At 39.3% G+C, this 144,179-nt stretch overlaps 2 protein-coding genes across 2 annotated transcripts; both read left to right on the forward strand.

Annotated features, from left to right (window-relative positions):
- The first annotated feature begins 1,673 nt into the window (after positions 1 to 1,673).
- On the forward strand, positions 1,674 to 80,457 carry RPS6KA3 (ribosomal protein S6 kinase A3). Its single transcript, XM_075705031.1, has 22 exons — positions 1,674 to 1,745; positions 14,765 to 14,821; positions 39,502 to 39,618; positions 41,910 to 41,991; positions 45,806 to 45,886; positions 46,886 to 46,965; positions 49,282 to 49,388; positions 51,930 to 51,967; positions 52,322 to 52,464; positions 55,639 to 55,709; positions 59,584 to 59,672; positions 59,922 to 59,986; positions 60,088 to 60,190; positions 61,013 to 61,137; positions 63,176 to 63,301; positions 65,093 to 65,182; positions 69,510 to 69,668; positions 73,214 to 73,375; positions 73,545 to 73,621; positions 74,706 to 74,823; positions 76,981 to 77,121; positions 78,291 to 80,457. The coding sequence occupies exons 1-22, from the start codon at positions 1,674 to 1,676 to the stop codon at positions 78,411 to 78,413; spliced, it is 2,226 nt and encodes a 741-aa protein (XP_075561146.1). The 3' UTR covers positions 78,414 to 80,457.
- Positions 80,458 to 84,685: 4,228 nt separating this feature from the next.
- EIF1AX (eukaryotic translation initiation factor 1A X-linked) lies at positions 84,686 to 97,229 on the forward strand. Its single transcript, XM_075707188.1, has 7 exons — positions 84,686 to 84,744; positions 86,325 to 86,408; positions 89,274 to 89,377; positions 91,048 to 91,098; positions 92,051 to 92,132; positions 92,240 to 92,331; positions 94,520 to 97,229. The coding sequence occupies exons 1-7, from the start codon at positions 84,729 to 84,731 to the stop codon at positions 94,523 to 94,525; spliced, it is 435 nt and encodes a 144-aa protein (XP_075563303.1). The 5' UTR covers positions 84,686 to 84,728; the 3' UTR covers positions 94,526 to 97,229.
- The last annotated feature ends 46,950 nt before the right edge of the window (positions 97,230 to 144,179 follow it).

Raw genomic sequence — 144,179 nt, forward strand, 5'->3', positions numbered from 1 at the left:
CCACTCCTTTGTACCTCTTTGTAGATAGGTATTTATGCTTACATGAATATAAAGTGGGATCAAAAATGCTACCAAGCAGAAACAGAAGTAGCCTGTGTTCATCAGAGTAGTGTGCACATGCACGCACACACACATTTTCAATTACTAGCTCTCCTACCATTCCTCCCATCCCCAGAAAAACTCCAAATATTTAAGGAATGTTAACCTGTCAAAATCTCGAAATGCTTTGGGACAGTGGGGGCTGTTGAAAACGAAGTGGCCTTCTCAAACACAGTTCTGAAAAATTTGGCTTCAACAGCAACGTGTCTGACACCAGTACCCATCTTCAGTTGCTGGTCTAATGTTTCAAGGATTCTTCTGCATCAGCCAAGCCATCTGACGTTGTAGAAGGATGGGTGTTTATTACAGTGCTTAACGTTTTAAGAGAACCATGTAAGACCACATACATTCGTGGATCTCGGTATATGTTTAAGTCAGCTGTTTGTGTACTAGCTAACAGCTGAGGATAAAAAGTAAAATAAGGGCTCTCTTCAGAACCTGCGGGGGGTTTTTTGGACAGCTTTATCTTCATGTCTCTTGGCCTGCAGAAGTATGACTTCCCCGCTTTGAGGCAACACTTACTCATGCAGTCCAACCACTACTTAAATGGTATTGCTGTAAAAACAAATTCCTGCATCTTGATTCCTTTCCCTCTTTGCCTAATGACATTCCGCACAACACTGCGTCTTCCTCCCCGTCCTCGCTCGCCTCCCAACTTCTCCATCCCCTCTTCCGTTCCTGCCGACAAACTTTCCGCCTCTCCCAGTCCCCCCAGCTCACCCCCCCGAGCAGCGGCAGCCCCGGCCGGGCTCCCCAAGCCCTTTCTCACAGCCCCTTCCCTTGGGGCTGAACCTCGCAGCGGCAGCGCCGAGGGTGAATCCCCGCACGGGCGCCTCGGCTGAAGAACCGCGCCTCGGCCGCTGCCGCCCTTCAACCCAGCGGGCCTGCCCGCCGCTGCCCGTGCACAGCGCTGCGCGAAACCGACCGAGGCCGGAGAGCGGCGCGGTACGGACGGGCCTCGACCCCGGGAGCCCCGGCCCCGCCGCCCGCCGTCATCGAGCGCCTCCCCCGCCCGCCGGCCAAGGGTGGCGGCGGCGGCGGCGGCACGGCCGCGCCCGCCACTGACCCGGTCCTGCCCGGGCCTCCCGCCGCGCCGCGCTCCAGCCTCTCGCCCGCGGCTCCGCTCCGCCGTGCGCGGCCGCCGCCTCCCGCTGAGCCGGGCGCGCCTCGCTGCCCCCGGCCCGGCCCGGCACCTGCGGGCGGGGAGGCCCGGCCCGGCCCGGCCCGGCGCGGCGGCAGCGGGCCCGCCCGCCGGTAGTGCGCGCAGGCGCCGTGGGCCGGGCAGGTAGGGCCCGGGCGCCATGTCGTGAGCGGAAGCCGGGCCCGAGCGGCGGGCCCAGGGGAGGGCGGAAGCGCGGCTCCGCCTGTGCAGCGGGGAGGGGGCGGGAGGAGGGACGGACGGACAGGCGGGCGGGCGGGCGGACAGACGGCGGCCGCGGGCAGCAGTCGCCGCGGGAGCCGCCGCTAGAGCCAGCCGGGGTGTCCCGCGCCCTCCGGAGGGCTCGCCGCCTGCCTCGCCGCCGCCGGGGTGCGGGAAAGAGGAGCGCGGAGGCTGCGGGAGCCGGGCGGGGAAGATGCCCCTGGCGCAGCTGGCCGACCCTTGGCAGAAGATGGCTGTGGAGAGCACAGCCGAGAGCAGCACCGAGGTACGGGGCGGGCGGGTGTCGCGGGGAAAGTTGCGAGGAGGGGACGGGAGCTGGGCTCCCGCTGCCGCCGCCGCTCGGAGGACGGGCAGAGTTTCCCTTCGCGGGCGCTCGGGGCGGGCAGCGCCGCGACTGCGGGCGGGGGGCAGCGGCCCGGCGGGGGGGGGGGGGGGGGGGGAGGGGGCCGGGGCGCTGCGGGGCGCCGAGCCCCGGGGCCGCTCGGGCGGGTGGCGGGGGGTGAGCGCTGGCGCCCGCCGCCCGGCCGGCCCCTGCGCGCCGCTTCCTCCCCGGGGCACTGACTCACGGCCGGGACCGGCCGGGGCTCCCCCGCGCCGGGGCTGGGGGCGTGTTTCACGGGACCCGGCTGCTCCCGGCCCGCTCCCTCCCCTTCCGCCCCCTTCCCCGGGAGGGAGTAACCTGCTTCTGCGGCGGCGGCCGACTCGGGCGCTTTTGTTCCAGCGCGGTGTCTGGTTACTGTCACGGCGAGTTTCCCTTCCCGGGGCGGCCCCGCCGCCTCCGCAAGCGCGGCCCCGGGGCGGGGGGCCGGCGGCAGGGGGGCCGGGGCCTGCCCTCACCTTGCCCGGTGCCCTCGCCTTGCCGCTGCTCCCCCTGCAGCGGCCAAGGGCCGTCCCCGCCCGGCTGCCGCTGCCCCCTTATCTGAGCAGGATGGGGTTGTCTCTGCAGTTTCGCAAGCGTTTGGGAAACCGCAGGGACGTTTCGCATGGGTGAAGCTTTGCGCTCGGTGGCGTTTATGGGAACATCCCTGAGACGCGGCGCAGTGTGGTTTCCTGCTCTTGGTAGCGGGGGGTTCGTGTTGTGCTCCTGTCCTTGTTCGGCTGGACGCGTGTCAGCTTTCCTCGGCTGAGGCAACGAGAGTGGCTGGAAATGAGATTCGCTTGCATCCGAGGCCATAGATGCCTTCGGTTATTTTCTTTTTTTCCTACAGTGTACTACTGTGTTGGTTTGGATCTATGTAAACACTACACCTACACAGTCAGTCGTGCTTGCTCCGTGACTCTCTAGTAGCCCACAGTGCGTGTGCTGGTTTGCAACCAGACTCCCGTCTGAAAAGAAATAGCTTCCCCTGACAGTGCAGCTTCCACCTGAACCTGCTCCAGTTGATGTGCAGCCAGGCTCTGCTTCAAGTGCTGCTGATCTTGAACGGTATGGACTCGGGCCAGCTCGCAACAATTAGTCGCAAGGTTAGGACTTGGTCCTTAGTGAGCGGAGCAAAGAGAGAGAGAGACCAATGCAAAGTTTCTGCAGTATCGGAAGTATTTGTCCTTTTGATGTTTGTCTTGCCTTCCTTCTGCTTAAAGTGACTGCATCTCTGGGGGTCAGAAGAATCTGCAGTTCTGATCGGACAGGCAGATCTGTCTTTTAAATTCTTGCCAGTTACTGTAGTTACTTTTAAATTCTTGCCAGTTATTCAGTGACTTCTGAAGTGGTGATCTTGGATTTTTTTTTTTTTTTTTTTTTTAATGGGGAGTAACTACAATAGTAGTGTGATGCTTGGGGGCGGGGGAGAAGGTGGTAGGGGAGATGTTTCTGCACGACACAGACTAATGATTTAGAGAAGAGATCTTAACTGTTACTTTACTCTTCCATGCTCACTGCATGTAGTCCGTGTAACTTCAATAATGGTATATATACTGGAAAGGTAGTAGTAATAGATTGTTATTTGAAATGTGTGTATGTGCATGATTAATTATACTTTGTTACTTGTCTTAGTGTATTTCAGGCATGATTAGTTTTGAAACTGCTGTCAATAAACTTCTTGAAACAAGTGTATTTTACCTCCTCCTAAAAACAAATAGTTAAACACTTAGATTGACATGAGTCTACAGCAGTTTATCATCAAAAAATTTTCTAGGACCACTAACAAAACATGAAACAGCAATGAACTTGACAGGTTTGCACCCTAAGGCTGTAGTCTAGAATAAACACTCAGTTCTTGAAAAGACCAGACTGTTCTGTAAAAGCTTCTCAGATGACCCTCAAAAGGTAAAAGGTAGACTGAGAAACGTTGCTTACCTGAAATGAGTCTTTAAGAAAACATGTTTTAGTAAAAATAGGTAAGTTTAAGTCAAATACATAAACAAATTACCTAAATACATAACTTACATTTTCAATGTGTATGAGTTTTGTTTATCTGTAGCATAGCAATATCCTAATCACAGAGCCTATCCTGCAAGAGTATCCTCGGGCAAAAATATTTTTTACATCCACCTGGAAATTCATTGTGATTTCAGTCATAGTTTGATTGTAATAATGTCTTTAGCTCTAATAGTGAGTTTAAGAGTTTCTGCTAACCTCTCAGATTTGCTGACACAGTTTTTGAAACGCTGTGTTATCCACATGGAATTATAAATTACTGAGCTTCAAAACTCAGCTCAGAAGCTTTCCTTATCTTAACAGCTCTGTGAGTTTTTATATTGTATTAATTTTTTTATTTGTTTCCCAGTGCAGTCCTGTATTTGGTTTTAAACTGGTACCACCGAGGAGGTGATTTGCTGTGATGTGTGAGCAAATTTAGTAGGAGGAATCAAATACCTTTAACTAGCATTACTTTGGAAGACAGTATAGTTAACCATCAACAGCTGCTGTAACTTAGGTGTACAGGACAGCAGATCTGTAGAACATGGTCCTTCTAAAGAAATAATGCAAACTTTTTCTTTAAAATATGGATTTATAGTTTTCAGAGATCAGCTGCAGGACTTCTGTTTCTACAGGTACAAATAGGTCAGTAATCCACATTGCATCTGTGACATTTTTTTCAATGTGTAAAGTTGTTAGACAAATTATGTTAAAAATAGTGTATATAGTATAGTGTGTGGTTTTGTTTTGTTTTTAAAGTTTCATGGTTGAAATCACGACACCTTTAAAGCCTGTGGAATGATGCTGTCTTTTATTTACTCAGGATCTACTCAAGATTTACAACAAGCAGAGGTTTGTTTTTCATGATGAGAATGTGCCTGTTATTTCAAGTCATCTGCTTTCAAGCAAATTAAGTATTGATGATTCGAGGGTGTATTTGAATGCCTGAATAACTATCCTGATCCTTTGATCTGTACACCCAGCTATGCATATTAATGTCAGCAGGAGGAGAATGAATATAGTTATGGCAACCAAATTTGGGACACCAATACGTTGAAAGAGCTGGCCATCATAAGGAGATGCCGTTGGCTAGACTTTCTGGGAAGAATTTGTGCCTTCTATCTTTAGGAGTTTTAATTTAGGTGCTCTAAATTGGCTGTGAAGTTAGTTCAGTTTTTTCTGCTGCTCTTGACAGGGTATTTATGATCACCTATTTTGGTGTCTAAATAGATGGTATAAATCCCCTTTCGCAGAATTCCTTGTTTTATCTTCTTTATCCAGAATTATTGAACCTTGCGTGAGAGAAGGGGTGCTAGCATTTAACAGTCATGCTGATACTTTAAAGAATCTGGTAAAATGTAATTTTTGCTTTGTAATTCCATTCTGATGTCAATATGGCATTCTCTATGTCAATGTATACTTCTGCCATGGAATCTGAAATTTATCAGATGTCTTGCCACCTGTAGCCACAAGGCTGTCATTGTGATTGTCTCTTTACATTCTGTACTAGTCTGTGTAATCAATGTTGTACTTATGTTCCACAGGAACAAAGGCTATATTTACAGTCATTTCTGGTATAGCCAACACAGGTGAGCAATTCAAAGCCGAAGTGGAATCACCTAAATGGACTGGTCTATGTGGATTTTGAAGACTATCCGTCATCTCTCCGTTAGAGGCAGAATTCTCTGCAGCACTCGGCTGTTGCTTCTCATATGTACCTGCTGTCAGTACAGTGCATTCTGAAGTCTGGGGTTTTCGCAGATCTGTGGAGTGACATTTTCTTACACTGGGTTAAAAGTGGCAATTGGCAATTTAATTCTCATCTAAATAAGTAGTATACCCTGTATTCCACAAACTACTGTGATAGAGAGACAGATAACAGATGTTATATATATGTAAATACTGCCTTGAGAAACATGTCATCTGCATGAAAGATGTTTAGGTGTGGGGTTTTTTTTTTCTTCAGCTTTTTCAGATCCTTAATGGTACAGTTTTACCTGCTCTGTTTTATAGTTAACACATTCCTACTATGTGACATAGTACTGATGTCCTGCTGTCAGCTGGTTGGGGTGCGAGGAGGCAGGTGCTTTACTCTGCTGAATTCAGTACCTTCATGCAGTATTGGGTGCACTCCGCAGTTCTTGGTTTCCTCGTAGAAGGTGTTGAGTTTGACTTCTTGGATTGTTCTGTTAGGTTTTTTTAGGACATTGGCAGTTCTTAGCTTGTAATTGTTTTGTTCATTATAGCATATGTAATATTTCTCGCCACAGCTGGGACGTCTAACACAAAGTAGATGTAAGCAGACTGACATGTTTAAAGGCATGTCTGTTGTCTTTAGAATTGATTGTGATCTGTCACACTAACTGTAGTTGTTTGTCATTTGAAATGCTCAACTTAGATTCACAATGATACATAGACTAAGGTGGGTGTTTAATTACTTCTGCACATCAAAAATAGCTTTATGAGTTGATTGATGTTGGCAGTTGGCAGATCTATCAACTTTAAGAACTCATTCAAGATACTGGGTTTGGGGTTGTGGGGGGTTTTTTGTGGTTTTTGGTTTGATTTTTGGGCGAGTTTTGTTTTTTGTTGTTTGGGGTTTTGGTTTTTTTCTAAATATAATTCGTAGCAGTATTCCAATAATGAAACTTCCAAGCAGTTTCTCAGGCAAGAGTAAAACCTTGGAATTGTTTTTTCAATCTTGGTGACTTTCAAGAGGGGAATGTTAATCAGTAAAACTGACTAAGTTAAAAATCTCTTTAGGAAATTTTTAAGTTTAGACAAACTGAAGTGGTTAATTACTGCAAGTATTGTGCTATATGCTTGCATACATGATACTGTGTTGCTTATTCTCACTTTATTCTCTGAAATAAGATTAAATGTCTCACCCACTGGGAATACAGGGGGAAAAAAATCCTGTGTAACAGATGGGAAAATGAGGCTCAACAGCTTAGTGACTCCATCTAGCATAATTCATGGGGTCTGTTCTAGAGCTAGGAGATTAACTCTGATTTCCAGGGACCTACTCCAGTGGCTCAACCACAAAGTTACTGCTAGCTCATTCTTATCAGTAACAATTACCATATGTTCCCTTTGATGCAAGGAACCCCCTGTGGTATGCTTAATGCTCCACTTAACTCTTCTTGGAGGAAATGTGCTGCTCTTTTTATTTATTTATTTATTGAGTGAAGCAATTCAATTGTGTAAAAAGTTAAATTAATTTAAAATAATTAAATAAGTTAATTATTAAAAATAAAAAGTTATCTTAATTAAATTAATCAAATTTCCATTTAGCATTTAATTTCAAGCATTAATTTATCAGAACATGCTTAACTATGTACGGAAGATGTGAAGAAATGGTATTTTGTTGTGATTTTAAATGTCCAGCAAAACATAGCTTTGAAAAATAAAATCTTCTTTGGCCTGAAGGCTCAAAAGGTGGTGGTTTCAGGATGTAATCAGACCATGCTGAATATTATTTGTATTATTCCTTACATAACGTGATTGCCAAAATTAGTTAGAACTTAGACTTGCATATTAAACAATTTTTTTCACTTCACAGGAAGTCTTTCTCCTCCTGTCTTCCAGCAGTTGCCATCTGTTGTATAGTCACCTTGGAAATCCTGAATTTTAGGAAATGGTGAAGTTGCTCCGTAGCTTAGTCTCTTTTCTTAGTAGAATTTATTAAAATAGCTAAATGGCAAAATGAGCATAAATGAGTAATGCTTTAGTGGTGCTAGAGTCGCTCTTAGGATAACGTGTGTGAGCAGAGAGGGAATTTTTTTTTTTTTTGTATGTGCAGCAATGATTGGATATATTGATGGAAGTGATTTCTGCATGCATATTTCTTTTTCCTCTGCAGCAGATAAACAGAGAATAGGTGGTGTGTTTTGGGGGGGGGGTGTTGTTGTTTTTTGGTTTTGTTTTTTTTACTAAGGCTGCTGAATTGATCTGTTAAGTGTAATAATTTACCACCCATATAGGTAGGGAACTAAATGAAAATTTCGCTTCCCTGTTTTTTTGGTTTGGGGTTTTGTTTTTGTTTTTTTTTTTTCTGAACAAATGAACATATGTGTTTTGGAGCTTGTTTTAGCTACAGAAGGTGGTTGGCCTGGACAAAGATTTTGTGATACTACGTGTCTGGCACCTTGGATAATTCCATGGCACTTGTCTGACTTCAAGCTGAGGTAATTCAGAGAATTAAACTCACTGAGAGCTGCAAACTTTTTTTTTAGTTTCCTTTTCTGACCTGACTTGGCACAGGGCTGGACAAACGCCCGTGCCAAGGAAAGTATCACAGTGGAGGAAAGGGGACTGCTTTTCTGTATTGTTAAACTATACTCTTGAGTCATATTAGATAAGAAGAAGGTGGTAGTGTAAAGTAGATAGGCTTTACGAAATCACGTAGTTAAAGTTGCCCAAGTATCCTAACTTAAGGAAGTTTGACTTTGTACCTATATGATCTGCATGTTAATGGCTTATATCTGAGGTTTATTGTCTACAGAGAGGCAAGTTTCAATGTCCTACTGTTTCTTTTAATACTCAGCAAAGGAAGAAGTCAGTCACCTTAGTCAATAAAATTTGGAATAAATTATGTGGAATTAATGTAACTTGAAGTAACAAAGTTTTATATAAAGAAATACTTGCAGTAATTTTATGTTTCATAAAAATACTCATAACTTTAGTTTTTTGTTTGATTTTAAAAAAAATTAAGGAGTTTTTAATACTTGTGTGTACTATTTTTAACATAATATATGCAAAATATATTTAATGTATGCTATGAGAGATCAGCTAAAGAAGTCTAAGATGATAGCTCACTTCTGCTACTTACATATAATAAGTTTTAATCCGATCAGGATTTAGGTAAGTGCTTTGGATCTGTGTGGCTTCACAGCTCAGGAGTTAGGGCACAAGTCATTAATTCAGATCCTATTAGAGCCTTATATTTTAGTTAAGCACTGGAATAGATTGTGAAAACTCTACTACTGAAGATTTAAGAAGGGGTTTGACATAAACATCTTGTGAGCGACGCTGTAGGAATAGCTGATCATGCCTTGGTGCACTGAGATAGATTGGATGACCTCTCAAGGTCCCGTCAGTCTATTTTCAACTATTTTTCTGCGGACCTACGAATTTTTTCTCAGGGTAGCTCATTGCTGCTTAGAATAGCAAGTTTGAGTGTGTACAGTTCAAAAGGCTTTTGCTGAATGTAGTTCCATGCAGCGCCTTATGTTGCTAACAGCAAATTTGTTATGAATGTTTCAGTGGAAATACTGTATTCTGTGCTGCTTTGAAACAAGACAGAAGCGTTGTTACAGCTTTACTCAATTCAAGGATCGCACGCTTTATCTGTCAGTTGAAAGTCCCTTGAAAACACCAGAGTGTAAGTGGTCAGATCTATATGTGGCCAGTGTTTTAATGACTAAATAATAAATAATACTGAAAGTTCTTGTGTGTTTTGAAATACTTATTTTTGGTATCCTAAACTTTATTTCAGATGGTTTAAATGGGGAAAAAGTTTTTTATTAAATCCTATAACTGTGCTTAAAAGTTGTTGGGTAAGTCTGGGAGTTTTGGTACCTGAAAACTAGGAATTACCTGGAAGAAACTTCAGGCTTATCCAGGTAATTTATTTAAATTATAATTCCAAAGCATAGTTACATCATTGCCTATGTTATTCATTGGCATGTTAAAACTTCTAGATAATGATTTTTAAATGGTGTGATTCAGACATCTTATCTTGTCTGCTTATTTCTGTACTCAAAACATCATCCTGCACTGATACACAGTTCATAATTCTTGATTTGTCCAATTGTTAAGTCTAAGAATATAACACTTTTTAAATTATATCTTAATTGGGGAGTATGGTTCTGCTAAAAGGCACCAATTACATGGAAAAGTCAATAGTTATATAATATACTGAACTCTGTTGATAGTATAAAGACTGGTTACTAACTTACATGCTCAAGCCCAGTATTAATAATTAGGAAATGTTGAGATTAGTGGTGGAAGAATTATACCAAAAGCTGTAACTGGTATCAATTTCATAAGGGGTTTTAAAATAACTGACAAACATACTTGGGTAAAAAAGTTGAAATATTTGGCAGAGAGGCTACTTAAACATTCCAAAATAGTCTAGCAATAGTCTAAACACAAAGCAGAGATGTTTTGGGGGAGGAAGAAGACATATGGTGGTGTCTAATATCAAAGAACCTTTGTGGACAAACTTACATCCTTCAGAAAAAAATTCTATTAGAACTGTCGGGAAGAACATAAAGTTCAGCAGGGTAAGTCCTAATTAGCAGAACATTGTTTGCAAACACAATGTGAGAATGGAGATCGTATACACCTGACGTTTTTAGGTTTAGTTTAGTATCTGTAGTATTATTGGTGAAACTAATGGGAAGAATAAGAAAAAAACGAGCACTACAGGAAGCATAGTGATTTGTCCACTTAATATCTCAATTAATATGGTTTAGATACCTGTAAAAAAACTGTGTGATGGGAATGGTGGGTACCTGACATTACTGTTAAAATAAGATATTCTGCACCAAATTGGTAAGTTCAAATTGCTGTTACGGGTGCTAGATGGTGTATTTTACATACAACATTACCCATGTGGGTCCAGTGCTAATTGGAAGGACAGATGGAAATAGCAGTAGGTTTATTGTGTAGGTGCCCAAGATAGTACAATTTTGCCAGACTTCTGAGGTGAATTGGATCTCTTGCAGTAAATGTTGGAATCATAATTAAAAAAAAAAAAAAATTACAATTGACATTAAGACTGTAGATCAATGTATAGTTTAGTGTGTAGAGTGCAGGATATTCCCTGCTTCACAAAAAGTGGCTGATTGATTGTGGGTGGAATGTGGGCTACATTTCTTGATGTACTCATTTCTTACAAATGATTTAGTATGATTATATTTTCTCAATACCAATACCCTAATATACACAACTACTTGCTACCTCTTGGTCCCTTCCAGTGCAGTTATTTATAGGTGTGCGTTACTGGTCAAGAAGTGAAATAATCAGAATGGGGGGAGCCTTCTTTAAACTGTCTTTTTGCCAGGAAAATCAAGTACTTGGTTATATTCTAAGAGTTCAGTGGGTTTAAACCTGTAATTTTTGATTGCTAGAAGTATTGATGGTTGATTTCCTGTTTTGTAGTTGATTGACTTTTGTGTCAGAGGTTCTGTCAGTTTGTATGGGGGACATTCATGTACCAGCTGCCTGATGCAGATTCCCTGATGTTTGTCTGCTTTATGCTTAGTTAGAGAACCTGTAGGATCTCTTTTGTGTTCCTGTCCATGTGCCTTCAGGAAACCTGCTGGAACCCAACTGTGTTTAAGTATTCATTTCTACCAATTTAGTGAAATGTGGCAACAGGTTTAAAAGGTTTTGGGAGTGAAATACGTAGCTAACTTATGACTGCTTCCACTGGAAAACAGGAGATGGAATTTGAGTGGATTGGAAGAGCATTTTGAAGGGATGTGCATCCTCCTTTCATGGTGTAAATTGATTGCTGATGTGTTTAGGTGTAAGTAGAAACTTCCTGTGGTCCTTTTCTGTTATTTTTCTTATAGTTCTCTTGTGCTGTCATCTGAAATATGTTCTACTTTTGGAGCCAGAGTACTGGAAATAATCAGATCTTTGATCCATTCTGCTTGCTTAGCGTCCCACTACAGGATGAGTGCAGCTGAAGAATAATCAAGGTCTAGAGTCTCTGTCTTTTGAATTAGACCAATTTGTACATGTGAAAGATATATTCAGCCTTCTCTTATTCTGTATTCATCAGACTATTGTATTTAGTCCCAATCTGTTATGTCATTGAGACATGCCCTTGGTTCTAGTTAAATACTAGAGCAAGTCTACACCCAGCAAAATGGAACTTATTTCATTCACTCGCCTCTTAAGCATGCTGCTGACCTCCTCGCTCCAAAGTGGTTTAAATATTGCCACTTCCGATAGGAACTTTTTGGCTTTACATTTTAACTCATGAGGCAGGCAGTAGGCTTTGTAGACTTTCTGAGTACACAGCTGCTTTCCATTTAATAGTATCATATACCAGCAAACCATAAATCATATATACATATTCTTCTTTACCTTACATGGCTCCAACTGTTCTGAGAAAAACTGGTTCTACCATCCAGTGATTCCTTTAGCATAATCATTGCTTGGGTAGACCTATTTAAAAAGATCTTGCTAGTCCAGTGATCTGGCTCAGACATGACCGCATGGCGCACATGCTGATTTCTTGAGTTTGCTCCTAGTTCCAATAAGCGTGTTTGGAATGCATTGCTTGAATTCAACTGAAAAGTAACTGAAAGCAATGCAGGATTAAACAGGAAAACCAGATTGTACAAAAGAGTTCATTTGTGTTGCAAAAGTTTGCTGTGTTTTTTCTGGTAGACTGATAAAAGGTTGAAAAAGTCAATGAGGTTAAAGATTAGAGCCTTTTTAAAAACAGAGGTTGATCCTGCCTTTTTGTCTTCAAAGAGGGGCTTGTCTCAAATTTCTGATGGTGTGTTCCACTTTCAACTATGTTTCAGTTGCCTTAAAATAGTAAGCATGAAATCTTAAGGCTTACTGTGTAGTAAAATCTTACTTAACCTGCAGTTAATGTACATAATTATTCAGTGGAATGATTATTGTAGCAGGAATCACTATTTCTGAAAATCTGCATGTGGAGTCAGTTTAGAGCACATGGCTTTGATACACAAATTGCCCTATTTTAGGCCCCAGAGTTTAGCCATCATTATTTGTTAGGACATTATAGACTCCTCCTTTCCGGCTAAAGTCAATTGTCTTATTTGTTCTGCTGTTTTTTGTCTCATTTTTTCCTATTGACGAGATACTTTGGAAGCTATCTTGTAGCATGAACAGAATATAGAGATGTGTAGCTAAAATACAAATGTTAATTTAATTTAAACATATGCCATAGATTTGAGAAAAGGGAAGAGTATGTGACTTGTGGCCTTGATGGTAATGATATATGTATACACAATATGCTTCCTTGTAAACAGGCTTTATTAAAAACACTCATTTCTGTTACTTAGCTAAGCTGGTGTTTTTATGGTCTTCTATTTGATAATTTCAGTTTTTTATGTATCTTGAGGAAGGATAGTATAATATTCACTGTTTGTACGCTACAAGTAAAAGATGCTACAGTGAGGGGAATTTAGGCTTTTTGGAGCATCATCTCATCAAATTACCCTTAGCTGTACAACTAGAAGGTGTGATGCTGACTGCCCTTAACTGAGACAGCTTGTAAAGATTATATTCACCTCTGTAGTAACATATAACATGTCAAGCTGGCTTCTTACTAGTCCTCCCTCATGGAAAGATGACTTCTAGAGTAGACTGGAGTCATACTAGAAGTCTCTAGTATCTTCCTGAAGCCAGTTAAGAGGAGAAGATGTCAGTGTTACCATGTGCCAGAACTCTGTGCTGGAGACACAGTCAGAAGCTGAACCTGATTCCCCTCCCCATCCCCTCTGAGAAAAGAAAAAAAAAAAAAAAGAAAGAAAAAAAAAAAAAGCCTGTGTCATCTTTGGGCAATCCATAATTCTCATACTTTAGCTTTATCCAGCTGCATCTTTTAGCATTTTTTTTAAATGCTCAGGAGAAGACTTGATAAAGAGCTGGTGATCATCTGAGATTGCAATATTTGAAAATTAGAGTTCATAAGTTGTTAGGTTTTAATCTGTCGCTTCATGTAAAAGATTCTCCTACAGTCATGTGCAAGCTGGAAGACTCTATTAATCAGAAGTTGTTACAGAAAAATGTTAGGAAGGTTCCACACAAGAAGTCTGCTGAAAAAATGAACTCTGGGAAGGAAGGTGTAAATGAAGCTAAAATCTCTGAATCTCTGAGCAGCTTTTATTACCTTTCCAACATCTAGAAAATATGTATCCATACATGCATGCAACTTTAAGTAAATTAAGTTCTAAAAAAATAGATTAATTAGGCCTTGTGTTCTCCAGAGAAACAATGCATAAATTAACTTAAATTCTCCCTCCAATAGTAATGGAAGATGTAACGATTTTTAATCGTTTTTAATTTGTTTCTAAAATTATATTGAATTGCTGTTAAACTTTAGGAGCAAACTAAGAATTAATGCCCCACGTGATATCCTGTACCATAACTTAGGAAATACATATTTTTTCTTACAACTTGCTAATATTCATGCTTGTTGTTTAAGCAAGGTCATTCTAGGACTTTCTGGCAAAAATGTCTCTTAGAGATTCTCCAAGTATAGTATCACTGACAAGAAAAAGAACGCATTTGTTGACCAACAAGGTATATAAGCTTTTTTAAAATCTGTATAGCTGAATTCCAAATTCAAAAGCCTATTCCTGTATGGCTTTTTAGAATGGTCCTTAGAAAAGTACAGAAAGTAGTAAAAGCTGGCTAATAAAATTAGCACTGTCTTCATCGGTTTTATAAAGCTGTACTGTAGTTATAAGTGTTCTTGAAGTAGTTGCGATAGAGTAAGGACTGATTGTTGCTACCTAAGGTCTTGCTCTTAGAACCTGTTTATCTGTTCTTTGTTGTAGCTTTTTGCTGTTTGGCCTTCATCAGGTTTAACTCTTCTGCAGAAGTTGTAGTAGTGAAAATAATGTCTAGCTGTCTAGGTGTAAGGCTTCAAATGCTAGATTGTTTTATATATATTTCTTACTGTGACTTCATCCAGTTTGATAATACGTGAGGATCAAAGCAACCGTGGCATTGCGTGCCAGCAATATGTAGTCTTCCGTGTTTACTTTCAGTGTTTTGGGTTTTTTTTAATAGAATATGGAGAAGAATGTAGAACACTCTACACTTGATCCTGTAGAGTAGCATGCCATAAAAGCACATTTGCAATATATTTATTTCTCTACTTGGATTCAGCATTTCTAGTAACTTGCTATGTCTGGTTTTTACAGAATGGTCAGCAAATTGTGGATGAACCTATGGGAGAAGATGATATCAACCCACAAACTGTGAGTAAAAGATACACGTAATAAAGATAGATAGTACAATATTGTAGCACGCTGGTATCACTTAATTTACAGGCAGTTTGCCACTAAAGTTTTGTTGTTTAGGTTTACTTGACATGAAGTGCGATCTAGGATCCTGATATTTTTGAGGGAGGTTCTTTCTCGCTGACTCTTGTCTGGTTCACTATCCTACTGTTTGTTCTGATGAACTTTTATGGTTTCCCTAGTATTTTTGTATGATATAGAGTCTCCCTAGTATTTTTAATATGAGGTAGGCTTTCCTGTGGAAAGCACAAAGCTGGATCCGGTAGAAATTACAGTTGGCTTGGGAAGTGAGAAGGCTTGATAGTAAGATGTGGCTAGTTAGAGTATTTCTGAATAGGAAGGGAGGTTGAGCTCCTCTTTTGTTATCTTAGCAAACCTTGAAAACATGTAGTTCTTTTTTACTGTCCACTTTTCCTAGTGCCAGCAAGCAAAGCACTTCCATTGGCTTATGTTAGTCTCATCGGTGCATAGGTGAAAATATTTTACATCTATGAGTTCCAGAGTATGCTTTATTAATAGTTAAGGTTTCAGTTGTGGTCGTGTCACAGCAAAGGATTTTCTCATGGTTAAATTCCACACAGATTCCATTGCAGACACATGTGCACTTACTGTATGAAATACATTTCTTTCAGAGTGGCAGTGTATACCATAGCTTTCCCCTTCTAGTTTGATATGCAAGATGTAACAGCAGCTATCACCTTTGTTTTTCCATGCTGTCGTAAGATTTCTTGGCAGTATCTATCTGTGCCCTTTTGTTGCTAGCATTAGTAATTTCATATTTTCCTTATTGACCTGCGTAAAACTAGTTTATTTGCATAATAAATCTTGATTAGCCTGGAAGATTCTTTCTATTGCCTTTCTCCATAGAACCAAGAAACCAAGATACAAAGTTTTAGGTCTTCTTCCTGGGCTTTCAGTTGAAAAGTTCAAAAGTGTCACATTGGAGCGCATTCAAAAATAGCAAAGCTAGTGCATTAAGTCCCAGGGGTTTCCTAAGTCTTGTCTCTGTTGATGTGGATTCTAACTTTCCTCTTGTGTTACTAATTTGGCTAAGTTGGAGTGGAAAAGAACTTCTGTTCATTGGTTTGGAGCTGACAAAGCTAAGAGCTCCACAAATGTTTGCATGGAGATACTTGAAGATGATACCTGTAGGTATCAATTTAGATGGTGACTTAAGACCCCTCCCCTGCCTAAGATAAGATACTAAATGCTGAAATGTGCTTAGTGAAATTTTCGTAATGTTGGAACAGCCAAAGCCAGAGGCTGAACTATTAATGTAGATCTTGAGTGTTTGCTGTAAATCAGATCTGGACAGTAAGATTAGAGAGCTCTGAGCTAATGCATTGTGAAGCACACATAGGCGTAGAGTGGTCACTCTGAGCTTGAACTAGCAAGTGCACACAAAAAAAACCAGGTATTTATCCCTTTTTTCTTCCTTCCCAATAGCTTTTTTTTTTTCTTTTAATTTCAGCTATCTGTAAATTCTAAAAGCCCATACCTCATATTCCTTTCTGCTTTCAGTTTTCAGTAGTCTTTCAAGGGAAGATCAAGGGTGAGGAAGGACTGTGAAACTTTAGTTTTCATTGCTTTTCTAACTGAGAAGCATTAATCAAAGAAATTCTTAACCCAGGCTGCTTGAAAATAGAGGTTGATGCTAAAGAAAAATCAGAGTCAGGAAGTTCATTGATAATTCAAGTTCCTTATCTTCATGTCAAACTTGCAGTTTACAAAATTTCATAATGTGAAGATACCAGTGAGTTCAGGTTTCTTACTGCAATGATGTGACTTTTTCTCAGACATGAAGGTAACTTTGGTGTTTACCTGTAGTTTTGTGTTAGCGAGTACTAGCTGACTGTTAAGCGTGGTGATAAATGGCCTTACCAATAAAACACAATTTCTGGAACTCCACATTTGGTTGTAGTTCAGGGTTCATATGCTAGTATTGCATATTGTGCAGACTTCAACTTGTGGTCAGATGGTCAAAGCTGTTTCCATCTATGCAGCGTGGATATAATTACAATGCCATAGCAGTTTTTCTCTCTGCTGAAGTTGTGGACAGAGCCAGTTTAGGTAATGAGTGGAGTTGCCTTTCCCATGCTTGTCTTCAAACATACCGGTAATAGATGTAGCTCTTAAGCTGATATGAAAATTAGGAGATTAAAAGCCTGCACTACATAACTGCTTTTGATTCCTCCCATACCGTGCAAGGCTCTGCTGTCTTTAACACAGGGTGAAGGAACAAGGCGAGTGCTGACAGATTACTCTAAAGTAGTGTAAACGAGTAAGAAAGGAACGATATTTGTGTGGTTAGAAGGCAACACCAGAAGGACCTAACTTGTTCTAATATTCTGCATAGCATAGCCTGCAGTGCTTACTTGAATTCTTGTTTGAACTAGAACATTTGTTTTTGAGAAAGTGTTCAGTTTTGGTTTGGTTTGTTAATTTATTCTGAATAGTGCCATCTCTTGATGATAATTTCCTTGTTTTGAGACTGTAACTTCGCCTTCTTCCTCTGAGCTTTTTGGGTTTGTGTTTATCTGCTAAAAGTATATTCTTTATCTATTGTATTGGGTTTACATGACAAGGTTTTGGTAGTGGGGGGGGTGGCCCACCGTGCAGAACAGAGCCAGTTCTGGCTGGCTCCAAAATGGGCCCACCACTGGCCAAAGCAGAGCCCATCAACAAGGAGGGGCAGTGTGAGAGTGGCTGGGTGGGTGTCTGGCAGCCAGACAAGGTTAACCCACCACAGCTATCAAATTTCTCTTTCAAGAATTTATAACTGCAGGATTATTTACAAACGGTTTCCTGTACTTCCTTCAGACATTTCCAAACTGCTGCCTTTTGGGGGATCAACCTATTTTAACACAATATCATAGAATCATTTAGGTCCCTAAGTGCCACATCTACATGTCTTTTAAATACCTCCAGGGATGGCAACTCCACCACTTCCCCGGGAAACCTGTTCCAATGCTTGACAACCCTTTCAGTGAAGAAATTTCTCCTAATACCCAATCTAAACCTCCCCTGGCACAACTTGAGGCCATTTCCTCTTGTCCTATCACTTGTTACTTGGGAGGAGAGACTGACATCCACCTCGCTACAGCCTCCTTTCAGGTAGTTGCAGAGAGTGATGAGGTCTGCCCCCTCAGCCTCCTCTTCTCCAGGCTAAACAACCCCAGTTCTCTCAGCTGCTCCTCATAGGACTTGTGCTCTAGACCCTTCACCAGCTTCGTTGCCCTTCTCTGGACACGCTCCAGCACCTCAGGGTCTTTCTTGTAGTGAGGGGCCCAGAACTGAGCACAGTAATCGACGTGCAGCCTCACCAGTGCCAAGTAGAGGGGGACGATCACTTCCCTGCTCCTGCTGGCCACACTATTCCTGACACAAGCCAGGATGCTGTTGGCCTTCTTGGCCGCCTGGGCACACTGCTAGTGTTGCATGGGGTTGTTGTGACCGAAGTGCAGGACTCGGCACTTGGCCTTATTGAACCTCATACAATTGACCTCGACCTGTCTATCCAGCCTGTCCAGATCCCTCTGTAGAGCCTTCGGGCTCACAAGCAGATCAACCGTCCCGCCCAACTTGGTGTTGCCTGCAAACTTACTGAGGGTGCACTCACTCCCCTCATCCAGATCATTGATAAAGATATTAAACAGAACTGGCCCCGGTACTGAATCCTGGGGAACACCACTTGTGACCGGCCACCAGCTGGATTTAACTCCATTCACCACAACTCTTTGGGCCCTGCCACCCAGCCAGTTTTTAACCTAGCAAAGAGTAAGCCCATCCAAGCCATGAACAGCCAGTTTCTCCAGGAGAATGCTGTGGGAAATGGTGTCAAAGGCTTTACTAAAGTCCAGGTAGACAACAACCACAGCCTTTCCCTCATCCACTAAGTGGGTCATCTTGTCTTAGAAGGAGATCAGGTTAGTCAAGCAGGACCTGTCTTTCATAAACCTGTGCTGACTGGGCCTGATACGACCATCAAAAAATTAAAACCTTTCTGCAATATTCTTTCTGTCATGCTTGAGCTACTTGGTTAAGATTGTTTTAGCTTTTTAATGCCTCAGACCAGTATTTGAGGAATTTATTTTGCATTTATTTCTAGGTTGTGGTGACGAAAAGGTTGCCCATAGTGATGTAAAATAATCTTGGGTTTTTTACACAAAAAATTACTACCACTGCTCAGTCAGTTATAGCTGGAAGCTAGCCTTTGCTGTCTGTCAGCTAATGAAATACTGCTTCAGCTGAGATGCGATATTCTTTCAGTGCTTCCTATCTGTTTTTGGCGCAAGATAAAGACTAATTTTAACTTAGCACTGAAACTTGTTTAAATTCTTCTGTTGAACTTTGCATTGAAATGGACTTAGAGCATTTACATGGTCACTGACAATTTATGAAATTTCTCAGCTGTAACTGAGGAGAGTAGAGTGAACAGGCCTAGCATGTACTAGTACATCAGGTAAGAAGACAAAATATTGTCCTGGTTTCATCTGGGATGGAGTTCATTTTCTTCCCAGTAGCTGGCATAGTGCTGTGTTTTGGATTTAGTATGAGAATAATGTTGATAACACACTGATGTTTTAGTTGTTTCAAAGTAGTACTGACGCTAGTCAAGGACTTTTCAGCTTCCTATGCTCTGCCAGGTGCATAAGAAGCTGGGAGGAGGCGCAGCCAAGCTAGTTGATCCAAACTGACCAAAGGGCTATTCCATACCATATGACATGATGCTCAGCATAGAAGCTGGGGGGCAGGGATCACTGCTTGGGGACGGGCTGGGCATCGGTCGGTGGGCAGTGAGTGGTTGCATCACATGTTTTTCGTGGGTTTTGTTCCTCTTCTTGTTGTTTTCCTTTTCACCATTTTTTAAAAATTATTATTACTATTATTTTTTTTTATTTTATTTTATTTCAATTATTGAACTGTTCTTATCTCAACCCACAAGTTTTCTTACTTTTGCCCTTCTGATTCTCTCCCCCATCCCACCAGGGATGGGAGGGTGAGCAAGCGGCTTTGTGGTGCTCAGTTGCTTGCTGGGGTTAAACCACGACATGTATTTGGGTAGGTGTGTAAGGTATGCGTGTTCAGGATAGAGAGAGAGTTACCATAGTTCTGTGGAGATAGAAGGCGAAAACTTGAAATACTGCATCCTTTTGCTGTCTTAAGTGTTTGGATAGTATGCTGATAATGCAAATCAGATAAGAAATTTAAAATAAATATTAAAGCCGAAAACAGTTTTATCTACATAGGAAGTCTCTCTAGTATTCTGCATATCCAAACGTAAATTTCATTTAGTTACATCCCTGTGCTTTAGGTCAAAAGTAAAGCTAATTGACAGGAGAGTCTGAGTTGCATAGCTTTAATTCAACTTTAGTAGTTTGTTTTAAGAAAAGCAGGAGCTATAATAGTGTGTGCCTTTCTGAGGAGTCCAAGATGCTGTATGGTTCAAAGTCTTGCTCCTCTTAAAAGAGGAATCATTCAGTATTCTAGTTTTATTACAATTAATATACTGGTTATATCTGGATTCATAGCTTGTTGTCAATATTTTTTATCTGATGTATCTCATAAATTATCTGGGTCCAGCAGGAAATAATTGTAAGAACAAGTAAACAACTGGCTGAAGCTTGACCTAATGTGAAAGCTTAAGTGAACATTACTGAAAGAGGGGAAGCTATTTAAAGCCTTCTATTTGCTGCCTTTCTCACTCTTGTGCTGTCTACCATTGCTTTCTGTATCTCTGTGTCCATAGAGATTGAGTAAATTAACTGAGCAAATTAATTGTTTTAAGCTCTTACAATCATGATGCATGCTTCTCTACTAGCTAAAGCTAACCAGAAACTGCAGCTGGTCCAGGAAGTAGCTTCCCATTTTGTATATATGTGAAGAGCATATTGTGTGTGCTGTGTTCTTTGTTCTGTTCTGTTATCTGGATTCAATTTCGCTGTTGAAACACTTAGTACAACTGATGTATTACCATTGCACTCTACTAGCTTAAGCATAATTATTAAACATACAAAAATACTAGGTTCCAAGCATTTGTGAAAAGTTGTTTTCAGTAATACTGTCTAAGTTGCAGAAAAACTCACATGTATTTAATTTTCGTAACCTGCAAGGACTGAAGATTACTTTTTCATGCTTTGGTAAAACTTTAAACAAAATGCTACTTCTAAATAAGCAGAATTAAAGCATACATAGAATTAAATAGAACTAAAGTGTAAAGCAGTATATTAAAATGTGATGATCTGGATGATAAAAACTTAAATCTCAGTAGCTGTCATCCTCTTCCTAAAAGTATGTAACTAACATAACTAAGACTGTAGTCAGTGGGTAGTCAAAAGGTAGCGTAAGAAATGCTTGCAAAGAAAAGTCAGTAGTTAAAAACGTCTTTTTCATTTATTTTTCTCTAATAGAATTTATATAAAACAACTGTGTGCAGTCAGGAGAGATGAAAATTATGACCTCTGTCTTGCCAGTGTTTAAATAGAAGAGTTTATAAGGAAAACGTGATCTTAGAAAAGGCTTTAAGATATATTAGAAAAATAATTTGAAGCATGTGGGCAATATAGTCTCTTCGAAGTACTGAACTTGATCAGTCAATTATATGTAGTAATAACATTGAGATTCTGTATTATACGTGAATGTATACTGCACAATTTACCTCAATTTTTAATATTATAGCATTGTACTAGTGAGAACTCTTAGTTTCAAAAACTTTATTTGCATTTTGGCAGGTTGAAGCACTGTTTCAGGACTGCTCCAAACTTCTGTTGGATATTGCTTTTTGGGTGCTCAGTAACAGTTTCTGATTACAAGAAAAATCGTGTATTAACATGACCATGAACATATTTCTGATGATCATTTTGATATGTTTGTTTTCCTTTTGCTGGCATAACTTTTACATTTCAATTTTCTGTGTATGTATTTTTTTTAATATTTTGCTGTAAATTCTTGACTCTGTGGTAGAGGTTGTAAGACATAACTAGAATTTCTTAAATATTACACAAATATTTGGGTTCACAAGTATTTATAGACTGCTGCGTTTGGGATTTCTCATTTTTTTACAGACTGATACTTAATTTTAGCTGAAATAACTACTTGGATAGCTTATCAGTAGTAAAACAGTGACAGGTTAATATTTTTGTAGTTTTACTGAGAGATGAGGTATACAGTCAAGTTATTCTTTCATATTGCTTACACATTCTTGAATGTGTAATTGTTGCCTGTTCATATGGAAATCAAACTGAGGAAGCTTTCTTTGCAGCCATAGTAATGCAATTGTTTGAAACCATAATATTACGTAATTCAGTATAACACCATGTTCCTTGTTATGAAGTAAGTTGTAGTTTCTGTTAAAGCCAGATGATAACCTGGCCATCTAATGAAACAGTGTCCACTGTGTAATGCAGTGAAGGAAACAATCTGGGTTACAAATACTAAACTTGGACTTTAGGGTGGGCCGTAAGTCTTACATTCCTTCTAATGTATTTTACTAAATATATTTAAATAGATGTACACACATATTTAATTCTATTTTACAGGCAAATATCTTGATTTTTGAACAAATAAGTTTCCCAAGCAAACCATTTACATCTGTAAAACTTGAACCCAGTTATTCCCTTCTCCATGCCCAGATTTCCTTTGTAAAAGGCAGAATACATTTTTTCCATCTAATGTAATGAAATTGGAAGTTCATTATCTTCCAAAGCACTGTGCTGTGCTGCAACTTGGATGAATTTTGGTAGAATCTTACAGTGAAGTGATTGCATCTTACCCGTGTAAGAATGGACTTAGTGGTCCTCATGTAAGAAGTTGTAGACAAGGCATAGTTTTTAGTCTGAGATGTTAACTGTTAGATATCAAACACATATAAAGAAGGCAAACCCTGGAATATTTTTTCCCCCAAGGTGTCATTGAGGGTTGGGGAAAGGTTACAGAAAAACTTTTTCATTGATGTCTTCTAATGGATTTTCTGAGTGGCTTATTTTGTACTTAGTGTCTTAGGTGCAGCATACTTTCTGGATCTTAGTCAGAAAATTGAATAATTTGAGAGTGTAAGCAACGTTAGAAGTCAAGCTGCTTACTTGTTACATGAAGAGAAAACAGATGGTAGCCCTGAAAAGCCTGTAAACTAGCAGATGGAAACTGCCACACCCCCTGATTAATAGAATATTGCTGCTTTGGCTATACAAACATATTTATTATGAAGAGAAGTACATTACTCAGCTTCTGAAAACTCAAAAAAATAGCTCGCTGTTCCTCAACTGTTGCCCTTGATCAAATGAGGGCTTTTCATTCGTTATGTGTACTCCATCTTTGTTTTTTCCAGATAATTGAAGGCAATCCATACTACAGAGCCTTGCTTGTCTAGCAGCATAAAGACTTACTTTGCATTATTACACTTCTCGGACTGACAGTATAGGAAGATTGTCAGTCTGTCTAATGGACTCCACTTAGAGGAAATGCTTCAGCTCGTTCTGATTATGTGTAAAAGTGAGCATCCCACCGTGGTGTGCACATTTTGTTTAACAAAACTTCTGGATTCCCACATGTTCTCTACTGCTTTGAGAGTTCCTCCAGCATCTTTCAGTTCTCCTACTCTCTGTGGAGGCTGTGAGCCCCATTCTCTTGAATGTCTGGACAGCAAATCTGATCACATTTTCTCTTCATTTTTGTAAATTCAGAGCATCCAATTTAAAAGAAGAGGAGGGGAAGGTGAAAGATGAACTCATTTTATACTTCTGTATTAGAGGACAAAATGTGTTGTGCAAGTGAGTTCTGCAATTGACAGAACTGTCACTGACGGGCGCAGCAAATTCCTTTTGTTTTGGAGACAGTTGTGTTTCATGATAAACATGTATAATACAAATCCTTATCAAAGACTTCAAGGTAAGGGGAGCAATTTGCTGGAGCAATTTGTTCTTGTTGTCACAGACTTCCCTGTTGGGGACTGCTGCCCTCTAACCTGTCTCCTTCTCATACGAAGGAATATTTAAAAAGGGCAAGCTCTCTTCTCAGAGATTCTCAAAATGAATTATGTAGCATATATCTTAATGTTTCTGGTTGGCTGGTAGTGCTCTTTGGGAACCATGCAGGCTTTATTCTCCCAGAACACAAGAAATTTCTTCCACCTGCTGCAGACCCATGCCAGTTATAGGAGAACTATTGTTGTGAAGTAACCCCGCTGACCCCGAGCACTGTGCTTTGTACTTCACTGGGAGGTCACATAAAAGGTTTGGGAGAGCACTAGTCAGTAATTGTACGAATGCTGCAGTTGAAATGCCTTATTCCTGTCACCCTTAGCAGATACAGCTCATCTGCAGCAGAATACACTTACACCCGTACAAGAAAAAGAGAAGAAAACGGTTATTTACCCACAATATCTTCTCAGCTTTAAAGAACATGATAGTTAGTGTAGGTCTTACGGCTCTCCTTGCTATCATAAAGTTTAATTTAGTGATTTGGAGATTCCTGATCACTCTGCTTTTAGTGCATTCACACATGTTCTTTACAAGGTAAGGCAGAGAGCTTGAATGGTCTCCCATTTATTTATCTACATTTTTTTCAAGTCTTCAAACTGTAAACAATTATATTGCTGTTAAACTGCAATTCTTGCGCTATTTCAGTTTTGAGGAGGAAGTAGCTGGAAGTTTAAAACAATTGAGGAGAGGAAAGCTTCAAGTAATTTTTGTACCATTTATGAAATACTTGAAATCCTTGTGTTGCAGTGACCTCCTTGTGTTCAAGAAGCTTTGTTTATCCCGAAACAAATATTGAATCATTTTTCATGATGTGTTACTGCTGTTGTAGTAGAGGCTGTTTCATCCAAAAAGGCTGTAATATACTGGAATGTAAAAAGTACATTGTAATTGAGGACTCAAGGTGTAGTGATAGTTACTGAATGCCTGTGTAATCTATAATAATAATTGTATGTATTCAGTACATAGAATTTGAAAGATCCATCCCTGTGGATATGACATAAATAAAGACCTAGAACACAGAAAAGGCACATTTTTCAGGCATGAGGGGCCTGTATTTCATCTCTGCATTTGGGCAAGATGTTCTTCGCTCATGCTGGGGAAATGTATAACCCAGGTTTTAAAGACAAAGTTAGAAACTGATACTGTAGACAGCCAGGATGTGGTACAGAGATAGAAGCAACATGTTCTGTCACTTAAAAATAAATAAATTACTGGCTTTGTGCTCTGAAGAGGAATTAAAATCTTAACAAAAATTGCAGTAATCCAGGTATTTGTTAGAACCCAATCAAGGGAAGTAGTTTGGAGAGTTGGTTTGTTTTAAAGTCGTGTGCAGGAAGAAGTACTGTATTTTGCTGTATGTTTCCTTTGGTACAGTCACAAAATGGGATCACCTGGATCTGTTTATAGCCGAGTACTTGTATATGCCTTTGACTAAATGTTGTAACTTGCCTTTATTTATTGCTTGAAGAAAGGCAGTCTTGCCTCATATTTTAATGGAGCATGCACTGTGTAATTCAGTGTTTTTAATAAATATCAAAAAAGCTGAAGATACTGTCAGTATTCAGAACAATAACTTCCATAGCAGATCTAGAGAGAGATCAAATTAAAAACTTCATCTCTAGCTGTTCAAAGTAATTAGATTGAATTCTAATTCTTAGAAACATTTGAGTTTTTTTAAACATTGAAAGAAAGCTTAGGTATTTTTATTACTTTAAGAAATTTTTCACTCTCTACAGAGCAATATAATATTGGTGCATAAGTCAGACATTCGAGCTGGGCGATCCAATTCAAATAATTTCTGCAGTCTGTCTTGGCCTAACCTCTATAACATCTGTGTAGCATTTTCTATGTGCAGGATTTCAAAGGGCTATGCGTAAGGTCCATTTGGTCCCCTAACAACTCTAGTAAATAAAAATAGTCATTAAGCGTAAGCATACTGCATTCTCTGCATTGAAGTCTAAAAAGTAGTGATATGATATTTTAAAACATTTTGTAAAATTAAGTTAAAATTCATAAAAAATACAATTCTCACATGTAGGACTTAAAATAGTTGCTATTCTGCTTAACTAGTGAAATGTTGCATAGTAGCATGATTTCTGAAATAGATGTTGAACTTTTTTGTTCTTTTCTGGGAGCCAGGGATAAATAACATCTGCAACAGCATGTTGCTATCGGACAATTTGTTTAAGTTTCCTGTGGTGCTGATCTCTACAGCATCAGCAACATGAGTACCCACTGCTGCCCAGTTTTTCTTTACCTTGGGGGGGGGGGGGGGGGGGGGGGGGTAAAAAAAAAGAAAAATCAATGTCTGGGTTTGGTCCCCCCTGTCGTTGTTGTCCCCCCCTTCCCTTGGACCTCTTCCCCCCCTTTCTCTCTCCCCACCCCCCAACTGTGTCTGACTTGCCTGACAGGAAATTTTCTAATTGCCGGAACAGCTGGCCACAGCAAAAACGCCAGGGTTGGTCTTCCCTGCTAGACTTATGATCGCTCAGTCAGAAAATCCAAACATCATGGTTTCTTAGTCATGTTTAAGTTTCTGGCTCTACGTGTTCGTTCTATTCGGGTGAGCTTAGTTTCTTATTTAAAAGAATAAGGAGAAAAAGGGAAAATTTTATTTTAATTAAACTTCTATTTCAAAGCAATTTTAGTCTTTTGCTGCTTTGGGATCAATGCCGTCTGTATACAAAGCCTTTTGTATTTTCTTTCCGGGAAAAAAAAAAAAGTTTGTGGTGTGCTCATATTTTGTAGAAGTTTCTAAGGTACCTGTTGACAATTTTGCCTTATTGGGAAATTTTTACCTGTATGAAAATACTGTAAAACTTACTTTTTTTCCTCCAGAAATGTATGAGCTTAGCCATATGTTAAGTTTTCTCACTGAGAGTCTAGTTTTATTAAAAATGTTTGCATTTTTAAAATTAATACTTAGTGGTTGTTTTAATAGTTACATTTTCATGTAGTACTTTAAAGTGTAAAAGATGGTTATGTGTGGAGTGACAGTTAAAATAACTCAGGCTTATTAATATCTTAAACTTCTGAAAATGATATTAAGAATAGTGATGCTTGCTTACGTTACAGTTAATGTTATGGTTATTTCAACTTTTAAATGATAATTTAGTCATAGCAGATATTTAATTTGTACAGTTTGTCTTGTTGATGAGCATATATTTAAACATAAAAGTTTTTTTTAAGTTGAGGAAAATCTCTAGTGGAGAACTGTATTATCCCAAGCACTGTTTCTGAACTATTTAACAATACATGTAAACATGCAATGTGATAGAGCATTTTATCGTTGAAACTCAAATCACTTTTAATGTTTCTCCTCCTGTAAGTCTGCAAATGCTTTTCGGGGCGGGGGGGTGGGGACGGGACGGACACCACACAACCAACCAAACAAAAACCAAACCTTCTTGTGTACTGTCTTAACATCTTAAGTGAAGCAGGTCTACTAAGTTGTAAGTAAAAGGGATAGTAATTTAACACCTACTAGCCTAGGTACTGGTTTAAACTTTGCAATATGCATTAGAAAATGAAATTGAATTTGCTTGCAATAACTGAAACACTAAAACAAGACATGCATGTAAAACAATAGAATATAGGCTGCATTCTATACAGGTTTTTGTAATGTAAACCTTGTAAAATCAACATTTATCAACTCGTAGTCCTGAATTATAGTTCTTTTCCACAGGCAACATGAAAGGTCTATTCCTTAGAAGTCTCTGATCAAAAAAAAGTGACATTTTATCTACTTAACGGCAGCTTGATTATATTGTCTTTAACATTCTGTTGATTTTAAAATGCTAGACAGTGCAGCCCATGTAAATTTTGGAGAATATTTAGGCTATTATCTCAATAAAACAGGAATCATAGCTTTCATAGATTAGTGCTGCATATGCTTGTGGATTTTTTTTTTTTTTAAACTTTGAATTATCTTTTTTAATTGCGATGCTCTGAAATGTTAGTGCTTACAAAGTAGGAACAAAACCTACATCAAAGTTACTGGGAAATGAAAGTTCCACCCAATTAATATTTTTTCCAATGCTGACACGCACAGTCTCGTTCATGAGATAATTTCATGGTGTTTGATCAAAAGAGAATTGCATTACAAAACTGCTTTTTGTGACCAACACTGAGCTTTTACAGGAATCCCTCAGCTTTACCTGCTAAACAACCTACTGCTCCCAGTTCCTTTGGGAAGGAAGGAGTAGAGTCCTAGTTCTGTCCTGGCCTTTGTGTTTTCATTCTGAGGAGGGAAAGCATCTTCAGAATTACCCTCCCAGCCTGGCCAGTCATGTTTATCCCAAGGGCCTCACCTACCCTTTGACTTGTTGCTCTGGGACAGGACTCATTCTGCAAACTCCTATCTTGCTTCATCTGTAACACTAAAAGAATGGGAGGAGCTCAGTCTCAGTAACCAGGTCTGCAGTCTTCGTTATGTGAGTTGGCTACCTGGAACAAATGTGGACGTAGACGTCCTTCTAGATCTCAAAACTGTTGTAGTAGAAAGCCAGGAGTGGAAAAGAGTAGAATGTATAGAGAGTAAAGAATAAATACATAAATACAGTGATTTTTTTTCATCATCTCTATACATTGGTTCTCTCTTAGACAGACACTTAACAATTCAAGAATTTAAAAAAAACAAACCTGAAACTAAACATTTGTAAATAGAGTTTGCTTTTAGGGAATCTTATTTTCTGTCAGGTAAAACAATAGATGCCATTTGTAACAAGTAATTTGATGTCAGTTGAAAGTGTAAGTTCTTCCATCTTTTAAAAAGAAGCAAAAGCATAAATTGTGAAAAGCCTGTATTTGACACCAAATGTCCACATTAATTAGAACTTACTTCTGCTCTATCCTTGCTTTTCTTTGATACTAGTGTAAAACAGACAACATAGAATATCCTTAAAACAGCTTGACTTAATTTTATGCATGGTGGTGCTTTGCTTTTTGTTGTATTAGAATAATTACTACTTCAAAAGCAGCATTTTTAATCAGCTTTTGAGAACAATTGTTTGTGTACAAGCATTTAAGTAACCATTAGTTCTATTAAATGGTTCAAATTGAGTATTAGTCGCAAATAAAAGGAATGGGTTTTATTCCATGGTTTAGCTCACTAACATTACTTAGTGAAGTAGTGGGAGATTGTGACGTGTTTCTTGGACATTGAATTTTTTTTTTTAAAGGCAGTTTTGAATTTGAAGTAGGAGTATAATGAGTATAGAATGTATGAACATATACAGAAGGTGTTTGAGATGTTTTAAAAATACTTTGACTGTTGCACTCCTCACATTTTTAACTCCTGTTGTTAACCTAATAAAAAATTCCATAAGCCCTAATACAAAAGGTAAAAGTAATTGGTTTTCAGTTTGTTGGCTCTTTTTACTTCAAAAAGCATAGCTCATATGGGTTTTATTTCTTCAGGTAGTACTGAAAATTCATCCTACATTCATAACAAGTTGGGAAAGTAAAAATGCATCTAGGAGACTTCCTGACTCAAGGGAGGGGAGGAAAAGGAAATTATGTATATGAGCTGGGGAACTGTGCCAACATTGAGTCATCCTTTTAAAATCACTTGATATCAAATAAGCTTACTGTCCTCACAGGACATAACTGCTTTATGTAACTTCAGCATCAAGGCTTAATACCATAGTCAGTATTTCAGAAATGGTTTTTGTTTGATTACAGGAATTAACATTATTCTGCCTGTGGCAGAAAAATATTTTGCCAAATACAGCAATGTCCAGCTGAGCTCTGATAAGTACAATGAAGGCTAACAAAGTAGTCAAAGGAAACTTGCAACTGTGGTTGGAGCAATGTTAAGTAACTTGCTGGGGAATCCATTTTTCTGTTCTCAGCCTTACCTTCACTTGTAGTGAATGTACATGTGCCTCAAGAACATGCATTTGTCTGGAGGAACTGAAACATTCCTGAAAAAGAGATTGAGAGGGGTGAAAACAAAACTGCTACTTCCGTAACGAAAATGGAAAAACCTATGTAGCTACATGCCTAATACTAACAAATGAAAACTGATAAAAGCAGTATTTTTGCCGCTGCTCAGCTTTCAAGTGGAAAAGAAGATTGCAATTAGCTCTTTATTCATTGGATTTGCTTTTCTGAAAATTGTATCGTCAATAGTATAAACTGATACGGTTTGTAGATACAATAGTATAAACTGATAGTTTATCGGGTAAGTTAAATTCAGTAAGTGCAGCTGAACAGGGAAGTGCAGGGAAGTACACCATGAACTGTCCTTTACACTGATAGAAATTATATTACCTGTCTTACAGGAAAAGGGTTGCACTTTAATACTGTTGAAATATTTGTATCTTTATTTCAGAAACTTAATTCTAAAATTTATTTTAGGGCTGTCACCTTATCTTGAAAGATGGCTAATGTTTGAGGGGGGTGTTCAGCGATACTGGCAATAAAGATCTGACTTAGCTGTTGCGACTAAAACTAGCAGAAAGATTTGCCACAGCCACCCCCCCCACCCCCCCTCACTCCCGGTTCCTGACTGTATAGAAGGTGAACTTCCAGAATTGTGACCTTTCCTGATGGTGATTCGGGCTGTTTCTCATGCATAAATTAGCATTATAGAAAATAAATATCTAAACCAGATTTGAATCCATTTTAAAATGTTATTTTAAGTGGAAAATATTCGTGAAACAGTTCCTGGAAGAGTTTCTGGTGGGAATCCACCAGCATTTCTTCATGTATTAATAGTGTCCGTTTAGAAGGACTGTTAAAAATACCAATATTGGCACAGTCAAATGCTAACTTGTGTATTAGGAACAAAGACTCTTGCACAATTCGGGGGAGTGACTTGACTTTGGCAGGCGGTGACTCTGGAGGGACTAGCGATACCACTGAACGCGCAGCTGAACACAGCCTCATGGTCGGTGCCTTGGCAACTGCGGTCTCGGCAGGTCAAGGCAGGAAGGTTGTGGCTAGGAGTAGTATGGGGCTATCGCTCTGCGTGCAGCATCAAATCAGCCCGTTGTTACTGTGTCTAGCAGGGATGCAAGGGCTGCCAGAATAACATTAAAAAGTCAAGTATTAAAATAAAAAATGATTCAGAGAAGACCTTACGAGACCAGGAGCTGGAAGGTCACTTTACAGCGGAAAAATCTGAACAAGCTTACTTATCATAAGGGGCAAATTAAGTCATAACGAAGTCTGTAAGTAACTATACGTTGAAGATGTTTCTGAAGATGTTACCTCCTTAACTCTTTTAAGAGCAGTACAGAATTAACAGATAAAGGTGAAATCTGGGTAATGTTGGAACCAGGAATATCAGTATTTAAGTTAATTTCTCCAGTAGTTACTTAACCTAGTTTAGATACTAGAACAGATTCTAATTATTCATTGAGATTAACATTTGTTAATCTGTTTATCTAATGTTTGCCTGAAGTCAAAGTCTTAACCCCATTTTTACAGTTTTTGGTCAGCATGTCAACAATGTTTGCTGAATGTCAACAGTGTTTTTCTGAATACAGGACCCGTCTAAGGATTTTTTGCATATGCCAGATTTCCCTTCCACTGGGTTTTGATGAACTCGAGTATGTATAGTCATGTCTGTTCTAGTCATCTGTGCCTCTTACTAGAAAAATACAGTTTATTTAAAAGCCCTACTGAGAGACAAGTTGCTTCTCAATTCCAAAACCAAACATACTATGGTATTTTTTTTGTCCAGAAATTGTGTCGTAAAATGCAGAGGGTTTGTTTTTTTTAAAATGAGTGCGAGGGTTAATGCTTTATCCTTGTTCCTTTTTTAATGTTAGTTATTCCATAACTTCCATCTCTGTTAGATGCAGAAGGGGTTGGTATGTGGCCTTTTACTTTCTCTTACTGTGAAACCTTTTATTTGGATGTTACAGGTTTGGTGTTGTATCGCTTGATAAATTTCATATAGGCAGCAAGTGTGCAGAGGGAAAGTTCTTTGATCAGTGCTTAGTCGTCTGCCAGCTGAAATTCACTGCACTTCTGGGGAGATTTTCACCTACATCTAGGTAGTATTCATTTTGTGGGAAAGTGCACATGCAACCTTGTTTTGCCGTCATTTCTGTCCCTTTTATTAACGGAATACGGATGTGGTGTGTTATCTTTAATATCCCCTTCCTGATGCAAAGGACTCAAGATAGGATACAGTTATTCATCACATATCTCGCACAATGAGAACTTTTGGGGTTTTCTAAATCCGTATATGAACTTTTTTATAAAGAGAATTTTTGCAGAAATCTGTTTCTAAATTTGTTGGAAGCTTCTGGGTGAAATTTGGGTATGGTGAAGGAGCCATTTATTTTGTTTATACTTTAACTGCTGTTACTCCCTTTTTGTGTCATTGTCCTGGTTTTGGCTGGGATAGAGTGAATTTTCTCCTAGTAGCTGGCATAGCGCTGTGTTTTGGATTTAGGATGAGAAGAATGCTGATAACACGCTGAGGTTTTAGTTGTTGCGAAGAACTGCTTACACCAGTCAAGGACTTTTCAGCTTCCCATGCTCTGCCAGGTGCACAAGAAGCTGGGAGGGGGCACAGCCAGGACAGCTGACCCAAACTGCCCAAAGGGCTATTCCATACCATGTGATGTCATGCTCAGTATAGAAACTGGGGGGGGGTTGGCCGGGGGGCAGCGATGGCTGCTCGGGGACTGGCTGGGCATTGGTTAGTGGGTGGTGAGCGGTTGCATCGCTTAGGCTTTTTCCTGGGTTTTGTCTGTCTGTCTTGTTCTCCTTTTCATTACAATTTTTATTACTACTATTATTATTATTTTATTCCAATTATTAAACTGTTCTTATCTCGAGTTTTCTTACTTTTGCCCTTCTGATTCTCTCCCCCCATCCCACTGGGGTGGGGAGGGTGAGTGAGTAGCTGTGTGGTGCTTGGTTGCCAATGGGGGCTAAACCACGACAGTGATCAAGAACACCCATTTTCCACAATAACGGGCATCATGGTCATCAACAATGTAATGCCAATCCTTTTGAAGTGCTTTAGCATGTTAAAAATAAACGGAATGTTCTTTCAAAGAGCCTTAATCTGTAGGTACTCATAGCATGTACTGCACATATTTATCTTTGCTCTTGATAGTATAAAAATAAACTGCTAGTTGTTGCTGTTCTGTGCATAGCTGACCACAAGTATATTTTTTAAAAACCCACACTGTTACAATTAAATAAAACCTTCCTGGCCCCCTCCAACCCTGAATCTTCTTGTGCATGCATATCTTTGTTAGAGATCTTGGATATCTTGGCTTTGGTTAACTTTCTGTGTTTCACCTGATTTCAGTTTAATTTCACTGAAGCTGACAGCAGAGACAATGAGTCTGTCTTTCTGTCAGGATGGGTCTAGCTTATTTTCAGAATCACATTCTATTTGACCTGAATGCTTTGGAAGCTGTAAATGTTTCCCTGTATTTTTTGTCTTACCTTTCCAATTTTATGTCACTTCATCACTTTACACCCATTCATTACATGTCACCTATGTGTAGGAACAATTTAAATATACCATTCCATTATTATTATTGCTGTAAGACCTTAAATTTTTTAGATAGCTGCTGTTTTTTCCCTTTATTGTAATCTATACATATCCTAATTTTAACTTATACTTTCAGTATATTGAAGAATGTATACTCAGATCTTTGTCACTCATTGTGAAGCTGATGAACTACTTGCTCTTTTAATAATTGTTATCTAAAATATGCTATCATAAAGAATTAAGTGTTCAAAATATTTCCACTCATATTCACATAATTTTGAGTACCCAGAAAAGGAGGAATCTGTCTTCTGGGGATACCTTGCTATACATTCCATATGTGATATACCAGCTTATTCTTTGATGTTCTGTTTAAGTTAATTCGCATCTAATTCTTACACATCTTTGAAAGTAAGGTAACTTTCGTGCTGAATTACCCGTTTCTGTCACTGTGTTTTGGAATTTCTTTGTCAAGCACTTGTCGTCATGCATCTTCACACTGTGCTTATGCATTTATTCAAGAACTGGAAGCTGAGAATTTTAGGTGCAGCAGGACCCCTGTGGTGTTTGGATGTTCCTTATGCTGGATAGCCTTCCTCTTCCTCATACACGAGTAAGAGTGTAAATCTGATCCTGTGCCATCTATTTAGATGATTCAGTCTTTTCCTTGTGGATTATTTTGTTGGTGTCAGAGCATACATTTAAATATTTTTTTAAATTATTTTAATCTTTAATTGGTTGTTTCTCTGTCCTTTTTTATATAAAATTTGTGGACTAAGAATACTTCTATTTTTTGAGGTGCTATTTCAATTCTAATGAGTGCTTATTGTATTTTCTAAATTTATCAGATGTACATTGTGTCATAAGTATGCAAGTACCATATGAGATATATTCTTAACTGGTGTAAATGCATGTCTGGCAACCATCTCTTAAAGCATCTACAGATAGTTAAAGCTCAGACTCCAGAATTCTCTCATGGACCCCTTTTACTTGTTTTTCCTTTCATAGCACTGTCACATTATTTTCAGGAATTGGAAGTTAGAGGTAAAAGGGCTATGTACCCTTTTTGCTGCTGTATTCATGATTAGAAAATAAAATCAATTTGTAAAAAGATGGGAATTACTAGGAGTAATAAAAGAAGTGGAAATTACAGGCCTGTGAGAACAACAGGGATGATGTTGTGGATGATCCTGGCAGCTCTCCTAGCAGTTCAGAGCCCAGTTCACTAGCCCTAGACCAGCTTTTCAGTTGTCCCCAGAACATACTGCTCAGAAAAAGGTCTGCAGATAAGCTCATCTGTGTAAAGCAAGCAGTGGGTTCATGCCATCCAGCTGTGCATGGGCCACTTCTTTACACACAGAACTGCTTTCAGATCTCCTACTGAAAATTCAGAGATCTGAAGGATAAATTACAGAAGATTCTGTGTATAGATAAACTCACGTTTTTCTCTTGATTTTCTGGGCTTTTCTGTTCCTATTGAGAAATACTTACTTAGTAAGGCTCTTCTGCTTCTACTTCCTTTACGGTTTGAAGTCCAGTTTCCTTTTAATACATTATCTAATAGTTGTTATGTAATAAGATTTTGGAAACAAATACAAGTGTTTTATGTTACAGCAGAGTTAATTTAGCCTTGAATTTAAGAAGTGAACATAAAAGAAATTCACATAAATTCAATTACTAGAACAAAAGTGAGTATTTAGTGTTCGTTAAGTACCTAAAACATGGATTTCTTCCAGAAACATGATTACACTATTATTTTTATAGCCTAATAATAGTTAAATACTTTTTCACTGCTTGCCTGGAATGTGTGTATCTTTTTTTTTTTTTTTTTTTTTTCCCCCCGACAAGCATGTTTCCTATTCTAATTTGTAGCTGATTCCTGAAGAGAAAAATGAGTCACCCTTGGTGCTGCTGAATCCTTTTTTGGTTGGTTGGTTGTTTTTTTGGTTTTTTAGCTTTTCTCTTTCTATTTGATTTGTCTGTTGAATATAGTCCATTCAGTGTTTTTTGCTATGTATGTATGCATTCCTGTGCATAGACATAAATTGTGAGGTACATTACGAAGACGTTACTTATACTGAGATACTTAATGACCAGAATAGTTCTGACTTGCAAACTATATCAGTACAGGAAGTTATTCTGAAATAGTGGTGGTTTAAATTCATACCCAACCTTGTTTGTCACTCACTTCCCTTCTAGGCCAGTGTTGATTTAACACTATTATACTGTTACGGAAATGTTAAGGAAACTCAGAGTAATGTTACCTTCTGTTTGTTTCTTTGTCTTCTATATTTAGCTTCACGATAATGGAAGCCAGTAGCAACCACCTTGACTAACGCAGTTGTTTTGGTTTTGTTTTGGTTTTTTTTTTTTAATATGTGGCTTTCTGTGACAGTTTTACTTTCTAGTGTGAAGAAAGCCTTAAGAGAGAGCTGTGTGGCTAGAAAAAGAAATTTATGTCTTGGGACTTCTACTTAGACATTGCTGCAGTATAAGGCTTGAGAAAAGGGACCTTTCTAAGCTTATAAATAACAGAAAATATAGGCAGTAGTGTGTAGTTAGAACTGGAAAGAAGAACTCGCCATTGCAATGGCCAGATCACTGGTGGGTGAGTGTCTGCAGTGGTGTGAAAGTTGTCAGGGAATGGAAGAAAGGAGAGGAGGACCAGAGTCTTTCAGCACTCTATACATCATCTCATTTAATATGAATTAATCACATGGGACGAATGTTTTTTCCAAATATCAGGGAATGATCAGAGGTGGAGCTTAAGACAAATTCAGTACCAGACTGAATGGCTGGCTTCTCTTCCAGCTTACTGTAAGATGGCATCTATCAACTAATGTAATTAGTGCAGTTGGCTGAGAAAGAGATCTCTTTTTACAGTGTGAAAGGCATGTATTTTAATTCAGGTAGATAGTGGGTACAGTGAGGGTTGATTACTTCTGCATATAACTTGCATTTCTAGAAAAGGCTTAGCTTTTGTATTTTTAACTGCATTTGCAAAATACTGTCTAGGTTAAAATAACAAATGTTCAGCAATTATGTCAGAAAAGGAAATTGCAAATTTGTGGGTAACTATTCATCATAAATTTTGCTCCCAAACATATGTTATGGACAAGCTACTAAAGTAGGATATGATCTGAGTTCTATTTCGTTTAAAACAGAGTTGTATTAGGTCTGCCTTATAAGGACCGAAGAGTATCTGAACCCTGAGAAACTGTGAAGACTGGGAATATTCTCTTAGTATCAGGAATGTGAAGTGGTGGGTTGGGTTGTTTTTTGTTGCGGGTGTTTGTTTTGTTTTTTTTTTAAGAGGGTGCCCAAAATAACCACTGGGAAGTTGGTTGCATAATAATTGCATTGCATTAAAAAATAATTTTTGTTTGTGTATCGAGAACAAGTTAATATCTTTTCTTCTTCTTGTTTTTGTTACATTTTGTGATGCTTTTAAAGCAGTGTGTCCACCTGATTGCTTTGTGTCCCTGAGTCTGGGCAGATAACAGAAAGATTTGACGAAGTACTGTTTCACATGTTTTTACTTTCTCAAGATTGCCAGGGAGCTAATAGATAAAACAGTTAAGCAGAAATGGATCAAAGTATCCAAAGTAATGTGTACTTGGCAGTGTGTTCTACTGTGCTGTTCCTCCCCTGGGATTCTCTAAGCTTGCAGTGGGTGGTTTAAGTAGTATGTAATCCAACTGATCATATACGAATTTAAAAGATGAAAATACAAATGTCCACCAGCAAATAATTCCTTTGACAAGTAGAAGAAATCAGTATTTCTTTCAAACTCTGTAAAGATTCAGCCTTGAGTCAACGATGGTAGCATTTTCTCTTGAAAGGAAAAAGGACTTTAGGTTTAGTAGTAGTAGTACACAGCGTGCATACATGACACGCAGGCAAAATTTTGGCTCTCTTACAGTGAAAACTGGCACCTATCCTTATCGGTCATCTTAATTTTAGAGCACCTAAGACAAATCCAAGTTCTTTACATTAAAATATCTTTTTTTAACTTTTTGATTTTAAAAGTTGCCAGGATGTTCTGTGCATTATTCCAAAGTGTACATTGGAATTTTTATATATGTGTACACACTCTCTCACACATACATGCTCAGGATTTGTTACATGCAGTTTGTTTCCAGCTTTGGTTGGAATCTTTTGAAAAAAGAATCTTTTGAAAGAGAAAGGTTGATTTAGGAGAAGCATGTGTTCGAGTACAGAGATGTGTGTGGACAGTTGCTGTGCACTTATACATTGTACTGAAATAGCCAGGTACAAAAGGAAACTTTCAGTAATAATTAATGCACATAAATTTTGCTGAATACTTAAAAAATACATAAATTAGTGCTGCAGAAGCACAGCTTTAGAATGCTGCCTCTACTCCCCCATCACTAGAACTAATTAGTGCACATTTCGGTGCATATAGATAAGGAAGACATACCCTTGGTGGAAAAGGGTCAGGTTGGAGAATGCTTAAGCAAACTGGATGTACGTAAGTCTGTGGGCCTTGATAGGACACACACATGAGTGCTGAGGGACCTGGCAGATGTCATTGCGAGGCCACTCTTGATTATGTTCCAATGATCGTGGTGATTGGGTGAGGTGCTTGAGGACTGAAGGAAAGCAAATGTCACTCCTGTCTTCAAAAAGGACAAGAAGGAAGACCCAGGGAATTACAGGAATGGTTAGCCACACCTTGACCCCTGGGAAGGTGATGGAACAACTAGTCCTGGAAACCATTTCCATGTACATGAAGGACAAAAAGGTAACTGGGGTTAGTGAGCATGGATTCACAAAGGTGAAATCATGTTTGACCAACCTGAAGGGAGGGCACACAGAGGATGGAGCCAGGCTCTTCTCAGTAGTGCCCAGTGGCAGGACCAGAGGGGACAGGCACAAACTGGAACACAGGAGGGTCCCTCTGAACGTCAGGAAACACTCTTTCGCTGTGACCAAGCCCTGGCACAGTTTGTCCAGGGAGGTTGTGGAGTCTCCATCCTTGGAGGTATTCAAAAGCTGCCTGGACATGGCTCTGGGCAACCAACTCTGCTTGAGCAGGGGGGTTGGACCAGATGACCTCCAGAGGTGCCTTCCAACCTCAACCAGTCTGTGATTCTGTGAAGAAGATCTGAGACTTCCTCATTAAATAGAGGAAAAGTATTCTTAGATTTATTTTATTCACTGTATCCCATAGAAGGAATAGGAAGAGAATGCACAAAAAGTTGAAATTGTAGTTAGTATATTTGTGTTATGTAAGTCAACTTACAGTCAGTGCTGCTTAGGTTGGATTGCACATAATGCTTAGATAGTTCTTCAGATGACATTGATAAGAATGCAGTTTCTTTACTTTTGAAAAGTTGCTGATAAGTTCTGAAATTCCTTGTGTGGCAAGGAGTGTTGCTTTTCAGGGGATTTTAAAAATCTGTGCAAAAAATACTGAATTAAGTGCAGAGCACAAAAAGACTAGAAGATCCACTGCCCTTCAGAGCTTTCTGGTGACTAGTTTCTCACAGAAGGGGGAATGTTGAAGACTGGCAGCTTTTATAGAACAGACTTTGCCTGAGAAGAGAGGCAATGAGATTCTTTTCCTCACCAGAATTTTCTCAGTGGCACGTGGAGAGTTTATTGCTCTGAAGTGGGGGTGGAGGGGTGCGCTGCTTTGCGGGGAAATGTCTTGGGTCTTACACTGTCTTACAAAGATGAGCATTAGCATTGCTGCAGCATAGTGGTCCTCATCCAAGTGTTAAAAAGGAGGGCTTTCCTCGGAGATCTGGTCTGTTTGATGCACTCTAGGTGTGCTGTGAGAGGACTAAGTTCTTAAGAAGATTGGTTTCCATTAATGGGTTGTGAATCTGGAATGGAGGTTATGAACCAAACAGTGTGGGCTTAAGCACAAAAGCTTGGGAATCACTGACTTGTTATTGTCAGCTCTGTTATTGCCTAGATTCTGATGCATCCCTAAAAGTTTAAGCCACATAGTTACTAAACTAATACTGTCTTTTGTAACAGATATAATTTATATTTTGTGTCTTAATTATGCAAATAGTGTTGCTCAATGGTTTTTATCTACATTTGGGAGCATGTAGTTCGTTGGTTTCAGAGGCATCAGTATTTTTCAACAAGTTGTGAATTTATAAACATTTTTGGAAGATGCACCTCTAATGTAAACTTATGCCACTCTTTTCCACTGTCAGGAAGAAGGAACTATCAAAGAAATTGCAATAACTCACCATGTAAAGGAAGGACATGAAAAAGCAGACCCTTCACAGTTTGAACTTCTGAAAGTACTAGGACAAGGATCCTTTGGAAAGGTTGGTAACTGAACTCTTGTGGAACCAATTATTCAGGAGTATAGCATTGAATAATATTAGGAGTGAAATATTTAGAACAGCCACGATCTTGCATTAAGGCAATGTTGCAAGAGAAAACTGCTTTCTAAATTAGTGTTAACTAGCCACTGGAATTGTGGCAGATCTTTTTAAAGCAGTAAATTTTTTTTTCTAGTTTGTATGATATGTAGATCTCAAAGATTTGTAGGAAAATTGGCTTGATATGAAATAATTTGGTGTTCACTGTTAAAATGGGATGTCATTTTTCTATAACTACTCTTCTTCTACGGTTGAGGGGGCGAGGGTTGAAAGGGTTTTTTGATAAGTGTTCCTAGCTGCTAACTTGCTAATGGTAGGTTATCGCCAGTACAGAAACTGTAGGCAGAATTTATTTTTGTAGCATATGGTAATTGTAAAGAACAAATTTTAGGCAATAATGGCTACTGAAGTAAACATGATATACCCTAGTTGTGTTCATGCTAGGCACTATCTGTCACAATTTGGTTAGGGCACAACGTACATTGATATTTATTTGAAGCTCTGTTAAAGACTCAATGTTTCTGGCATTTCGTGAGTACTGTCCACACTGAGATCTCACTAGGTGTACATGATTCATACTTTTAGTTGTCCAAATCCAACTTGGAAGCAAAACATTAACTTCCTGTGGCAAGACAGATCATTGAAACAGAATGGAACATGGAATGTAAGACAACAGAGCCTTTACATTCATTTTCAGCCTTAATTGCAATTCTGAATGTGAAGTTAAGCTCTAGCATATAATACCAAATCTATCTTGGATATGGGGGAAAATGGGAATAATCGGTCCCATTCTCTCTTGATGGTAGGAAGTTACTGTTAGTCACATTATTGGAGCAGCAGTTCCAGTTAAGGTTGGAAATCTAGATGTTTAGAAACTACAAAATTTTGTACTCAAACTAGTAAGAATTCACCAAGAAACCTGATTCCAAAGGTGGTTTCCTGTGTTGTTTGATTTCATCCAGAATCATAACCAAGTTTTTATTTGGAAATCTTCAAATCAGAAGTAAATCATTCAGGGGCAAGGAAATGTAAGCTAATAAATGATAATTTCAACAATCTCTTTTTATTGATATTACTAAATTCAATGTTATAACTGCTGGGGGGGGGGGGGGGGGGCAAGTTTTGAAACTGCAAAAATAATTATCTGTCTAGCTGACTCAAAGTGTTGCGAAAATGCCAGTCTTGTCCTCAACTGTTTTAGCCTTTGTGCAAAAAGGATTTATAGTACAAAACCCATAATCCCTTCTTTCTGATAATTTGGGAAGATGTTGCTACTTCCCATTCAGTTTAAAAAGACTAATTTGCATGCTTTCCAAGCTCTCTTGATGATGTTCTGGTAATCCCTGGATAATGCAAAGGGGTGTTAGCATAAGTGGGAATTGGATACAAAACCAGACATAAAACTAATTTCATATAACACGTTTAACATTCTCATATACCACAGCATGTCTCTATGCTTTTTCATAAATAACCAGAAAACCTGTGGCAGGTCTATTTTTCTCTTCTTCATTTCTAAATCTAAAATTTGGCTCTACTGGAATTCATTTTGTATTAAGGATATTAAAAACAATCCCACTCAAGAAATCCCATTACACTAAAGAAGGAAATGAAACACACTTTAATTGAGGCTAGTTGTGCTTTGTTGGTATGTGCAAAACTCAACCGAAGCATGTCATAAAAAAATAATGCTTTTGTGACGCAAGAAGTTGGTTCTTATAACTTTATAGGTTATTTTTTAACACATTATTTTGTTATGCATTGATTCATATAGTTTTCTGGATCAACTTTTGTACACACATTTATTTTCATATCTGACAGTTATTTTATTAACATTTTTGCTATGCCGTCTTACGAATTTTAATAGACAAAACTATTTAGTGATTAATATTAAAAAGCTGAATTTTGTGTTTCAAATTTGTCTCAATTTCTGAAAGAATCCAAATTCATCCTTTCTTTTATTCACCAAAATCAATTACATTAAACCAAAATTAATTTGGCAAACTTTGTCTTGAATGAACCGTTTAGATTATGAAATGAAGGAATAGTAGGAAAAACTGCAAGGAAATTTTTGTTTGGCTTTGCAGAATCTGAAACTGTCGAAGAAGCTAATAATAGTATTGGGAGGAACAACAATAATGTTGAAATAATACTGACTACCTGAATTTCGTAGCAAAGTATATTGATCTAACTTGCCTTTATTTTCTTTTAAAAATTCTTTTTCATTTTCAATGTAGGTCTTTCTTGTCAAAAAAATCTCAGGATCAGATGCTAGACAGCTTTATGCAATGAAGGTATTGAAAAAGGCCACCTTGAAAGGTAAGCATTGTTTAGAGAGAGAAGAAAAAAAGAGAAATCAGGGACATGATATCAAAACTTAATCTTTACACACATGCTGTTCTACAGATTGTATTTTAGAATTTTCTTTCAAACAACAATAGCAGAATACACTGCCTTGTATTGTAAACCCAGAAGAATTAAGTAAACAACAGTACTATATTGGTAGTTATAGGGGAAAGTAGGTTTCTTTCCATGCTAAGTTCAGTAGGTGATGGTGGTTTGATAGAGTAGTTGTTACATCTGCCAACTGACTTGCTCCTGAGCTGTTATTTGAAACTTAATATCCTTCCTTTTTTCATTTGCTGTGTATCACCAAGGATACAGTTAATGCCTTTTGCTCAGTTTATATTTAGGTCATGATATTTAAAAGTGCATTATATTGGCTGTTTTATTCTAAAAGTCCTACACACAGGAGTTTAAGTCTTTATTTTAAACAGAAGTATACAGTACCTTTTCCCAAAACTTTTGGCACTCCTTCTGGATGTAGAATACATTTGATAAAATCTGAAGTTAATCATCTAAGTTACTTGACCAAAAATGAGTTTTGAATTGTTTTGTTTCTTGGATGTTTTTGGTGTTGAATCATGTCAGTAACAAAATAAGTTCAAACGTGAACATCCTGGGGAATTCCATAAGAAAAAAGAAATAATGTATTTTTTATTGTAGATTAAAATGAAAGTGCTCTTTCACACTAATCCCTTAACCAGAATGTGTATTTGTTGCTTTATGCCATTGTTTAATACTTCTGGCTATTTGTAGTTCTTCTAACCCATGACTGCACTGAAATTGCAATGATAATTTGGGGATAGTTCCAACAACTTGTGGTACTTCACCTGTGTTATTGCTTATTATGTTGATTTGCAATTTTAACATACGGTTTCATCTGAAAATATTCATAGAACAATGGAGGGAACAAAAACTTGCATTGAATTGTGAACTTCTGCTAAAATGTTAAACCTGAAATTTTTCTGCTTAAGATCTAGTGCTGAATATCTTATCTCACAAATCTCATTATATATCACTTTCACTTAAAACTATTACAGAGGGTATGTTTTTGAACAGTTTCCTATCTTTTGATTCCTTTGTGGTTTGTGGCACGTGTTATTCTCATTATTTACTTCCTATTTTTCTGAAATTGATTTCCACTCATTTAAGGTACTTTGATATCCTCAGTAGCCTTTCCTTCTCCAGCCTGTTAATAGCTCAGAACTGGAGTCAAAGGTCATTCAGCAGTTGCTTTTTTAAAACATTGGAGGGCTTCTCTCCATCACCTTTTGATTGTGGTTTAACCTTAGGCGTAAAAATTACAGTCCAAGCTGTGGATCTAGTTTTGCCTACAGATAGCAGAGACTGATAAATACTGAAATTGGAAGCTTGAGTTTGGGTTGAAAAAGGAGACTCATGGGCACTAAGAATTCAAGAATGCAAAAGGCTTGAGCAGAAAGCTGATACTGGCAGGAGGATGACACACTTTTCAGCACTTTATCTGAATTTTCACATGCTTTTGAGTGTCTTTGGTTGCGATTCCTGTTTTACGAAAAGTGGAGTTGCAAACAAATGAAGGTTACTGATGAAATCTTAACATGAAATTAACTGAAATTAATTTTTTTCCATAATTGAAACATTTTTTGAGATCTAATATTATAATTTTAAATAATACACTGTATTACTTGATATGTCTAAGGTTCTTCAGCTCTTTCAAATCTATTTCATAAAGTTATTTTTGTGTTCTAAAATTAAAGATAAAAATGCCCTTTAAGACTGCTTCTTAATCCAAAGTGGTGTGCATGATTCACAAATCAAATTTAGAGAGAATATTTTCATAGGAATGCAACTATATTAGCCAGAACACGTTGATGTAACTACACAGTCCAACCTCTTAATGTTTAGAGCAAATCCAAGAATATACACATACAACTTTGTTTAGTGCAGAGACTAGTTTATTAATAGAAGGTATCATCTTTCAGTGCCCCTTTATGATCTGGAGAAACAGGGCCAAATCATTGCTAGAGTGTCTCGCATCAAACGTATTAAGAAAAATCAGTACTTCCAGCACTACACATGTGGAAACTATGGTCAACAAAAGTCAGATTTTTAATGGCTAATACTAATGTCTGAAATGAGCTCAGTTCCTTATGCTTTTTTGGTTGAGATCTTTTTAAATCCAGACTTTCTCTAGCTTTTCAGAAATAAGGCTTGTTATCCATGTAACTGTTGCACAGCTATAGGCACTTACAAGTCTTCTGAATTTTTTTTCTCAACTGAATCTGCCTAAAAAAAGAGTATTCTGAATTTCAATTTTGTAATTCACATGAACCCTTGGAACAGTGAAATCGCACATCTTGTGACATTTTCATTGCTTTAGACGTAAAGGTCAAAATTCAAATGCGATGTTTGCTCTGTGTTGGCGAGCACTTAGTTCATGTGCTTCCATTTTTAGGAATCTGTTATGCAGGGAGATGAAACTTGATAGCTTCATTCATGAAAATGTATCTATGTAACTTCATTTCACAAGTACCTGTGTTATTGTAAGTGCCTGTTTCTGGGAAAAGGTAGCTAAACTTCTAAAAGACCCTTTTGCTTCTTGACTTTTTTCCCCTGCCTTGTTAAGTTTCAATATCTTGAGAGCTCTGGCTTGTTAGCTACAAGGACTGCCAGCAACTGTACAGGGAATGCCGGCAACTTAAACTTTGGGCTGGACTTCATTGCTCTGGGGTGCTTCCTTCAAGAAGTTGGAACATTTGGGAAAGGGGCAGTATCAAAATGTAGAATAAGGGAAAGAAAGGGAAATGCAGCGTCTTAAACCACTGTAGCAAACTTCGCTAGCTCTCATCTGTAAGAGTTCCGAATTTTGTCTGTGTCCTGGCAGATCTGGAGCTTTGGATGGGAACCAGGCGCTGACTGGAGTGGCAGGGGAGTTGCCTGGGACAGCTGAAACGGGTGCCGTGCTCAGCTGACTGTCCTGCCTGTCTTCATGGATCGCCAGCCCCGTATCCGGGGGTATCGGCACGTGGCCCTCAGTTTAATCTGTAGCGGCTCCTATAGGAGCAGATACACGTCCCGTTCTGAGCCGCCGCAGTGGGACAGCACAGGCAGCTTGAGCAGTAACTGCTTCTGATGTCTGATATACTCCTCCATGGACACGTTTACTCTCAGTAAACCTTTTTAAAATCAAAAAGATTGTCTGAAATACACACTACATTGAATGGATATTCTTTTTATTGTACATTCAAAGGAAATTAAAAAAAAAATTCTCTTCCAAATTGTGAAGGTACTTAATATCTTAATAGTGCAAGTTATTTGAATGAGTTAAACCAATATAAGCATCTTTATGATAGTATATTTGTATTTATAAGTTTGTTTTGCTATAACTTCAACTCTCCCTACTTTTCAACAGTAGAGAAAATGGCGATGTTTTCTATACATAGCTGGGGCAGTTTTGCTCTGCTGTTTAAAAGGTTAACTAAATATAGGGCAGACTGAAGGTGGTTAGGTTTTCTCTTGTGCTTTTGTTAAAAATATTTATCCAGTGTCCAATTTTGCCAATAGCAGAAACTGAAGCAAATTGAAATGCATAAAGAGATTAATCAGAAAACTCTGCACTGTGAAATAAATTCTCTCTCAAGTCTCTTCTGCGTAAAGTATAGTGACCTGCAGACAACTGTAATACTGCGGGGATACAATGTGAAGTACATCAGGAAACATAGGTGAACACTGAGTCACAATGGGGTTTTTGGTTTTGGTTTTGGGTTTGTTTTTTTTTTTTTTTAATCTTGTTCGTGTTCTGTTTTAGTTCGAGATCGGGTTCGGACAAAAATGGAACGTGATATCCTAGTAGAAGTTAACCATCCTTTCATTGTCAAGTTACATTATGGTGAGTTGCAGAAAAATTTGTTTTTATATCGTAAAAATGGGTGCTTGTCAAGATAGTACCCAATATTTGCTTTGTGGTTCAGAGAATCATAGAAAATTAGTGTGCTATCTAAATCCTGATTGTGCAAACACTTGCTCTGTAGTAATTCTCATGCAAAGTAAGCACATGGCTAACTTCATGCACAGTGTTCTCTCTTTATGGGACTGAGAGCCTTGTGACCCTTTGCTTTATTAAAAAGCAGTTCTCTATTTATGTCTAGCCATTCTTTTCCAAAACCTCTTATCTTTTGTATATGTCATTCACTTTTTTTTTAATTATTTCTTATCCTTGCTTTATTGACTCTATAGAAAACATATGCAATGGCATTACTTCCAGTTGCATCAAAATTGGTGGGAATGTGCCTTTTAATTTTAATAGTATGGCCAGCCATAAAAAATTATTCATGTGGACAGGGGAGGAAATCAGTACTCTTAACATGCTATGCAGAAGGTAAACTGAAAAGAGATAAAGAATAGTTTCTGTTGTTCATTTTTTTCCAGTTTATGTTTTTCTTTTAGGATCCAGTTTTTCCTATAGTTCAAACCTCTATCTCTATCACTCTGATGTGGTTAAATAATGTAGTTTTCACTATTTTACTTGTCACTCTCTTGCAAACTAGACAAGATGTCCCTGCTGAGCTGATAAGTGCATTAGTTACTAATTTGCCCTTTTAAATCTAGGCTTTTTACTTCCAAAATCTGGAACGAAATGCTGACTAACCTAAGTATAGTTTATTTTTTAATAAATTCCATTAGTGATTTGCTTTGCTTTCACATGGCATGAGAGTTACTTGGTTCATGATAGAGGAACAGTTACATAATTCATTTAAATAAATTTTTCCACAAAGGAGAAAGAAGAATAATTCATCTTGTTAATGAAAATAAGGGTGATTTATTGGGTATGTTATTCTTCTGATCATGAGTAAAATTAGAAGATTAATTTTTCAATTGATCTTTTCAGCTTTTCAAACAGAAGGGAAGCTATATCTTATTTTGGATTTTCTCAGGGGAGGAGACTTGTTTACACGTTTATCCAAAGAGGTAAACTTTTTTAATTTGAAAATTGTCTGTTGATAAAATTTCATTATAAATTGCCTATATTAGGATAGTTTCCTTTTTAAATTCAGTTTTCATTGAATAAAATTTTGAATATTTTTAACCAGCTCGGTTTTTTGTTTGCTTGGGGTTTTTTTTGCACAAAGTAGTCACTTCATGAAAATACTGTTGGTAATGTACATTTCTTTCTGTGCTGCTTTTTACACCTTGCAAAATTTTCTTCTCCTATTGCTACCATGTTTAAAGTTGAGTCTCAGAGCACTGATTAATATAAAGTAGTTGTATTCAAATTAACAGATTTGTGTCTGGTTTTAGTATCCAGAATTTAGTGTCAGATTATCTTTTTATGATTTACATATGAACACAAAATTACATTATTTATAAATAACAAAAAAAGGGCAAGAAGTGTATTCAACTTATTTTAGCAATCTTCCAAACATGAACACTTTGCCTTTGTCATACTGGTGATATCTTTGTGTAGATATGTGAAATAATGACTTTGGAAAGTTTGATTACCTCAAATTAATTTGATTATAACTCCTAAAATAAATGCTAATATTTCATATGTCAGATTTTTTTTTTCCATCACTCGTGCAAAAACTTCTAACAAACATATAGTAGGATAGAGATATAAATATATCCAGTGTATATCTGGTAGCCAGAACTTGTAATTGTAGCTGCTTTCCATTTTCCCTTGCCTACAGAGTATCTGGGACAGTTGGGTCACCACTACAAATCTATGTGGTTATTAAGAGGAGAGTAGAATGCAATGCATTTTGTGTACAGATATATCATTGTTTCTGTGCTGACCACATAAATTATTACATTTAATTCAGTGAAGCTGTCTGTTTCAAGATGCTTCTTTTAGTTTGTTTTGCTAATGCTAAGTAGAAAGTTATTAGTACTCTAAAATTGAGATACTTTTTCCTTAAAATCCATAGTTCTTTCTTGATTCCCAAGCAAGAATGTATATCGCTTTCCTGCTGATGCCCTTGTCATCTTGAGCCACTCAAATTTTAAAAGATTTAATATGCTTAGGTAAGAAATATTCATTACAGGTACATGAATCTAAGCTAATTGGTCATAACTGAAGTTAATTGGTCATAACTGGTGGAGTGAAATGGGCACGCTGGATGCAATTAATGTCATCCTCATATCAATTCGAGTGATTTTTAAAATAGATCAGATGAACTGCAGCCTGAAAGTTCCTGCTTTTTCCCCATTGACTCCAAAGGGAAAAGTGATTACTTCAGAGCTAGATGTCTATGCTGCAGATGTTTAAGGTTAGGAGAGAGAAATTCCATGCAATGTTTTTAAAGAACATAGTGTGGGTGTATTATCATCCTCATGGGATCTTTCATTATTTGAGCTTTTAAATGTTTCTTATAGAGATTTCCCTTCTTGAACATGCCTTTCCCTTCTTGAATGTGCCTGTACTAAATATTGGCTCTTTTGTAGAAGTAACATCAGCAAAAGCCTTCGTACAAGCAAGTAGAGTAATTGAGGTAGAACCAAATCATGCAGGATTTTTTTTTCTTTTTAGTACTTTTATCTTTTTCTAAATTCTCAGAAAAGTTTAATTGTAATGTTTTCTGTTAGTGGTCACAACAGTTGTTGATATAATTGAGACAACATGTTCATTTCATTGAATGTAAACAGGGATTAGTTTATCTTCCTAACAGGAAGTGTGGGATTGCTATCTGAGATCTTACCTGTGCTCTTAGGCTATTTCTTTAGTTTACTCTACGATCTGCCTTTTCTGTGGTTACATCTCAAGCTGCATCTTGGGTTTTTTACCATCACTGTAACTTCTTTCTCATAGTACTTAGAGTCAGTCTCCTCAAAAACAAGATCCGTATGCTTTGCTTGTCTCTCTGACTTCGTAGACAGAACTCAGGCATTTGGACTTATTAGTCCATTTGTTGTTTGGAAATGAAATGGTCACATCCAATAAAGAGGCAGTAACATTCTTTAAATGCTTCCCAAAATTTTTCTGTCCCACTACAGTGTGTCTGTCTGTTCTCTTGAACAATCAGAGGCAAATAACCTCAGTTTTGCAGAAAGAATAATATGATACTGGCTTCAGAAGTTTTTTCAAGTATGTACTGCGAAATAGTATTGATTATAAAATCCTGGTTTTTGTCTAACCAAGAAATTTGTATTTCTAAAGTTTTGTATAGAAATGAATTCAAGTATTATGAAGAACCGTTCTGAAAAAAACCCGCTGTTATCATTGTTTTGTTGGTGCTGGTGTAAGCTTTACAGATTTTATATGTAAAATACATTGTTTTGCTTTTTCAGGTGATGTTCACAGAAGACGATGTTAAATTTTACCTTGCAGAATTAGCACTTGCTTTAGACCATCTACATAGTCTTGGAATAATATACCGGGACCTAAAACCAGAAAAGTAAGACTCCTCTGTGGCAAATGCAGTGTATTACTTTGATTTGTATAGCACTTCTACCTACACACTTCTCTTTCCAGCTGTTAAACTTCAGTAATTTACTATATAAACTGAACAGGAAGGGAGGCGCGGGAAGCTTGTGGGCTATTTTAATTAAAAAGGTTGGATTTCATTTCCACTCAAACATGAGCATCTAGTTTCAGAGTGATATGCCAAGTAGTATAATCCATGTTACTTTAAAGAATATACTGAGATATTCCCACCTTTCATTTTCCAGGTGTTCCTGTAGTCTTCTTGGCCTTTTGTTTTTGTCATTATTATAGAATTTCTGGACTAGAGATAAACTTAGAACAAATGCATGACACAAAGTTACAGTTAAATGTTGTATCTTTGCATTTGAAGACCTAAGAGCAAACATCTTTTTCCAATGCTGATTTTTAAAATCCACTGCAGCAAGAGCAGAATGGAGTTTAAAACTTAAAGTAAAATATGAAAATAGCAAGCCACAGGCTTTATTTGATGATCACATAATTACACTGAAAACTTAAAATAAGATTGAAGTTACAATTCTGGTATGGTGGTGTGTCTCAATATTTTAGTTATCCGTGCTTCATTCAAATGACTGAATTCTGTTTCCTGTTTATGTCTCTCCTCCAGTAATTTTTTTAGTTTTAGAAGATGTAAAGAAGAAAATGTCAGTACTGTCATGTGGAACATTTGAACGTTTCAGATATAAATGTATGCTGTAGTGTTGCTTTCTACCCGGGAAGGAATCTAAGTGACAATATAACGTGTGCATCTCCTCTGTTGCGCTTAATCAGATAGTTAACATACTCTGCCTCATTGCAAGGAAATCTATAATAACTGAAGTCCTGATGTCCTTGGTGATCCCACTTCTCTGTTATGGCTATATGGAGAACCTGAAAAGTCTGTGTGAGATAACTGTGTCATGTAAAGTATTAGTGGAAAAGAGCAAAAATGAGCAACAAGCATCACAGAACCTGGCTGTTACATGGAATTTCTATTAGGATAGCTTGTTCTTCTGTGCATCTCCTGAAAAAAAGACACAAATTTAAAAATGTTGAGCTCTGACTGACAAGAGAAAGATTCATACTCAAATCAGAAACTTGGAGACTTTTGGCATGGGGTTGCACTTACAAATGAATAGGGAATGAATGATGTTTAACCTTTGAGAGTGTTCTATTAAGTAATTCTGAAGTGAGGAAAAATAAGCTTACCAAGTGGAAAAAGATCTTTAAAAAGCAAAGCAAGAGAACTTTAGTTATTTTGCTAACATTTACTTCCAAGAGGGAAAAGAACGAAATAGTAATTGTCAGAAGACTAACTAGCCTGTGCCTCTAATGTAGTATTACTTAAAAAAAAAAAAAAAAAAAAAAAAAAATCGTATGTGTGTCTACCTATTGAAAAGCCTTAGTTTTAAGCCTTGGGCGTATCTGATCAAAAAACCTGTCAAAGGTTGAAATTACTTGCAAGTCACAGATGATACAGTAGTAACTTCCGCAGACTGTACCTATACTGTGGGGCTGTTTCCTGCCGCGGAAGCAGTAAGGAGGAAAAGGGAAGGGCAGGGGAAATGGCCAAGCAGTGTGTGCCTGGGTCATGTCTCATCCCCGGGATGAGACACAGCTCCCCACAGGAGAAGCTGGAGGAACAAAGTCTGCTGTGTAGGTGGTGTTACACAGTCCAGTTCTTGAATATTTTTGCATGCTTTGAGTTGCGACTATATTCAGCGGTGGTTAAGGACAGTTGGCATCTGGGAGAAGTTTGGCCTTTTTTGTGATTGCAATAAACAGGAGGAAGCACGAGGCCTGCTCTAAGTATAGGCCCCGTGGATCCTGGCCTTTCGTACAACAGGAGAATATTTATTACTTGATGTTATTTGCAGTGGTCAACGCTCTTTGAAACGGTAATTACAAGTGAATACCCATTTTGTATATGTATGCAAACATACATTGTATTAACATGTCTTGCTCAGTTTAAGAGAGAAAGAACTCTATTTCCAATCTTAATGATTCCTAGTTTTTTCTTTCATTATAAATAATCCAGCCACCAAGCCAGGAAACATGAAATTACTACTCTACCCTTAGCTGGTTTAGTGGTGGACTTGGTAATGTTAGGTTAATGGTTGGACTGGATGATCTTAAAGGTCTTTTCCAACCTAAACAATTCTATGATTCTGTATCTCTATTTTTAACAATTGTGATAACGACACATGCTGCAGATGGCCAAAACTGAAAGTTAAAGATAAATGTTACTACATACTGTTCTGAATTTAAGCAAATAGTTAAATAAAACTCTGATATGCTGATTATGTTTCATAATCTTTAAAAAGAAAGAATTGAAGGAAAAGAAAACGTGTAGTTTCAAAGTATCTCCTCTTAACGATTCATTTTCACATGTTCAGTTCTGCTTGTCTTTGTGTATGCTGTTTTGCTTATTCCTAAATGTTGTCAGTACATTGTCTGAAACAACAGTTAAAAGGTATTTTAATTAGTTTATTTTATTCCTTTTATTGTTTTTTAGCATCCTGCTTGATGAGGAAGGACATATCAAATTGACAGGTGAGTAAAGGGAAATTGCAACACCTGGATCTTTTCTGTTCATAATAAAATCTTTGCATTTTCCTTTTTTTTTGGTAAAGCGATATGGTAACAAATAAGTAATGTTAACTGGTAGGTAATTTTGCTGTGGCACAAATAGTGTAATTAGTTTGAAATAAATAAATATCTGCTTTACAAGTATATCTGATGTTGTGGACCTGTGATAATGCAGGGAGGGGTGGAAAATTCTGTAATACGTGTATTTGGGTGAATATATGAATGATAGAAGCATCACGGTGAAAGCATTAACCATGAGTGGTTTTTTGTTTTTTTTTTTTTTAAATTATATTTAGAACTATTCTTTTTTTCTTCCAGATTTTGGCTTAAGTAAGGAGTCAATTGATCATGAAAAAAAAGCCTACTCTTTCTGTGGAACAGTGGAATATATGGCACCAGAAGTCGTTAATAGACGAGGCCATACACAGAGTGCAGACTGGTGGTCTTTTGGTGTTTTAATGGTAGGTTTCTGGTAAATGTAAATAATAGCAAAACTGTGCTTTGCGAGGTTTGCTGAAACAAGTCAAACATTAAACTGTAAGGTGAGCTTTAAATGAATTCTAACTACCAAAAAGTCTAAATTATTTGAAATTAATAACAATACCACAGAATTTGGATCAAGAATGTGGACTAGGTTTCATATCAACACCAACAATATGCTGTATTTTTGTTATCGTTGAGTTTAAATATTATGCATCTATTGTAGTTTGAATGTTACGGAGACTAATAGGAATACTAAAGTGTACAGGAAAAATACTCTCTCTTCCCAGGCAGGGAAGAAATTTAGATCCAAATTTTAAATTTGAATTTATTCTCAAGTGGAAGAAAAATGAGTGATAACTTTCTAATTAGTCTCCAGTGTAATTACAGCTTGGTGGAATAATGACAGCTGTTGCTTTTACACATCAAAGTAATCTAAATGACACTGAGCTAATGTGGGATATAGTTGTTCAGTTGCTTAAGGTTTTTCTGCAAGGAGTTAACTTCTGTGAAGTTGCAGGGTCAGGGAAATAGTGTGTGTATCAAATATGGCTTTGGAATAGAAAAATAGATAACGTTTGGTATTTTAGGAATGCTGAGTGGCTTTTAATATTTATAATCTTTGTGTGCATTTTTGACATAAAGATTAATTGTATTTTTGAAAGGAAATGTTTTTGTTTCTTACTGCTTCTGCTACATATGACTGTAACAGTACAACTAATGTGTGCGCTTTGTAGTACGAGGACTTGTGTCTGAAAAAAAGTCATCCTATCACCTTTTAATCATCTAGAATGCTGTTGTGATCTGAAAACTGACTATGTAAAAGTAGCACCTGATAAATAAACTCTCTCGACAGACAAGCACACACGCATCCCCTCACAACTGCACATTTTATCAGTAAGAATACAGTCAATTAAAAGGTAATTACAGTGTAGTTGCAGAATATTTGTTACTGATAACACAAACATAGTTAAACTTCAGCTTGATTTTATAAGCACAAAATTATGTTTTCCAGCTTTATAAAGCGCGTATGTTAAAGATGAAAATTGCTGAAACATGTTAGATATGGCTAGGGTAGCTTTCACAGTCTAAGTGCACTGCATTTTAAACACTTCGGCTTCTGCTCTGAATACCAAAATATGACCTTAAAAAGCAAATTCTTTAAATGAGTACATGGAATACGGTGCAGTTTTCTCTAAGGCATATTTTTGTTGCTTGCATTTCTAGTTCACGTGGTAATTTTCATAGACAATCTGTATGTATCCACTCTTAAATCATTCCTAATTAGAATCTGTGTTGATTGAGAATTCAAGTGGTTGTTGGTGTGGTATGAGTACACAATATCTAGATGGAACAGAAGTTATAGCATCGAAAGGGAGACTAGAAAGACATCTCAACAAATCATTTGGCTTCTTTTCTCCTGCTGCTAGACACTTAAGTATGTCTAAACCATCCTTGAGAAGTATATTCCAATTTGTCCTTTAAAACAGTGACTGTTCTAAGGGATGCTAGACATCTAAAAACATTCATTTAAAGTTTTCAAAGTATTATTTATTTGTTGAGGTACTCTCCTGCTGAGATAAAAGATGATAACTAGGGAAGGCCACTGTTGGCTTATTCTTAAAGTACTATTGGCCTATAGATGTTGGAATAGTATTTTTTGGGGTGACAAAGAGCATGTCTGCTGAGTTGTTAATACAAGTGTGTATGCTTGTGACAAATAGGAGCTTGCTAAAGAAACTTTTTATTTCAAGCAAGTGTAAGCAAAACATGCAGCACTATAAATTTACCTTTAAAAAGGTTTTTTTGCAAGAGCAATTTGTGAAGATCATTCTAAACTATAAACAAACAAAAGGTGATTTTTTTTAAAATAATTTTTGCTTATGCCTCTCACATCTTCCTGACAATTGTTTTAAGAAGTGTTAAAGTTAAAAGTAAGTTTTTTTTCATGTTGGCATTATATTGAATTTAAAATTTTAAATATAAGTATATATGTAAAAAATAATATTTAGAGTAAAAAGTATCTAGCAGTACTGAAGGGTTGGCAGCTTTCATTCTCTGAATACTTTATAGGGTAGTAAGAAATTTAAAATTTTGTTTTAATAAAAAGGGGTTTAAAGAATGCTGTTAATGCAACTTCATGCTTTTATTGTAGATCTAAGAATACTACTGTCACACATTATTCACTCAAGTTATCCATCTACATTTTTAATGCTTAGTAGGCTGAATGTTTGGGTCATACCAGAAAAGAGAGGAATAGAGGATACCTTGTGTTCAGGATGACTTAAGTTTGCATAGGTGTTCAGAGGGTTCCTTTATAATTGCTTTAATTTTAATGGCTTTAAGTGTATGCCGTGAAATTTCATTAAACTAAATTGGTTTGCAATTCTTAAACCAAAAATCAGAATTCCTGCCTCAGTGTTGGCTGTCGTGACTGCTGCCAGACTGCTTTCAGTACCTCGCTTAGATCTGATACCCCTGCAGTATACCGTAGCCCAACAGAAGTGCCTTTATCTATTTTTACTCAGTCACTTTCAGAACAAATCAGTATTTTAACAGTGTCTGTTGCCTACTACCAGGCACTGGAGAATGTGCATGCACGTACTGTGTAGCTCTTACATGTTTCTTCAGGCTTTATTTCCACTGTATGCATACAGTAACCACTTTTCATCACGCATGTCTTTGTCAATCAACTAACCTTTTTCCCCTTCCCAATGAAGGCTATGTACATGCCAATTTTAAAAATTTTGACCTTTTTAAATATCTCTGCATGAGGAGAAATCATCACTAACTTTTGAAAGGGGAATCTTTTTCCCTACCCCCCACCCTCTTGAAAACTAAAATACAGTTGTATAGATCAAGTCTTCCAAGAGCAAACTTCTCAGGCAGAAATGAAACACAGAACATTATAGTCTAAATTGTTCAGATAAAAGCATGTAAAGCAAGGTATCAATATAGGAAAATATTTTGCAGCTTTAAAAATGGCAAAGGCTGCTCGATGTTCACAGTAATTTAAATTGTACAATGAAAAGTTGCTTTGCACAGACTTGGTTATTAACATGCATGAATTTTGGAAGGTTAAGATGCTAAGTAGTTTTGTCAAAAATTAGATTTTGTCCAGGTAATGTAATTGATGAAAGTTTTACTCTATACAGTTTGAAATGCTCACTGGTACTCTACCTTTCCAAGGGAAAGACAGAAAAGAAACCATGACTATGATTCTCAAGTGAGTACACTCTTATTTATATATCTCATCAGGTATTCTACAGGGATGCCCTCCGGGCTGCAATATCTAATTTCTACTCTTCCCTCATTTCCAAAGGTACTGGTAAATCCTCACTCCCTATTCCATACTAGTAATCCCCTTTGCCGCCTATCTAATTTGCCTTTCTATTCCTCCCCCATACCAGGTACAAAGAATTTCATAGCAGTTCTTTAATCTGCAATAATAACTTCTCCAACCATATGATCTTTCCCATCTTATTTCCATAATATTTTTTAACTTTCTTATCCTTTTTGATAACCTGTGCATTTTTTCCTTGTTGTTTTTTGGTTTAGTTTTTTTTGAGAAAGTATTTTCTCTCCTTTTCCTCCTCTATCTTACCAACTCCTCACCTTACATCTTTATATTACTGGTGCTGCCAACAACTTGCTTCCCTGATACTTCCCCTATTTGCTGAAGTGCCTCCTCCCTTATGTACTTTCCTATGACTTGCCCAAGCTCCAATTATCCCCTTTGCTATTTCCAGTATAGGTTTTGCATTAACTATATTGTGGAAATTGCTTTCCATCATGCAGTTAACATTCTTTTTTTTTTGCTAATGAAGGCCTGCTTTATTTTTTCTTGCTGATCCCCCACGTATTTTCTGAACTAAAACAACCTTGTGACATAATTGTCCCTCTTCTGGGACTGTAGGCTAATGCTGTGCAAACAATTCTGTTTCCTCGTGTCATACTTTCACTTCTTTGTTTCCAGCCTTTTTTTTTATTATTTATTTATTTTTTTTTACTAATACCATTTTTTTTTTCTGTGGAAGCTCGTAAGATTATTTTAGTTTTCTCATTTGTTTTCTGTTTCATTGTTTATCATTGTTCTTAGCCCTGTTACCATTTGTCTACCTATATATCAAAGCCAGCATTTCTTTTGCACCAACAGCCTGTTTTGAAAAGTAAATATATGAAATTCTTTCATATTTTTTTGAAGTATTTAGAATGTGAAAACCACTAGAAAACATAAACTCATTCTTTTCCTTGTTTTTGCTTTCATAATGCATACATGTTATGCTATTCTTTGCCCTTGTTCTTCTTCCTCATCTTATATTTGCAAATGTATTTAGTGGTGCTAATTTCTTCTGCTGCCTCAACACCATGCCAGTCCATGTTGTGATTATTGAATGTCTTTAACTAAAAGGTTCTATCTATTCACAGCAAGCGTTAACTCCTGACCACCTCCTATTTACAAGAAGCTAGTTTGAGATAGTTCTGCTGCACTCTCACTTATTTCAGGAGCCATGCTTTTTTTTCCCCCCCGATCCATGTGTCATCAAATCATATCTTTCTCTTCTTTTCTCTGCCTGCATGTGACTTCACTGTGTTCCTCAACAGCCTTTCAAATGTTGCTACAAAATTCTTCTGTAGTCAGCTGCCATGTAGAATATCCTCCTTGCATCTCCCCAGTTAATTGACATTCATAACTACTTTTCAGATTTCATCTGAGCATGTATTTCTAATTCCCTTTCCAACTTCTTTCTTCTCTCACCTTTTAGTCTTTGTAATTGTTATTAGTTTCAGACAGCTGCACAAAAAATGTGGTACAAAGTAAAGAAATTTTACCTGTTTTAATGTTTTGTACACTTACAATTAATTACAGACATATAAATTTGTTTTGCTGTTGGTAATATGAACAGCTGAAAAACAGAAGATATTTTAAAGTCTTTCCTGATAAGTTCACATTTTTTGTCTGGCCCCCTAAGAATGGCAGTATGTTTTCTTTTTATTTTCTGTATACTAGGAAATGCACTGTATTTCTCCTTAAATTTTTCATAAAACTGTTTAAAATGGACAAGTGTTATACAAATTTGTATTTTCATAGTGTATCATTTAAGATATATTGCTTTTCTTGCCTTCTGTTCTTCAAAATCCACAGAAAATATATTCTTACAACACATGTTTTCCTGGGCTCTTTATTTCTCACAACATTACCAAGACAAGTTTTTGTTTATTCTTGTGTGTTTTACCTAAAACTGAGAAACTCTGCAATTTGAAGAAATCATAGTTGGCAGCAATAAAGTTAACTTTTTAAAGCATCTTTTCTCCTTTACTGAAGAGGTATGCCTTCATATGAAATTTTGTCTTTGTCCATCAGGAATGTCAGAAAAAAAATGCTGTCACTCATGTAGTTATATAACCAAGGACCTCTGAGGGCCTGGTGGTTGCCTTTTTTTTTTTTTCCCTGCTGTGTCGCACAGCCAGTAAAGGATTTTGTGAAAGGTGCTCCTTCATGATAGAAAGGGAGCAACAACGGTCTTAATCTCTGTGGCATGCACAAGGGCCTCCAATTCACTCCACTGTGGACTGCAGTACATACCAGTCCTCTAGAATTTCTTCTACATATTCTGTTTCTGTTCATTGAGTCACTTCTCTGTAAGATTAATTGCAGTTATGGTTTTTTTGCCTAGTTTTAGATTTTTTTTCTAAGCAGTTGACCTCTCATGCTGAACCTCCAGGGCTGCATCCTACTGTTGGAGCTGTTTTGGATTATAATAGGACAAAGATTTCCACCCACTCCAGCACAGTCCTATCATATTTAGTTGTCTGTTCTCTGTCCTTCAATAACATTGTAAATTTTACCATTGTACTTCTGCAGACCTTGCTTCCTTCTTACAGTGTAGCTTTCTAATACTTTGCTGTGAGCAGAAATTACATCGAGTGAACATGCAATCACTGCATATAAAATGCATGAGTAAGAATTCAGCTGCTAGGGGTGCATGGCAATCGGGAAGTGTTGGATGGCCCACTGCCCATTCCTCCACTCAGTTGGTGGTCTTGATCTGCCAGTGGTATGTTATTGAAGAGTACAAGGCAGGCAAAGTTTTTCAGACTTCCCCTCTCCCCCGCCCCAGCTTCCTTAATGCAGAAAGGAATGGAAAATTTAGTAAATTCTAGTGTTAAAGTAATGAATAGTGAATCAATCGCAATGTGTATGCACTTGCTGAAGTGACAGGGAGGTGGACATCTATGAATAGCTGGAACACAAGGCAAATCACGTCTTCTGGTTGAAACACAGAGAAAGCTCGTGTCGTGGATTGTTATGGACAAACACAAGCTACAGGTTGAATGAGAGATAGAAAGGAGGGAATTATATCCATCCTTACCATTATCGTGGTCATAAGAAAAAGTGAGACCCTAGTACCAGTGAGAGGATGGAAGCTCAACATTAAATGGTGAGGATTACAAAACAAAGCTAAATGACAGAAGTACAAAAACTTAAAGATTCAAGGCTGGCAAGTTGGAAAGTAATATTTGAAATGGATTGAGGGGAGCAAAAAAAAGGAAGATCTTTTTCTCTTTTTTTAATGTGCTAATCTTGCAAGATCTGTCTTACCTTAATTCAATTGCTATCTTCTAGCTTAGGTTTCCTGTTTTGCTTGGGTGTTCTTGGTGTATGTCATACTGTAGTAGTTTTCTTACCCCTTCTAAAATATCTTTTATCTTACTATCAGAATGGATTTGCTTGTTTGATGTCATTTGGTAATAACTGGACTTAACAGTGAATCAAAACGTATTACAAAAATTTACAAGTTTGTAAACTGTTACTCTGTACTTACTGTTTTCTACATTTTTTTTTTACCACCTCTTCCTCTACTTAGGTTCCTGAGTCATTACTGAAAATATTATACTACTCAAAACAGAAAAAAAATCAAAATTACAGGTTTACATGACTGACAGCACTTTTGCTCTGTTTCTGATGTCTGAAGGCAATTTCTCAGTGATGCTGTTTTGTTTGGTATGGATTTGTTGAACGACAAAGGACAGGGGGAACACAGAGTTAATTCTTACCTCAATATGCTTGTATGTTATTAATTATTTTTGTTCTATAGGGCCAAACTTGGAATGCCCCAGTTCTTGAGTCCTGAAGCACAGAGTCTTCTGCGAATGCTCTTCAAAAGAAACCCAGCAAACAGATTAGGTAAAGTGTTTAGCGGAATATTTTAAATTGGATCATAATATTGCTAACATGAGTGATCATTAGACTGACTAAATAATTTTACAGTTTCTTGTGTAAAATAGCAGCATAGTTTGCCTGTTTGCTCTTCTAATGATCAACAAAATACATACTTCTGAAATTAATGCAGAATAAACAAGAAATATATTTTTGCTAGTCATACTTTTGACCAAGAAGAAAATAATTCACAGACATTTTTCTTCCTTATAAAAGGAGCAGGTCCAGATGGAGTTGAAGAAATTAAGAGGCATGCATTCTTCTCCAAAATAGACTGGAATGTGAGTATCTAATTCAAAATTAATTTAATAAATTTCTTAGTTAAGTATTTCGTGGTGTCGTATAACTTCTTAATTGACTCTGGCATGTACCTTCTCTTCAGAAATTGTACAGGAGAGAAATTCATCCCCCTTTTAAACCTGCAACTGGCAGACCCGAAGATACGTTTTATTTTGACCCCGAGTTTACAGCAAAAACTCCAAAAGGTAAAAAGAGAAGAACTGAACAATTTACCTCTGCAAAAATTGGAAACATTGTTCCTGTTCAGGTTATGTAAAGTATCTTGTTCTTCCAGGTGTTGCTGGGCTAAATGAATGCTCAAAGACAAGTATTCCATAGTTCATAAAAGTTCTTGTGGTCTTTGGTGTAAATATATCACGGGGGACTACTGAGTTGTCCTATGTTAAAAATAAAGTCATCCTTAGCAGCAAAACATACATAAGTTCAAGTTTACGAATGTCTTTTTTTCTTTTTTTAAATTAAAAAAGATTATCTGTATCTGTGCATCTTTAAAGGCTATATCCTGTGGCTTCATTTAATTCATGATGGTGACTCTACATACTATGTCTATGTGGAAACTTAGTCATTTCAGACTTTGGGTGGCAAAGTTGCCGTTTCAGTGCAGTCTGTCTCTGCATAGTTTTACACTGATCCATTCAATATATGATAGAAATTTTTGTCTTTACAAATTTAGGGTGTTACCAAAATTTGAGTACTTCTCCTCCATAAATATAACATAAATATGCTGCCATATGTAAACATTTTCTGCAAAGTACTGTTTTTTGCATATTAAAATATTAGTGACAGTAATATGATCTTTGTAATCGTTGATTCTCAGTTGTGTTTCTAGATGGTATATGCAAAACAGTTCAGTAATTATTTGTATTTTGGCCCTCAGAAATGTTCTCTGCAAATCCCAGTTTCTGTGTACTTTATAAACTAAAGCTGTAGTTTGCTCTTCAGAATAGACATAACCTCATCTCTACATTTTAAAAACTCTGCTTTTAAGTAGATGATGTGTTTTTCAGATTCACCTGGTATCCCACCTAGTGCTAATGCACATCAACTTTTTCGGGGATTTAGTTTTGTAGCTATTGCATCAGATGATGAAAGCCAAGCAATGCAGACAGTTGGAGTGCATTCAATTGTCCAGGTGAGTACATCCGCTTTTAAAAAAAAGTCAATAAAGCAGCATTGCTGTCTCTTGGTGGAGGGATTGTTTCCTTCATCACAGAATGAAGTACCATGACAAAGTCATTATCAGCTTTATACAAGAAAAGTAAAGATCAGATTATTTTATCCAAACAATACCTTTGAAGGTGCAGGACCTGTTTCATTACTGAGCAGCCACAGGTGTGAATAGGTTTCAACCCTTAAACGAAAACACTCTACCATATGTACTGTAATAACTCTTCAATATCAAGCCATAATTATGAGGTGGAGGGGAATAACAGACATCTTGATCTTTCTCCCCCTATGCATGAAAGTATCAGTTGCCTTCTACTGCACTGTAGGAATCACTGGAGTACAATTGTGAATTTCATCTGGATACTTTGGACTGCTGTGTGTTCTGGAACCCATGACCAAGGACACATGCCATCCCTCCCAAGCCACTTTAAGTTAATGTACTCATCTGTGATATTTTGTGACTAATTTCAGTATAATACAAGTCAATGTTACAGTACTCACACAACCTTTGGCTTCCTAGCAGTATTAGAATTACTCCAGTACAGTCTCCTGTATTAGTAATTGTGAGGTTGTCACTTTTAATTGCTATATTTAATTGCTATTCTTATGTATTCTGTTACTACCAGTACTGCTTATTTTTGGACATCAAAGCTTTGCTTAGGTGCAGTTTTTGTGTGAGACAAGAAAGGTGGGTCTCATGCTAGAATTGAGGAGAGGCGTGCCTTGCCTCCTTATGAGGCTGAGGTCATTCTAAAAGCATGCTTCAGCACTGGAGAGTTTGCAACCAGCAGGAAAAAAGCAGATGCATGTACAGGAAAGAAAACTGGAAGACCTCTGCAAAAATTGTATTTCTACCTTCTCTTTCTGCTTTTAATAATGCTAATTACTGAGGGAGACTGAGTCATGAAAACTAAATGGTGACCTAAACTGTGTTGAAAACTTCTTATTGGTGTATAGGTAGGAATAAAAAGGTATGCTGTATGATGGGGTTTGTTTCTGTTTTCACCACAAGGATAGTTTGTAAATGTCTGAGAAAATTTTTAAAAAACAGTTTATTCAGAACATGAAGAGCTCTTGTATTTCTTTAATCCTCTTATTATGTCTAGAATAGTCATAACATGCTTGTCTGTATGCATTACCTGTTTCATGTCTAATAAACCATTAAATTTCAAGGGGTTTTAGACCTTTCTTCATTCTAAAGAAGCTGTTTGATTTGGTATACACATCAGAGCAACTTCTGGTCCTGAAGTCTTGCTAAAAGGAGCTTTTCTGTGCTCCTTCTTTCCCACATAATTTTGTGGATTAAATTCTTCCTCTTTGTGTATGGTTTCCTTCTCTTGTAAAAGTCTGTTTCTCTGCTGCTTTTCCTCTGTGCCCCTCAACCACTTCCTCACTCCTATTTCCTCTTTTCTGTGCTGCAGGATACCCAGATGGTTTCCTGCAAATGCTTTGCATCCTTTGCACAAGCTCCTTATGCTAGAACATAATTTCCTTTCCTTACAAGAGTGAACACTTGTCCTTCTTTCAGCTTTTTATTTCTGTGAAAGGATTTTTGACTGCCATTCCTTGCAATTTCCAGTTAATGTGATTCTGTTTAGTATGTCTGAATTTTCCAGCTGGCATTCATCTATTCATATAATAGAAACAGTGATGCTTTTTTACCATTATTTTATCATTATTTGATCATGTAGTCTTCTGATCTTTGTTGGTTTGGAGATTCTGTCTTTAAATTAATGAATTGGTAACCAGAAACATCATGTTGTCAGTTTCTAAAATAGAGTGTACATTATTTACAGTGTCTCTAATATGTAATTTATCTCATACTAATATCAAACAGAAGATCAAATATCAAATAGCCGCTAGGCTATTTAGACCAGTTTGACCTAGTACAGCCATCAGTTTAAAATTCCAAGCAAATCAGTAGGAATTCAAAAACTTATTTTTAATATAAAGGTCAGTTATATATTTAGAATATTCATCAATTGATAATGTTATTTTGGTAGCAGTTGCACAGGAACAGCATTCAGTTTACTGATGGATATGAAGTAAAGGAAGATATCGGAGTTGGGTCTTACTCTATCTGCAAGAGATGTATTCATAAAGCTTCAAACATGGAATATGCTGTAAAGGTAATTACTTCATTATAAAGCACAGCAACCGTTTTCAGGTTTTAGCATCATAGATATAGGGCATGATTAATTTATTTGCCATAAAGAACATAGCAAATTAAGATAATTTTCTTAATATAAAAGGATTTTAGATGCAAATGTGAATTATACTAATCAACCAAATAGAATATTTACTGGCAGATATTTATATAGAATTGCTATGGGTTTTGTTATCTATATGCTGGTTTGGGTGGTGAAAAGCAATCTTCAGTCTGTGAAACACCTATGTAATTACACTAAAACTGATGGGAGTTACATGACTGCTTCTAGAAGGAAACATACTATGAAAAGCTTACATGACTTTCCATCTTTTTTGAAAAATGTGATTGATTACTTGGTTATATATGGGCTTTTTGCTTCCAAAGTAGATTCATAAATTGTTGGATAGCTAAGAGTTCAGTGCTTAAGTCTGGTATACCTTCCAGAATAAACTTCAACTCTTTTGTCTCTGCTTGCTACTTTTTAACAAGGTTTCTGCTGGTTTTGTGTTATTCTGTTGGGCTTTCTAGCACTTCTCTGAAGGCATTAAATTCTTAGTTGAAATCAGTAGAGTTCCCAGAAGTGGAATGATAAGGGGTTTTTTGTCTATATAAAGTGTATAACACTGTCGAGCTGAATGGTTACTATGAAAGCAGGAGTATAGATTAGCAGACTTTAAAAGAAAAAAAAAATTAAATCCTGTTCTCTTTTTGAATTGTTGAACAGTTTACTACTTAAATATGTAAAACGCAAAGATAAATTTCAGTATGTTTTGCTCTATCCCTGTACACAGACTGTCTACTGGAAACCCTCCAATTTCAATTTGGTAGTTACATACTTGTCATTATTCTGGTTCTGGCCAGGAACAAACTTGACTTCTGTGCTTGCAATTTGAAGTAATTTCTTGAAACTGGAAGAAAGTACTGGTATCACTGTTAATTCTCTAAGCCATAACATTTGTTGCGACGATTGCCTCACTTTTTTCTGCTGCCTCTGTTGTGGCTTTTTTTTCCTCAAGGATCATGAAAAAAGAATAAGGTGATCAGTGTCCAGTGTGTTAGGACGGTGCTGGTAGCAGTAAGGGCTGTAGGATGTCAAGAGGAAGAAGGGGTAAGACAGAGATGGAGAAAACATTAGAGGAAATTCTACAGTACAGAAGGAGAGAAAAAAAAGGAGAAGAGTAAGAATACATTTTAAGTAGGGCAAAACATGAGTTTTGCTTGTTTGCAGAGGGAGAATTTCAGAGCCTGATAGCAAGCCTCCAGAGGTTCAAATGAACTTTCATAATGGAATGCTTGTCTGAATTAACTCTGAGAAATTTTTCCTTTTTCTTATTTTTGATTCCCTTACTCTCCTGCTTTGTCTTTTGCTGCACTAAATATTTGTTTGAGATTAGCTTTGTGAAAATCAGTTCATTGGCATCATCAAATCAGTATCTCATGTCAAATTAAGAACTTCCTATTTTATTAAAGGGTAGATGACTGAAGTCTTATCTACTAAACAGCCTTGCATTATTTATCACAGCCTGAGGGATCAGATCATTTATCCTCCAAAATTGTTTTCAACTGAGATATTTTTTTTTTATGTTTTTCCAATGCTTTTTGCTTTGCCTTGCTGTTCCAATTTAAGAAACTCTGGTTTGGTTGTAATCTACACCTTTTACCAACAACAATTAATATTGCTTATCTGTTTATGCTAGTAAGCACACCAAAGTTTTACACTATATAATATTCACAAAAAGAATTATGCCTGTGTATCTCTTTGCTCTTATAGATCATTGACAAGAGTAAAAGAGATCCAACAGAGGAGATTGAAATCCTACTGCGCTATGGACAGCATCCAAATATTATTACCCTAAAAGACGTAAGTAGTATGTTAAAGACATCCTTTAGTGTATTATAATTACATATCACTTTCTAATTTGAGAGATGACAAACTACATGTTTTAGATTTATGTTCATGTTTTTCAGTATTTAAAAATAAAACAACGTCCTAATGCAATTTGTCCAACAATATCCAATTTTTTACTGAGATGTCTCATTGTCATCTTTTAAAGATGCTCATATTTTGGTACAGTGTAATCCTAAGCAGTCAAATAATTCATCCTTCATAAAACCTAGTACAGGGATAATTCATTTAATGTTGCCTGTATTTTTAAAGGAACAAGCAAGTTTTTTGATTGCTTAGTTAACTTCAAATGCACTTTTGTTTACATTAGTCAAAAACAATTTTAAAGTATGTAACTGAGGACTCACTGTTAGCACAATACCCAAAGTAATTTTCATGGACAGTAACAAGTGTTACTCAGTAGTGGACTAAGTGTTTTCATATCCATGGTCATCGCTTTTCTTTATCTAGTCTCTTTATCTGGTCTTTGTACGGAAGATTATCTAGCTATTTCTTTCTTGTATTATTTGTTCTAACCATAAAAAGCAAAGAATAACGTAAGTTGGGAAGTAGAGGTTTTTCATAGTGAACAGTAGATTCTGATGATCTAACAGAAAAAGAAAATTGTCTTTCTCTCCTTGATTATGCATTAAAGAGGATTAAAAATTAAAGGCATATGCTTAATAACTTTCTCAGTCCGCAAGAAAGTATTCTGGTCCCCAAAACCAAACCTCAAGCAAAACAGCTAACAGGAAGCTGAGCTCAGCTGAAGGGAGATTCTCAGACATTTTGAAATCATTAAAACAGTAGCTCATAAATACTGTGGAGATGAGTACTAGAGCACTCTGCCTAAAGTAGTTGTTCTACTATAATCTGTCTTTATCAGTATCGTGTAGTTTGGCCCTTTCTTGGGAGAACAAAGTAAGTCGGATATACAAGGGAGCCCACCATGGAGCTTACCTTATTGCAAGCTAGGTATCATAATTACAATCCCACGTTCTGTTTGTTCTGCTTCACGTGGTTGGACATTAAACCCACCTGAAAGCAACTGTGCTAACACGGAACCTGCATCAGCATTCACGTTGCATTTAGCGCTGCATGCTAGGTTTATGTGTTACTTTTAATTCATAATAGAGGTTATGTTATTTTAAGCAGGAAGACAAACATAAGGGATGTGAGTACTTAACCTGAACTTTAGCGTGATGAATATTTTACACTGAGAGCAGAGAAACCCAGGCAGCCTTGAAAAGTTGTCACGTATGCTGAATCATTTTACTTTGTAATTAATTCTTCATTGTCAGTCATCTTCCAGCAGGATCCATCTTTCATTCGCACCAGCAGTAACACATAAATAGCAAAAAGAGACTACAAAAAAAAAAAAAAAAAGGCCTTAAATCCACAGAGGAAGAAAGACAGTAGGCTATAATTCTCACTTATTTCTACTCAGATCAATTCCTCAGGCAGAGTTTATGGAAGTATGTCCAGGGTAAGGAAAGAGATATAGGATTCATATGTAATAGGAACTTATATAATATCCACTACTGTAAGAATTTAACATTGGTTTAAGTTTTTGTTGTCCTAATATAGATGCACGGGGCGGATTGCTTGCATATCTCACAATATAATGGTGTGCTATTACACTTTCAGAGGAAAGAATAAGGAGTATTTGGCCTTCAGGCCTCAAACTCATCAAGAGCACTGTGAATCATACAAATAAAACTCAATGTTGATTTGACTCAATTTTTCATTCAGTTCCACACCAGAATGTAAACGTTTCTATTTTGAAATGCCAAAATAAAATGTTTCGGCATTTAAGTGCATGTCTTTGGAAATTATTATTCTGCAAGAAGTAATTTATTTCTTTTCTTGTATTTCAAGAATAAGTGCAGTAATATTTGCATTTAACTTAGGATGGAAATTTTCATTCTTGCTCAGCCTTTTTTATGTAGCTTAATTCTGAAGGTGCTTGGATTGAAACAATGGATATTCAGAACACCAAATTCTTTCTGCAATGCACAGTCCTCTGGGGTTTTTCCTTCTGATTGTTATCAGTGGTCTTTTTCAGTTCCACAGTATATAAACAAAAGAAGGAGCTATACTGTGCTAAATCAGATGTCCTTCTTATCCAATATCCTGCCTCTGACAGTGGCCGTTAGTGGATGCCTAGGAAACAGTGTAAGAATGGAGGAAGCACACAGCCTCCAACAAACGATTACATAGAAACTTCCTGTGCCAGACCATTATATGTATTTTACCCTCTTTTACCTATTAGTTACTGTTCTGTAAGAGAACTTTTTGTCTTGTTGAGTTATTTAAAGCATTGGCTGAACAATTTTTTCAGAAGCTTTTTAGGAACCTGAATACAATATATCCAGTCCCTGTCCAAGTGCTTATTTATTAGTTCAAAAAACCTCCTAATATGTATGTGAAATCTTATTTCACTTTGCAAAAACCCTGTTCTCTTTCTCCATTACATTATATTTTGTTCATGTGCCTACATCTGTTTCTCACTATAGTTTCTTCCAGTTTGTCTGGTAGAGAAGACGTACTGACTGATCTTTGATGTGTGCCAGGAGTTCATTTTGAAAATTAGCATCACATTTATGATCTTAGCATAATACTGTGCACCTGCCTGTGAAGAACAGCTCAAAAGTGTTTATTCAGGGCAAACAACTTCCTGGGATCGGACAATTAAATTGATAATACCATTAGTGAAATCAGGATGAGGGGAATGGTTTGTTTCGGGTGGGGTTTTGGGTTTGTTTGGTTTTGGTTTGGTTTTTTTGGGGTTTGGGGGGGGGGGGGGGGGGGGTTGGCAGGCAGACAGGACCAGCAAGGGGTAGCAGATAAAATAGCAATTAAATGCAAATTTTGTTTGAATGCCCCCTGCAGTACTGAGATGTGTGTGCTTCGTAGTATCAAATGAAATAAGCTTATTTCCTCATGTTATACCAGGATTAGAGAGAGCATGTCTGTTTTAAAAAAAAAAAAAAAAATCTAAACTGCCAGTTTAGTATCTAGACTTACACAATTCTACTTTTTAATACTGTGTAATAGTTAAAGTCTTAATACAAACACGTTCAGATGATCAGTTATTTATATTTCATGGGTGAAAAATTCCTGTTAAATGAGAACATAGAAACTCATCATCTCTTCCTCTCCTTAAGATCATAAGCTAGTAAACTTTGCAGAATTATTTATTTAACACTCTTCCTCTTTTTTTATTTGGTGAGAAAATAATCCATTTAGTATAGTTAAGAGTACAAAAATTTCTAAGCTTAGAAATTTAGTAGCCTGTATTTCCTAGGTAGCTTAAGACAAGGAAATTGGGATGAAAACTCTTTTTTTAAATTTAGCTGATATCTAGTCATAAATTTATTTTACTACATCTTGAATAGTTGTTTCTACTTAAACACAAACTATTTTTTATTTCACGCATATTATGGAAGAGAAGATTCCAACATCACCATAGAAATAGGTTGAAATAAAAATAGGGAACAGAGTCTTGTAAAAGATTTTGCTAAAGCAGAAACCAGTTTCTGAGTTAAAACTCCAAGAAAGTGCAACTGAAATGAAATGCTTAAGTATAGCTGAGAAAGTGTTTTGGTATAGTTCAGTCTGTAGTGCCCCCTGGTGATAATGTAATTCTCAACTATTGTTTCCCTAGGAGGGAAAGGCCATGCAAAAATTAAGCTGTTTTCCATAACTAGAAGGGCTAAAATATACGTTTTATTAATTTTAGACTTTGGTATAGGCTTTATGTGCAGAGTAATGTGTAAGTTGTAGGCTTTTATCGTAGCAGCTTTGTATGCATTAACTTCAGTGTTCACAGAGAGAAGGTGAACTTAGGTTTTTTTTACTTTTTTTTGTCTGACTTCAGTTGTAATGATCTCTGTTTATATTTGTAAATTGGTGCAACAACTGCTTCTAGAATTAGCTCTAGTTTTTCCTTAATGAGAGTAGTTTCCATTTATTGCTACTACTTAATTTCCCCCATGTCTATTTTATTTTGTTTCAGTAAAACTATATGGGGAAAACTACATGTTATTCATCTTTTTTTTGTGTTAAGCATTTACATGCCAGTATCTTTGTGTTATTTCATTACTGTACTACCTTTTTGTAGAAGGTTTTGTGTTCATTTCTGAAGATGAACAATGTTTGGATAGTGTGTGGGGAGAGAAATATGGGAAAAATAATAGAAGAAAACAGCTTGTGGACGCACCTGCACTATCTCTGTGCATTTCACAGGAAGATAGCAGAGAACAAATATTTTGAAGTTTACATCTTTATGTACTTTTTGCAGGTGTATGATGATGGAAAATACGTATACGTAGTAACAGAACTTATGAAAGGAGGAGAACTGCTGGATAAAATTCTTAGGCAAAAATTTTTCTCAGAACGAGAAGCTAGTGCTGTTTTGTTCACAATAACAAAAACCGTTGAATATCTCCATGCGCAAGGGGTAAGTTTTCATCTCGGACAAAATGCTTACAGATGCTAATGTTCTTCTCTTTCAGAAGTATAAACCCATGTATTTATACGTTCTTCTGTGCGGTAATTAAGTAATTTCTGTTAAATAATTACATTGCAGCATGAATTTGTGTTGAAATCAAAACATTCCTCATCAGCTGCGTAGATGTCCAGATAACGGAGATGATGCAACTATTTCTGTTGTCCTTCATGCAGTCTGTCAGCAGTTCTGTGCAATATGCGGATAATGACTAATAGAGAGGATATGATAGGAAGTAAGCCAGGAAGAAGTGCTAGGACCAGTGCTGTTGCTCAGCCATTGGACCTAATGTAATTCCAACCCCATCCTGTGATAGACCCTGAAAATCGAGTATTTTCCACCTGTCACTCTTGTAATTTCTTCCACTTCTTGGTTCTGAAGAACATGGTTTATGACTTGTAACTCCTGCGCCATAGGGTCAGGAAGTTGTAGTGGACTGTTATGAGAAAACAAATTAATGCTTCAGGAAATTAATTTGGAGACAGAGGAAGTGGTTCAAAGATAGAGAAGGCAAGTGTGACAGTTGCATAGCAAGAATGACAAGTCGCGTTGCATTTTTAAGTGAACAAGGAAAGGGAGATAGAGAAAAAGCAGAAAGTAAGGGTGCAAGGAAAAAGACAAGTTGCTAAAACCCAATGTTACTATCCAAGAAAAGATGCTTCAGAATGGATAGTACTCAAATTACTTTAAGAAACAAATAACAATTCAGCACACACTGTCCTTCCTGGAAGCTGTTATTTCAGAAAACTTACAATGAGTTATTTGGTGTATCTTATTCTGTGATTCAAGGCTTTCTTCAATCACTTGCTCATGTGTGGCTTTCTATTTGAGCCTGTGTGCACATGAGTAGAATCCTTGGCCAGCAGCATCCGTGGAAATTATGAATAAACCTCAATACCTTCTGTATGGAAATATAAAGAATAATACAAATCGTAAGTTGGTTCGTTCTTACCACAGGTAGACAAAAAAGGCCCAGTGTCCTTGTGTCAAGTAACAGACTTTAGGGGCTTTTGTTTGCTTCTTCACTGTAGGTCTTTGTAAATACTGGCATTTTAACTTGCATTAGATCACATCCTCGTTGGAACTTTTACTTTTGGAAGTTTTCAGGTCTTCGTATGTTATGTACACTTCCGCATGAAATATGGCCATATATGTAAATAATGAGTACTTCAGTAGTCTAATTTTTGTCTGGAAGAGTCCTCCCTGTCTTCAGTGGATTTTTGTTTTGTAGCTCCTTTGGACACCAGAGGAGCTTATCTGAATATGGTATTAGGTAATACCTGGTTTGACAGATTCTGAGTCTGTGTGCAGTCTCCACAACTCTTCCCAGAAGTCTTTCCTCATGGACATTCATAGGATACTTTTGAACTGAAAAATTAGCTAAGCAAGGAATGAAATCCTCCTTTTCAGGGTAAGCAATACTTCCAACTCTCAGACAAACAACTAAGGGTTGGCACAATAGGCATTATAAAAAGGATAAACAAGAAGTGTCATGTCATCTTGGAGCAGAATGCTTCTGCATGCTGGTAGATGATTGAGAACGCTAATCAAAAACATGATGCTAAGAAAGAAAGAACTGAAATATTCTGCATATTGTTTTTCTCTCTTCTGTTGCTCTGAAATAAAATGTTATTTCTGTGCAAAAATATCAATATAATCTAAACAATCTGACATCTTTTTAAAATTCACCTTTGGAAAAAACAGCTTAGCACAGGAAGGTATTTGATTTATTGTTTGATATAAACATTTTAATTGATTAGGAATTAGAGTTTGGATTTGAACTAGACTGTTACATTTACTCTTCCTCCCACTTGAGAATTGCTTCCCCTTATTCCAAAAAAAGTACAGCTCAAGCAGACTGGTTCTAGAAACAGTACGCCAACTCCCCAGCTCTGTGCTGCTTCCGTTGCCCACCTCTTCCTTTCTACCCCTTTTTAGGATCTATTTTTAAAAAAAAAAAAAAATCAACTAGAACAAAACTGTGGGGTGTTTTTCTTCTGCCTCTTGGAGAAGTAAAGGATGTTTCATTCATTACTTTGAGGAAAAAGGATTCTAATCTATCTAAACACCACAAAATGAGGGCTATCAGGAGCTCGTTCTCTCATACACTGACATCTCAAGCCAGGGTGTTCCCCTTAACATCTACTGTGCCAACTCAAGTTCTTTAATATCATTTTGTATATTTCAGCTTACAAGGTGCTTATTTCCATAATTTTAAGTATTTGTTTTGTTAAATCTGAGAATTGCAGCGTATTTGCATGCTGTAAAAGCCTCTGCTAAATAGACTTACTGTGTTAAATGGCTTTACAATCTGCAGAACCTCTGCAGTCTTTTACTTCTTGGTCTTATATTACTTGCTTTCCTGAAATAGTGCTAGCTTTCTGGAATAGCACATAGAGCTTCTGAATCTGCACATCACTTACTTGCAGGAGTTTGGGGGTATTTTCTTGTTTTAATGTGATTACCTTCTTGGAATGTTTCACCGCAACCTTTTTCAAGAAGAAATGAGTCTTCCATTCAAATGTAACCATGAAAAGCTGTATTGAATATTAATCAGATACATAGAATAATCAGGAAGATAAAGGCCTTCATAGCAGGTCTATTTAAATATTTAAAAGAGGACATTTAGATCCGCTCTACTGTCTTACAGCAGTATATACCCTTTTCTTTACAGAGAGCAAAGCCTCTAGAGACTTTAGGCTAATTTGTCTTCTGAAGAAAATACAACAGGTCATCTGATTTCAAAGACTGTCCTTGTGCATTCCAGGTTTTATTAAGGCTTGTTATAACATAGCTTCAAATAAGATCATATTCATTCTGCCAGAACTTTGGCAGCTTCTACAGTTTTTGTCAAGCATTTTACATCTCAGGCCCCTACAAAACAGCCACTTGGAAACCAGGACAGGCTTTTTTTGACATGCCAGGCCATTAGGAGAATGATATTTGATATTTTGGTTTTTGGTATTTCATTATTTTTTGGCAGAACTATATTAAAATTCTTCCTTAATCAGGCCATAAATGTTTGCACTGAGATTAATTCAGATTATCTGAATGAAGAGAATGGAATATAAAGGGTTACTGCAGCAGTAACTAGTGTGTGGTTACGTGGCACAGTGGTGCATCAGCAGCTACAGACATCCGTGACTCCAAAAGATATTACTAGCCAAAGGTTCTGATTTAAAGCACCTTGTAGGTATGCATGTTAAAATAGAAAATTCACCCATTAGAACAAGACATCTGGAACTGTCTGTACAAATAAATTCTGGGGGGAGTGGGATGTCTGGAGGAGGCTCTATAGTTAGAGTTTCCAAGTTAGAATTGTAGTTTTCTAGACACCGCTGAGCATCAGAATACTGCAGCTGATGTCAGAAGCTGGAAATCTGGAAACTAATTGCCAGTGGGAGATTTGAAATTAAGTAGCAGAATTGGCAATTATAATATAAAGCCTTTCCTATGTTCAGCTTATTGTATTTAGTGGTTTGTTTTTTTTTTTTTAGGTTGTTCATAGAGACCTGAAGCCTAGCAATATCCTTTACGTTGATGAATCTGGTAATCCAGAATCAATTCGAATTTGTGATTTTGGCTTTGCAAAACAACTACGAGCAGAAAATGGTCTTCTGATGACTCCATGTTACACAGCAAATTTTGTTGCACCAGAGGTAAATACCAGGATAGCTTATATGCCTTGATTTATTTTGATGGGATTTTTTTGCTAGTTAGATATTTGTTTCATTCTTGTGTAACAAGTGAAATCACTTTGTAAACACTAAATATTTGAAATCTCACTGGTTTTATGGCATAATCAGAAAAAATATTTGTCTCCCTCAGGTTTTAAAGAGGCAAGGTTATGATGCTGCATGTGACATATGGAGCCTCGGTGTTCTACTTTATACCATGCTTACTGGGTAAGGGTAATTTTACTGTAGAGTAGCAAACCAATATAAACAAAGAGAATAATAAATGTAGGCCCACTGTTGAAGATGTTTCTATGAAGGCACTGATTAATCTCAACTTTGGCTTCAGTGGGGGTAGAATATGCTTTGCCTTTAGTAGAATCCAAGTTTGCAGGGACTGATATGAAAAATTCTTCGTTTCTCGTGTCTCATCTATTTTAGGTGTTTAATTTCTGCTTTATGGTGATTTAGGAGTAAGAATTGATTGTTTCATGTGAAAATTAGCTGATTAAGCAGCTAATTATATGTTGCAAATATCATTGCAATGCATCCAAGCATGATTGTGTGCAAAATACAGCCACTGGATAGTTTGAAGTGATGCAGTTAGAATATAATAAATGCAATAGAATGCACTTATCTATGCAACAGAAGTGAATTATATAAAAGATGATGAATAATAAATTCAACTATAGTTCCACAAGTTCAAAAGATAGTTGCTATTGCACCTGCCAAATAGATTATATTTTTATGCTGGGTTATTCAGATTGCCAGTTTGGTTAAGAGTTAGCATTATCAGGGACATTTTGGCATTTTAAAATAAATAAGTGACAAACATACTTGGTTTTAAATATATCTCTTTTTTGGTTGTGGATATTCTGGTAGCAGCAAGAATGCTTATAGTGAAGCAAGTGAAATTGCTGCACCTTCCTTTCTCGAGTATCAAGACAGCATTTATTCTTTTCTGGAGTCATCATAAAGTCTTCACATTTAATTTTATAGCAGCTTGTTTTATTACTTCACTAAAACATGAAAGCTTAAGGAATACTTTCTGTAATTCAGGAACCACCAGTACTTAGACTGCTATAGGAAAAATCTGATTTTCAGACCCGATATAGAAGGAATATGTACAGTAAGAACAGATCTGTAGTCAATGCTGTGCATTTTCACGTGTTAAGAATAATCTGGTTTTACAGCTATTTGACTATCTGTTGCCTATAATTATGTTGAAATCACTGAATATTATGATCAGATTTATAATAACTATTGAGGTCCAGGTTATGGACGTTATTAACATTGAAATTGTTTGGTTAAATAGCTACACTCCTTTTGCAAATGGTCCTGATGATACCCCAGAGGAGATTTTGGCCCGAATAGGTAGTGGAAAGTTCTCTCTCAGCGGTGGTTATTGGAATACTGTTTCAGATACAGCTAAGGCAAGTATATTTGCTTTGTCCTTTGGGGGATGAGAAATGGATTGCAATGTAACATGTTACTTATAATGTATATGTTTGTATCATATATGATTGGTTAGGTTCCACCCATTGTTAATTGTTTTTAAAATACTGATCTGATCCTTTATGTGCCTAGAAGTTTGTTTCCTATTTATGATCCTTTCATATTTCAGCAGTCATGTGTGTTTAGGAAGAAAACCAGGTGTGCCTTACACTATAGTCATTAACAAGTGTCCTTAGAAATATAGTGTATTTTATCAGTATTCACGTACATGCACATCATCCATGATGAGAAATGCTGTAGTAAAACTTCACGTGAAAGCATGACACTCAAAAATCATACAGATAGTCTAAATCAGGATAATGAAAATATTACAATAATTACCATATGCTCCACTGATTCAGGATAGAAAAATAAATAGTTTTCCACATTTTTCTGTTTGGGTCAGTTCTTCACAGTTACCCAAGACAGTTTATCTCATACTCTTTCATTAGGATTCGAACAGTTTATTCTTTTAAGTACTTTAAAAAATTTTGGTCCTTAAGGATGTCATATCTACTTCAAAAACAAAACAAAAACCACTGAAGTATTACACTTTCTTTTTACTGCATTTCTACAAAGTAAAAATTTTAGACAACTTGAGTTTTTTAGAGGTACATTTTTTACAGCAAATAGACTCTAAACAAGTGTGCAATATCCTTTATGCCCCTTCTGTGTAGCTACGGTAAAGTGCTAAAGTTTTTCCCAAAAATTGTTTACGCATGTTGTGCTCTGATTTGTGATGTGCTTTCTAACATGCTGTTCTCATAACTTGAGCATTTTCCCACAAATCATGTCATTCATTTGACTGACAAATCAACCTGTTAGAATAACATGTTTACACTAATCTGGTAGCATCAGCTTTTTTTTCCTTCAGTCCCGTTCTGTTCAGTTGTACTTGCGAGTCTAGAATGAACCAAAAAGCTATCAGCTATGAAAGAATCTTAGATTCCTTTTTAATAGTATCTTTATCTTCAAATTCTTAATTTGAATTACAAAACAAAGAATGTTTTGTATGAAAATGTCCAGTATTGCTAATGTAGCTTAAATTATCTTAAATCCAGGTGTAATCAACTAAATGTGTTTCTCCACAGCTAACTGCTTAATGTAGAAACATTATTTATGCTTTACCCTTACTGACTAACATCTAAAGTAATCTATAAAATATGCTGCTGTATAAATTTGTTTGCAACATCTTGAGTGTTGTATACATTTCTCACTACCATAATGTGGAAAAGATAAATAGAAGTTGAAAAGGTGGTAGAAAAAGGATGTACCAAAATGAAGGTGAAAATCTGATCAGATGTCAAGAGCCACTTGCATGTAAAGAGAGTAAATAGAATACAGTGTTTCATGTCAGCAGACTTGACTGATATGACAGACAAAAGAGATCATTTCACTGATTATTCAAAGATGGAAAGATTAATTCCTTTTTTCTCATATGATGATTTTATTAGGGAAATCAGGAATCGTTGTTACTATATTCTGCAGAAGTTAAAAACCAAACAAAATTAAACATCTGTTCATGTGTTTCACAACTTAATTGTGGAAAAAACTGTGAAAGGTGTTTGGGAAGCAGGAAAAAACAAAAGTATAAGCAGTAAAATGAGTTCAGAGGGGATGAGGTAAAAGTCACTGAGGGTGCGTTTATGGCCAGCAGGAGTACTAAAATTCAACCTTCAACGTGCACAATTGTTGAAAGATTGTTAGACACTGGGGAAACGTGCAAAGGGAAGGATCATCTCTATTTTCTCAGTTGTTCCCTTTTCAGTACTCATTTCTACATATCTGCTATTTGTCATTGTTAGAAATAAAATATGGGTATACTGGGGCCTCTACTCTAGCCCAACGTGCATATTTTTATGTTTGTATATTTTGCCTCACTTAATTGGATATTTTCCTGTTGCATTACCAAACATCTATTAAGTCACATAATTAAAAGATACAGTGTTAGGATTGCTGGGCAGTTTTTCAGCTGTTTCAAACTGACATTATGAACGTATTTTTATACCACTAAAATCTTCAGGTCTGAACTGTAATCTGGTTTAAAGCTGAAGTTTTACTGTTATTTGCCTTGACCCTTTGTATATTATTGACAGGACCTTGTTTCAAAAATGCTTCACGTTGACCCGCATCAAAGATTGACTGCAGCCCAAGTTCTTAGTCACCCCTGGATAGTTCACTGTGACCAGTTGCCTCAATACCAGCTGAACAGGCAGGATGCTCCCCATTTAGTGAAGGTAAGTAGGTATTTGTTAAGTTTGCCATTTAGCCAAAACTAGTGTAAACAAAAGGATTAAAAAAAAAAAGTTACTGTGGCATGTGTTTCCTCTAAATACTATTTAAAAGTTGTTACCACTGGGAGTTGCACTAAGCCATGAAGTGAACTTCTAATATGTACTAGGATTTCATAAGAACCCGGTCATGGAGAACAAATCTAATACATTTGAAAAAGACTCATTTTCTTTGGTTTGAAATTTATTGGACTTACACTGGGAGGCTTAACTTCCTTAAGAAACTGGCATAGAAGAAATGATTCTTTTGATAGTGAAAATGTTGTCAGGTGACTATAGGGGAGCTGAAAAATAGTTTAGCTAATTTTACAGTTTCAGAGGAGGTTAGTTGTCAGTGACTAAAAGAAAACAGCGTGCTTCATGATCACAGTATAAGCTACAAAGAAGTCAAAAAGGCAGTGTTTAATATGGTATCATATTGTTCTGCATTCTGGCTGAAACACAATCTGGTTTTGACCCTGATGAATATTTTTCACTTTGAACAAGCAGAGAGAAATCAAAAATAACTGAATTCTACTTCTCTGTATTCCACCCGGCCTTCAGTCCTACATCCAAGAATCTCTGTCATGCAACATAAAAGGGATCTGAAGAATATAATTAACACTCTCTCTGAGTCAGCTATTAGAAATTTCTAGCATCCAAAAACAAAAGTGGAAAGAGGGGGAAGTTCTGATCCCACGGCTCACAACTTTCTAACATTTTCTTTAAATAAATCTTCGTGTGCTGAATAATGTGGACAATTTTAAAATATTTCGCTGAAAACCGAAATGGTTATATAAGTGATAAGCAGAGATGGCCCACCGATGGGGTTTCATTCCCCAACTACTTCACAAAGCATGGAGAGAGAACTTAATTTAGCAATCTGGGTTTGTTTTTTTAAGCAAGGTAAAACTGCTTTAGATTGATCTGATCTGAAAACTATTTATTACCCTAAAAGACACTCCAAACACTGCTGGTATTTGAGTAATGCAGTGGTATGTTTCTGTTTTGTAGATGGAAGTAGACTGGAAGTTAAAACTTGTTCAGAATCTCTGGCACCTAGCGCTGTGTGATCTCTAGCGTGTGCATCAGTCACAATATACTACTCTTGTTTTTTTTTCCCGTCTGCCCCACAGGGTGCAATGGCAGCAACTTACTCAGCTTTGAATCGTAATCAGTCACCGGTTTTGGAGCCAGTCGGCCGTTCTACTCTTGCTCAGAGGAGAGGTATAAAAAAAATTACCTCAACAGCCCTGTGAAGTGACCTCAACCAGATATTTGGTACCATGGCATAAGATGATAGCACAAATCATGGCGACAGGTAGCACATATCTGACAGATACCTGCAAGCACACTCTGTCCCAGCTGGTACCTATAATGCTGCTGCTCCTGCTGCTGCTACTGCTTTCATCTATTCTCGCTTTAAACTGTTGATGGCAAGTTACTGATCTTACTGGAGCTTCAAATGGAGTGACAAGTGGAAACACAATGAAAACAATCATGTTCACGATCGAATAAACCAGAAGAATTACGAATGCCACCTCTGACAAAAATACACTGAATAAAGCACTCTGCACCACATAGCATTATTTTTATAAGGAATATTTTTTGTCCCCTAAGATATTCTTTGTTACAGGTAGAGATGGACAGTTTATGTTAAGCACTTAGCTTAAACAATCTGTTTATATTAGCACTATATACTTTGTGCCATCCAACATTTTGTATGTTTTTGTAAACAGTTCACAAGCAGTACATTTCCGTGCTGTTTTCTTTAATGTATACATGCCTTGTGTTACTTAGATATTATTAATCATTTTGACAATTAAGTCTGATTAAACAGTTCACCTGGATTAATCAGTGTTGGACAGCTCTAAAAGAAGCCTGACTGTTAAACAGCTATGAATGTAATACTATGAATATGTATTTCTCCTTGCCTATGTCTTTTCTACATTTCCATGTTTTTGACACTGCATGTCATGTTATGAAAATCAGGATACTGTTTATAGTATTCAAAATTTAAACAGTGGATCTATCACCATACTCTATATACAATAGGTAATATAACCCAGAGAAAAGATAACTTGCTCTATATCTCACTCTGTCTTTTGTTCCCCCTCCCCTCCCTTTTATTCTCTCCCATCTAATCTCTGGACTCAGGAATCATTGCTAAATACTTTCTGATAGAGGACATTTCTGTATTGTTTATTCTTATAATCCATTGTTAATATTTTATCTCTGTTCTGTGACTTTTGTTTAAGCTGCAAAGGATTTGTTCAGTGAATGTTGGCATTATAAGAAGAAAGGCAGCATTGAAGATAAAGCAAAACATATTGTACGCTAATAAGCAGAAGCCTGCAAAAAGTAGGTTTAAACTGCATTCATTGCGGTTGTGAAACTGATGGGTCTAATGTTCTGTCAGTTATTTTCTGATAATTTTAATTGACAGCCAAAGCAAAACGAGAGGAGAGTCATCCAGATCTGTCTGGGGCTAGAAAAGGGTCATTATAATTTACCATGAAAGTAGTATTGGCCCAGTCAGGTAAAACAAAGCTGTTCAGAGTCGAGTGTTCTCACTTTTCCCCAGATGGAAGCAAGTTTGTGATGAGGTGAGAGATTCATTTTAAATACTACTATAAACTTAATATTCCTGGCCTCTCGGTGCTCTTCGTAATTAAAGGCGTGTCTTGATGGCTAGTCTGGAAAGATCAAATTGCCCACATGAGAAGGTGTACTGGAATGTGTTTGAATTCAATGAGTGTCCCACTCCACCAAGATGGTATGCTACATCAGCTCATTCCAGATATGAAAATGGCTCTTGGGAATTCAAGCTTTAATAAATATGGATCTGGGTGAACAGCTCTATGTGAACAATACAATTTAAAAACTAGAAGGTGCAATTTTGAGTTTTGCATAAGAAGGTATTTTCTTGATTTAGTGGTATTAAATTTCTTTTATGCCGATTAATTTGCTAGTTTCCCTGAAATCATCAGAGGTTTGTTGAAAGGGAGAATCATCTTTATGACACCACAGATTTGCTCTAAATTAATGTGAGAGTGTTCCTTCTGCCACAAGTTTTTCCAAGTTCCTTGGGGAAGTGTCCTTTGTTAGATTTGCAAAGGATCCCACTTTTATTGCCCTTAAAAAATCTGTTAAGTATTAACCCATCATATAATTGTTAAGGAATTGGGTTTATGAACAAGGATTCTTAAACTACCATAGACCTCAGAAATTTGTACACACAGCTCTTCCAGGCAATTAGTATTTTTCCCTTACTTGGTGCTCTAGTGTTGAAGTACCCTTCAGCTGTACAGATGCATCTATCCTTCCTTCAAGAAACACCTTTAACTAGAGGCAGAAAAAGGCCGTTTTAGTTTTTCTTTGACAGTGTCTGCAGTTCCAGAGGAATTTAGTAAAACATTACCTTTCAGAAAATTTATTTTCAGCTCGGTGAGCGATCGCAAGTCAGGCTCATCAAAATCTAGAATCATCTGGAGTGGCTTTTAAATGTGTTAATCTGAAGATTGTCATATCTAGTCAACAAACAAGATTTAAAACTGATACTGTTGAAATAAAGGGATGACAGTACTTCCTAGTGTGCCAATAATAGCATTGCAGTTCAGGAAGGAGTTTCTCATGTGTTCTCAGTGTGTCTATATAGGTACCTGGCAAAGAACAGACCAAAAGGAGGAAGTGTGTTAAGCTGCTTCACTATTGGCAGTATCTGTGTTAAAATAATAGAAAAGTACTTTGAGTAATTTTATTTTAGCCATATTTTGTGGCCTCAAGCTCACTGGTCATTAGCCAAATAGTGAAGCAAAGTTAACTCCTGCGTTTTATGTATCTACATTCTCAAGCAAGCTGTTAATTAGCCTAGACTTTACAGGTGTTGCTACTATGTCACATATATAGCAGCATAGGATGAACATTTTAAATGCTAATAAAACAGGGCAGTTTAGCACATGCTAGCTTGAATGTGTTGAAGTCTAGATCCACTGTATTTTTAAGTTACTTTCTAAACCAAGGTATAAAGGGCCCGTCTATGCAGAAGGTGTATTTTACAGGCTAGACTTAAATGGTGTTATGTACCTTACCTCCTGTTTTGGATCCATGTTCACAACTTTCACATTTATTTTTATGTTTTTGTAGCTGCAGTTGGTAGAAGCTAGAAAGAAATCCACATAATGCTGCTTTGAATCCCAGCACCTTTCTATTAGAATGCAAGATATGTGACACACTGTGTAAATTCATTGCTGGACTGCTGCTTGGTCTGCAAAGCACAGCAAATGACTCTAGGATACAGAGTCACAGAGGACAGAAAAGGAGAACTGCAGATACAGGTGAATTTTCAGTATGTAGGCCACAGTTTATTTTTTTTAGCGTGAAATCACCACTTACTGTGCTTGAGAGAGCATGAGAGAACAGAGGGAAGAGAGTAGTTGCAATACTCATTAAATGCCATCTATATCCAGTAAGGGCAAACTTCTTTATTCATAATCACTATAACTTTGAATGAAACTCATAAGGAGTTTTTCAAGAGAATAGTTAAAACTTTTTTCTAAAGAGACAAGGGCGTAAGAAAATAGATTTATGTGTCTGGGATTTTTTTGTGTGTGTTTTGCTTTTGTAAATGTGGTGTACCAAATAAAGCTGTGCTTTTCTGTTACTGGAAGGAAAGGATTCAAAGTATGCTGGTCCTTAGTAAGCAGCAGTGGTTAATAGATGAATTTTCACTTATGAAAATGATGTAAATGATTAGCTTTATCTTGATACTCTTGACCTAATCAAAGGGAAGGTGTACTTATGAGGGATGTAATTATTTTGCAATCTAGTTGGGGGGGGAAGTCTACTTAAAATGTTTTTAAAAAAAATTACAAAATCACAGATAAAATATTTTTCTACAATTCTATACAATCATACTTTATACTAGTTTTCTCAGCATGGCATGTAAGTGAGTCTAAGGTACTGTTCCAGGAAATCAGTGGTATTGTACCTTGTTATAAACCATTACAATAGCATCTGTTAGATGCTTGGCACTGCTGTCATAGAACTGAAATGCTAGTGGAAAAAAAAAATGTACTGAATACTTTAAATGATTGTTTTATTCAGAGTCCGATTCAGGAAATGTTCCAATCGTGTAATTAGAACTGTTCTGTAACTGTGAACAGTTCTGGAAAGATATCATTGCTTGTACTCCTGTCTAATGGCAGGTTTTGTAGTCTTCAGAAGAAACTGAAATTTCTACTATGAATAAACTTTCAAACATCTTGAAGAAGTGTTTTCTTGGTTAATCATTTGTTCTGCGCAGTTATAAAAGTTGTCATTTGTTCATCACTAACACTGAACTACATTTGCAGCATACCAAGTGTGCATTTCCAGCCACAGAGTTTTTAATAAGCAACTGTTTGTCTGTTAAATTGTCACTATGTTACAGCTGTCGTGGTTTAACCCCAGCCAGCAGCTAAGCACTGCGCAGCTGCTTGCTCACTCCCCCTGCCCAGTGGGATGGGGGACAGAATTGGAGGAGTAAGAGTGAGAAACACTCCTGGGTTGAGATAAGAACAGTTTAATAATTGAAATAAAGTAAAATAGTAATGATAATAATATAATAATAATATACAAAGCAAGTGATGCACAATGCAATTGCTCACCACCCGCTGACCGATACCCAGACAGTTCCCGAGCAGCCATCGCTGCTCCCTGGCCAACTCCCCCCAGTTACTATACTGAGCATGACGTCACATGGTATGGAATAGCCCTTTGGTCAGTTTGGATCAACTATTCTGGCTGTGCCCCCTCCCAGCTTCTTGTGCACCTGGCAGAGCATGGGAAGCCAAAAAGTCCTTGACTGGTGTAAGCACTACTTAGCAACAACTAAACCATCGGTGTGTTATCAGCATTCTTCTCATCCTAAATCCAAACCACAGCACTATGCCAGCTACTAGGAAGAAAATTATCCCAGCTGAAACCAGGACAACAGCATATTTAGTCAGATCACTATTAGTAAGGTAAATAGGGAGCCGAAGGAAAAACACTTGTAACAGTTCAGTAGATGCTATAGACCCAATATAGGACACTGCCAGACCAAAGTGCAAAAGTATTGTATTTTAATACCCTGTAGACTCCAGTCAACTGTAAAGTACAACTTAAAGGGAGGCTGCTAAATAACACTGCCTGCATTGCTCTGGACATTGAAAACAGAGGCATATTGCTAATTAATGAACCTTTAAACATTTGAAAAATGAGGATATATGCTTAAGTACTCCATAAACAACATGCTCACGTTTCAGCAGCTCACACAACTTGGAAGCTTACAACAGCAATTCTTTTTTTAGCCTTGCAACCTGGAAAAGATGGAGTATTTTTAAAAGTTTGCATAGTCTACATATAACTGCAGTAATTGCGATAGAAAATGTATGAGGAATGCAACCAGAGGTCTTCCCAAGTGTACCGAAAGCAAGCTGCAGGAGGATGCAAAGGCAGAACGAAGCACAACAGAAAGCAAGGCTGAGGAGGGCAGCGGTGTCTCCTCGGGGAAATTCGCACCTCGCACCCGAGGTGTGCACCGCTGCAGCCCTGTGCCCACACGAGGCCCTGCCCTGCCCGTCTAAAAAACATTTCTACACGAATTTTCGAGTGCACGGGGTAATCTCTGCGCCCTGAGAAGCTCTGGAAAGGGAGAAAGGGGCACCGCTACAGCACGGGCCCTGATGATGCCGTCTGCCCCTACTGCAGGCTTTCCCGCGTTCGCGCCCGCCCGCTGGTAACCGCTTATGGCGTAGGTCTCCGCAACAACGTTTGTTCCGCCCCCCGGGCTGTGAGCCTTCCCCCAAGCGCGGGGGGCCTGCGCTGCCCGCTCCTGCGGGCGGAGGCGCGAGACCACCTTCTTTCCCTTAAAATCCACCGCAAAAAGCCCTCGCGCTCCCCGTGAGCTGCCCTTCCCGAAAAACTGCGGGGCCCCACGCCAGGCGCGGCCACGGGGAGCGGGCCCGGGGCGGCGGGCGGCGGCGGACTGCCGTGGGGGGCAGCAGGGCACCCGCCGGCACTGTTCTTTGGGGTCGGCGTTGTCAAAAAAAAAAAAAAAAAAAAGAAAGAAAAAAAACCCAAAAAACCACCCACAAAACTCCACGGCAACGCTCCGGGGCCCCTCACCGACCCCGCCCGCACCCCGCTGCTCCCGCGCCCGCCCAGCGCCGCCGCTGATTGGCCGCCGCTGCCCGCCCGGCGCGGAGTCCTGGCCAATCGCGCGGCTCCCGGCGATCGCGACGCCCGTTGGGGCGCCTCCCCCCGGCACCGCGGCGCCGCCGGCAGCGGGCGGGCTGCCGGGGCAGGGGGAGGAGCACGGCGCATGCGCAGAGGCCGTCCTGCCTGCAGGCGGCGAGGCCTCCCGCGCGCCAGGGGGCGCTGTGGGTCGGATCGCCGCCAGCGGCCGGCACGCACGAGTCAGCCTCAGCCGCAGCCGCAGCCCCGGCCCCGCCGCGCGAGGAGCCGCCGCCCGCCTCCGCCTCGCGGCAGCCGCGTGAAGCCCCAACCGCCGCCCCTGCCCGCAGCCCCTCCGCGGCGGAGCGCCCGGCGCCATGCCCAAGAATAAAGGTGAGGCGCCCTCCCCTCCGCCGGGCCTTCCGCGGCGTAGCGAAGGCCGTAGCGACGAGGCCGGGCCCGGCCGCGGCCGCGCTGGGGAGGCCTGGGGACGCCCCCCCCCCCGCGCCTGCCGCCGCCTCTCACGTGGGAGCCGCCGCGGCCTGGTGCCTGCGGGCGGGGCGGGGAGGGGGCGGAGGAGCCCTCCCGCCCACCCCGCCGTGCCGGCGGCTCCCCCGGGCCGGCTCCCTCGGGCCGGCTCCCCCTTCCCGCTCCCGGCCCTTCTGGGGCGCGGGTCCCGGCCTGGTCCCGGTCGTGCGCGGCCCAGCGGCGTGTCGGAGGCCTCTGGGGCCTGGCCGGCCGGGCGGGGGAGGCCCTGGCGGGGTTCGGCTGTCAGGGGCGGCCGCCCAGGAAGCGGCCGGTGTGCGTGCCCCTCCGTGCGCTCGCTGGGTGCTGCTGCTTCTTCCCTTTTCCCCCCACCCCCCTGCTTTAAGGAAAAGAAGAAAATGAGAGGAAGGGAGCAGCAGCTTTTTAACAGGGGAGGGAAGTATGAGCTGCTCTTCTGCGTCTTCTTGAAGAGCATCTAGTCCTGTTGCCACGTGTGTGCCTTTTAAAAAGGGCATTTCACTTGGAGCGTAAGCTTGCTTCTGACTATTCCAGGGATTTCAGCACTACCATAACCCCTCAAGTTATTCTGCTTTTTGGTGGTTACATGCATCAGGTTATCCCACTGTTATTTACGAGGTATTTAGTAGCAGCACTCACAAAAACTGAAAATGGCAATCTTGTGCAAATCCTTGTTGAAGGCTACTGTCAATCCAGAGCAACCAGGACATCTTAAATAGTGGAGGCTCTAATATTTTAATTGCTATGTTACTACTCGGTTAAAAATTTAGAGCTAAAAATTATAAAAGTAAGCAAAAAATCTAGATCTGTATAGGATACTGTCCTGGTTTCGGCTGGAATGGAGTTCATTTTCTTCCTAGTAGCTGGCATAGTGCTGTCTTGGGTTTAGGAAGAGAATAATGTTGATAACACTGATGTTTTAGTTGTTGCTGAGCAGTGCTTACACTAAGTCAAGGACTTTTCAGCTTCCTATACTGCCCTGCCAGCGAGGAGGCTGGAGGTGCACAAGAAGCTGGGAGGGGACGCAGCCAGGACAGCTGACCCAAAGTGGCCAAAGGGGTATTCCACACCATATGATGTCATGCTGAACAAAAAACTGGGGGGAGTTGGCCAGGGGGTCGTGTCCGCTGCTTGGGAACTGGCTGGGCATTGGTGAGTGGGTGGTGAGCCTCACTTGTTTTGTATACTCTTCTATTGTTGTTATTATTTTCCCTTCCTTTTCTGTCCTATTAAATTGTCGTTATCTCAACCCACGAGTTTTACTTTTTTTCCGATTCTCTCCCTCATCCCACTGAGGGAAGTGAGTGAACAGCTCTGTGGTGTTTAGCTGCCTGCCAGGTTAAACCACGACAAATATTCAGAACAGCCATATAGAGAGCAAACACAGGAATCCCCGTAAGTCTGATTATTTAATTCACTGTATTCACAGATAGTAACACATGCTCTTCTTTCCCCCCCTTTTAATTTAGGCAAAGGAGGTAAAAATAGGCGACGAGGTAAGAATGAGAATGAATCAGAAAAAAGAGAACTGGTGTTCAAGGAAGACGGGCAAGGTGAGTTTTTAACTATAGTGCGGCAATGCCATTGTTTTCAGTCAGATATTGGAAGTTGGTATGCAAAGAAGACATCTGGATGTCTGAGAAATACAAAGTAGTTGTGGAATAGAGAGAGGTATTCTTATTGGGGTCGTATCTGAAGTCTAAATGGCACATTGAGTGTAGGAGGAAGACATTAAGAAAAGGGAAATTTTAAATAGCTTCACCACTTAAGAATGAAGCTTGTCTCTCCTTGACCTTATTGTGGTGCCACGTGTAATACAGTATGTATGTAAACATTCGCCAGAGATCCTTTGAGTTGCTCTGTGTGAGGGTCTGTAAGCACCTAGCTTAGCTGATGTAGTTCAGTGTTGCCGGTAGTCGTTTGTTGTCTCTTGAATGCACAGTCCTGCTTTCTGTTTTATACTGACTGTAACATTTCTTGGATCCTTCAGTGAGCTCTCCAAAGTCACTGACCTGGCAGAACAGTACATCTCACTGTTCTTCCACTGTCCCCTGATGGTTTGGTTGAATTGACTCCTGGATTGGGATGTCTAACAATTACTAAAACAAGAGCAATATGTAAGGTCCTTACCTGCATGTTGTCAGGTAAAGTAAGCCATAGGCGTGTTCAGCTAGGGGGTGATGACGAGAGTTCCTCTCTCCCCTGCCTTTTAGTGACAGTGAGCTCACCTCCCTTTTGGCTTACCCTGTCTTCTGTGTCACACTCTTGTGGTCGCTCACATACATGCGAGTGCTTGCCTAGTGACCAGTTAATCAGTTGCTTTGTTAGAAATACAGGAAAAGTACTGACTTAAATCACTGTAAAAGAAGTGACTACTGAACTCATTTTTTAAGCTCTTTCTGATATTCTGTAACGGTTGTAAGCAAAAAAGGAGCTGATTTTGGTGCACCTATAAAACTTAAAATCCTTTTCAACCCCCAAGCAAAATCATAGAATCATAGACTTGTTTAGGCTGGAAAAGACCTTTAAGATCATTGAGTCCAACCGTTAACCTAACACTGCCAAGTCCACCACTAAACCATGTCCCTAAGTGCCACATCTGCACGTCTTTTAAATATCTCCAGGATTGGTGACCCAACCGCTTCCTTGGGCAGCCTGTTCCAATGATTGACAACCCTTCTGGTGAAGAAATTTTTCCTAATACCCAATCTAAACCTCCCCTGGCACAACTTGAGACCATTTCCTCTCATCCTATCACTTGTTACTTTGGAGAGGAGACTGACATCCACCTCGCTACAACCTTCAGGTAGTTGTAGAGAGCAATACTGTCTCCCCTCAGCCTCCTCTTCTCCAGACTAAACAACCCCAGTTCCCTCAGCCACTCCTCATAAGGCCTGTGCTCCAGACCCTTCACCAGCTTTGTTGCCCTTCTCTGAACACGCTCCAGCACCTCAATGTCTTTCTTGTATTGAGGGGCCCAAAACTAGACACAGTATTCCAGGTGCGGCCTCACCAGCGCCGAGTACAGGGGGACAATCACCTCCCTGCTCCTGCTGGCCACACTATTCCTGACACAAGCCAGGATGCTGTTGGCCTTCTTGGCCACCTGGGCACACTGCTGGCTCATGTTCAGCCGGCTGTCAACCAGCACCCCCAGATCCTTTTTGGCCAGGCAGCTTTCCAGCCACTCTTCCCCAAGCCTGTAGTGTTGCATGGGGTTGTTGTGCCCGAAGTGCAGGACCCAGCACTTGGCCTTGTTAAACCTCATACAGTTCGCCTCAGTCCATCGGTCCAGCCTGTCCAGGTCCCTCTGCAGGGCCATCCTACCCTCGAGCAGATTGACACTCCCACCTAGTTAGGTGTCATCTGCAAACTTACTGAGGGTGCACTCACTCCCCTCATCCAGATCATTGATAAAGATATTAAACAGAACTGGCCCCAGTACTGAGTCCTGGGGAACACCACTTGTGACCAGCCACCAACTGGATTTAACTCCATTCACCACAACTCTTTGGGCCTGGCCATCCAGCCAGTTTTTAACCTAGCGAAGAGTACACCCATCTAGGCCATGAGCAGCAGTGAAACAGTATTCTCAGTTATTAATATTCTAATGTGGTTTGTTGGACTATCTAGCTTGTGCTAAGGAAAGATTTTAGAATATTGAAATAAAGCTCCGGCTAATTGAGAAAATTTTTTTTTCCTGATAAGTATGGGTGGTCAGATAATGTTATATTTCTTACAAGCTTTATAATAATAATGTTATAATTCTTGCAAGCTTTATTCTTTCTAATTAAATGGTAATACATTATGCTGCAAATTTTAATAGTGTGTGTGAAGTACTTCAGCAGTGATTTCTGGAACTCGGTGAGGGAAGGAGATTAAATACAAGGTGAGGGACTGAGGATGGGTGTTGGAGAGAAGCTTCATAGTTTTCAGCTGAAGGCTGCTACTTGCCTTTCAGACAGTTTCTGAGAACACCAGAACGTGTCCTTTCAAGAACAGCATTTTTTCCACAGCACCTCTGCAGAAGGGATTCAGAGTATCAGTAGGGTATACAGGATGTGCCACTTTCTCCTCTTCCCTCAATGATCGTATGAGATTTTATCCTCTAGGACAGGCACTGTGATGCTGTCATAAACTTTCAAACTCTGAGTGTGACTTGATAGCTCTAAAAATTATCGCAGTAGAAATTTCAGAGGGAACAAAAGCATGGATACAACCAAGAATGAGCAGTGTTTGAAAATGTTAACATCAACAATGATACGAAAACTGTGATACATTCAGCAGCCTGTGTGGCTAATCAAAGCTCCTCAGAGCTGTTCATGTTTGATAAAATGTTACAGCAAATTTTGGTTATTGCTTGTTTCATGAAACTGTATTTGTTTAGAAGTTTTGCTATATGTTACCGTCTCTTTCAGAATATGCCCAGGTGATCAAGATGTTAGGCAATGGAAGACTGGAGGCATTATGTTTTGACGGTGTGAAGAGGTTATGTCATATTAGAGGGAAACTAAGAAAAAAGGTAATTTTGAAGCATTGCAATAGAGAACAGTGGCATTATGCATGATATGTAATTGTAAAAATTTACATATGCAGTTCGTTTAAAAAGTTAATATTTCTACTGTACTTAAGCTTCTTTTTTGATAGTAAACTAGTTTGTTTTTCTGTTTCTGTTGCTAGCACAAAAATAGGCAGTCTTTGACTTTTAAGTGAAGCTTGTAGTTGAAAGACTGCCTTTGGGTGAGTGTCTTTCAGGGGAGATTTTTTTGCCTGCTTATGTAATACTCATTTTTCATATTCTAGAAACTGTTATGTATATGAAATATTGAAAAGCTCCCTAATTATAGATGGGGAGCTTGATGACTGTTTGGAAAATCGGCATGTTATGTCTGAGACTAGATCAGTACTTAACTTAGCAGGAGAACTTGTATTAACATGAAGATTGATACCCAGCATAGGAAAATAAAGGTGTAAGAGGGGTGTCCAAAGCCACCTTTTTTGTACGCTCTTTCCTAAAACCAAGAAGAATCAGGGTTTGATACCCCACATAGTTTGATCTGGGGAGGAACGGAATAATTATCATCTTCTCACTGGGTGACTTATCTGAGAATAGTTCAATAGGGGTTGTTTCGGAAGGTTGCTTTATAGCTTCCTGCAGGCACCTCAGATGCCATCATTCCATTGTCCACTTCATCAGTTCCCAAAATACTTTTGTGCAAAGCTGATCTGCAAAAGTTTGTACCTTCAGGGAAGTCAGGTGTACATGTTTGCGTTCTTAACTTTGCCATCTTTGGATGGTGTCCCCTCTTGCCCTTGTCTGATGTTACAGCTTTCTAACCTCTGCTGGTGTATGGTACGGAGGAGGTCCTCTCAGATAGTCTGTTCCCAATAAAAACAGATGTTCACTGTGTTCATTCTGGATTGTTCCACCTGTCTGGTTTTGGAGACCAGTGAACGCACGTATCTTGGTATCAGTGTGAGTCCTGCTAGCTGCCTGCAGTACGCTGCAATAAACCGTTGAAGGTAATGGAGAATGTACATAGATAAATGCTAGGTGCTGCAGAATTAATTTCTTGCTACAGAAAGCATCACTTATCTATTCCTCTTGTCTAAAAGAAAGGAAATCTCAACTGAAACATATTTCATCTCCAAAAAAATCAAGCTGATGTGGGATAGAACCATCTTGTGCATTTAAATTAGCATGTCCTGTTTTGCAGGCTTCTGGCTTTGGTTTGACTAATTAGCATAGTCAGTTACTAGAAAGAACTCCATTGATTTTCTTACGCTCTTCACTGTGCTTGTCCATCACCCCCTTCATCAGGTTTTTCTTTCATTTTTGTCCTTGTGGAGCTTAGTTCACAGAGAAGTGGCTTGATGCATTATTTCTGTTTTCTTGGAAGTTATGACTTAATAACCACCTTGTTGGCTAGAAGCTCTTCAAAGAAGTTTGATTTACCTTAGTAATAGCTCCGTAACATGTAAAATAATATATCTATGACCTTGGTATTTATGACCTTGGTTTTGCTGTTAAAACATGAAATGGAATATTTCCGGTATACTGGTTAGAAAGTGAAAATGATGGCTGTAGTGAAAAGTTTCGTGTCTCTTAGTAAACCTAAATGTGCTGTTTGACTCTTGTGTTATACAACAAAAGTTGAATTCCTGCAATGTAACATATGTTTTTTCTTTCAGGTTTGGATAAATACATCTGATATTATATTGGTTGGCTTGAGAGACTACCAGGTAAAAATTCGGTGTAATTTGCCAGTGAAGAATATCTTACAAGCAGCTTTATTTAATGTTAAATTGCAGCAGGTATCATGAGGAAATTCCCATCTAACTTACTTTGAATTTGTATTTAGTTATGCTAAATCATGACACCTAGTTTCCTTGTATTACAGAAAGATTGTCATGAGTAGATGACAAATCCTGGTTCAACTTGTTCTTCTAAATTGCACCCTGAGACTTTGAGTGAAGGTGCTTACTGGTATCACACCTGACCTTTTTTTTCCCAGGTGTAGCTGTTTGATGTTTGGATCCTGTGATATAAGGGAGATTGAGCCAAGCACCAAGCATTTTATTGTGAAAATCAGAATTTTTGGTAATCAGAATTTTGGAGCCTTGATGTTTGGGTTTTAAATTAAGAGGCCAACTGATCAGTGATTAGTTTCTACTTAGATTTCAAAAAATTGAGTGGTATAATTTTACCTAATGTAAAGGTTAACGGAAAACAGTTTCATTAGGTAAATGCTTTTTCATGGATGTTAGTGTTGTGTCATCAGTTGTGTGAAGTTAGGTTCTGCTTCTGAAATGTACGTTAGAGTTGTAAAACATTTAAGATACTGTCACTCACTGTCTCTTTTAACCTACTTAAAACTGGGAAGTTTTGACTTCACTCACTGTGTGTGTTCTCTGAAGAAAGATTAATTTCAAAGGCATGAAACAAATTCTCAGATTACTTATAACAGGAGAAAATTAGTGATCACCCAGAAGAAATGAAGATATTCTACAAATGAGCATTTTTTACTTCACATTTAAAGGAACTGGAAGGGAAGGAGGAATAAGACATTCTTCTATAACTAATATATGTGTTAATTCTTCTTTAAATAATATAGGTGTTACTAGTCTGCCGAGGTTAATAGGGAGATTTTTTTCTTCATAGATGACTAATAAGTTTTAATAAATTCTTACTTAGGATAACAAGGCTGATGTTATTCTAAAGTACAATGCAGATGAAGCCAGAAGTCTGAAAGCATATGGGGAGCTTCCAGAACATGGTAAGAATCTTTTCACTTCAAATTGGAAGTTCATGTTGGACAAGAATATTCAATCTATCTTGACTTGGTGTGAGTCTACTCCTTAACTTCTCTAAACTCCTTTTTAGCTAAAATCAATGAAACAGACACATTTGGTCCTGGAGATGATGATGAAATCCAGTTTGATGATATTGGAGATGATGATGAAGATATTGATGACGTAAGTAATAAACATACATTTTGTATCATATGCTTGAAACTGTCATCTTTGGCAGTAAGCTGTTTTTCTTTGGTTTAGAGCAAGTGAAATTACACATTGATGTTCAGAATAGCTCACCTTCTCAGGGACTGCTTCAGAAAGTGGCGTGGACATAGGCATGCCAGCTTTCTGCTCTCTGTTCTGTCCTACAATCATCCTCTAGTTGACCTCTAAGCAAATAGTATGCTTAGTGTCATGCTATTAAAACATACATGGAGAGCAGTCTTCTCATTACCTTTAAGATGCCTAAAAGAAAATCAAAGTCGTTTGACCCCGAAGACCTAGAGTCACGTAGCAGCATCCATTCAAATGATTGTGTGTGTGTACATGTGTGTATATATATGCGTGTGTGCGCAAGGAGTTGCAGTGCAAGTCGACAACTACATACGCAGATGTAGCTGGGTATGTTCATACTGAAGGAACTGAATATAGCCCTCAGTAGTGCTCTCTGGAGTGCAAGCTCCTTACAACAAGCTCATGATGGAAAGCAAAGTAGATGATAGAGGAAAGTTTAGCAGACTAGTAGGATTTCCTGGTGCCCCCCACCCACACAGTAGGCTAGAAAGACCTCTCAGGGAGCAGGCACAAAGATTGGTGGGGCACCTCCTGTGCCATGTAGGGCAGCTGTGGCCACTTCACTCGAGGCAGGGTGAGCTGTGAACTGCTCATGCAAACCACATTGGACACCAACTGCTGGAACAGGTCACAGGTTATATAGGCATTTTGGGGAACTGGATGAACACGTGTCAGTTTCACCTTTCTGATTCCTCTGTAGTTTTAAGAACCTCACTATCTAATAATAACTGTGGAAATAATTGAGGGATTTGTCTTTTTAAAAAAATTACATTGTCTCCATTTTTGTTTACATAAAAATCATAAAAAGCTGCCTCTTAGTAGTTACTAAAATTAACCGTAATTCTGAATTTACAGATTGTCACAATCGGTTGTGTTACTGCTTATCACTAAGCTGTAGTAACTGACCATGCACACTCTTAAATTGTAGTAGTAAAATTGTTAGAATTCAAATTACATAGTAAATTGCAGAAGTAGAATCTGCTGCAAAATGTTTTCTAAGATGATGCACTTTATTTTGCAGTTGAGAGATGAATGTATGCAGGGTCAGCTGGCTGAGAGGATAAGTAGTAACTTACTGAGCCAGCGAGTTAACTTAATTAGATAGACTGTTCTAAGTATATTATTATGTTTTAATTCTTCATCTTTTTAGTCCTCTCTGTCTCTGAGATGGTAATATGACTAATTCTCCTTAAACGCTTACATTATTTCAGCTCTTTTGAGGTTCTGAATGTATGATGCATTAGATCAAATATTTTAAAAATATCGAAATCTTGATGAATTTTTCTTCAGACTTTTGGAAATTGCACTTTGGACCTGTCAGTGGTTGATCTTACTGAAGATTTAGCTTACTGAAGCTAGAAACACTTCCTAGTACTGCATGCTTTTAATAATGAAGCTATTTTAAGACGTCAAAGTGATGAGTAGCTATAGGAATATTGAAAGAATAAAGTTTGCAAACTGATGGATCTTTGTGTGGGATAATGTATTTAAGTGAGCAGCTATGATTGTTTTTAAGCTTCTGTCAGCTATGCAATATAATACTAATATCATGCTTTAAGAAAGGAAGATACCTAAAGAGATAAAATGTGAATAACCTCTCTGAGGATCATTCTAGTCTACCTAGAATGAAGTGCGATTTCCAAGGTCACGGTTAACCTGAAAGACTTGGTGGAACCTTTCCTTTGTTGTTTATGTCAGAAGAATGGTTAGAAAACCATTCATTTTGCCACCAAATTAATTTGGATAGTCACCACTTAGGGAAGTTACCCATAAACTCAGTTTTGGTTTTGTTTTTGAGAATTGTGGGCTACTTTATGCCTGTACTATTTATGCATAATTAAATTGGCAGAATTGCTCACCTGCATAACTGTAGTATCGTAACAGTGGTGGTGGGGATGTAAGAGGAGGGTAATTGTTTGCACATTAAGAAAACAGAATATGAGCTTAGGCAAAACCAGTACTGTACTGAGTTCAGGAAGTCTCCTGTTGAACCGTAAAAACAGCTTAAAGACAGAGTTGCTTGATGAAAAATGCATGTGAATTAAATACACGGTGTGGTGTGTTTGCTTTTCAGATCTAATTTGGAACAGAGGTTTACATTCCGACTTTTTTCCTCCAAGGATTGTTCTACATTGATATTTCAATTATTTTTTGGGTGAAGTCCCTTTCTTTTAAGAAGACTGAAAATTCTCGGTAAAGAGTGTAGTTTGTTACATCAAAAGGATTTATTTTCAATGTTTGTTTTAAAGTATTTATATTTCTTTAGAAATGGATAATGCTGGATTATCACAAAGGTTCAATGAAATGCCACAAATATTTTGTCTCCTCACCAATTAGAGCTTTTACCTCTGGATGTAAGTGAGATACAGTGACATGGGCTGTAAAAGACTGCATTTTTCCCTCTTCTGCTTTCATCACTACAATTCCAGTTAAACTTGTATTTTGAAATAAAAATTGTTTACCCTGTAATTATCATGGATTTTGATTAAATACAAATACCCAGTTCAGATTAGTATCAAATCATACTATGCAGCGTCTGTCCTCGTACCCCTTGCCTTGATGTTAACTTTAAAAAGATTTTGATAATATAAAAGGAAGGCAGAAGTCTGCATTTAAATTCATAATGCGTGATGAATCTGCTCTCCATGTCTAGTAGCATGCTGCTATTTTTATACTGATTTTGATAATTAAAAACACTCATTATTTCAAAGATGTAAATTTGCCACAGTGGAGGGGTAGGGGAGAAGCAAAGATAAAAAGTAAGCAGCATCTCAAATTTGCAGTTGTTAAAAACTGTCTTGTATGCATAGCTCTTCTGTGTTGTCAGTACAGTAGTCAAGCTGTAGTTGCAGAAGATGAACACTGGGTGGCACCCAACTTAACAGGGATACGCTAATACGAAACATTAACAGTTGGGTTTGTACTGAAAAATACGTAAAATAGTTTTTCCCCAAAGTGAATGCTTAACATTCTTGATATGTTAAACATGTAGAATATTTTTACATTATAGAAAAGGTTATGTTAAGAGTAGAGCTTTATTTTAATCTTAAATTCCATACATTGTAAGGTACAACATTAAAGCTTATGTGAACTTTGGATAACAATATAACTGAGAAGATAAATTTGTGTCAAACGTAGGAAAAGAATCTTTTCATCCAGAATAAATCACTGAAACAAGCTAATGGAAAGATTCTTCTCCACCTTCAGACTGGAGGAGTCAGTTAAGAAGCTGAATAAAGACTAACATCATCATGCAAATATTATTTTGTGGTAGCCTTAGTTTCTTTGTCTTCAATTATGTATTTAACAACTCTGAAAGCAGGTTAATGGAAAACTTCCTTTTGTGCCATAAAAATCTGATTCTTGACACTTGTATTCGTTATACAGTCTTTTTGGTATGATGTAAAGTGACTGCCCCAATAGATAAAAACAAAATGGCTTTAAATGTGGAGTGGCCTCATTGCTTTACATGATTTTGAAGGAGGAGTTCTGTGCTAAATTTGAACTTCTGGAGCTTTTGCGAAAACGTCTTCTCTTTTACTTTTTTCTTTCATTATAGTGTCTCTTTGCCTTACGTGGAACTGGTATCTTATTCTGGGGATAACGTTTTCTTAGTATTAAGTAATTTTGCCAAATGTTTCACGGGTTTTAAATATTTTTTGTAAAAATGTGCTAAATATTGGGAGAAGATACTACCCATACAGCATTCGTACACCACTGATCTGAAAGTATATGAATTTACTGTCTCTGTATGCCTATAAGGGTTTAATTGTGAAGCAACATAAATGTTGTAATGTCTCAGGATAAGGTTTATAAACCGTTCCCTAGCTCATTGGTTTCCTCAACGTATTAAGTGGACTACGAGCAGCTCTGAAAGTGGTTAAAAGCGCTCAAAACTGATCTTGAGGTCCAAGTGCAGAAGATGCCTGTTCTTTCAGTTGTGCTAGCAGAAATGTTAATGATTAAATTACAATGAATGTTTACTGAAGATACAGGTATTATGGAAATTAGACTTGCCAAAACCAATCTTGTGCGTGTGGGAAAAATGTAAAGCGTGTGGTCAGTGGTAAGGAGAAACACAAATGAAAACACTGCTGTTGCAAGGAGCTTACTTCACTGTACCAGAGTTCTCCAGCCTAACGGAGACTTCAACTGGGGGACGAAGATGAAACTCTCTTCCTGGCACAATTGGTTACCGTTTGCCCTGGGCTTCCTTCCAATCTTTATTGCTCCCAGGCTTGTGTCTGGCTCACCCTAAACTCCACAGAGTTTTTAAGGAAATTTCCCATTCAGCTATTAATTTCTTATTAATGCTTCGGCTCAACACCATCTGGTTTCTACTTACACGCTAGGCTGTGTTGCCTTCCGTGAATGCACTTCCTCATCTTGTTTCTCTGTCCAGTGCTAAAGCTGCTTTCACAGACCAAACCAGGCAGCTCCACATTGTCCCTTCTTGCTTCTCTTTTCCTTGGCGGAGGGGGAAACAGCTTGCACGAGTAGCTCTCTTTTCAGGGTCTCCATGCAAAGAACAGTGGTAGAACAGCAGCTGCCAGGTAGAGGATTGCAGGATTGCTGACTGTAAAGCCATGAAGGGTGCTCCATCTGCAAGAGTATTTTCTAGATAAATTATTAAAAATTCTTGTTTAATTTTGGGAACTGCTGCTGGTTTTTTTACCTGTAGTGTAAAATGGAAGGTAGGGATTCAAAATTTAATTTTGTGCAGCTGAAGTGTAAACTTTGTGTTCTCTAAGATGTTTCCCACTTTGAGGTCTTCTCTGTGATTAAAACTTTGAAATGCGATTTTTGTTCGTTGTTCCAAATCTTCTTTTGTTTCTTCACTTTATAATAGGGGCAGCTGTGCATTTGGTTGGACAACCCGAATGCTTTTCCACTCTAATCCTTAGCAGATGTAGTCGAGACACTAATTGAAAAAAAGTATATGGTTTAAAAAAAATTTAAAAAAAAACCAAAAACCTCTCCTTATGCAAGAGGAGGAGGAGCTGGTAACCCACCATTGTTGAGCTCTGTGCCATTTACTTGTTACTACTGATAGGTTATGTCATATGACTGCGCTGTGTGTGCCAGCGTGCATAAATGTGGTACTATGTGCTCGTGCCATACATACATATGTGATACCTGCCATACATATACAGGGTACTGTATATATACCTGAAGGAAATTAGCGTACAGTGTACGACCTGGTAGAGGTTAGGCTGGCACAGCGATTGCTCTGTGATCTGAGTGGTGGCCATGGATGACAGCGAGCTGCTGACTGAGGGCGACAGTTCGCCCGGCGCGGCACCCGGCCGTACTCCTGAGCAGGGGCTTCGTGATGAACGGGCAGGACTCGCGGCACGTCTGGGTTGTGAATTAACGCTGGCACTGCTGCTCCCCGTGGCCCTGCAGCGGCGAGGTGAGGCTTGTTCCCAGGTGAGTTGGGGTGTTGACTGCTCCAGCTGTTGAGCAAGCTTCAATCTAAGCCGTCATCATCTGCTGAACGTGAATATCGTGGGACTTGAATACCTGTATCATATGGTTCAGTAGAGGACTCAAGCCTAGGTTTTTGTCTGTGAACACTACGCTGCCTAGGTAGTTGGACCACAGAAGCAAGGACTTCAAAGTAAGTGCAGCTTTCTGTGTGGGAAGAGGAAAGTATTATCTGAAATAATCATGGAGTAGTCTGAGTGCAGCTTTATTTGTCCCTCTAAACTTGAGGCCTGCCGCTGGCTTTTGTGAAGGCAGTTGTTGGCAATGCTTTCTCATTTTGACACAAAACAATGAATCTTCAGGATTTTTTCTCAGGATGTGCGTGCCTTGTGGGGAAGGAGGGAGAAGAGGTGAGCAGGGAGGACGCTTTTCCTTTTTGTCACAGCAAGCATGAGTCGGTTCCTACTGCTGAACTCGAGTTGCTTGTGCAGTATCTTGCCATCAGATTTAATGCCAAAGATCAACTTTGTGATTATAAAACACAATCTCGACCAAATAGAGGGGCAAAATAGCGAGTACCTTCTTGTCAGAATTCCATCTAGGAAGTAGGTACTAGCAGCAGGGTACCACTAGAAGCATCTAAAGTCTTGTTCCTCCTTTCAAGTGCTTGTTTGCTCCTGGGCCATGCTTGGGATCCAGATGTTTTAATTATACCAATTACATTTTCAGACTTTCCTTTAGATGCTTAGTGGGACAAAAGTACTTCAAAAAATATATCGATGAGACCGTGTTGTCTGTCGTACGAGTTAGCTTTTCTTCATGTTTTTTCCAATGTGGTTGTAGACAGAGGACACTTGTGCAGCAGTTTTATTTATACCCAGGCTGTCAGCTCAAGAAAGGAAAGCTTAATGAGAAGCTGAAGGAGAGTTGGTAACAGTTAACAGGCCTATTAGTGCATCACTTGCCTAACAGTAAATTCTCTTTTGAAGTACTCTTACTGTATTTTGCAGGCACTCAACCTTCCCTCTTGTAAAAGTAGGTAGCTCCAGTCCAGTGCCTCCTATTTGTGTGTCTAGGCTGTGATGGTGTAGGAGTCTCTTCTGTGGTCACTAGCATCTACATTCCTTAATCAGCCCTACTCTTTCTGGTTAAGTTAATGAATTTTCTTCCCAGCTGAGGAAGATCATCAGCAAAATGCCCTTGCATGCTTGGCCTCTTGAGGGAGCAGACAAGCAAAAAAACCAAACGAACCTTGGCAGATTAGAGTGAGCAGATTGCCTCAGCTTCTCAATAGAAGGAGTTTCTATCGCTGGGTTTCAGGGACTCTGAGGTGCCCAGTGTCTGCAGTAATCATTGCCGGGAATGGAAACATTTAAGATATTTTTTCAAGGTTTTTGAAGATCACCTTCTTCCTAAAGAACAAGCTGATTCAAGCATGTAAGTATAGGCTGAGGTGCAAGAAGCGTGCAATGGGTACTGCTGTCCCCATTTGTAGCAGATACAGAGAAGAGCAGTAGATACACTGGAGGATCCCCGTGGGACACCCAGACCCGCATGGGTTATATACGTTCCACCATCAGTGGTACCTGCTGTCAGGGAGGATTCAGCTTTGTGACAACCCTCAAGAGAGTGACAGGACTGCAGTTACTGTGTTCAGTCTGTGCTTAGAGAGGAAAGCTAAGCGCCGCGAAGTGCTTGAGGAAACGGCTTCTGACTTACAAGGCTTTAAAACTAATTGTAGCAGACAGTGGTGGGGGGTGGGGAAAGATGCATTAACAAGGTTTCTGAGAAGAATTTTACCTCTTGCTGCCTGACCCAGTGGAAAGATCTCTCCTGCTCATGGCTGAAACTGGAGATGTATACAGAAACTGCAGTGGTTAAAGCTGTAGTCCTGGAGACTCACTGAGAAGCCAAAGATCCTGAAAAGACCCTGTGGAAGACCTTGTCGTCTTCTGAACCTACGGACAGCGACTGTCCCAACTTGCCTTGTCAAATTGCTCTGGAATAGGTCTGGGATGTTAATTTTCAACTGATGCAGCAGGTGGCTGACCAGAGGAAGTCTTGCAACAGTTCAGTCATGGGGACCCTTGTGTCTTGAGCAGATAACAATAAGCAGCTAGATTCTAAGTTTTGCTCTTTATCAGGTCTGGCTGGGATGGAGTTCATTTTCCCCATAGCAGCCCTCATGGCGCTGTGCTTTGTATTGGTAGCTAGAGCGGTGTTGATAACACAGCAGGGTTTTGGCTACCGCTGAGCAGTGCTCCCACAGCGCCAAGGCTGCCTCTCCAACATCTCCCCCCCTCACCAGTAGGCTGGGGTGGGCAAGATCTTGGGAGGGGACACAGCCAGGACAGCTGACCCAAACTGACCAAAGGGATATTCCATACCATATGATGTCTGCTCAGCAATAAAAGCTGAGAGAAAGGAGGAGGAAGGGGGGACACCTGTTATTTATGACATTTGTCTTCCGGAGCAACCGCTACGTGTACCCCCCTGCTTCCCAGGAAATGGCTGGGCATTGCCTGCTGATGGGAGGTAGAGGAAAAAAAAAAAAAAATCTTTGTTTTCCTTTTACTTCCATTGGTGTGGTTGTCCAGTCTTACTGTATTCCACTTGAGTGACTGGGTCAGAAGTAATGGGCACCTTGCATCCCACTGTGGTTGTCAGCTCCATCCCCTTAATAGCAGCTTGTACCACTTGCAACCTAGTGATGTGTCTTTGGACTACTAGTGTTAACCAAAGTATTGGCCAGTGAGCAGAAAGCTCTTCCCAAAACAGGGCACCAATTTCACAAAAGTGTTGGAAATAATTTGCGACAGCGTAGGGATGGTTTCACTAAATATGTGAGTATGCCACCTATAAGTGGAACAAATACTGTCACTGGTGTGTTGTTATACTACCACCAACTAATGAAACAGTTGCTGAAAAGTAAGTGGAAAAAGCCAAGGGTAGCTAGTGCTCCTCTGTGTTTAATGATGCTGTAATCTTCAACAGCCGCCTCCTCTTTCCCTGCTCTCCCCAGTCTGAATGAATGCTATCATGTCGCTAGGTGTACATTTTGTCTACAAAGGTAGGAAGAATGATCTCAGGCTTCATGAAATGTTTTAAACTAAACTGCTGTAAAGTTACTGTTGAGGACTACAAAAGGCAAGGTTAACTGTAGTATTCAGTATAGGATAATACAGAAAATAATGTATGGTAGCTAAGAAAGAGAAAAGAATACAGCCAGTAGCTGAATATGTGTTATTATAGGCAGCTTAGGTTAACCTGGCAATAGTTATACAGGCAGGTGTTAGAGAATCAAAAAACATTGAATATGTGTGTCTGATATAGGGCATGGGGAAGCATTTAGAAGAAACAGCTTGAGTGCCAAGTAGCCAATGACTTTATATTGAGAAGACAGCATGGCTGTTTCTGATTACTTGCATAGATTGACATCTTCTAAATCAATTAAAATAATAAAAGGGGGGAGGAGAGTACGCACCTCATAGTTTCCTTCTTTAATACACAAGCCCTCCTTAAAACAGGTAATTTCCTTATTACTGGTTTTCAAAATAATATTTACTCTTGATTGAATAGGTTTTTCATTCTTTTTTTTCCCTGTACTCAGTTAATCATCATTTGCACATATGACTGTAGAAAATGTTAGTTTATATTCTCACATTCTTTATTCATATTGCACAGTAAGGATAAGTAAATATCTCTTCACCTAATTCTTCTGGGACAAAGTCCTTGAAGTCATGATTTCTCAGTTAATGTCAGGTGGTCGTGTGCACTTCTTTATCTTCTTTTTTGCCATCCACACATTACACTGGCTCTCTTGTACTGCTCATTGTTGACATTTCTCAAGGGACTTTTGCATCTATTTCCTCTATCATGAGAAATACTGTTATCATGGGAACATGGAGTTGTTCCTAATAGCTTAATATGCCTTAATAATTATCCCTTCTGTGTCCTTCCTGTAAAAAATAATATTCTTTTTATTTTACCTCAACATACTAAGCGGACGATGCTCGATGTTCCTTCCAAAGGCTAACTAAGCATATTTTATTTTTTCTGTCTCCCAAAACCATACTTTCCTCAAGGGGACCACATATATGTGTAATTAGAACTTAGACATACAGAATTAAAGCTGTTTAGCTGAGTTCCTGGCTTATTCCAAAAACTTCAAAGGATCAAGGAATCTTTGGTAACTGCATGCCATAGCTGAATGTCTATGTTTCAAAATAACTTAATGTGGACATTATAGTTAAAAATGCTTTATCAAGCCATATATTAATTTTTTTCAGAAACATTTTAAAAATTGGTTTGTATGGCAACTACTTCAAAGAGCATACATAACTCACTAACCATAATTCAGTTAAAGAGGTATCTTATCTTGACACTTAACTTACTACAGCCTACACTTACTGTTCTGTTAGACTAAATTCTTTCTTCCATTAACAGTCTATTGCTTGTGATAAGAGATGGAGTGCCTAAGGGAAGTTACTAGCACAGTAAGTAGATTTGAAATGTATTGGGCATGGATCTTCCACCCCCACCACTATGTATCGTTTTTCAGTAAATTCTAGCCTCTGGATTAAGAAATCCAGAGGTGGCAGACAAAGTAAGTTCTGTTTCTTGTTCCACCTCCTGTCTCTACCACACTCTATTGTGCTTCCCCGATTACTCCCTTTTTAAGCTTAAGTAATAGAGCTCTAAGTAAGTGCGCTTCATCTCTTGCAATATCTTGGAATATTTCAGGTTTGGTACCTCAACTGAGCACTCTATAAACATGTGAAAATATCCAATCTGTGTCAGAGTGAAAGGACCATCTGGACCCTCTCATCCTGCTTTTGAAATAGCCAAAAGCAGATAGAGGAATGTAGGAAACTGGTCATATACAACGACATCTCTCTTCTTGTATGATCTCCCACTTCCAGTGCTAAACAGCTTGGGGATTCCCCAGCTGGAGTTCACTGTGTCATGATAAACCCCTCCCTTTTCAGTTAGGGAAATGGGCAGTGAGGATGGAAGTCATTCAGAAAAAGTCAAGAAAGAGATTTTTTTACTCTACAAGTGACCGTGTTGCACCGGTGTGCTCCGGGGCTGTATCAGCAATCTGAATTGGGTGCTCAACTCCAATCAGAAATACATATTTTAGTGGCATTGCTTAAAGACAGCAGCACAAGATTTGTTCTTTTTGGTCAAAAAGCAGTTTCCCCTTGGAGTCTGTTCTTCTGTTAGAAAGTTCAGTGGTAAATCACTGAGAGGTCTATATATGCTGGCAGAATACTTGAGTCATTTTAGAAGTGTAGATTACAAAGGGGAAAACATGTCCTTCATTCAGGACTGAGAAAACCTTGAGGTCAATTCTTTTCATCACATACTAGGAAAGCACTAGACCTTCAGCTCCAAGTCGAGCTTCTCTCCAGGCTCCTGTTGGACACTCCCCACCCCATCTGAAAAGACTTCAAATCTTTGTTCTCTCCACAGAGGTGTGATGGTGTCTGCCTTGCTTGCTAGGAGCCTGCTGAGATTTGCCATGGAGCAGAACCACCTCCTGTGGTGGTGGGGCTGTACAGGGCTTCTCTGAACCCTTTGGTGTTCTCAAGAACTGCTTCTGTCACTGAGCTGTGCAGAAATACTGTCTCAAGCTCTGTTCAAACTTTTGCTCAGTATGCCATCACAAAAGCATTTAAATTTGATGGTGCAGTTGGCTGTGTGCTCCTCCAGCCTCTATTTTTAGAGGTTTGCAAGACCATCCTTCATTCAGCTGCATGAGGTGAGGTAACGGTCTAGGGGATATATGGCTTAAAGGCATCCACCTCATGACAATCATTTGGAGCAAAAAGTTAACTCATTTACCAAAAACTGGAAGCAATTTAAAACGTACATTCTTCTTTTGTATTTACCTTTGAATCTCTCAACAAAACTTGGGTATAAGATGTATCCAGAAGATGGGGCACGTTCTTCTCCTTTTGTAGGTTGCTTATGCAGTTTGAGAGAGGGAAGTATTGCTAGATCTAAAAACGTTTCCAGCTCAAATAATCACATCTATGTGTAGCACAGTGACAATATGCCTTTGGACAGCAGGTTTTGAATAACTTCCTTTTTTGTGCCGTGAAGTAAAGGCTAAGTGTACTCCACTCCCTGCTCCAAGGCTCTTGTGTAGATGATGCATGCGTGCCTAGAGAGACAAGCTGTAAAGCACTGAGCACTCCCCAAACTAGAATTCTGAGAAATTTAAACTTTCATGGTATTTGGGGAGTTAACACTGATCCTCAGAACACACTGAAGAACATGGTATGTGAGGAGAAAATGAAATCCAGTGGAGATCAGAAGGACTATTACATCTTTTTCAAACCTTAGTGATCTCTAGTTTTACTTTCATTAAAAAATAATCCAGCCACCAAGCCAGGAAACATGAAATTAATTATTACTCTACCCTTAATTTGTTTAGTGGTGGACTTGGTAGTGTTAGGCTAATGGTTGGACTTGATGATTTTAAAGGTCTTTTCCAACCTAAACGATTCTATGATTCTATCTTACATATCAATCAGACATTCAGATTAGGGGTTCCTGCCTCTTTACATAGTTTTTAATATTTTTTCATTGTAACAATATTGAATGCACCTGGTTTACACAGCTGAAGTACTATAGCCATATGATTTCTTCAGCAGATATTATTATGTTGTACTATTATACAATAATAAGAAATCAGAAGCCACAGAAACCTTGTTCTCTCTTGGGCTGAGCTGAATTAGCATGGGGGTCTTCTCAACTAAAGTTCCCCCACTGTAGTTCTTCTGTGAAATTAGCCCCTTGATGGTACTGAAGGTTAGTTTTATGTTTATTAGTATAGTGTTGAGTATTGACCATTCTATGAAGTTGGTATTTGTGTTACTCTATTTCTGTATGGTTGTATTGGCAGGACAATATTGCATTGGTCTAATTGGCAGAGGACAGAAAAGGACTGGAAACTAACATTTATTAAAACATGAAGGTTTCTGAAATAGTAAAAATTCTAATACTGATCATTGCAAGACACTGTTTTTGGATAAATGATCTTTAGGTACTTCCCTGGTCAATGCTCATGTTGAACCTCTGCCATAGTGTACCAATACAACAGTTGGTGCAGCACATTCTGAACCGTCTCAGGGTAGTGAAGTTACTTAAGTAAAATTTCTTCTTTTTTTTTTTTTTTTTTTTTTTGACAAACCTATTTTTAATCTGGGTCACTTGTTCAGTTTGCAGTAGTGCCAGCCCAGCTAAAAGAGAAATGCACTGGGAGGTGAGAAGAGCAGTGGAGGTAAGCTGGTATAGCCTCTGAAGACTTTGAGGAAATCATGGCCTTAATTAGTTGTTACACTCCCAGAACTGTATAGGTTGGAAGGGACCTCTGGGGGTTGCTAGTCCAACCTCCCATGCAAAGCAGGTCCAGTTAGAACAGGCTGTTCATAGCTTTGTCCTGTCATTTTTTGAGTATTTCCAAGGATGGAGGTTCCACAGCCTCTCTGGGAAACCTGTTCCAGGGTTTGAACACCCTCATGTTTAAGAAGGATTAACTTCCTTGCATCTCATTGGAATCTTCTGTGTTCTGAGTTGTGTCCATTGCTTCTTGTTCATCCACAGTGTACAACCAAGAAGAGTCAGGCTCTGTCTTCTCTTCCCTTCCACCCCAATTACATAATGGCAGACAGGAGTAATATGTCTCCTCATCATTCTTTCTTACGGACTGAACAAACCTAGATCTCTGAGCCTCTCCTCAGTACCATGTGCTCCAGCCCCTTCAGCAGTCTTGTTAGTCATCTGCTGGACTCACTCATTTTTCTCATGCTGGGGATCCCCAAAATGGACATAGCATTTCGGATGCAGTCTCAACATAACAGTGTTCTTCAGTGCAGTCTGAAACAAGGACCTGGTGTATGATTTTTTTTTTTTGTCCACTATTGAGCCATTGGAGCACTCGATCTGAATCACAAGACTTGAATTTGACTCCAAGAATCTGAGAACTCCTGACTCACTTCCCTGTTAGAGAAGGTAACTGAGTGACTCTGTCTCAGCAGAGGAGTTGCATGAAGTGAAAAAATACAATTGGGAGGTATTGCATAAAAATTGAGAGGTTCTTCCTCCCCCTCCCTTTTTTTTTTTTTTTTAGACTAGCTTTTGTCTTCAGTGCAATCGGATGTGCCTGTATCTCTAGTGCAAACTGCACCATGGACTATGGTACTGGTTACTGTCATAATGACAGATATATAGATCTGAAAACCTTCGGGGAAAAAAAAAGATTCTCTTGTTTTATGGACTCCCTGTGGATTTTTTTTTCAACTGTGTTTTTTGAAGCTAGTTTTGTTAATAGCGATTGAACTTAGTTGGGAGAATAAGTGAGATTCAGACCATCACTGCAGATTTCTGAACCAGATAAAGAATCTTCCACAAGGCGACAGATTTTTATGTGTGCTTATGCCTCGAGCTTAGATTGGGCCTTTTGTTAAATACAAGTTATTTTGTCTTGAGGCTATCCTCCTAAGATTTTTTTCAACTCTTTGTTGCCAAAGTTCAATCTATCAAGCGTTTTTTGTTTTTTGTTTTCTGTCAGAACTATATGGTTGCCAAAAGGGATTAGCTGCACAGGATGGTCATGGAAAGGTTTTCATCTATTATTTCAGTGGCTTCAGTTTGTTGACTTAGAGCTAAGGTTCAAAGGTATGATTTATATCTACTGCATCCCAGCTGAGAAAAGTAAATGCTAGTATAGAGGGTAGGACATACTTCTCATAGCAGAAGGACCTTCAGAGGTATACTTATTTGAGCTGAGAGGTTCTGGAATTATTTTTAAGTTCACGTTTAACCAAAGTATTTTTCTTAAGTCTATAATCAGTTTGAGTGTTCATTCTGTAGGATCATTTCTTCATCTTTTTATGTAATTAGCTTGCAGTCTTTCTTCTAGGGTGGTGCCTTCTGAGGAAATAAACAAGTGCAACTGCTGGAATAATTTAATTGTTGTTGCTGAGAGCCTGTCTCTTCAAGCCCCATTTTAAACTCCCTACCTGTATCTACTCAAAGGCTATAATTATTTGTCACTGCCTTGGTATCAGCAAGCCCTGAAGTCACAGTTTTCCATCTGCAATATTTAAGACACAAGAGTCTAAGAGATACCACTAGCTTCAGATCAGTCTTCTAAGTGTCAGAAGTTGAAGACCTCTTCCATGGCTGAGTAGCACCTGTCACAGACACACGAATGGAAACAACAGTCACTGGTGGTTCAAACAGCACCAGCTGTTACTGTACTGCTGCATCAGGTACTGGATCTGCATGAGACAAGGGAAAAAGGCAGGTGAAAGGGGACTTCTGTTGCTTGGACCTCCACAAAAGAAAAAGGAGGTCAGATACAGTGTTCCAGTACATCCTCAGGTGCTTCACTTTTTCTCCCCAGATGCAGGGCTTGGCATTTCCCTCTCTTGAGCTTCATAAGGATTCTGTTGACCCATTTCTCCAGCCTGTCGAGGTCCCTTTGAATGGCAGCATACCCATCTGATGTATCACCTGCTCCTCCCAGTTTTGTGTCATCTGCAAACTTGCTGACGGCGCACTGTGTCCCATCATCCAGGTCATTAATGAAGATGTCAAGGAGTATTAACTCCTGGGGTACACCACTAGTGACTGGCCTCCAGCTTGACCTCGTGCCACTGATCACAACCCTCTGAGCCTGGCAGGTCAGTTAGTTTTCAATCCACCCCACTCTCCATTTATCTGTTTCATCAGTTTGTCTGTGAGGGTGTTATGGGAGACAGTGTTGAAAGCCTTGTTCAAGTCAACAAAAATAATGTCCACTTCTCTCCCTTCCTCCACCAAGCCATTCGTATCATCTCGTCATAGAGGAGGCATGACGATCACTTTGTAAATTGATGTTGACTACTCCCCAACACCTTCTTAGCCTTAATATTTTTGGAAATCATTTGCAACACCACATTCCCGCGGACTGAGGTGAGGCCATCTGCCCTGTAGATTCTTGGATCCTCCTTTTTGCCCTTCTTGAATAGAGCAGTAACTTTTGCTTTTTTCCTGTCCCCAGGAATTTCCCCTGATCACCATCACCTTTCAGAGATTAGCGAGACTGGCCTCACAATGGCATGAGCTCCATGATGTTATAACGCTCACATAATTCAAACATAGAGGAAGCAGCATGTTCCATGGATTTCAGGATTTGCAGGGAGGAAGAAAACTGATCCTTAATTGTACGTGACAGTGATCTTTAACCTTTGAAATTAACGTAAGTTAATGTTTGATTAACATCAGATGTTTGCTCAAGTTTTGAAATGTACAACTACCTATAAATACATCTCTGTGAAACCTCTGTAAAGTTACATTAATTTACTGGTTTAGCATAAGTATTTCAGATTTCTTTGTTTAATGTTTATATATTATAAACCAAAATATCTGATTTTTCAGCACTCGTAGGTGCATTGGAGCATCCCATCAGGTGTCTTCTGGTTCTAGTTTCTCCAAGTATGGCTGCTCTGCTCCTCTCCTTTAGATACATCATGTCCTATCCTTTCTCCATTGAAACATAAAATACTGGATCCAAGGTCAAACACATCATAAAAAAGAAGAATTCAGATGTGTAGAATATGTGGATATATACTACCCTCTGAGGGTTGGGTTTTTTGTTTTGATTTGTAAGGAAAAACAAAGAAACAAAAATCCCACACCTCCAAACAGGAGACAAGCAGATTAGTGCTCCCCTGAATATGGCAAAGCAAGTCCTATTAGTGGTGACACCTGAAAATCATATTGACTGTAAATGACCTTGTTGTCATTTGCCTAAGATTATAGAATTCATTGGACTCTCATTAGTATGGCCACTTGCCTCTTGCAAGTATCAAAAAAACCTCCACTCTTTAGATCCCAAGTACGCATATCCATCCAATTCACCCCCTTTCGAAAGCATTCTCCCCTGCACCATCCAGCATTGCTAGAACAGAAGTCTGTGGCCAGCACAAAGGGTCAAAGAGGTAGGACCAGAATTCGTTCATAGGTCTAGCTGCTTCAGTTTCTTCTGCTTCAGAGGATGCCCTATAACTCTGTTGTACTGAGGACAGATTCATAGTTTTGAAATTATCTTTCTATTTAAGATTTAAGCATCAAATGGACTATTACAATTTGATCTGCTCCATCATGTCAAGCTATATTGTCAAACCTGGCAAATTTATATTTTGTTCAGAAGCAATTGTCTTTCACATGCAGCTTATTCCTAACTGATAAAGGCAATGGCAGTCCACAGACTTAGAGGAAAATTATGATCTTCAGTGTTTCCTGATGGAGGAAAAAAATTTAATGCAATTGAGAAAGAGACACCTTTTCTTCTGTATCATGCAGTGTGGGAAACTACTGGGCTGAGATGTTATGGAATTACTATAGTTCACAGCAGAATATGTCTGTTTATACCAAAGCATTTCCCACAGAGCAAAGAAGTTGGTTGGATAATGCTTTGATAACAGTAGCCTAGAGAAAGGCCAATTAATAACTTAGGTTCTCTTTGTTTCAGGCATGGCAGAAGGAGCAACTGAGTCTAGATCTAGATTTTAATGTGGTGGAGGACAAAGTCAAATAAGCCAGAAAGGTGAACAGGTGCCAGGGCAAGGGAATGAGGGATGTGGAGCAGAAGTGTGGCTTTAATGCCCTTCCTTAGCTGAAGTCTCTTGCTATAGTTCTGACTCCAGAAGGTGGGTTAATGAGAGGTGTTGTCTCAGTTACATAACTCAGCAAGGTGTTTCCCATCTGTTGAATCTTTGCTCTTCAAACAGGCTAGGCGACAATCTTTCACCACCACTCATGAACCCAAACAAGTTAATAGATAGTTTATTTTAATAATAGGGCTTTAATAATAAGCTGTTGTGAAGACCTGAGACCTCCTGCAAGACTGTAAAAATTTTCATTGGAAAGCACCTCTGGAGACTATCTTTGAGTTGGACCAGCTCAGCACTAGATTATGTCACTCTTGGCTTTGCCTGAATCTTGAAAAGCCCCAGTGACAGAGATTCCTCCACCTCTCTGGACAACCTGTTCTAGTGCCCAGCTACCCTCTTGTTCATTTTATTTTCTGATGTCCAGTCTGAACCTCCCAAGCTGTAAACTGTGGCAATTGGTCTTTGCTAGACTAGCTGGCACTAGCAAGAAGAGTTTGGCTCTGTCACTTTTGTAATAATACTTCGAACAGTTGTCAGTTGATGTTATGTCACTTCTTAGCTTCCTTTTTACCAGACTAAGTAAGTCCAGCTCCTTCAGCCCCTCCTCAATAGCCTTCTTAGTAGCCCTCCACTGAACTCTTTCCAATTTTGCCATGTCCCTCTTGATGAGACTTATCCAAAACTAAACACTATTTCAGGTATGGCCTCACCAGTACCAAGTAGAGATTATCTGCAAATTTCCCTTTACATGCGGGCTACGCTTCTAATGTAACCCAGTATGTAGCTTCTTTCAGAAGAGCATGTTGCAGGTTCACATTCAACCCAGCGTGCACTGTAACCCACAGGACTATGACCTAGGTAGCCGCTTCCTAGCCTGTACCCGTACATGGGGTTATTCCAGCTGCGTCAGGTGCAGGACTTCATACTTACAAGGATCACGAGGTCTCTGTCCAATCCTGAAGGTTTTCAGGGTGCTTCTGGGTTGAACCAGCAGCCACTTCACTCAACTTAGTGTTATCTGCAGATCTGCTGAGAATGAGCTCTGTGTTGCAGCCAGGTTGTTAATGAAGGCATTTGATATGGGTGCCAGTATCGACCCCAGGGTGCTTTGCTAATTAGCAACCAAATACTGAGATATTGACTGCTACCTTTACAGCCAGTTTTCAGTTCAACTAAACAGTCTTCTTGTCCAGTCCATGCTTCTGCTGTTTCCAGAGGGGAAGGCTGGGGAAGGTGGTGTCAAAAGCCATATTCAAATTAAAGTATATTACACCCACCAGTCTGCCCTTGCCCACTGAGCCAGTCATTTTACCACAGCAGGCAATCAGGCAGGTCAAACATAGTTTGCCTTCCTGGGCTGACTATTGCCGATTACGTGCTCCCTGATCTTTCCATTGACTGAGGTGAAGCCAACTGGCATATAGTTTCCCAAGTCCTCCTTCTTGCCTTTTTTAAAGATGAAGATTGATAGTGGCCTCACACTCAGGCCCACCAGGTCTTCCAGTATCTTGGGGTGATTCCCATCCAGCCCAATGGATCTGAATACATTCGGTTTCTCTAACCTGTTGCTTTGCTGTTGCTGGCTGCCCCATTCCTTCCCTGACTGCCTTTACAGGCAGGGTTCTAGGAGTTGGCTTTGGTTGTGAAGAGAAAGGCAGAAAAAAGGCACAGAGTTCATCAGCTTTTTCATTGACACCTGTTGTCACGAGGGGCCTTCTCGTGGTTTAACCCCAGCTGGCAACTGAGCACCACACAGCTGCTTGCCCACTTCCCTCTGGTGGGATGGGGAAGAGAATCAGAAGAGTAAAAGTCAGAAAACTCCTGGGTTGAGATAAAGACAGTTTAATAGGTAAAGTAAAAGCCACGCACACAAGCAAAGCAAAACAAGGAATTCACTCACTGCTTCCCATCAGCAGGCAGGTGTTCAGCCATCTCCAGGAAAGCAGGGCTCCATCACGTGTAACAGTTTCTTGGGAAGACAAATGCCATCACTCCAAATGTCCCCACCTTCTTCCTTCTTCTCCCAGCTTTATATGCTGAGCATGACGTCATATGGTATGGGATAACCCTTTGGTCAGTTGGGGTCAGCTGTCCCAGCTGTGTCCCCTCCCAGCTCCTCGTGCACCCCCAGCCTACTCGCTGGTGGGGTGGGGTGAGAAGCAGAAATGGCCTTGGCTCTGTGTAAGCCCTGCTCAGCAGTAACTAAAACATCCCTGTGTCATCAACACTGTTTCCAGCACAAATCCGAAACATAGCCCCATACCAGCTACTACAAAGAAAATGAACTCTATCCCAGGTAAAACCAGGCTCCAGGCAGCAGAAGCCCATTTTCCTTGAACTTGCTTTTCCAATTAGCATTCTTACAGAATGTGCCTTGTTCCAACCAGTGCCCCTCAGCAGTCTCAGCTCCAGCTGGGCTTCGACCTTCCTGACTTTGACACTAAGTACCTAACACTGCTTTTTTTTTTTTGGTGTCCGTCAAGTGGTAGTGGTTTACTTAAGCCATTAGAATAATTTTATTTAGTTTGGCTAATCTAAACCACATAGGAGATGGTCTTTCTAACTCTTGCTTCCTTTTGCTCCAGCAGGTCAAGACTCATGAATGAACATGGAAAAAATGCCCTGACTGCAGAAACAATTGTCTGCTAGCAGGAAGACATGGAAAAGATGTCTGAAATTACAACCCAGTTAAATGTGGTTAATACAAATATCAACAAAAATGGAATGGAATTATTCTCATCTTTAAAGATTTAGCAGAAAGATGCAACTAGACAGTGAAGACCAACAGATCACCCTACAGGAAGGTTTAGGGTTGGTCTGCCACTGGGAAACATTCTTGGAAGAGGATCATACACTGAATAGCTTGAGTTCTGGACTGAGATCAAGGTAATTTGATTGATAAGAGCTTAAATTTAAAAGTAGGGAACAAAGCTGTGAAAGGCTCATTTAATCTGCATGATGATAATGTAGTGAGAAAGAAATATCAGAGGGTCAGAGGAATGAAAGTGCCAATAATGCTAAGAGCACTTGCTGGCTAATAGAGAGTGGGAAAGTACTGGCTAAAAATTAGCTTCTTGTGGTGGCCAGTATGAAGCTATTACATTGGTACAACAGAACAGAAGGTCCAGAACAACTGAGTCAGAATGTGAAACTAGCTAGTAGAGAGACCTGTGGAGGAGTCACAGTTGTGGATGGAATATCAGGATGGAAGTATATGCATCATTTAGGAAAGACAGAAGAGAAGAATAAAGATGGTGAAATAGCATTATGCATTAATGACTTCAGAGAAAGAAAAGGGACAGTATGTATAAGATGGATCATGTTTGAATTAAAATCATTTAGAGAGGTGTAGAAAAATACTGTACTGAAGTATCAAGACAGCCTGCAGTATCCAAGAGAGCCTGGGGTTTGGATTTAGACGGGGATGTAGATCTCTGTCATGTCATTTGGAAAAGAAAAGAAGTGCCCTTAGCAACTCTATAAACATGGAAAAGTTTAAGTTCTCAGATTGGAAGACCTACCTATTCCTAGATGTGCTAACAGATCACTACACTGCAGTAACAAGATATGCAAGAGTGCTATGAAAACTTTCTATCATATGGCTGGGAAGAAATATGCAGAATCCTTGAACATTTTTAAACTACAAGTAAGTAATTTCCATTATTTTAAACTGATTTGAAATGAAAAGAAATTCTGAAATGGCAGAATTCTCACTGAATAGAAACACTGGGTTTAGGCATCTTATTTTTTTCCAACTAGTTGGGTTAGTTGCATCAGGTTGTATCTTCAAATTGAGCTTGAAGGCAGAGTAAATAAATTATCTCATAATTATCACAAATTAATTTAAAACCAAACTTTGAACATTCTGATATAGAGTAGAAATTTAAAAAAAGGAGATTACAAGATACATACTAGATGCAATTAGAACTGATTTTCAAGGGGTGGGGGGGAAGACTAAATTGTTGAACAGCTAGAATTCAGAAAATACACTAAATGGCTGCAAAAACAACATTATGCATTTGGTACCATTCTTTACATTACTTCCACAGAACCTGTCATGCCTATTTTTATTAACCCACTAGCAATTACCAGATCTTTTTATTTTATCTTTTGGCCTCTCTTATGTTGGCTACCGAGGTTTGTAAACATTTACAAACTATATTCACTATGTTTGCTTAGTTATAACTCCTATAAAATTAAAATCTAGAGGAAGCAGCATGTTCCACAAATTGCTGGATTGGCAGGGAGGCAGAAAATTGATCCTTAATTGCACGTGACAGTGATCTTTAACCTGTGAAATTAAGGCAAGTTAATGTTTGATTAACATCTGATGTTTACTCGAGTTTTGAAATGTATGACAACCATCTCTGTGAGCCTTCTGTATACTTGTTATTTTATCTTTTTAGAATATATAAGATTTCTTTGTTGAATGTTTATACAGTATAAAGTGAAATAATTGTTTTTTCTGTTCAGAGGCAGATTGTGTAATTTGTTGTAACTGTGCTGAAGCTGGCGGAGCTCAGCCTGAGGATCCATTTCATTCTCGACGAACAAGTTTTGTCAATAGACACTCCCCTTTTGTGTTAAAATGTTCAGTATATTTTATACCCATTGATTTGAGGCTCAGCTCAACCATTTTTCAAACACTGCTTGCTTCAAAATTATTGATCTTATTTTAATAACCAGGAGACCTTTAGACTGTAAGCATCTACAGGCATAGCCTGATTTATCTTGCTTTGAAGCAACCACAGAATCACTGTGACCAGCGTGGCATTCTCTGTGTTTGAGTGTGCCAAGTCACATGCATGAATAAATGTCACGGTCTGTGGAAGTTAAGGAAGAATGAAAATTGATTATGAAAGTAAATAAAATCCTCATCTTTTTCGATGTTCTTTCTCCCTCTTTAAATAAAAGCAACCAGAATTCAATTTCTATTTTCCAATGCTGGGCAGGTATTAAGTATATTCTTAAATTACATCTGGGTCTGTTGTAGATTCCTAATAGGTAGTTATGAAAGCAGACCTAAACCACTCTGACTTCTCCCCTCCAATTATTATGTCTCTCCCAGAGTTATCTTATGAATAGTGCTCAGAAAGGCTGAGGCACTGGACTTACCAGTCATATATGAAGGGGTGAGCGCGGAACATGCAAATGGTCTCACTGCGAGTGTGAGGCGGAGTCCTCTGTGCACGTGCAGTACTACTCATAAACTTACGTAGTCTCAAGACCGCCTGGCTTCTTGGATGGACGTGGTCTATATTTTCCAAGGGTTTTGTATCCCCATGGTAGTCATGACTTCCCTTCCCTTCAAGGTGACTTAATTTCTTATACACAGGATGTCAGTTTAACCAAAAAAGTAAGAAACTAATTCTCCACTGTCTGCCACTTTATGCAGTATAATTATTATTCAATGATAACTAAACTTAATTAGTTTAATCCTATTTTAGGCATTCAATCAGAGTAGAAGTATCTTAGGATTTGATATTCCATAACCTTGAGAACAGCTCACTATCAATCTGATGTAGATATGTTCGGGTCCATGCTTCTGTGATATACAAATGTAACATAATCTTCCCCTATATGAATAGATGTACTGCTGGGGAAGGAGTGTTCCTCTGCCTGGCAAAGTACGCTGGTGCAATTAAACAAAAATACTACAAATAATGGCAAATCCTTCAGGCAAATATCAATCACTTCAGCAGGTGGTGAAGAGAAATGGAGAAACGTTTCTATGGCTGCAGGGCAGACATTCTTTCCTTCCTAAGCAAGACTTATCTTCTCCTGCCTCTCCCAGCAAACGCTAAGACTGTGTCACATCCTGTTAAAGCATGAAAAGCTAACACAGCTTTTGCCTCTTCTTTGCCTAACACTGAAGTAGAGAACCTTTAGTTTAATCCCAGAATCAAAAGCAATCCAAAACTCATCAAAATCTAACTTGTTCATATCCTCCAATGCTACCTGGCCAGAAATCTGCAGAGCAATTAATAACACAGCTCTTAAGATTCATGGCTCACAAGGTTTTGAATCTGGAGGAGAAGAACAGGCAATTGGTAAATAAGGAAGGCCTTATTTACGGAAGAACTGGAGAAATAATATATATCACACTTTCAATGAAACATTGATGAAATAATATTCAGTTTAAATCAGGTATGAAATAGGTTTGTGCTGCATTCCACTACTGTTTATCCCATTACTATGCTCAGTAAAGCAGGGCGTGTAGGCAGGGCTATGTTTGTACATGACTTAAAATGCCTGTGCTGACAGTAAATAACGAAGGACAAGGTGATGAGAGAGTTGCTCTCCTTCTCTGTTTTCACTTATTTTTGTGAAGATTGACCCCATTAGTGTCAACCTGTTCCAAGTCAAATAGCTCCAGCTGAACTTCAAAAGGTAACATAAATGCATGAGGCAAGTGAGAATATGCCTCCAGTTCAAGGCATTCTGGGAGTATAAAAAATCATATATGGCATAGGACATTGGGGTAGAAGATGTGTGATTTAACAATGTGTGTGTGGGGGGTTAATATATTTTTTCACGTGGAGGAGAACTAATATACTTTTCGCATGCCAAATGACAAATACAAAAGCAATCCATTATGATTCATCCTAAAAATTATTTTAACATTAGGCTGATATTATTCACTGAATGACACTTCTTAGCTATGTAAGTACACAAAAATAAAGCAGACAGATGCAGTTCAAGCTTTGTCAGACTGAGCGGCACGTTGGTACTGCTCTTCAATCAAGGGAACTTAAAAAGATAGTTTAATTCCTGCAGATATTCTGCCCGTAGCTTCTTAGTGAGAGACAAACAGAAATCGAAGCCATTTCACCAGGGCAAATTCAGCTACATTTTATAAAACATTCATAACTAAAAGGTAGAAGTCCTTTAGAAATACGACCATGACTTTTGATTTAAAAATTGTGGTTTTGAAACAGCACACCATTTTGCTGTTGATACCTAGCTTCAAGACTGACACCACCAACACATTTTATAGAAAGGTTTCAAGCGACTGGGAAAAAAAGATTTTCTTGGTTATCATACTGTGTCTCAGTTTATTGACTCAGTGCCCATAAATTTTTTTTGTAAGACATGAGGGATCACCTCATGAAGAAGATTTCTTATCAGTCAATTAGTCCATGAGCATTTCTGTCATTTGCAAACCTAATTTCTCAGTAACTCTCTAAGTATAATTATGATTTATAATCTCTTTTAGGGGAATGCTTAAGGTGGTGAGTTAATATTTCAACTATCAGGAATAACTATTAGTTATACCAACCACCTTTCTTCAGTTTCTGATACAGGTCTTAAAACACTCTTTTTAACTTCTGAGTCATGTTCTGTTTTTCTTGGAGGACACGAACTTACTTGATGAAGAGGACTACTTCTCTTCAGATGAATGCGTACTGTCTGTAAAAATACTTTGGCGTGAGCATTCAATTTCATTCATAAGTTATGAGGCACTGGACTTCCAGGGGTTTTAGAAAAGGAAGGATGATTTTGAAGTTAAAGCAGACAAATACTTCCTGGGAGAACTGGATTTCCTATCTTTGCCACTCAGTGTTTGCGTGATGCTGGATCAATTGCTCTAACTGAAATACCATGGACAGCCATTTGGTTTACCTCACTTTTTTGGGTTCTTGTCGGCTATTGATTCAAAATGGCAAAATAGAGCAGAAACTGTGGACCATGGCAGATTTGTTACATTGTAGATTCGGCCAGTTTGCTCAGGGCTCACAGTTCTGTTTTCCCTTGGAAGCACTCCTAGGGACAGATGGCTTTGGTCGCATAGATGTAACCACAAGATATAAAAAACACTGAAAAAAGAAGCCAAGCTTTTGAAAACCAGTTTGCACTTCTGACAATTCTTATTTTAATGTTTTTTAAGGTGGCAAAATTAGCAGTCCCTCCAGCTTCTTTCTGCGTGCATCCTGAACTGACTTTAAAACTTTACCTCTCTGCAGATTTACCTCTGAGATTTTCCCAGACTTAGGTGGACCAACACCTACTGTAGCTCACATATGAATATTTGCACAGACCTGTTTAAATACAGCACCTGCTGAAAATGTGCGGTAAGAGGGGAAAAATGTATTCCACAAAAGAAACCCAAAGCAGTGTTGATTTTAACAGCGCACAACACACCATAAAAGCAAGAAAAATGCTTTAAAATACAAGAATCTGGAACAAGTATTACCAGAGTTTCATTCACAGAAGGACAAACTGAGCATCAGATAAAGTAAGCAGAATAACTGAAGTGTCTGCAATAAAAGACCTTCCCAATCAGAGGGCTCAATGCGATGTGCCTTACGAGGTGAAGCTGCACTTGCGAGAATTCCTGCATTGCCTTATAATTCATGCCAGAGAGCTGAGGATAAGAGGCTGGCCACAGCCCAGCACACACAGCTTCTCCCTGCCCGTCTCCCTGCCCTCACAGGCAGCGCTGTGGTTATTCGTGCTCCTGGTCCTGGGGGTGAGGAGAAACTTCCCGGTCCTGTCCCTCAGCTCCCCAAGGCTGTAGGGCTGTGGGGTTATGTATTCCTTCCCCCATCACTCAAAAGTTGCTCCTGGTGACGTGCCACCTCTAGGAGGGTTTCCTTTAGTGTGATATGAAGGGACAGTAGAGCAAGGTGTGGGGTGGAGAGTTAGAGAGAGACATGGTGACCTCTCCAACTCTGAGCATGCAGACACTGGCTGTAGTCCCACCACAGCTGGAAAAGCCCCTTCAGCTGCTACGGTCCAGAAAATCACCTTATTCTGTGAAGTATGGGCAAAATTAAACAGTTCATAACTTCCTTTTAAAAAGTTGAAGATTAAAAAAATCCCCAGAGTTCCTCTATCTGTCATAAGGAAGGATACACAGATACACCTGAAACTAGCTCCTGACTCCCAGGTGCAAGTGCATACCAAAGCTTTGTAGATTGTAAGTAATCCACTATGCCTGGTGCTTAAAGATCCGTAAAGTATTCAAAGTCAAACCTGAGCAAGAATGGTTATGGTCTTGTTTTTTAGGTGCTGCTAGATGCATGCTGTATTAAATCCACTATTCCCCGCTTTAAAACAACCTGCCAACCTCTACAACATAAAAGAATTAACAACCAACTATGGACAACTCCAGATACATTACCTTCTGATACTTCTTCCCTGTGTGTAAAATATGATAATAGTACTACTTTAACTTAGAAGGCTGTTATAAAGTTAAATTTATTAATGCTTGAAGGAGTTATGAGAGTACCACAGGAAAGCTATCATGGAAATTAATTAACCTGCCTTCAAGGCAGGGTTTGAAGAATGTACAGTGAATATGACATGAAAGATTCCTCTTTACATGATGAAAATGAAGAGAAACATTGAAGAACTATACATTAAACAAACACATCCTTTGCCTTGAATGAGGCGAGTCTTGCGGAAAAAAAACATTCCGCAAAGGTAATTTAAAAACTGAATTGTATCGCATAGTACGTACAATGTTATAGGGGAGGTTTTTGTCTTTGGAGCTTTAATGTTTTCCATATAGTTTCCTTAAGTTTGCTTTAAAATCTTTTTTTCTCTGCATGACTCCCAGTCTGAATATTGGTGAGGCTGTGAGCCAGCTATCAGAGGAAATTACAGTCATAGGAGACTACTTCTTTCTCCATGTGACTGCTATGCTTATGGGCTTCACGACCGCTTGAGAGCCAGCACCAGTAGGCTCACGTTCCCCGGGGCAGATCCTCCTGTGGTCCAACCCGTCCTTACCACCAGCTCCTGCCCAAATACCCTCCCTGCAGACACCCTCACACCCCCTTCTCCAGCTTCTGGCTATATTCCTCCATCTTTTCCTGTCCCTTCATATCCACCACATCCATTCCCTGCTTTCCTAATTCCCAGCCTTGGAAACCCATCCTCTCTGTTTCCCTCAGCACTAAGCCCACGTCACTTGCACTGAGAGCAGCTGTTCTTTCCCGTGTGTTTGTCAGGCACCAATAGGCTAAAGATGAATTAAGAGTACAGGAGAGTCTGCCTTTTTTTTGGTTTTGTTACCAAAGGAGCCCCGGGAAATCAGGAGGCACAGCTACAGCAAGACAGGTAGGATTTTTCTTCTGTAACATGAGCAAAACAGCACCATTTCATCTTTAGACATCATTAGGTAGAATAATTTTAAGTGGAGCCCCTTGACAGAAGTTTAGCCTGGGAAACAGCTGGCATGAAAACATCAGTTGACACTTGTTAAATTTGGCAGTGTTATAAACAATGAAGTCTTTTACTGATAAGGCAACGTTAGGAATAATTGTTACTATACGCACCAACAAAAACTAAATCTGTCTAGTTAAACTTTTACTGAGGTATGTGAACTCAAATGCGAGGACACCACTTCAGTGTATAGATGGAAGACAAATTGTTGACCAGCACCCCAACAGAATAATTTGCACTTAATAAGAAGCAGTGACTTACTGGAAGACACATCAGGAATACCAGAGCAAACGCTTCCCAAAAAAAATGAATGGAAAACACTTTCCTCCTCCACCCCTTTATATTGACTATGGTCTGTATTTTCAGAATGTAACGGGAATATAATTGCTAGGCAAAAAGAGGAGAGCAAAAGAACTAAGAATGGAAAGTGGGAGGATTAAGTATGTCCTACATTGCAGTTTTGGTAAACTGGCATTGAAGGTGAGGCAGTAAGGCTTTTTGGTGCCTGGTACCAAGTTCTGGGGATGTTTCGAGGCAGCAGAGCAGGAGCTGCCCGAAGGCCGGGCGCGGGGGCCGCGTGCGTTCCTGTAGCGCTGCGGAGCGTCCCCACGTTGTCAGGAATCGGCAAAAAACGGTGGGTGCAAAGCGAATATGCGAGCTGTGTGTTAAACTTCTGGGGTTTTTTTGACCGCTAGCATATAAAGGTTTAGGAGGAAAAAAGATGACGTTTCGTTATTTCTCCTCTTCCGTGCGCAAAACGGTACCGCTGCCGCGGGGGCAGCCCGAAGGCCCCAAGCGAAGGGCCGGCCGCGGGCCTGCACGGGGAAACGAGCTGGGGGAACCACGAGCAGCAGCCGGACGAGGAGCACAGGCCTGCGCCCTCTCCAGCGCCATGGCTTCAACTGAGGCGGCGCGCAGCTGCCAACACCGCACGCAACCTCCCGGATGGAAAAATCTAGAAAAACCTGGGAAAAAAACCGGCAGGCCATCCCGCAAAGCCGGAGGGCACGCCGTTTGACTCTCGGAGATGAACCGATCCAACGTGCCCGATCACCAGCGCAACAAGGCTGGGCCGCGGCCCGCGCCGCCTCGCCTGACGGAGCGCAGACCCAGGGTGCGAAGCCACGGGCAGGCGGCGCGGCGGGCCGGCTGGGCCGCGGGCAGGGCGGTGGGCCAGGCCTCCCCTACCGCCGGCGCCCAGGCCCGGCCCGGCCCTCCCCGTCCCGTCCTGCCGGCCGGGGTGCCGCGCTGCCCGGCACAGCTGCAGCGGGGGCCGGGGCGAGGCTCTGCCGAGCGCCCACCGGCGGGACCCCCCCGCCGCCCTCCGCGCCGCGGGGCGGGGCAGCGGCAGCACCTGGCGGAGCGGGAGCCGCCCCCGCCCAGCGCAGGCGGCACCGGGCGAGGAGCCGCCGCCGAGCGGCACTAGGCTGCCGTCGGCCGCCGTGCCCGGCCCCGCTCCCGCTCCTCCCCGGTGTCAGGTGCCGCGGGGCGGGCAGTGCGCCTGTGCGGCGGCCGCTGGGCGCCGCGGAGCGGAGCGGAGCCCCGGCGGCAGCGGGAGGCGGCGGTGGCCACCGGCCGAGGAAGATGGCGGAGCCGGGGGCTGCGCGCAGCTACCCGCGGGCGACAGGTAGGGGATGAGTCTGCGGCCCCGCAAGGTGCCGGAGGACGGCGGCCCGCCCGCCCGCCCGCCTCCCGCGGCTGCCCCTGGCGCCGTCCCGGGCCGGGGCTGCCGGAGCCCCAGGCGGCGGCAGGCGAGGGTCGCTCTCCCGCCCGCCCGGCAGGTGCTGGCCGGCGCGGCGCTGAGCGGGGGGCGGCGGCGGGAGGGTCCGGCCGCCATCTCGGGCCGGGCCCGGGGCCGGAGCCGCCGTGGGGCCCCGTCCCCGCGGAGGGGTGAGGCGGGCTGCGCTCGGCGGGAGCCGCGGGGGTGCTGGCGGCTCCGGGGCGGGGGGGGGGGGCGCGGAGCGGGTCTCGCCCGAGGCCCCCGGCGTGCCCCTTCCCCGACGCCCGGTGCCGGCGTTGTTGCGGGAGGTGTTTGCCATGAGGTGGCTTTGTGCGGCGGGTCGGGCTCGCCCGGCAGCCGCGTGTGCCGCCGCGATTTCCCCGACCGCCGGCGGTGCTGCCGGGCAGGGCGGCAGCTTGGTTTTGCCCCGCAGTGGGGAGCGGGGAGGGAGTGATTTATAAACCTCATTTTCAGCGGTGCCTGGGCCTGCCTGTGCTGGTTGGCCAACCCGGGCAGCAAACTGGTTGGGCTGGTATCGAGCCCTGAACGCCTCGACTTCGAGCCCTTATATAGACACGGCTCCTATTAAGGTCCCTCCTCGTTGCTCGGCGTACGTAACTTTTAATTTCCGAGGGAGAAGAGGGTGTGTGTGAGATGCGGCGGAGGGTGCTGCGGCGTATGGGGTTGCGTGTGGCGTGGGATCACGTCCCCCAGCACCAGGAGATGTTGGGGCCAAGGCTGGTGGGCGTGAGCTTAGCTCTTGGCCTCACTGTAGGTGTCAGGGTGGGTCCGGCTGCTCTTCCCTCGCATGACCTCTTCCCGGCTCGACGTATGAGATGAGTGGTGATTAAGGTGTTAGGCAGCTGCTCATTGTACTTTTGCCTTCGTTATCTGATACAGGGCCTTTACTTTGTGGATGGCAAACCATCTAAACCTGGGGCGTAAGAGGGAATTAATTTCCCTCTTGTCCTCAGCCGCTGTAGTTTCTAAAAGTAGCTTTACCATTCCTTTGGGAGATAAGGAAGTATTTGTGGAGGGGGAAGATGAATCCAAGTCTTTGACTTCTCTGAGCTAACACTGTGTGGGGAGCCAAGGAGGGAACCGGGAACGCCTGTGTTTGCTGTTCCTTGCCCTCCTGTGCTCAGCAGCCACAGCTCCTGCAGTAAGCTGTTGCGGTTGAGCAGTCAAGCACTTCTAGTTCTTGGGTCTCCATTTTTTTCATGTTTCACATGGAAGAGAAGGGAGAAAAACCATTAAGGCTCAGAATTTATATTTGTGACTTTCTCCCCCTTCCCACCCTTAAAGCGTTAAGGAAGTCTGCCCAATATGCACTCACACTCTTTCCAGACTATTTTTCTTCTTGTGTTTTCCTATGTACTTTCTAACTTCAGAGGCAAATGTTGCAAAAAAGCTTCACTCATTATGTAGACCGGGACATCATTTATTTTTCACCCTGTATGAGATTGGGAAACCGTAGAAAAGGTGGCATGTGGTAAAATTAAAGATGGTATCAAATAGGTCATATGTTGTACAGCATGGACAGGCATGGACAGATGTAATCACTTGTGGTGAAGCATCAACATTTGAACACTAATGCTCAAGTAGAGCAGTATAGTGTGGTCTCAGCCAAATCTTGTTGTTTTATTTGATTTGGCTGCTAGAAGAAAATATACAATACAGTGTAAAAGATTGTATGTTTGTGGTGTGTTTTACAGACAACAGTATGGATGGAATTTGGATCTGTTGCAGCAGAGAATGAGACTTTTTTTTTTCTGGGAGCCAGCCTACCAATTTCGTAGCAATCACAATAGCTACTAACGCAAATGGTAAACAGGGATGTGGAACTGATGCTCTCTTAATTCACGTGTTTGTATGTACATTTTGGTCCTGGAGTCCTCATCTTGTTCGTAGGGTTAGAAAGAATCTTGCCTCCATGTCCCAAAGTAAAATGCTCCTTCCCACCACGTTGCCCTCAGAAGGGGTGCTGCCCCAGCAACGGGCAGTGGCTCCCGCCACCGTCCACCTTCCCAAACTTTGTAGTTCTCTGGCAGCATCTGAGTTTTGATCTCTAGGGTCCTCCAATGCTGAGGGTATTGCTAGGGTGGCAATGAAAGCGAGACACCACATTTAGTGTGTCCGTCGCTTCAGACTGTCTGCCCAGATCAAGCTGTATCAAACAAGCCTGCAGTGAGGGAAGGTATTTGCATCCCTTGACTACTAGGGAAGAAACTATTGTTCAGTGGTTTAGAATTCTGCAAAAAGGAGCAAAATTCTATGGCACAAGCAAATCACATTTGCAGAGCTCAAGTGTTTCCCTTTGCCAAAAATCAAAGGCACATGGCAAACAATAGAGATGCTACAGCCTGCGAAGACACTGCAGGATTCTTTTTGTCAGGGAGAGCATTAGGTGACCAAAATGTAGGCGTTATTGCCATTGCCATCTGTAGTAACAGTAATGACTAAGTAGCGTTTGAAGGACAAGCTGCGTGGTATCGAATCTCTCATCTTCCCTTTTGCTGCCTGGTCAAATTTGCTTAACGTATGTTCTGAGAGATTGAAATACTGAACACTTCAGTTTTCAGAGCAAAATATGTTTTTTCTTCTTACAGAAAAGTTGGTCATCCCTAAAAGGATTTAAGAAAAAAAAATCATGTGTTGTGCCAACTTAGACTGTACATCACAAATACAGTTTGTGTGGAGGGAATTCATGTGTGTATTTCTTTAAAAATACTGTGTGGGTTTTTCTTCTTGATATCAGTGCTTTTCCAACTGATTTGTTACCAGCCAAAATTATTTAAGGAAAGTATACTTACACACTTTTTTTTTTTTGTACTATATTATTTTATCTCATATATGGACATTCAAGGTTGTGTATTCCCAAGGTTAATTCATGTGCTGCTTTTCACGTGATGTTACCATTTGCAAGTACTGGTTTCAGTTCAGAGCCTGAGCAGTTTAAGATACTACATCTTCTCAAGGTTATTGTTTTATTATTTAAAATATTGTAACACTGACAGACTTTGCCTCTGTCCTTTCCAAAAAAAGAAAGTTGTCAGATCCCTTTCCAACTAAGTTTCATTAAATCGCAGTCAAGAAAAATATCTTGCCTTTGAATTCTGCAGAAACTGCAGAATTAAAAGGAAGATATATTGCTTGAAATGCACGCGCTAGGAAAGTGAAGTATCTGAAAACTTTAGTGTTTTGACACTGGTTTAGACACTGTTGTATGGTGTCACATACCGCCATTTGCTTTGGTGGCTGGCGTATCTGTAGCAGTGGAAAGGCATCGGGGATGCTTTTTTTTTTTAATATTAGGTAATTATTTCTAGACGTGCTAATTGAAGGACCGTGTACATGTTTAATGTAAATGAAAGTATATATCCTGCATGTTGATATGGTATGAATATTTATGTAGTAAAGCTTTTCTGTCTCATGAATAAATAAAATGCAATTATAACTTTCTTAGTTATCGGTCTTTTAATGTGTGCAGAGCAAAACCGACAGGGGAAGTGCTTTTAAAATCTTATTCATATCTGTCATTCACTTATAACTGCATTTTAAGGCTACAGAAAAGTAAGAGCAAGGCTTTTGTTTAATTCTGTTTAATTCTGGACTGTTCAGGTGATTAAAAAAAAAAAAATTCTTATTTCCTTTTTGTGTATTTCACCTCTGCCAGAAGGTCCCAGTGTCAGTATTGCTGACTAGCTTGTTTGGCTTTTCTCTGTTACACTTATCTTGACCACTCCTCTTGAAATCTGGTTTTTGCACCAACTCTCTGACAGGGCATTGAATTTCTCAGCCCTTCATTTACAACTGGTTCAAGCTGTTGAGCAGATCCTAGAATTGGTTGTTCTCAGTTTGTAAGTTCTGTATCCATTTATGTATTGTTTTGTCTTTTAAAGTATTGTTGGTATAGAATTTTTATAAATAACTGGACCATACAAGCTGGGGGGAAATACAGCTAATCAGGAAACCAATGCAAATGATGGGAATGCTAACTGCATTGAGTAACAACCATCTCAAGTTGTCTCCTCCCTGTTTCCATCTTCCTCCTTTAATTGGCTCTCACAGTTGTTAATTGGCTCTCACAGTTGTTCTCAGCCTGGTAACTTCGGGGTTTGTAAGGTCTGTGTATCTTCTAGGTCCTCTTTGATAGTTACCTTTCAGGTCACGTGCATGTGACAGGTTATACTCGGTTCTCAGTGTACTGTGGTACAGTGACTCATGTCATAGGTGTGTTAAACTTGGCTGTGCAACACAAATATATGAATGTGTTGCAAACAAATATGTGAATCTCTACTACTGGCTGAGAGGGAAAATCTGGATAATACGCTTAAATAATGGAAGGAGTAGTAATGCTGCAACTCAGCCAAGGTTATTGTAGTAATCAAAAGCAAAGTTCTTTCAGTTCTGCCACAGACTTTTTTTAACCTGCATGGTTTATGATGTTTAGATCATCTCAGAGTTCTTTGGCTGTAATTGACTTGTGTTTGGTATTTCCATCACAACTTGATATACTACCTGTGTATTTTCTTTGGTTGGAAGTAGTGCATGTAAGAACATGGTATGTGTTAGTTTTGCCATTATACTTGTGTTCAAGCAGCTCACCCAGTGAATTAGTGCTACTTAAGTCATGTAGTGGTTTGCCTATCAAAATGACAAAAAAAGTGACTTGAAATCTTGGCTAATCACAGAGGTATTTTACAGCATAGTATTACCCTGGACTGACTTTAGATAGGATATTTAGAAATACCTTTCACTGTGTTTTATCTCCACAATGATGAATGATGATGATGTGTGTGGGGGGTGTAAAGATAAGAGATAAGTGGGTTTCACACAGTGGAAATCTATCTAACCATTAAAATGAAAAATAAAAAAACCCACCACCTTGAAAGAAACTCAAGATTATTGTTATGTTATTTAAAATACTGTAACACATTTGCTAGACTTTGTGTCTGTCATTCAAATAACATACTTTTTTTTTTTCCTTCATTGATGTCATGAAACTGGCAAGATCCTAAAACCCTACCACCCAGAATACTTTCCACAGGTCTGAATGTTGTAAGATTCTTAGTAAAGTACTTTTTGTTGCAGTTAAATAGTAATCAAAATGTTTCATATAGAATTACTTTTGCTTTTGAATTGTCTTATGTGTCCTGTGTATGTACATACACAATGCATATACATTTCAGGCTTTCTGCAAATGTAATGAATTAATACATTAAAATGCCTGTTGGTTGCATCTTAGTTTTCTTCGTTTTCTTTCTGTAACTATTAAGTGAATTATCTGCAGTAGTTACACATTTCCTTAACTATTTAATATCTATCTCCTCTGCAATATGAAGTCTTGTGAAGTATGTGCTTGTCTTCATTTACTGTATTACTTCCGTATATCATTTTTGCTTACCGAATGCCAGATCAAACTATGTGGAAATGTTTTGCCCTAAATTTCTGGGACATCAGTTTCTGTCTTGCATTTGAGTATCTGGAGGTTTTTGCTACTGCTTTCATGTGTTTGCGTCTGTTTTCCTTTGATCAAGAGGAAGCTGATCATTCTTGTGGTATTAAGGTGCTGCAGACAAGCATCTACTTTGCTGAGATTTCTGTGATCTTGGCATAAACTTCAGTTACATAGCAGGTAGGCTCCTCTTTGCTTTTTAGCCACTTTTCAGTGAGAATGCCCAAAGCAGTGATGACTAGAAGAAATATTCCTGATGTTGTGTAGGGTTTGCACAGTTGCATTGTGGTAGCTGTGTCCTGGTTTCGGCTGGTATAGAGTTCCCAGCCGAAACCAGGACAAGCCGTTTGCTTAGAAGTAATTTTGCTTTAAACTGGGTGTTTCTCAGTATGTCAAAGTTTGTTCTTTCACTGTGGTTTCATGTTATTTTTCTTGGCATAAATAAAGGTGCCAGTAGCAAGCTTCTCTTATTAATGTTTCACTTTTGTTAAATTAATTCCTTTACAATATGGAAAGTGCAACTTTTTGTGTTCCAGTGTTATACATATGTGCTTTTATCGATTGGGATAATTTGAAAAACATAGTGTTGAGCTGAATTTGTTGTAGCGATTTAACAGAAGAGAGTGTTTCTTGTGCATCATATAATATTTAACTTTTTTGAACTTTCTGTATTCTATTACAAGAGTAAATGCATGTTCATCTCAGTCTTGGGCGTTCAAATCCTTTTTTTGGTGTGCGAAAAATCTGGAAACTCTCCTTTTTCTGCACTTTGATTACAGAAATAGATTAAATTGTTCAAGCTTTTGAAGTCAACCCCTTCACTAATAATTACATCTGATGTTTTGTAAAGTCATTCTTGTGTGCTTGCATTTTCCTTCCAAGAGGACCAGTCTACTGAATATGTATTAACTTGGGTTGATACAATGGGCATTTTAGTCTGGGATGCCTCCTGAGCTGGTCCCTCACGCCAGAGCTGGCTGCCTGTTGGCCCCATGTACACATTAACGTACCTGCTTGCACAAAAAGAGAAGTGGATTTTACGCCCCAGAACCTTAGCACCATCACTGGTGCATTGTGCATCCAACATCAAACCACCATTTTAGATGAAGAAAGTATATGAAGCTTCATAAGCCTGCTTTCCTTTGTTGAACAATTTCTTTTGGATACTCCTTTCTCCTAGTCATGATTTTAATAAATAAAATGAGGCTCTAGAATTTATCACTTCTACCTGAGGTTTCAATAGGATGGAAAAGTCTGTGTTGGCTAAAAATACATGATACCGTGTATGACTTTGTGGATGCCACTGTAAAAGCATCTCAAAAAAATCTTCAAGAAAATAGTAGTAACACTTGTATATCTGATTGTTTTGTCTGTTTTAATGCCACAGATGCAGGAGGACGTATTGTGGTTTTGTTTCAATTAGGTAAGATCTGGAAGTATACCTTGCTTGGTTCAAGCCGTATGAATTATCAAATTACTTGTCTCGTACTAAGCAGAAGCTAGCAGAGCTCTTCTTTATTTCAGCAAAGATTCAAACAAATATTTCTAGTTTGCAATTAATTTTGTTTGTAGGTATGGTGGAATACTGAAACTTTTAACGTGGCTTTCATAAAAAAAGAAAGATACAAATTTTCCTAAGGCAGTGCAGCGTGCCTGGATTTAACTACAGCAAGAGCGCTGAAGGGGTCTTCCCCTGCCTGGCCAGGGAGAGCACCGCTGCTTTTTCACCTAAGCAGTAAATCAGTGATAGTTTGAAGAATACTCCAGTCTGAATAAGCTAGCCTTGATTATTTAGTTAGAATAAACTACAAATATGTAATTATACTGTAAGTAAAATAAACCACATTTTGCAAAAACTCCAGGCATATGAAACAAAAATATTTTCTAATGCTGCTAAGGTGGCCATGTGGCAAATTGCACAAGAAAGGCCTTTCCTTTTGTCCCAGAAAGGAAAATAAGACAATACTGCAGTGTTTATCCATACACGGTTACTGTGATTTTACATATTTTAAGTAAGGGTTTCTAATTTCCCTTACCTCAGGAGGGTGGTATCAACTAATGATCTGGTTCAGCTGGACAGACAGGGACTGGCTGCGGTGAGGTGGGAGGAGATGCTCGCGGTGGGGTAGCCTGATAAAGTGTGCTTGTCGCCAGCTGGAGAGAACTTCGGCCATTGGCATTGGATGCACTTTGGGAAGTGCTTTCCTTCTCCCATTGCTGGCAACTCACCTGCTCTCACCAGTCGTTTTCATTCCCTCATTTGTGTTGAATGTGGCGTCCGTGTGTCTGTTTGTACAGACACACTCTGCGTCAGGGGACGGAGACCTCAGGAAGAAGACTGGGAACGTGCTGTTGGGGCTCTTAAAATGCTGACGAAAAGTAAGCCAATTATGGCTTCCAGAATAAATGATGGATGGGCTGGTTCTCCTTTCCCTGTCCTAAAGGGAAGAGGGAGTAGGGCTTTACTTTTATCCTTAGTTTCTTGACTTTTAGTACTGTGCTTCAGCCACAGGGCATCTTTTCCCCATATGCTTAATGGTCTATTAATAGATGTAAGTATTGCCATTATGTTTCCTGGGTTTAGTAGCACTAAGTGCTGTGGTTATAAGTAAACATGGCAATTTTGAACAGTTGTAGGAAGTGGTTTAATGGTGCAATGAAATAAATGGGTGACCTTCCTTTGGCATAAATGTGTTTTTGATGAGGTTCTGGATGAGGATGCTGGATTGCAGGGTTGTGGTCCAGGATGGCTCTTTGAGGCCAGGTTATGGCACTGAATGAAAATGTTTAAGTGATGCATAGGGGAGAGATTGTTTAGAGAAAGCATTCTGCAGAAAGGTTGGATTTTTGTGGCATTATCAAGTTACAGAACTCAAAGAAAACCTGAAATGCAAAACTGCACGGGTTATTTGAGGCATTTACAGATAATGGGAAGAGTTTGTTTCTCATAATACTTCTTATAATCTAAGGGCAGTTTTCCATGTTACTCCCTTGCAGTATGTTTTTCCCTGTTTTGGGTTGGGTTTTTTCTCCTCTGAGGTTTTGTAATCTCTTCTTATACCATAGTCACTACCTGTATCCGGTCTTCCTTTAAGTCTCATACTGCCCATGGGTGTCTCAAAAAGAATAGGTAGCCTGCCTTTGAATCTTAATATTCTGCGATGAAGTTGCCCAAATGATGTGTGAATGGATCTGAAAGTCATGTTATACAGTACAAGCACATCCACTTTCAAATCCAGTTTTTGTCATGACTGGTCTGTTTGTAATGCTGAAGACAAACAGAAGACTGCAAAGGAAGTCTTCATGCGACCAAGGCTTCTTGTGATGAGTGCTCCCTAAAGCATAGTGACAAGCTTACAGACCGTGTAGCAACTCAAAAGGTGTTTAAAATAGCACAGGAATGCCTCTGGAAGACCACTGAATTCTCTGTCAGTGTAAAACCCCTGTAATACATAGATCTTCTGTTGCCTGCTTGCTGATAGTGGTGCACCTGTGCAATTGATAAACTGACATCCTACTAGGTAAACTCCTGAATTTTTATAAGGTGGCTTTTTATTTTTCTCTCTAATGGTGTTTTCTTCCTTCTCCGCTCTCATCTACTCACCCCTGGCAACGAGGTCATAAAGATGGCCGCTTTAGAGCAAGAGTATCTCCTTCACTGCTCTGTGTAACCTGGTGGCTATAAGAAGGCATTGAGGGTAGGGTGTAAGGTGACCTTACCTTCTGAGAGAAAAGCATGATGCCAAGGAGGAGGTGGGGCCCATCAGATGGGCTCTGGCAGGACTCGACCTCTCACCAGCCCACCTGCCTCCCGCAGTGGGAGCCCGGAGGGCTAAAGTAGCTCTTCAGTTTTTCTTGTGGCAGCTGCAGGGGAGGCAAGGAGTCTGGGAAGAGGAAAAAGGTGGAAAGGAAAGGAAAATGCATTCCATGCTATTTAACCTCTGCTTCAGGCATTATTGTTCCGAAATGGAGAATCACCATATCAAAGAGCTCTTTGAAAATCAAAGGTAACCAAAAAAACAAATAGGCTGAGGAATGTTTTCCTAGTCTTCACAGCAGCTATCTGTTAACAGGTGTTGCAGTATGATATACTTCCTTAAGTTATAGACTCAGAGAAGTAGAGGGGCAGAAGTCCTCAAGATGGTTTTCTAGTGGCTATTTTGCACTGAAATTAATCCAGATATCTCCTGGTGATGCACACATCTTGAGAAACTCTGGTCAAAACTCCTATGGTTTAAGATAGCACTCAGGAGATGTAATTTTTGTATTCTGATCTTCAGTCCCAATGGCCGAGAACTGCAGGAGCTGATTCTGAGAAGCAGCGTTTCAGGCTGATTATGTTGTACAGTCCTTCATAAAATTGGACAGCTGAGAAGTCCTAAGAAAGAAAACTGTTAAAGGAATATGGAATAACTGTTTGGCAGCAAAAACCTAGCTTTAACTCCGACTAGATTTGAATGCATCCAGCCCCTCCTTTTTGTTTCCATGCCTTGCCAGAATAAACCCAATTTGTACTTCTTAAGTGTCATTCAATAAAAAGGTGGTTTTAGCATTGTCTGGCAGATGCTTAGTACTCTTTAGGGAACAGTGAAATAAATAAATATACATATTTATTTGTAGGTAGAGCTTGAATGACAAGCATTAAGTATACAGTTTGGGGTCTTTGGGAATTGAATTTGATGTAGTTTACACAAACTTGTAAGGGCTGATGGTGTCAGGTTTGTAGGGAGAAAAACTCTTTCAGTGTGTGTCAGCTAGCCCTGCTTTGATAAAGTAGTGCAGGATTTGGCTTCTGGTTCTGGATTTACCCAAGCACTTTATTCTGAAGTAATCTGCCCCTGAGTCTTCAAATGTTTAATCAGGCACAATAATCTCTTCATCTTCTGGTGGTAGCTGACTTTCTCCTTTTGGTTCAGAAATGTTCAGTGCATCAGTAAAAAGGTACTGAAAGCAAAGACAAAAATACTTCTCTCTTACAGTTGATAGTCCTCTTGCCTATGGACAGAAACAATACCAAAATGTTTGCTTCCTTGTTTGGGAGAGCTTAATTTCAAATACCATTTGTGTTCTCATGTAAGAAGTTTGGATGCTGAATTTTCTACTGATACTTTTTTTTGTTGGTAGCGTTAATCCTTCTCAGTGAGGTAGAGAAGGTGGGTATAGTTGGCTGTTTGTGACTCTATACCTGTAATTTTCTTTGTCGCATTGCCTGCTACCCTAGGTGAATCCATTCCTCTTGCTGCTGTCAGTTCAGGCGTAGAGGGAGGCCATCCTTCTTGTGCGCGCGTAGGTCTGCTCTTCCTCTTTCCAAGCTTTGCTCTTACATGCACAGGAGGGCATGCAACTTCTGCTGCAACTCTGACTCCTCTCTTCCCTTCCAAAATATTTACTGGCTTCTGTTACTTAAGCCAATTCAACCTACTCATCCCTCTCTTCTTTTCACTTGCTGTGGGTAGGCAGGTTTTTCAAGCTCTGGCTCTATCTTTTGATTTGTATCTACATGTGAAACAAAATTCTGGAAGAGTGCAGGATTCCTGTACAAGTGCCGACTTTCAGCCTGGGTGCATGGTGATACAGGCTTCTGCTTTCAGCAGAACTACTTTCTGTTGCCACTATCAAACAAAAGCCATTTCTTGTACAGGTGTGTCCTGAACTTTGATCTGACCACAGTCAGTGTCTAATCGGTCCTGGCAGGAGCTCCATAGTCAGCTGCCTTCTGCTAAGAATGCTACATCTGATGAACGTATCTTTCCAGTGAGGCAAGGTTTGTGGACAGATAAGCTCTTTTTTATTAGACCAACCAATTATTGTCCAAACAAGGAAGCTTTCTTGCCCATCAGTCTGGAGAAGGAGCACCTACATCCTGGTTCATGGCATGTGGAAGTGGAGAGGAGGAAAGAACGGAAGTGGATGCAGGAGCCTTGAGGCTCCCTTGGCAGCAGCATTGAGTTCCTGCTCTTGCAGAGGCATGGGGTGTTGTGACCCAGCCTTTTATACTGGATCACAGCACCTGTGATCTTTTACTTTGCTAGAGGTGTGCTGCAGTATGGCAGCTGCTGCTCAGAGTGGTTCTGTTCAACTCCGTGCAGGTTCTAGATAAGCGCTAGTCAAGAGGGGGGGAATAAAAGTTCACATGTCTAATGTACTTTGAAAAGTATTCCAGTATGGTTCCTGGATTTGCAGGGTGAATGTTGCTATTACATTTCAAGAAATATTGGCTAGATGAAGTTAAGACAAATCTCTTCAGATACAGAACAAAGTGTGGAATAAGCAACTGCTGCTGTTCTAGTATTACCATTGGTGGGCTTTGGGGTTTTTTGTGCTTGTGTCCAAAACTACTGCAGTTCTTGTTTACTTCCTCCTAATGTAGCAACCCTGATTAGTAGGTTCATGAACTAAAGTTGTAGTGGTGTTATTCCACATTAGCAAAAGAAAGTAAAACTGGTGTAAAAAAAAAAATTAAAAATAAAAAACTTTTTGACATATCTTTCTTGTCAGTATGTTTTGGTCCAGGATGCATACTTCCATCATTTTTAAAAGTAACTAAACCAGGAGAATCACTGACATGTGGCATTGTCGTATGCAGTTTTCAGATTTCTTCTTGTAAATGCTGCATCTAGCGTATCTTTGAATGCACTGTCTCACAGTTAATTGCTAAATATTTATCAATATCTAAATCCAGTAAGTACATTTAGGTAGGCAAGTTATATACTGCAGTTGATTTGTTACCTAGGTTTTTCACCTGTTTGCACTGTATAGTGAATGAAGAGATAAATTACACTACTGGTTAGCTTCCATGAAAAACGTGATACAATCTCCACTTTCTTTGCCTTGGGAGCTTCCTTTCTCAAGGAAAAATGTCAGATGCAAGCTTGCTGACTTCCCAGAAGAAGTAAGTGTTAGCCACAACGCTATTAGCAAGCCTTGGATTTTTAATTCTGAATGTGGTGGGATTTATGGCACCAGCCTGGGGACACATCTGGAGCCAAACCGCAGCAGGCAAGCATGTGCTGTGGCTCTCTTTTCATGGGCTTTGTGCATGGGGACTCTGCTGGTATAGGCTTCTACCATTTCTTTAGTAGAAACGAATTTAACAGTGTCAAGTGGATTGTATCACTAAAGCAGTAGCAGCTTTGGTGTTTTTCTGTAAGATTTTTGTGGAGGATTTTAGGGTTAGGAGAGAGTAGAAGAGATCCTGCTGCCACCTGCAGCATCACCAAATACCAGATCTATTCCTAGCACATACGTGCTGTCCTTCAGTGTATAAGTTACTAAGATAGTTAGGGATATGCAGCAGTTATCTGAAAAAACGCCTTTTCTCTTACTTTGCTGAGCTGTCCTTCTAACTGAAACCCATAACTGGAACCCACTGTCAGAGCCTTACATGCCCAAGGGCAAATTTTTTTAGCACATTTGAAGGGAATATATGAGGCCATGTATGACTACTTAGTTTCAGATTTAAGAGCTTTCAAAATGATTGTAAAACTATTCTTGATATTTAGCCTTGTTTTATTCCTCTTGATAAAAAGTTCAGGGCAGCGTAAATAAAAGGGGGAAAAATTAAGGTCTTGTTTTGAGTGTTGTGTAAAATATCCTTAAAAGTTTTTTGCCTTTGAAAATAGTATATATTTTCATCTCCTACAGATTGTCTGCTAAGTATAGAGAAGTAGCAGCTCTTTTAACACTTTGCTTGTAGCATGAAGGCATGTGCTTTTTAAAATGGTTGCCAGAACAGCAAATTGCAGACAGAAGGAGTGAGGGTTTTTGTGTACAGCACAGACACGTGTAGGAGATGGAAAGTTAATCCAAGCAGACATGGTAAGCTATTGAGAAAGGTGGAGATTTCCCTTACTACTTTCATGTCTCATCTTTTAAAAGACTTTTAAAAGACTGAAAGGTGTATAGTAATTTCATTTGACTGACAGGGTGAGAGTAGCAGACAAATGCGTGTGGGGAGGGGAGGTTTGCAAAGCAATTTCAAACTATGTCCTCATACATGTGTGTGGAGGCAGGGGGTAGACTACAGAGAGGTATATGTTGGCAGGGATAGTGCAAACAGTCCACTTTATTTTAGGAAGAGTTGGAAGTAATGGGCATGAAGCTATACTTTTTTTGGTTTTTTTTTGAGAAGCTTGAGAAGGAACATAAAGCTGAAGGTGCTTGCCTCCCTCGGGGTCCTGATTGCTTAGGGAAGGTGATAAGGGAAGAAGCTTTAACCACAATAAAGGCACATATTGGGCTTGATTTCAGTGAGGTGAGGAGGTGGGGTGTCTACAGTTCAAAGCTGGGATACTGAGCATCCACATGTCTTGTGGATGGGCCTTATGTTGGGGAGACAGTATAAACAGCTGTAAGGCAGCACGGGGTTAACCTCAACTTGTTGCAATCATGGAAAGATTTCAGTTTCAAAAAACTCTGTATTTGAAATATTTCATGCAAAATATTAGTGTTCTTCTTTTTGTGCCTGTGTTAACACTACTCTAATCGAAGTCTTAAGTGATGACCAATGCGAACCGCCATTGAGGTAGCGTGCACAGCATTGACAGCTTTGATGTCAGTAGTAAAGAAGGAATGCATTTGCTCTTCATTTTTCTGTAGGAGCTTTTAGGTTCGTCTGAAAACAGACAAACAAAATCTCTGCTTCAGATACAGGTGGGCAAGTTCTGGCAAATTGTTCAGTGATTCTTCTGTGCAGCTGCCTGTTCTCTGAAGCACAGCATCAGTGATGGTAGGAAGCTCATGCTGACGTTTTGTTGTAGGGGAACTACAGAAATGGGAATGCTTATTTACATGTAGCATGTTCTTTTGTGTAGCTGATGCTACCAAGACATGACTGTAGTTACATATATGTTACTAATAATGAGCAACTGGTATTGTTTTCCCTAAGCCTTCTCATGATGCATTGATTTTTTTCTTCTTCCAGCTTTGAGTGCTCTACTGTAAAAAAATCGTTATTAATTGAAGTCACTAACTTGTGACGCTTGCTCTGATGTTTCCCTTTCTACTTAGCTTAGTGAGGTTTGAGTTTTGCAAGGAAGATACATTTGCTAATCAGTGATTATGACTTGATCCCCTAGAAGGAAGCTTTTCAAATAGCTTGAATTTAAGAAAAAGGGGGGTGGGGAGAAGACATTGGAAAGCAGGTGAGTATGTTGTGCTGTTTTGTTTTGGTTTTAGAGATGTTGACTTAAAAGTGGGAATGAAGCTCATCATTTTAGTGTCAAAGCTCTGAAAAATCGTGGAGGAATAAACAAGCAGTGAATCTGTTAATATTTTGTAGTGCATTATCTAGCATGCTTCTTGCAATAAGACTAAGAATATATGAGTGTGTGTAATTACTTTTTTAAGATACTGTGATACCATGGGTGAAGCATGGAACTATAACCTGAATTTCTCAAATTTTAATCTCACCTCTGGGCCATTTCTGCATCTATCCTCTCTCCTTTCCTCACCTGTTGCAAAGCCAGCTTTTGGTGTTGGTATTAACATTTTTATAGTGCTTTTAAAAGGCTGATACAATGTATTGACTAAGATGGGTATATAAGTTGTTCATTTGGAGAGATTAATACAGTTTTTTCTTGCCTCAGAAATTTGTCTCTGTGGTTAGGAGGACTGAATTTCTTTTATGAATAGCTGTAGTTTGCATGGGAAAAATCTTGAGGAAGCTATTTTTGAGCAATACCTCTTAATCTACTTACGTCAAATGTAAAATGAAGGCCAAAGAGAAGATGATGATAGGAGGGCATTCCTGTTCCCTGTTTTTAACATCCATGAGTGACAAAAGACCTGGTGTAAAATCCGCTCTCAACTACAGTGTGCAGGTGTCTACATAGAGTAGAGAAAATAATCCTAGAAGCACCTGGTCATGGACTTACTTAACTCTGATGAATAGTGTGGAATGTGGGAATTCTCTTCTTCTAACAAAATTGCTTTTTCTTCCTCCAGCTGTTTCTGGCATTACTAATGACTTAATCATCAAAAGGTATCACTGCTGATATTTCTTTTACAGAAGGGGATTTTCAATTCCAGACACTTGGCTAAAATTGAGCAAAACCATGCTCAATAAAGAATGACATACATTAATTAAAGAACAAACAGGGTCCATGTATATTCTTATTCTGTGAAGAAATGTCATTGTGTTAGACAGCAACTCATTGATTTTCATCATGGTCCTGTTACATGGTTGTTTATAAATGTGGAAACATAAGGGTTTTGCGTATCGATTTTTATCTTTAGTCAGATCTCTGCTTTTATGAAAGATTTTTTTAAAAGGAGATCCTGTTAGATGATCCTGGAAAAAAATCAATGTATGATGTTGTATACCGGAACATCTACTAGAAGTGCTGACTTAAAAAAACTCATCCTGCATGTAAACAGAAAGAAAAATGCGGTTCACTAAGGTTATTTCTTTATTCTTACTGTTTGTTATTTTTCATCCTCTGGTAACACATTCAATTTTTGCAGGTTTTTGTGCATCCATCTCTCTCTCAATTCTTTGAAAGTGTCCTGTATTTACTTACACTTTCCATAGAATTCTTTTACACCTAGTCACAGGAAGAAAATAGCATGCATCCCTCTGGTTCAGTGGGATTTGTTGTTGTGATGGGAAAAAGGATAATGGGATTAAGATTAAATAAAGGTCGAGCGTTTTATGTTAGCATTACTGCATTGCTGTTGTTTCCTAGTGACCTTTTTCAAGCATCGCTCTTGCTGTGCTTTCATTAACTATGAAAACTATGAGCTCTCCTCGGGTTTATTTCTTATCTCTGAGGTTAACAGAGCGCGAGTGCCATCTATTTCATGCTGCTCTGAGCATTCAGCTTCAGCAAGTGCTGAACCTGAAAGTACGTATTGGAAAGCTGGTACTATCGCTGTGTTAATTTGCTGAAAATAGACTCCTTCCTGGGAAATGGTACCTGCTAATGAGCATTTACACAGGTTTGTCACAGGTGAAGAAAATGTCTTCAAGTGCAGATTTGTTGGTGTTATATCAGGAGCTACCTTCTCTTCATCTATTTTAGGCTTTCTGCTTCTTAAATGTTTCAGTTTTGATCAAACAGGTTTTGAGGCTATGTTTCATCTCTTTAGCAGTCCAAGGAGATAATTATGAAATTAAGTGCCTAATATTTTAGTTCATTTGCGAAGTTGCTTTATCTGGTGTTTTTTCCGTTCTTCTCAAAGCCTTGTTGTTATTCTGTCCTCTCTTTAGCTCAAGGTCTGTTCCTCTGACAGTGAAGGAGTGCTGCCTTCATTCAGGAACCCAAAGGCGGCTGATGCAGGATATAGTTATATATAATGGAACTGAAAAATATGAGCTGTAGATAGTCTAATCTGTTAGAAACCCTGATTCTAGTGTGTTCTTTGAGAAGCTTTTGATCCTTAGCTGGAAATTCATCATTAAATGTTCCTTACCCAAAGGGATCTATGTTCTGCTGCCTAATGTTCTTTCTTTGTCATCAATAAAATGTAGAGTTTTGAGATTTTTTTTTCCCCCCAAAATTTTTAAATAAAAATTTATTTAAATAAATAAATAATAATAAAAAACCCCTGCCTGCATTGCTATTACATCTGCAGTGTTATTTTTCAGCTGTTAGTAAGCAGACAAATGAAGACAGGTGGTATTTTGAAAATACGCGTAGAAAATCCTCCTGTTCCCCTGTGTGCACCTTAGTGCCTCCCTGGCAGGAGAGTGCACAAATCGCATTACTGTGCACAATTAGGTGCTCTGCAGGAATTCGTCTGACATCTGTCTGCGCTGGTTGCCTTGGGCTCCCTTTAAGTAGAGTGGAATAGGCACTTCCAAATTCCTCCTTCAGGAGGAGGTGATGGGTGCTCTCCAGAAAGTGAGAGGGAGGGAAGCTTGAGAGTTACTAGCTGACAGGTGGGTGTCTGTTTACTCGGGCGACTGACGTTAGGATGAATCTCAGCCTCCCCGGTACGTTGGAGATGCTGTAGCTGCCCTAATGGAGTGCTCTGTATCTGAGAAAACCAGTCTGTGAGCCGCCATCCGCTCTTCATGAGATGCTGACAGCTGTAGCAGTTGCTTTAATTCTCGCTGGTCAGGCGTTCAGGCATGCTCAAGAGGTGCAGGAGGGCTGGTTGTGGCCCCTCCCGTACACACGCTGCCAGCGTGCCCGTGGGCAGGAAGCCAGGCGCTGTTGACAAGTCAGGTTTGTCGTATTGCAAAGGTTAAGCGCCAGTCTGCTCTGACATTTTCCTGACTGCAGGAGCGTGTTGATAGTGGCTAGCAATTCATGGAGCCTCTGCTCAGCCATAGCCTTTCTCAGAAACCTTTCACTAACTCACCAAGTTGTAGTCAACCAGACTTTTCCAGTGGCACCAGTTGGCATCTAACTGCTGCCTTCCTGAGTATGCTGATGGCTTTCCCTGATGTGTGACCCGAGATGCCCCCCTAGGCAAGGGAAAGCCACTCGTGATCTGTGTGACTTGTGCGATGGGCAGCGTATGGCCAGGAGGCTGATGGTTCAGCACCAGTGAGTTGATTGCTGGCAATCACTTCATTTAAATCACTTCTTCATTTAAGGCGGCAGGCAAATTTCATAGGACACTTTTAATTGATGTATTGATATGTCCTGAAAAAATTTACAGCATGCAGTTTGCTTCTCTGGTTCTGAAACAGAAGCTTGTTTTTAATCATAAATAATATTACTGTTCCACATATACTGTATGTCACTATAACCTCTGACTGCTGTGGTTACAACACATACTACTTAAAACACCACAAACGCTATTTGCTTAGCTTTTGGCAATATGGTAATTGGAAATGTGGGATGAATGTTATCATGGGACTTGCCCATCCCTGTTTTAGAAAGGTCTGTGTAAGGTAAACACTTATACGTGGATTCCTGTGAAGCCTGCCATTCAGCAAAGCATTCGGGACTAGGTTTGGGGGGAAAAAAAATAATTCTAAAAATCATCACGCTTCAGCTTTTGATTTGAGTTTTGCTTTGATTATACAATTTGTTGATCCACATAGGGTATTCTTATTGCTAAATGGCAGGTAGTAATGAGAAGAGTTTGGAAAAAAGAAGAATATGTTGCTGGATTAGTAGATAATACAGGTATATTTATAGCTGTACAGATATATATACACACAGATATATATATAATGATAAAACTTAACGTACTATATTAATTCTCTTATTGGACTTAGGATATTGGGTGCGTGTTTCCATTGTTTATTATGTGTTTACTCGTGAATGTAAGCTTATTTTCTAGTTATAATTAAAGGGCCACATACTTAGCAGGCTGTGGAGACCCCTGCTTTGGAGATGAAGCCGTAACTGAATAAGGAGAGAGTAGACTTCTCATTTTGAAAAAGACTCTAGATGAAGGGAGACACTGGGTAGGGTCCCAGATAGGAAGGAGCAGTGGGTGAAGGCTTTCAGGTACCTAATTTTTTTTTTTTTTTTTTGTAATTGACATCAGGTCTGTAAAACCAGACCGCTTCAGTGCTGCACAGGAAGCGCTCTGCCTGTAAGCATGTCCAGCCGTACAGACATGGCTTTGGCTTCTGTCATGTATAACAATTCTTGCCTCTCATAAGACAGAGATTTCAGCTTCAGGAAGGCTTTGCATAAGCACAGCAGTACCCATAGTGGTTTAGATCTCATTGTACCCCTTCTCCTGCATCCTGCTTTCATGAGGAGCTGTAGTTTGCCCTACTGACACTCCAAAACTCTGCTTGAATAAATGAAACCTCTTTTTCTGCATCATTTGCCAAATACAGGTAGTATTTAATCGTTGACCAGTTTTCCTGCCATGGCCACCTTATATAATTTTTAATGCCTTATTACTATTATAACTATAATCACAGTGGGATGGGGACTGCCTTTTATTTCATGCATCTGATGCACAGTGCAACTTTGAGTCCAATATTAGAGACTTTGTGCAGTGCAGTTTTTTCTACAATAGGTAAGAACATACTTTTTTTTTCCTTTAGGAGGAGAAAAAAAAAAATCTTAATAATACTTTCTTTGAACCCTTAAAGCATGGTTAAACAGCAGAGTAAAGGAGGATATTGGAAAGAAAAGGACAAGGAGGAAACATATCCAAATGAGAATGTGGAAGAGAGCATCATCTCTGGAAAGTTAAATATTAAATAATAACATTACAAGACAAATACTTTTGAGGAGCAAACTAGTAAAGGCATAAAAAGGACAGTGAACACCCCATCCCTTCACAAAGACCATGCCAGACTTTGTGGCAGGTTGCTAAACAGTCCATGTGTGAAAGGAACAGTCAAGAAACATAAGGCTGTATCGCTGAAGCTTAGTTATTTGCATCAGTATTCTGCGTGGAGGAGCTTAAGGGGTGTTTCTTGTCCAAGTCTGTCTTCCAATAGAATACAGTTTAATCTATTACTTAAACTATATTTGATGCCAGAGGAAATTAGCCTCAATACAAAGGCTTAAAAGATCTAGAGAACTGAAGAGTTGACAAATCAAAGTTTTCAAGCATAAAACTGAGTAGGCAAAATATGATATACTGGGAAAAGCCTATGTGCTTTTTGTAAGGAAATGTATCTTGTAAACCAATTGGACTCCCTGCAAGAGGTCAGCAAATATGCGGGGTGGAGTGATCCAGAAGAAGGAGTATGCTTGTGTTTTCTGAAAGGTATTCGTAGGAACCTTCATCAAAGACCCTAAACATCTTGAAAGCTCTTTGCTGTCCAGTGAATTCATAATTGATGTGGAAAGATGTGTGAATACTGAGATGGGGTTTTCTGTTGATTAGGTGTTAAGAATAGTCACGTAAACAGTAGTCACTTACTAAAGTTTATTAGAAAAATTAGTACCGAGTGACTGAGCAGTAAATGGCATATAAAATTCGGCATCCATCGGTACACATGTATGTGGGGAGTAATGTCTGTAGGAGGCAAATATAAACAATTAGGTGTTTTGAATTATCTGGTAACATTGGGGAAGGCAGTCTTGGAGGAGTGCCAGTTTGTGGAGGATGGACCTGTACAATGAATGTACCAAATGCGGAGGTGACAGCTTTCTCCACAGAAAGTTCCTAAGCTGCTGGTCAGGGTGGGCTCGGCTGGCACCCCCTGCACATGCTTCATCCCTGTGTCTTCACAGAGTTATTGCTGTCACCTGTAGATGTGAACAGTCTTTAGTTCTGAGTGGTATTAATGATCGTTCAGAGGCTGGTTATCCATGAAGGTTTTCTATGCAATATGTGCACATGAGTGAAACCTTTTTTTTAAAGTCAGTATTTAAGGGTTTGTGATGGATATTCTCTCTAAAAAGAAATTACACATAATATCGAGGAAATAATTCTATCGGTTGTGTTGGAATTATTGATGATAATTTAAAAAACTTCAACTTGATCCAGAATTTGGCACATGTGGAAAAAATTAACTGTTTATAAATGCCTTTAGCCATTACTTGCACTGTGAAGTCCCAAATCTATTTGAAATGTAACTTTCTGTAGAATATATGCAGCAAGGAAAACTTTGTCAAGCCTACTGTCTCTTGTAAAATCTACAGGTCTACTGTGTATTCTTGTGCTTTTTTTCCTAGTACAGATTAATCATCCCATTTCGTCAATATATAACCATAGTGTAGACTTGCAGAGATTTTCAGTCCTCTGTTAAAACTAGGAGTAATTTTGAGAATGAAAATTTAATTATACAGAGACTGTTCTCCCTTTCCTTATTCAGTATTTTCTGTTCTAATCAGATATAAATGTAATCCTCCATAGCAAAATCATTTCTTTCTTACTGGTTTATATTCAAAGAGACTTCTTAAGTTGTCCTTTAAAATCCTAGAGTGGTTTAATCAAGATAAGAGTATAAACTACTTTCTTTTTTCTAGAAGCTAGGAAATAGTTTGATTTTGAAGATGATGATGTTCTTATTAACAGTCTATCTCAAAACATCTACAGTAATGCTGTTTCTAGAACATACATTGTCTGATGCTCTTGAGCAGAGAAGCATGTAATTATCAGTTAGCCTTGTTGTATGTAGTGGTATGAACACAACAAAACTCTGCTCCCAAAGACCAGTCAGAGTTATTGGCACCTTTTTTTGCTTTAGAAGGCTATTTATTCTTACAGTGTTGGCTTTATAAATCAAATAAGGCAAATAATGTTTCTGACGGGATTCAAATACCATGGTTTTTACTGTAAATGGGCCAGTTCTTATCCAGTTCCAAAGTAAGTGGAGCTACTGTGCTGAAGACTTAACAGCACTGAATATTTCTATTTTCCATTCCTGATTCCCCCCCCCCCCCATCTGTTTCCTGCATGTAAATTCGCATACATGGCCTAACATGCTTTTTCTACCTCTGTCTCTAAGTTTATAAGTTATCACCTTTGGGAATGCAATTGTAGTATTGTATTTGCTTGTTTCTCATCTGTTTCAAAATATCCACATCTTTATCTCCTCTCTATGCCATTGTAGTATGTCCTAGTTGTCCAGAACTGGTCTTTGCAAAGGAGAGGCTGCACCTCGAATGCTGTCTTCAGTTTTGGGCTCCTCAGTACAAGACAGACATTGAGGTGCTGGAGCACATCCAAAGAGCAATGAAGCTGGTGAAGGGTCTGGAGCACAGGTCTTATGAGGAGCGGCTGAGGGAACTGGGATTGTTTAGGCTGGAGAAGACGAGGCTGAGGGGAGACCTTATCGCTCTCTACAACTACCCGAAAGGAGGTTGTAGTGAGGTGGGTGTTGGTCTCTCCTCCAAGTAACAAGCGGCAAGACAAGATGAAATGACCTCAAGTTGTGCCAGGGGAGGTTTAGATTGGATATTGGGAAAAATTTCTTCACCAGAAAGGTTGTCAGGGACTGGAACAGGCTGCCCAAGGAAGTAGTAGAGTCACCATCTCTCGAGGTATTTGAAAGACATGTAGATGTGGCATTTAGGGACATGGTTTAATGGTGGACTTGGCAGTGATAGGTTAATGGTTGGACTTGATGATCTTAAAAGTTTTTTCCAACCTAAATGACTTTATGGTTCTATTCTATGAAAGCAATCCATGCATGTCATTTCCACGCTTGGCTCTATTGGTTTCAAGTTCAAATCAAGAGCACGCTGACCTGCAAATCATTTGCTCTCTTTAAATTTTGAACTGTGTTTGATGAAACAATTTGTTAGTGAAATCTCATCCTTACGTGTCTATTAGATGGATATCTTGTTTTTCTTTCAAACATCCCTGTGATGTACGGAAGTTAGCTTCTAATTCTTCTGTCAGTTAGATGGGATTGGAAAACATAGTCTGAAATGCTGACATCCCTGATGGCGTACCTTGCTTGTTT

The sequence above is a fragment of the Pelecanus crispus genome, chromosome 1, assembly GCF_030463565.1.
Source record: "Pelecanus crispus isolate bPelCri1 chromosome 1, bPelCri1.pri, whole genome shotgun sequence".
Taxonomy (NCBI): Eukaryota; Metazoa; Chordata; class Aves; order Pelecaniformes; family Pelecanidae; genus Pelecanus; species Pelecanus crispus.

Excerpts from the sequence above, each read along its gene's own strand:
- RPS6KA3 (XM_075705031.1), top strand. The coding sequence starts at position 1,674 with ATGCCCCTGGCGCAGCTGGCCGACCCTTGGCAGAAGATGGCTGTGGAG. Across the intron at positions 1,746-14,764 it reads CAGCCGAGAGCAGCACCGAG|AATGGTCAGCAAATTGTGGA; the intron begins GTACGGGGCGGG and ends TGGTTTTTACAG. Across the intron at positions 49,389-51,929 it reads CGGGACCTAAAACCAGAAAA|CATCCTGCTTGATGAGGAAG; the intron begins GTAAGACTCCTC and ends ATTGTTTTTTAG.
- EIF1AX (XM_075707188.1), top strand. Across the intron at positions 89,378-91,047 it reads GAGGGAAACTAAGAAAAAAG|GTTTGGATAAATACATCTGA; the intron begins GTAATTTTGAAG and ends TTTTTCTTTCAG. Across the intron at positions 92,133-92,239 it reads TGGGGAGCTTCCAGAACATG|CTAAAATCAATGAAACAGAC; the intron begins GTAAGAATCTTT and ends ACTCCTTTTTAG.